Source organism: Rosa rugosa, chromosome 4, assembly GCF_958449725.1.
Source record: "Rosa rugosa chromosome 4, drRosRugo1.1, whole genome shotgun sequence".
In the NCBI taxonomy this organism is placed as follows: domain Eukaryota; kingdom Viridiplantae; phylum Streptophyta; class Magnoliopsida; order Rosales; family Rosaceae; genus Rosa; species Rosa rugosa.
In genome coordinates, this window is record NC_084823.1 from 34,108,892 (window position 1) to 34,250,768 (window position 141,877).

The 141,877-nt window shown below is 39.5% G+C and overlaps 10 protein-coding genes, 2 long non-coding RNA genes and 1 other non-coding gene across 32 annotated transcripts; 11 read left to right on the forward strand and 2 right to left on the reverse strand.

The window, feature by feature from the left end:
• The first annotated feature begins 4,911 nt into the window (after positions 1-4,911).
• On the forward strand, positions 4,912-6,893 carry LOC133744690 (translation machinery-associated protein 22-like). Its single transcript, XM_062172757.1, has 6 exons — positions 4,912-4,924; positions 5,189-5,284; positions 5,466-5,515; positions 5,654-5,735; positions 5,829-5,896; positions 5,974-6,893. Exons 1-6 carry the CDS (start codon positions 4,912-4,914, stop codon positions 6,088-6,090), a joined length of 426 nt encoding a protein of 141 aa, XP_062028741.1. The 3' UTR covers positions 6,091-6,893.
• Positions 6,894-12,439: 5,546 nt separating this feature from the next.
• Positions 12,440-19,676, forward strand: LOC133743575 (bZIP transcription factor 16-like). Of its 3 annotated transcripts, none has more exons than XM_062171554.1 (13): positions 12,440-12,725; positions 13,035-13,192; positions 13,291-13,350; positions 13,440-13,520; positions 13,827-13,916; positions 14,019-14,078; positions 14,169-14,338; positions 14,892-14,946; positions 15,479-15,521; positions 15,603-15,886; positions 18,203-18,280; positions 18,384-18,509; positions 19,154-19,676. In XM_062171554.1, the coding sequence occupies exons 2-13, from the start codon at positions 13,118-13,120 to the stop codon at positions 19,265-19,267; spliced, it is 1,236 nt and encodes a 411-aa protein (XP_062027538.1). In that variant the 5' UTR covers positions 12,440-12,725; positions 13,035-13,117; the 3' UTR covers positions 19,268-19,676. The 3 variants fall into 3 exon arrangements, with proteins under 3 accessions (XP_062027538.1, XP_062027537.1, XP_062027539.1); XM_062171553.1 differs by having other exon boundaries at positions 13,079-13,192; XM_062171555.1 differs by having other exon boundaries at positions 12,440-12,721; positions 13,079-13,192.
• A 228-nt stretch (positions 19,677-19,904) lies between these two features.
• On the forward strand, positions 19,905-23,680 carry LOC133707109 (uncharacterized). Of its 2 annotated transcripts, XM_062132648.1 has the most exons (3): positions 19,905-20,713; positions 20,881-22,023; positions 22,247-23,680. In XM_062132648.1, the coding sequence occupies exon 3, from the start codon at positions 22,314-22,316 to the stop codon at positions 23,319-23,321; it is 1,008 nt and encodes a 335-aa protein (XP_061988632.1). In that variant the 5' UTR covers positions 19,905-20,713; positions 20,881-22,023; positions 22,247-22,313; the 3' UTR covers positions 23,322-23,680. The 2 variants fall into 2 exon arrangements, with proteins under 2 accessions (XP_061988632.1, XP_061988631.1); XM_062132647.1 differs by having other exon boundaries at positions 19,905-22,023.
• A 40-nt stretch (positions 23,681-23,720) lies between these two features.
• On the forward strand, positions 23,721-31,140 carry LOC133742947 (uncharacterized). Its single transcript, XR_009862838.1, has 3 exons — positions 23,721-24,066; positions 30,490-30,665; positions 30,868-31,140. It is a non-coding gene; the product is annotated as an uncharacterized LOC133742947 (long non-coding RNA).
• Positions 31,141-31,639: 499 nt separating this feature from the next.
• On the forward strand, positions 31,640-39,430 carry LOC133741899 (uncharacterized). The gene is made up of 2 exons (XM_062169614.1): positions 31,640-31,881; positions 38,622-39,430. The coding sequence occupies exons 1-2, from the start codon at positions 31,770-31,772 to the stop codon at positions 39,020-39,022; spliced, it is 513 nt and encodes a 170-aa protein (XP_062025598.1). The 5' UTR covers positions 31,640-31,769; the 3' UTR covers positions 39,023-39,430.
• Positions 39,086-41,128, forward strand: LOC133744691 (probable L-type lectin-domain containing receptor kinase S.5). The gene is made up of 3 exons (XM_062172758.1): positions 39,086-39,214; positions 39,317-39,614; positions 40,206-41,128. Exons 1-3 carry the CDS (start codon positions 39,086-39,088, stop codon positions 40,910-40,912), a joined length of 1,134 nt encoding a protein of 377 aa, XP_062028742.1. The 3' UTR covers positions 40,913-41,128.
• A 14,874-nt stretch (positions 41,129-56,002) lies between these two features.
• On the forward strand, positions 56,003-60,043 carry LOC133745621 (UV-B-induced protein At3g17800, chloroplastic). The gene is made up of 3 exons (XM_062173727.1): positions 56,003-56,244; positions 56,933-57,195; positions 59,065-60,043. Exons 1-3 carry the CDS (start codon positions 56,089-56,091, stop codon positions 59,867-59,869), a joined length of 1,224 nt encoding a protein of 407 aa, XP_062029711.1. The 5' UTR covers positions 56,003-56,088; the 3' UTR covers positions 59,870-60,043.
• A 7,149-nt stretch (positions 60,044-67,192) lies between these two features.
• Positions 67,193-69,909, forward strand: LOC133744074 (probable xyloglucan endotransglucosylase/hydrolase protein 30). Its single transcript, XM_062172207.1, has 4 exons — positions 67,193-67,714; positions 67,982-68,082; positions 68,199-68,407; positions 69,291-69,909. The coding sequence occupies exons 1-4, from the start codon at positions 67,498-67,500 to the stop codon at positions 69,808-69,810; spliced, it is 1,047 nt and encodes a 348-aa protein (XP_062028191.1). The 5' UTR covers positions 67,193-67,497; the 3' UTR covers positions 69,811-69,909.
• A 7,464-nt stretch (positions 69,910-77,373) lies between these two features.
• Positions 77,374-79,670, forward strand: LOC133742525 (beta-galactosidase 3-like). 2 transcript variants are annotated; one of them, XM_062170216.1, is made up of 4 exons: positions 77,374-77,486; positions 79,095-79,186; positions 79,283-79,344; positions 79,487-79,670. In XM_062170216.1, the coding sequence occupies exons 1-4, from the start codon at positions 77,467-77,469 to the stop codon at positions 79,667-79,669; spliced, it is 357 nt and encodes a 118-aa protein (XP_062026200.1). In that variant the 5' UTR covers positions 77,374-77,466; the 3' UTR covers position 79,670. The 2 variants fall into 2 exon arrangements, with proteins under 2 accessions (XP_062026200.1, XP_062026199.1); XM_062170215.1 differs by lacking the exon at positions 77,374-77,486 and having other exon boundaries at positions 78,898-79,186.
• Positions 79,671-84,677: 5,007 nt separating this feature from the next.
• Positions 84,678-88,384, reverse strand: LOC133745884 (uncharacterized). Its single transcript, XR_009863860.1, has 7 exons — positions 87,995-88,384; positions 87,431-87,577; positions 86,781-86,875; positions 85,967-86,684; positions 85,805-85,868; positions 85,464-85,565; positions 84,678-85,067 (listed from the first exon to the last, which is right to left on the reverse strand). It is a non-coding gene; the product is annotated as an uncharacterized LOC133745884 (long non-coding RNA).
• Positions 88,385-107,731: 19,347 nt separating this feature from the next.
• Positions 107,732-133,320, forward strand: LOC133742629 (uncharacterized). 16 transcript variants are annotated; one of them, XR_009862646.1, is made up of 15 exons: positions 107,732-108,277; positions 108,373-108,683; positions 109,399-109,481; positions 112,560-112,623; positions 112,698-112,850; positions 125,666-125,767; positions 127,374-127,958; positions 129,323-130,168; positions 130,396-130,507; positions 130,603-130,840; positions 130,984-131,109; positions 131,199-131,294; positions 131,842-131,926; positions 132,122-132,177; positions 132,277-133,320. XR_009862646.1 is itself a non-coding variant. In XM_062170319.1 (9 exons), exons 6-9 carry the CDS (start codon positions 114,259-114,261, stop codon positions 117,237-117,239), a joined length of 1,836 nt encoding a protein of 611 aa, XP_062026303.1. In that variant the 5' UTR covers positions 107,732-108,277; positions 108,373-108,683; positions 109,399-109,481; positions 112,560-112,623; positions 112,698-112,850; positions 113,964-114,258; the 3' UTR covers positions 117,240-117,645. The 16 variants fall into 16 exon arrangements, 6 of the variants coding, with proteins under 6 accessions (XP_062026303.1, XP_062026298.1, XP_062026299.1 ...); XR_009862648.1 differs by lacking the exon at positions 125,666-125,767 and having other exon boundaries at positions 132,277-132,435; positions 132,533-133,320; XR_009862647.1 differs by lacking the exon at positions 127,374-127,958.
• On the reverse strand, positions 118,133-121,910 carry LOC133744692 (uncharacterized). The gene is made up of 9 exons (XM_062172759.1): positions 121,149-121,910; positions 120,975-121,070; positions 120,100-120,693; positions 119,762-120,003; positions 119,572-119,662; positions 119,337-119,420; positions 118,708-118,977; positions 118,367-118,617; positions 118,133-118,268 (listed from the first exon to the last, which is right to left on the reverse strand). Exons 1-9 carry the CDS (start codon positions 121,908-121,910, stop codon positions 118,133-118,135), a joined length of 2,526 nt encoding a protein of 841 aa, XP_062028743.1.
• Positions 133,321-134,732: 1,412 nt separating the features above from the next.
• On the forward strand, positions 134,733-134,839 carry LOC133707630 (small nucleolar RNA R71). The gene has a single exon (XR_009845239.1). It is a non-coding gene; the product is annotated as a small nucleolar RNA R71 (small nucleolar RNA).
• Positions 134,840-141,877: the final 7,038 nt, after the last annotated feature.

Consider the following 141,877-nt stretch of genomic DNA (forward strand, 5'->3'; position numbering starts at 1 on the left):
TGTAAAGTAAGATGTTCACAAATAATTTGGGGGATTGAAATTAACATTTTTTTTTTCTTAAACAACGGCCCCCCTCGATGAATAATTTTTTAATGAATATGTTCATGAAGGAGAGCGGTTTGTAAAAAATAATGTGTTGATAAAGACACATCAAAACACAAAACACAAGCTATTTCAATTCGTGTTGGAAGACCCTCGTTGTGCTTCTAGTTTTCATTCTCATCATCATAGAGCTCTCTATTTTATGGCAGAGATCTCGAACATTGGGATAGAAGGGAGAAGGTTGTAAAGGTAGCCCACTATGAGTTTACTGCATTTTCATTTTTAAGAATGATTTCCCTCTTAGAGTAATGGGAACGGGGCTAGTCCCCGATCAAATAACATGCAGTTAAGACTTAAGACAGCTTCTTACCAGTATTAGGTATCTTGGTCCGGAAAGCCCCGACTTCCATTTTCAAAGCCCCCCAACTGACTGAAATACAACAGTCGCGACCTACTTTGATTCAAAAATAAGGGCGAAAAACTTGAGGTAACTTTCGATAATGATGACATTGTTTATGATTTAAATGATTCATATTTAAATGGCTAGACTATCACATGTTCCATTATGAACAGAAGAACTCTCAACAAAGATAAGCGCGATAAATCAACGATTCGAAGCACCTCTCTTACGTATTCTTGATATGGGAAGCGGGCTAGCCCTTGAAAATGTTCAAGGGAGTGGTTACGTCCAGTATGTCCTCCCTTATTCCCAATCATGGGACAAAGTGGACATTCCCGATTTCCATGCTCAAAAAGCTACTTTCGTTAATCAGCTTCTGACTCACTAGCGAGCTGCGTCCGCCACCACAGCTTCATGAGGTTAAAAGTGATAGATAGCCTGATGTGCTTCACATTAAGGTCAAATTTGGAGTATAAAGCTGCTTAACAAATAGGTTGAGCAAGAAAATGGATTTGGTAGAAAATTCCAAAATAACTTATCATATCATTTCACAATAGTATATATGTAGAAGTTGGTAAGAAACTACTTTCAAAAGCTAAAAACTATAATTGCTTATTGTTAAGTTGAGAGTTATCTTAAATTAGGACTAACACGCTCCATAACAATATTACATAAAAGCCTTTCTATTTAACTTTGATGAACGTTTGATTAAGAGTAAGGCTTTTAATTAGAAGCACAAAAGTTGCACCAACGTTCCTTACCTTATCCTGTAGCAAGGGGGACATGTAAACCACTAGCTTAGCTAAGCAACCAAAGCAGATTTTAACACGAGGGTTGTTTGAGGAAATTCAGAAAATGTTGTACTTGTTCTTTTAAGGCAAATTGTTGGAGCAAATACGCAACATAACAAGTTGTAGCTTTGGCAACGTTGGATCTTGATTGTCTACAATGTTGTGATTTTAAATGGTTCTTTTATTATGACAGAAATGTTGAGACAAGAAAATTGTAGCTTTGGAAAGCGCCTCATATCCAAAGTTTTGTTTCTTCATTTCTTAGAGCAAGTTCACAAGTGCTCTCTTGACCGGCCTCCACCTAGGCAAGTTGAGGTGGTAACCCGCAATGAAAGAAAAAGTTGCTTCTACTTGTGGGGAATTGACCAGCTTCAATCTAAACTTTGGTGACCCGGGCCAAGAAAAAGACGAAGCCCCTGATCAATTTCTTGACCCAAACTTGCCGGGTGTGAGGGTGTGACAAGTCTTCTCTTTTGTTTTCTTCTTGTTTTGCAAAAATTTGATTGGGATTTTTGTTTTTGGACGTCCTATTTTATTTAGGAGTTTGATTGCCATCTCCAAGTTCGTCAAAATTGAAGGTTGATAGAATATGGAGACTGTTTAGAGCAAGCAATAGTGTCCAAGATTCCCTAAGATATCCCAAATGTTTAGAGAAAGCAATAGTGTCCAAGATTCCCTAAGCCATCTATAATGAAATTTATTTTTGATATTATGTGTGTAAAGTAAGATGTTCACAAATAATTTGGGGGATTGAAATTAACATTTTTTTTTTCTTAAAGAACGGCCCCCCTCGATGAATAATTTTTTAATGAATATGTTCATGAAGGAGAGCGGTTTGTAAAAAATAATGTGTTGATAAAGACACATCAAAACACAAGCTATTTCAATTCGTGTTGGAAGACCCTCGTCGTGCTTCTAGTTTTCATTCTCATCATCATAGAGCTCTCTGTTTTATGGTAGAGATCTCGAACATTGGGATAGAAGGGAGAAGGTTGTAAAGGTAGCCCACTATGAGTTTACTGCATTTTCATTTTTAAGAATGATTTCCCTCTTAGGCCATGTTTGGTTGGTGGAAATGAAAGGAATCAATTTCATTTCCTTTGGGAAAGTGTTTCCGGAGGGGGGGGGGGGGAGGGAACCAATTTCTTCCCTCACTTTTTCCTTTCCTTTGGGAAAGTGTTTCCCTTCCTTGGCTGTCCCAAACGCAGGAAATGAAAGTGTTTCCTTTCCCAATGCCCACTTTCCGGGAAACAAACATGGCCTTAGAGTAATGGGAACGGGGCTAGTCCCCGATCAAATAACATGCAGTTAAGACTTAAGACAGCTTCTTACCAATATTAGGTATCTTGGTCCGAAAAGCCCCGACTTCCATTTTCAAAGCCCCCCAACTGACTGAAATACAACAGTCGCGACCTACTTTGATTCAAAAATAAGGACGAAAAACTTGAGGTAGCTTTCGATAATGATGACATTGTTTATGATTTAAATGATTCATATTTAAATGGCTAGACTATCACATGTTCCATTATGAACAGAAGAACTCTCAACAAAGATAAGCGCGATAAATCAACGATTCGAAGCACCTCTCTTACGTATTCTTGATATGGGAAGCGGGCTAGCCCTTGAAAATGTTCAAGGGAGTGGTTACGTCCAGTATGTCCTCCCTTATTCCCAATCATGGGACAAAGTGGACATTCCCGATTTCCATGCTCAAAAAGCTACTTTCGTTAATCAGCTTCTGACTCACTAGCGAGCTGTGTCCACCACCACAGCTTCATGAGGTTAAAAGCGGTAGATAGCCTGATGTGCTTCACATTAAGGTTAAATTTGGAGCATAAAGCTGCTTAACAAATAGGTTGAGCAAGAAAATGGATTTGGTAGAAAATTCCAAAATAACTTATCATATCATTTCACAATAGTATATATGTAGAAGTTGGTAAGAAACTACTTTCAAAAGCTAAAAACTATAATTGCTTATTATTAAGTTGAGAGTTATCTTAAGTTAGGACTAACACGCTCCATAACAATATTACATAAAAGCCTTTCTATATTTTTTTGAGAATAATGAAACTTTTATTCAAAGGCTAACCAAATTACAAAACATGGGAATAACCGGTGGTGGACATAAATTCCCCACTCTCCTCCCTAGAACCTGAACCAGTTGCGGGTCCGTCATTAACAATGACATCCATGAGCCAAGGAGGCCCAACCCCTAACCAACTACTACGCCCATTACCCCGGGCTACAACTCCTGCCACCGTATGAGCCGCTATGTTAGCCGCCCTTGGAACATGATGAATATTAGGGATATCCAAAGCGGCCAAAATCTCTCTAATTCGCTCCACCAGGACACCCTCACTTGCAAGACATTCATCACTTCCGTTTACCATCCTCATAGCCTCCAAACAATCAGTTTCAACTACCAAACCATTCCACCCCTGGTCCATAGCCCATTCAAGACCCCTCAATATAGAGGACAACTCAGCTGCACATGGACTTAATCTGCCAACAAGCCTCTCTCCCAATGCTGCCACAAAATTTCCTTCACTATCTCGGCATACCATACCAACACCCACTTGTTCTCCATTAACAGCCACTGATGCATCACAGTTTAATTTAAGCCTTCCAATTGGTGGTGGAGCCCAAATCATATTTGCATAACTATCGCCATTAAAGTCAACCACGTGACCCTCATTACCACGAAGCTTTGCTTGCTTAATGCTCTCCCATATGGAAGCACCCATTTCATATACCACCAAAGGATCTTTTCCTTGCTCCCCATGATAAACAGCATTTCTTTCTTTCCAATTAACCCAAAGGAGAACAATTAAAAAACTAACCTCATCCACTGATAAAAGCCTTTCTATTTAACTTTGATGAACGTTTGATTAAGAGTAAGGCTTTTAATTAGAAGCACAAAAGTTGCACCAACCACTACAAGAAATCTAGGCTTTTACCGCCTAAAATTTACGGCGTGCATATTATGCGCGCCGTAATTGATAGTTATTCACGGCGTGTTCCAAATGCGCGCCGTAAAAGACTCATCTGGGTTAGTCTTTTACGGCGTGCTTTGAATGCGCGCCGTAAAAGACTTTTCTAGTTGGTTTTTCACGGCATGCTTTTAATACGTGCCAAAGCACGCCTTAAAAGACTTTTTCTAGTTGGTCTTTTACGGCATGCTTTTAATACGTGCCAAAGCACGCCATAAAAGACTTTTCTAGTTGGTCTTTTACGGCATGCTTTTGGAGTGTGCCATAAATGTTGCTTTACATTTACGGCATTCATATAGGCTGCGCCGTAAATAAGTGCGCCACAAATTTTGAGAACCCGCCTATTTTTTTCGGCTAAAATTCTAATCTCCCACCCAATCGACCTCTTACTAATAAATTCACGCTTCACAAAACAAACGCCAGACCCAAACCCTGACATTATCAGCCATCCCTTCCTCTTTCATCTCTCTCCCCTTTCTTCTCTTAATCCTTGTTCAAACTAATCCAATCATCCAGTTATCTGGGTGAATACCTGTCTCTCTCATCTCTCTCAAACAGAATTGGGGTTTCTTTCAGATCTGAGGTGAATCGACAAGAAAATTTGATGATTTTGCATTTGGCTCCAACTAATTTGGGTTTCTCATCTCACCTACTTGGATTCCGCCGAAGTGGACATAGCCTTGCAGCGATGGTCATACATGGTAACCCTTTATTCTTCGACATTTAGTTCCTCGATTTCTAGAGTTTCTCTAGTTTTCCAATATTGACCCTTTTTCCGGCTCTTGTGCTTCTTCTTCGTGATCGGCTATCCACATCGTTTACACTGAGAGGCCGCAGCAAAATGAGGAGCCTGAGCTATCACATCCGAACCCTAGCCTTCGTCCTTGGCAGGTCTGCTGCAAATCTCTCTCTCTCTCTGCTGCGAAATCAATTTGTTTAATATTGATTTTGAAATATACATACAGTGAAAAGACTGCCAAGGACGTTCTGGTTTAAAGTTACAAGACGGCTGCCAGTGGATTCTCTGCTAAGCTCACTCAACAGGTCGCCGAAAATCTCCAGTACGCCCTTCTCTCTCTTTTCCCGTTCATCTTCGTGATTCTGATTTCTATACTTTTCAGATATGATTGTCTTGATTTTGTTTCATAGAGTGTCATTATTTGCCTTACTATTTTGCTATTTTGCGGTGTGTGAATTGAGAATGTAATAATACTTTTTCGATTGCTGGTGGTGGAACTTCAGCACCTAAAGAAGAGGTCAAGCGTCTGCCGGGTGGGAAGGTCAAGAAAAAGGTAATTTTTTATAACACTTTATTCGATGCCATAACTGAAAGAAGATTTGCAGGGTGAAGTAGTTACGAGCAGCATTTGTTGTGAGAACTTTTAGATTGCGGTGATTAAATTTTGCTGATGTTTCTTGTTGTTCTATAGGAGAAGCTGGAGGTTATTATTGAAAAGGTTACACGCAATAAGCGAAAATGTATCACAACTGTCAAAGGACTGGAGCTTTTTGGTGAGCAATCTACTGGTTTAAATCCTTTGTTTTTCTGTTTTCAGAGTCTTTTGCTGAAACAATCCATAACTAGTATATTTGGTAACATTTCAGTTGTCAAACTTAGTGGTGCTTCAAAGAAGTTAGGGAAGAAATTTGCTACAGGAGCTTCTGTTGTCAAGGTGACTATAGTTTAAGAAGTGATTTTGAAATATGCTTAGCTCTATGTCCTTACATTTTGGTATTATTTTTTCCTCAGGGGCCAACCGAGAAGGACCAAATTGATGTTCAAGGGGATATATTTTATGACATTGTGGAGTTCATTACCGACACCTGGCCTGATGTAAGCTACTACACATACTGTCCTTTTATTTAAACAGCAGAAGTTCCTTAATTTCCCCAAGAAAGTTATTCTCTTTGGATTTTTGTACAAGAATTTAGGCTAAAGCTGAGTATTATGTAGTCCAAGCGAGTGAATGAGGATGCTAGTATAGTTCTATGATTTCAGTAGGATCTTCAAAGCCTCATATGTGGCTCATTAACTATACAATCTTAATAACAAGTTAAGAAAGTAGAACATGACAATATACAAACAGTGGCCAAAATTTAGTTTTGCGGCGTATTGAACTTTTGCTGGTGCTATCATTTTCAACTTTTGTCTTTGGTTTCTATTTTCTACGCCCGGTTCCATGAGGTAGCACCCATATTAGGAACTGTTAGTAACGATTTCTCTATAAACTGTCAGCATATCAAGATTATTGTTGCATGCTTTGTTCTGTTTATGTACGAAGTATATCTCCCATGGTGGAGAAGGCCAAAACCATGCTTTAACCAATTACCGTGCTCTAGGTTTGGCCTGATTTTCTGAAATCTATGTTTTTCTCCGTACCTCTTTTCCTTTTTGCATTTTCATTCTGACTTCAAAAAAAAAGAAATGAATAAAACAATACAAGGCTGGTTGGATTGAGTATGCATAATGCTTAAGTTATCATTCAGATTAAACTGTAAAGTTCTTGGCTGTAGAGATATATTCTGGACTGTGATTGTTCTGAATTGAACATGAACTACTATCAGACCAAGAAAAAGAACATTCACTCAAAGATAAGATGTTCTTTATCTGATTGTTCCTCCCTTCTCCCTCTGTTATTTCTAGCTATGTTTATGTGTTTGTATTCAACTTGTGTAGCAAAATTAGATCTTTTCTTAAGTTGGAAGATGTGCTTAGTTTGTAATCTTTCACAAATGCATGTGAGTCACTGAAGGTCCGCTGAAAGGGGCTCCAGTTGTTTTTAAGGTAATATTGTCATCATTGTCATTCTCCTTACTTACAATTTGATTTTCCAGATTCATACGCTGACTGATTTAAATTGTCTATTAGAATTTTAAACCATGAAGGTTTATCCTGCACAAAGGCCGGTGGAAATGAGGCTGATATGATGGCTGCTAATGAGTTGTTATTTAGTTTTTCATATGTATGATTGCATGAGCCTTTCCCTAATTATAATGCAGATCAATACTAAAAGATTTCCTGGTATTTATTTATTTTGATATTATTTATTGATTCTCTCCTTTTTACTTCTTTTGCAGGACAGTTCAGATGGTATCTACCAGAATCTTGTGACACTCATAAGTGGGTTTGAAACAACAACTGGGGAGCAGGTTTGTTTTTGGAATTTTATATTAAAACTTGGCATATAAAAGGAGCTTGTCCTTGTAGAGAAAAGATGACTACATTTTTTTCAGTTCTAGGACACAAAAATTGTGTCCTTAGAGGAAAAAGAGGACACATTTTGCTTGATACAAGAACACATTTTTTGTGTCCTCTAATAGATTCGGGAATTTGGTCGATGTGAATGTTGAGGACTTTATCTCGGATGAGCTCCTAGAGTATATATCACTGATAGGTATGTAGTTTGTTGTTTTTATTAATGTTTTGGCTTCTTAGTATTAAGTTGCAAGTCGGATATGGAATTTTATTTATCTAGTTTCAAAGTTTGTATATGTTTATATGGTAATTAATAAGTTTACTAGGAGGTGCTTCTCCTAGATGTTCTTCACTGTGTTTGTGTGTGCAATATTTCATTTCAGTTCATTTATATGTGATTGGAGTGGTGATTTAAGAGTATGGAGTGGTGATTTAAAAGTATGTTGATAGAAGCTGCTTTTTCTAGTTGATGGGTTAGATGAAAGCTCGATGCTAGCTATCAATTGACTGACGAGAATAAAAAGCTCAGCAGAGAAGGAAAGGACATGGTAATTGAAAACTAGAAAACCAAAAGCGGATATAGTGTAACACTGAACTATTAGTTTATTACCTTTTGTTTTTACTTGGTGAATGACATCCTCTGTTTGATTAGTAGGATCAATGATATCTTTTGCTATACTTGATGAATCATTAGTACATTCAAACAATTGATACCTTGGACAAAAGAAGAGGTCAGTACGTACTCTTATCTTGGTGTGGTATGTAAGTGATCAAATTCAAAAGATTGTACACCTTGCAACTAAAAGCTTCAGTTCATTTATATGTAATTCGAGTGGTGATTTAAAGTATGTTGATAGAAGCTGCTTGTTTCTAGTTGACAGGTTAGATGAAAGCTCAATGCTAGCTATCAGTTGAGTGACGAGCCCAGATTTCTCTGTTGTCTGTTGTAGTTAGGTAACTTCAAATATGTTTAGGGTTTATGGATATAGCTAGGTTTAATTGATTGATGTAATGAGTTCTACTAATACATTTCTCATTGTTACTTTGTAAATGAAATTAATTATAATGAGGGTAATATGAGTATGATATTTGAGCAAAAAGAATTTTTTATTTTTTTTTGTTTGAACACACCTCATTTACGGCGCGCATTGTGCGCCTTAACTAGGAGTTTAGCCACTCTTTTACGGCGTTCTGTGTGTGCCTTTAATAGGAGGTCTTTTACGGCGTGCAATGTGGGCAGTAAATGACCTAGATGACATTTGTGGAACCACTTTTATGGCGTGTTACTTGGTTCTTTTATGACGCATTTATGCACGCCGTAAAAGAGATGGGGTCTTTTACGGCGCGAGCTTTTACAGCGTGTTTTTGTGCGCCGTAAATAGACTTTTACGGCGCACATGGTGGGCCGTAAAAGACCAGTTTTGGTGTAGTGAACGTTCCTTACCTTATCCTGTAGCAAGGGGGACATGTAAACCACTAGCTTAGCTAAGCAACCAAAGCAGATTTTAACACGAGGGTTGTTTGAGGAAATTGAGAAAATGTTGTACTTGTTCTTTTAAGGCAAATTGTTGGAGCAAATACGCAACATAACAAGTTGTAGCTTTGGCAACGTTGGATCTTGATTGTCTACAATGTTGTGCTTTTAAATGGTTCTTTTATTATGACAGAAATGTTGAGACAAGAAAATTGTAGCTTTGGAAAGCGCCTCATTCAAAGTTTTGTTTCTTCATTTCTTAGAGCAAGTTCACAAGTGCTCTCTTGACCGGCCTCCACCTAGGCAAGTTGAGGTGGTGACCCACAATGGAAGAAAAAGTTGCTTCTACTTGTGGGGAATTGACCAGCTTCAATCTAAACTTTGGTGACTCGGGCCAAGAAAAAGACGAAGCCCCTGATCAATTTCTTGACCCAAACTTGCCGGTTGCCAGCTCGGCCCCAGCTCCAGATCATGGCTGATGTCAGCAAGTCTACTGAGAGATCTCTGCGCGTGGATGCCATTCTCTTGTCGCGTAGCGGAGAAGACGCTGGAAACAGAACCTCCAACAAGCCGATACCACCCAAAACATCAATTCCATCAAAACTCGACTATAATCGAAACCAAGTATATAAACATGTAGAGCGTGAAGAGAAGATCAATTTCTATACATCATGCATCGACAAAGGTGAACCATAAACATCGTCGGAAGTATCGTGACTTTCAGTGCTCGATTCTTCCTCCTTGATCCATGTATGGCTGAGCCGTGACCTGGAAGAAGTCAGTGATGACAAGACGAACCCAACACCGGTGGTCCGCCATCGTTTAGTCGCCGGAAAAGAAATTTTCAGTTGGGTCTCCGGGTCTTTGCTTGGGTCGCCGAGTCAAGAAACTTCTAGCGAGTTTGACTCGATCTGACCTTATTTATAGCCTTTCCTCAATTAATTTTGGGCGGCTCAGATGAATCAGTAGAAAATTTACGGCCCTGATCACACCTCACATATTTTCTTTTTCGTTTAAATGATTTCCAAAATTTCAAAACTTCCGAAATGCGTAGAAATTAGTTTAGGTATTCGTAAACGAACATGGTGAGATTACTCACCTCGAACTCTCGCTGCGTCTTCACACAACTAGATAACTTACGAAACACCCTTGTCAAGTACCTAAGGAAAATATGGTCTCAACTCAGTATACGAAACACAAAACAATTAAAATTCGAAGCCCCTTTTGAACTAAAACCTAAAAGTAGCGCCAATTGAGACGAAACTTTGTCTGAGACCACTCAAAGTCTCCGGAACATTTCTGGGATCGAACAAGGATGCTACCAGCAACAAAATGAGACCTGTTTCAAGTCAAACCATCGCCGGAAATCGGAGAATTGATCGGGTCCACTGCCACCTAACTTTGAGGCTTTGCTCCGCTGTGCTCGGTATAAATTGGTGTTAGAGACCACCGTAGGGAGGATTGGAATGAGGAGGGGAGTTGATCTGGGCTGGTGCCGCCGCTTGTTGTCGCCGGAGGAGTGAATTTTGGCCGAGTTCAATAACCGGATAAGGGTCGGGTTAGGGTTTGTGTGGAGAGAGTTTCTGGTTTCCTATTTTGGAAAGTTTCCAAAAATATCAGTTTATGATTTTTCCAAAACCGAAACTCCTATTTATAGTAATTTCTAAAAATAATAGAAACTTTTGATGACCATAACGTTCTCATACAAATTCCGATTTACGCATGTCGTATGTCCACGAACTCGTATCGATGCACTCTACGACTTTTGTGAATGAAGTTTTCTGAGAATCTCAACGTATAAAAAGTCAATCTTCGTGCTCCCTAAAACGACCCATTTCAATTCCAAATCAAGAATAGCATACGAACAAAGCGTAACAACAATAATTCGTACAACTGGTTCATTATTAATTGCAAGAATTAAATAACAAAAATCTAGGTCATCATAGTTATATCATTATTTTCAGGGACAAGCGATCCCTAGATGTGGTGCGGTACGAGTGACACATGTTGCGGAAGATAGTGTCGTCTTTATCGCTTATATTTGTCAAGTGTTATTAGGGTTGGGCTTTTGGACCTGAAAAACAGAGGAACAGACCAAGACCAACTCTTCAATCAGTTCAATTTTGCCTCTAAATTTTACGAATTGCTTTGGGTTTCAATCATATTTGATTTCACAATTCAATTCTGGCAGGGCCAGCCTTGGGCTAGGTCTAGGCCCTTCAATTCAAGGGGCTTCATATTTTCAAAGATTTATATGTAATATTTCTTGTCAATGTTCATAACTTAGAGTCTTAGATATTTGCCTTTTTAACCCTTTTTTGACTTAATTTTTTGGGTATTTGACACCCAATTTATTTTTTAAATTTTACTTTACATAATTTTTTATTATTATTCTAGGGTATATTTTTACTTTTATGTAGTTATATTTGAAGAAGAAAATAAAATTGTATTTCAAGTTTCATGTGAGGCCTCATTTCATTGTTCGCCTCAGGCCTCTTGAACGTCAGGGCCGGCCTTGAATTTTGGCATTTAAAATCTCGACTTACCCGAACAAGATTGATGTTGCGCGCACACATGCATAAATTGTGTGACAACTCTTAAGTGGACAAGTATATCTTAGTTTTCTAAACTTGTCCGCACCTTATTATTTTCTCTAAGAAAAACAAAACCTACCTTCGTCCCAACTATCACTTTTTTTTTTTTTTTTTTTTTTTTTCCGTGAGAATAACCGAAACGCAAACCAAATTGATCTAGTCTGATTTTTCTTAAATTCGTATCTTAAAATTGCTCAACTTGAGCCAAACAGGATTTATCGGTTCCAACTCAAGGCCAAACTGACTCGAGCCCAAGCTTAGCTATTATCAGCGACTTTCTAGATTATCCATAATGAGTAGCATTTGGAAAATGCAATTATTGTAATTTGGACCATGAGGTGTGTATGTGAACAACTTCGGTATTTGGTCTTATATTCCCACTATACATGCTTTCCAATTGATTGAATAAAATTTATCTCATGCTAATGATAATTTTTCCAAAGATGCTTTCATTATATGGCTTTTTAATGAAGCAAGAATCGTGGGATAGGTAAGATAAGTTTGAGGTTTGTATCAATTTTAAGATCCTATTAAGAGTTTTATATATTTCATTTTGTGATAATCGAATTCTCTCCATGCACTTTTGTAATAACATCCGCTCATTTTATGATTCATCCTTTACCCATGTTTAAATTAGAGTATGTTGAAATATCCAATCACATACAAACCAATGGACAAATCCGTTAACGATAAGCATAATTCCGATATAAATAAATGATCAAAAATATTTACAGGGTATCTAAATCACAATAATTTAGATCATAACCACATAATCAAGCGACCTCAAAACAGCATTGTTATTGTATTGGGTTAGAACTTAGAAGTCAATATAAAAAGCAAGTCTATTAAAACTGCGGGCCAATAATTTGGGCCGATGAGGTGCATGTAGCAGGCCCAGCCCACCGTGAGTCATGAAAATTTTTCAACATGTATGGAAAATAAAAATGTTGAATAAGAAAAAAAAAAACCCAAAAATCCTCTGGTCAGCGACACCGTGCGACCTCCTCCCCCAAATCGGCTCCGTGAACCTCCCCCAAACCCTAATTCCCAATTTCTGATCCCTCTCCTCTAATTCTCCTTAATCGCTTCGTTGTTCTGCCCTAATCTGTAACCAATTGAACTTACTGTTCATCCTCGATTCAGCTTCACTTCTCTGACCTCCGAATTCTGTCGCTTCATTTGCTTGATCGCACTTCGGATTCAGCTCCGGCGGTATATGAAGTCTGCTGTATGTGTATGTATGTATCGTGCTTTGTATTACTTGCCATTTTTTTTTGGGTGCTGCTTTGTGTTTTTCATGCATTATTTGTATCTGTGGATATATGTAGATACAAATCTCAGGGGTTATCGCTTGGTAAATTTGTTAGCTTGCTCATGAAAAACTTGGGTGGAATTGTGAAAATGGAGTTTTGAATTGGGTGTTAGTAATTCAGTTGTTGCGGGACTCAATGCAATACCTTTTTTTTTTTTTTTGGGCAAGTTTTGGATGGTAAAAGAAGGATAATTTTTAAGTTTGTTCCTAATCGAGAAAGTGTGTTGTGTATTAGGAATTAGTGGAGGTCAAGTGATGTAAATAGTGCTTGTATTGTAGGATGATCCGAAGAAATTAAGACTGTGATGATATAGAGTGATGGGTAGCAGCGAGATGGATAAACCAGCTAAAGAGAAAGAGAAGGAGTTGAAGACGACGCCTCCTACTACTCAGGTCTGATTGTGTGTCCTTTTTGTTGTATGTATTGTGATAAGAGTGAGGTCCTGTAACATGAGCTACTAAAGAGCTTTTATTTTTTTGTAACTTTACAGGAGCAGCAGTCTGCTACCACTAGCGCTGGCACTGTTAATCCTGATTGGACCGGATTTCAGGTTTCAAAAAGCGTAATGTTGTTGTTTTTGTCGTTGTTATTGTAGTTAAGATATGCTTGAGTTTTAATGTGGATTTGTTTTGTGAACAGGCATACTCTCCTATGCCTCCACATGGGTTTATGGCATCAAGTCCCCAAGCTCACCCTCACCCATATATGTGGGGCGTTCAGGTATGTTTACCTATACTAGAACTTCAGAGGACTATTCTCTTGGAGTTCAATGAACAGTAATGTACTTATCTTTTAGCTCTATAGAAGAAATAAATACTTATGTATATATTTGTGTTCTTGTTTCTTGTGAGTCTTCACATTTTGTCACTGAGTCTTGAAAACAATTCACTTTCTATAAGGGATTATAATGGTAATATGTAACTGAAAGTTCTTGACAAGATTTTGAAATTTAAATTGAATTGTTATATTTTCTATTCTTAAGTTGACCATATATTTTCTATTCTGATAATAGTGTTTAATTTTCAGCATATTATGCCTCCATATGGTACTCCTCCACACCCATATGTTGCAATGTATCCCCATGGTGGCTTATATGCTCATCCATCCATGCCTCCGGTAATTTCTTGCCTATCTTGCCTGGGCTGAAGTAGCAAATTTTTCTTTAGCCTCATTTTATGGATGTCACTAATTATATACATCTGCTTTAATTTTGGATAGGGATCTTACCCTTTCAGCCCTTTTGCTATGCCCTCGCCAAATGGGATCTTAGAGGCTTCTGTGAGTGTCTTTAACATTGCGGTTTGCTTCTTGAAGACAATCTCTATGTCCATTTGAGTTAATCAGTCATAATTTGTAAATTTCATGTAGGGTAACACACCTGGCAGCATAGAAGCAGATGGTAAACCATCTGAGGCAAAGGAAAAGTTACCGATCAAAAGATCAAAAGGAAGCCTGGGCAGCTTAAACATGATTACCGGAAAGAATAATGAGCTTCCTAAAACATCAGGAGCCTCGGCTAATGGAGTTTATTCTAAGAGGTATGCTGATCATTCTTTAGTACTTTTGGCCTTTGCATGTGGAATTGAAGTTGACTCTTTGGATTTAGAAAAGACCTGGGGGAAGGGCAGGGATATTGTAGGAAGAGAATAGCTGCTGGGTTAAGTAGCAAGCAATATATTTGAGAAGCGGTCTTGGTTCTGGTCAATGTTACATATTTGTTGTCTTGAGGTAATAAAAGAAAATATGAAAGTGATTGTGAAGTTTATTATCTTGGAAGATCCTTGAGCAGCAAGAAATTTGCTTAAGTCACAGTTTGCGTGTTTTGGTCTAAATTTGCCCTTTTTTGTTTGTTATCTTCTAGCTTACAAAAGTGGTCGTGATGCTCATTATGCTTGCTATCATGACTTGTGGGATTGAGTGTTTTGTTAAATAGTGTTCATATAGCTCATGAAGTTTAGTTTTCTTATTATCAAATCATATCTAGGACTGCATGGTGCATAATCACTGGTGTATGTTCATCAAATGGAACTTTGCTACTAAATCATGTTCCCTTCTACTTCTGATATTACTTGAAAATGTACTTGGATACAGTGCTGAGAGTGGCAGTGAAGGCACAAGTGAAGGAAGCGATGCAAATTCTCAGAGTGTAAGTGCCATGCCACTGAATTTGATTATTTATAGATCCCTTATATTTCTTTGATTTGGGCCATATAAAGTATCCCAGGAAGTTTTTATCAAGCCTTTATTTCATAGTTGCATTGCTATGATTTTTACAGTTAATAAAAACTGAACTAAAGGGAAAAGCAAGAGTTGTAGAAGAGTTAGCTTGTTCAACAACATTGCTGTAACAGTGAACTTAAGTCAATTTTCCTGGAGTTCTTGTGTTGTATTAGCACTGTGGGACAAGTAATTTGTCAGCCTGGGGTTTGACTCCTCTCAGGCTCTTACGTTGGTGTTGTGGTCATTTATTTGACTTTTAACTCCTTCATTTTCCTAAACTTTTATATATTTATGTACTTTATGACTCCCCTGCCAAGTGAGGCAAGCCTTGGATTTTGCTAGTAGATTAATGTCTATATCTTCTGTTATCCATGGGGTATATCTTTTCTACTGGATCAAGCTGTAGTTTCTGTGTGTGTGGATTCTATTTTTTATCTTAGTTTCATCGACTTTTATAGGACTCACAACTGAAGTCAGGAGGAAGGGGAGATTCTTTGGAAGGTTTGATTACTTTTTTAATGCTCTCTTGCTGTGATTTTGGATTCAGATATTTTTATTAAGAATTTTGTATTCCCAATGCAGGTGATGCATCTCAGAATGGTGGTTCTGCACATAATTCTCAAAATGGAACACCAAATTCTCACGCAGTGTTGAACCCCACAATGGCAATTGTGCCAATGACAGCTGGTGGTGCTCCCCTTGCCGTTTCTGGTCCTGCAACAAACCTAAATATTGGGATGGACTATTGGGGTGCCCCATCTTCTGCCATGCCTGCAATCCGTGGGAAGGTACCCACTACTCCAGTTGCTGGAGGACTAGTTACTCCAGGATCTCGGGATGGTGCTCAATCACAGCTTTGGTTACAAGTTAGTCTACTTCCCTGTATTTCATGTTCAATTTGTTTGCTTCCTTATTACAGTTTTTCTGGCCTCTGAATTACGTTTTTTGAAGCTTAGAAGTTGATTTGCATTCTATCTCGAAAATTCATATTTTGATACGCAATTCATAAGTCTTCAATAGGAATTTTGTAGCTGTTATATAGAATGATAGGAGTGTTATGTGATATTCCACAAATATGTTGAGCTCTGTCAATGAAGTTGATAATTAATAGGGATCATAGATATATGTTTTTTTTTTTGGGGTTTTAAAAGAAAGCTGGACTTGGAGCATCATTTGCCGGCTCCTATTGGTATTGTTGAGTGCAAGACACAAGTTCCTCAGTGGGAAGAAGAGGGAAATGGTGTTGGTAAGATGGGCTGTTTTGTCTGTATCTTGTGCCCCAGTTGGATGGAAGGACACAACTTTTTTTTTTAGGGTGAGGGGAGAGGACTTAGATAATCTGTGGTAGGCTTCGATCTTAGATTCCTTAGGGGCTTCAGTTTCTTTGCAATCTAGGAATGGTTCTGTCTTTTGGTTCTTGAAATTGGAGAGCTGTTGTTGTCCAGTTTCTCAGAGTTTTTTGATTTGTTGTTGTCATTGTTGTTTGGTTTCTTTTTTCAGGTGTAGCTTAGTAAGTTCAGTGGAGTTTCAGATTCTGTTTCCTCTGAAAAAAAGAAAGAAAAAAGGCACTGCTTAGAGCATCTGCACGAATCATTTTCTTTGGTTTAGTGATTTTGGTGCTTTCTGAATTTCTATTAGCTTTCTCTCTCAGTTTGCAATGCTTTACATGAATTACATTAAATTTAGATTGGTGGTCCACTGGCTGGGATTGCATATCCATATGCTAGTTTGGTCCACTACTTGCTTCTTTTTTTACCTGCTATCACCTCTGATTCCTTCAAACAAAGTCCTTCTATTTTGCTTTACTTGTTTTGTGGATATACTAGCTTTTTAAGATACACATGAATGTTTTGCCTTCTCAATGCATGCAGATCTACTTTTTTTGGCTGGTATAAGGATGGAAGTATTCATGTATAAATAATTTTCTTGTGAATTCCTTTGTATCTTTGAAGTCCATATGGATCCAGACCAAAATAAGAAAAGAAAAGAAAAAAGGAATTCCATATGGACCAATGCTTGGGCAACTAGCTGAACAAAGGCATGAGTAGATTTGGGTTTCCTCCCGTAGCTACCTTAATGGTCAATTCTATCTCCATACTGTGAGGACTTCCACATAGGTTTCCCACAAATCTCTACAGATGCATACATGATATAGGACATCCTTGATTTTGGTTTGCCTAATTGAAGAAGAGGGCTTTAGGTTTGACCTTCAAGGTGTATGATATTGAATGGTAAATATAAAGGATTGGCAGCTCATTTGTGGCCTGCAAATACTTGCTCCTGTTTTGGGATGCAAACAGCCAAACAGTGAATTAAGAAGGTTTTTCTGTTCTTGTCTGTACTTTAGGTAGATTTTGATGATTGGTGGTGTTAGGTTTTGTCGACATGATTCTTAGGTTGAGAGGGTTTTGGATAATTCTAATGGAGCTTTTCTATTACAATAACTAAACTATAAAAACCAAACTATTTCATAACCAAACTAGTAAAAACCAGCATTGACTAGTAAAAAATGGTGCAAAATGTTTTTCCAACAGATGAAATTTAACTTAAGCCTAAAATATTGAAATCTGGTAAGGTTGGTCCAACACTTCCTATTTTTCGTGTGATTGAAAAACCCATTAGCTAGCCTTGCATTGATATTTGGAGGTTTTTATGTAAGGTACCCACATCATTTTTGTCATATCAACCTTATATTTTCTTTATATGTGCTTTGCAGTACAATCGTTTTTGTTAACCAATAGTTTGCCTAAGAAAGCTTTGATTGACGCCAAGTAGTTGGTGTGGTGGATTCTGCTTAGTTGAGTAGATAGTGTATGGGACTTCATTTGTATGATATTAGCATGTTGCAATTTCATTGATTCCACTCAAGTAAGTTCTGTTTTTTTTTTTTTGCTTTTTTGTGTGAATCCTTATCTTTCCTTCTTTGGGCCATATATTTCTCTCTCTCTCTCTCTCTCTATATATATATAATATTATATAATACCCCATATATATATATTTATTTATTTATTTCTTTCTTTCAACATGTCTTCCCTGTTTATCACACTCTTGTTCAATGGTCAGGATTCTATGTCAGACATACTTGGGCTGTAACTGTTGCTTTGGTTCACTTGGCTTTTCTTTTACTTTGATTCAGTTTTAACAAGCGTTGCCTCACCTCACCTCTTGTGTTTATGACACAGGATGAAAGAGAGCTTAAAAGACAGCGGAGAAAGCAGTCAAATAGGGAATCTGCTCGTCGTTCTAGGTTGCGCAAGCAGGTAATTGTATAACTTTTTGAATCTGTTTGTTCTGTTCAGCTACTACTTTACATTCTATGTGCCTTATGAATTAATGGGATGTATATGCATGCTATTGAATTAGGCTGAATGTGATGAGCTGGCCCAGCGTGCTGAAGTCTTAAAAGATGAAAATGCTACACTCAGATCAGAAGTTAACCGCATCAGGAGTGAGTATGAGCAGCTTCTTTCAGAGAATGCCTCCCTGAAGGTAACGCTTAGTTTTGGTTTTGTTTAGTGGATGTTGTGGGTTGACTTACTAGTCAGTTACTATCTGATCAAACACTGACCTGATGTGTCTGTAGGTAAAAATATTAGTTGATCTTTCTCTAGAGATTTTTTGTTTTTAATCTGAATTGCCTAAGTTTCTGGATCAAACAGTTTGTCTTGTAGACCTTGGTTTAGAATTGCTTCGATCTAATTTTAATACACTTATATAGGTGATGATGAGATTTCCTGTTCTTATTGTTCTGCATTACCTTTTTGGTGAAGTACGGCAATGCCAAATGAGATTCCACAGAGACTTCTCAACAGTTTTCAAATTTAACTGTGTAAAGTTTAAACTAATGAAGATTTTCGCTGAAATCTATCTTTACCACATTCTGACTCCTCAAATTGCAAGTTACCTTATTTATAGATTAGTGTCCACATTCTTCCATAGTTAGGGATGAGCGGCATAGCATTACCTACGCCTTCCGACTTTTCCCTACCATAACAGCTTTGGTGAACATAAGTTTGTTTGGGTAACAATCAAACAGAATCTATTTTGACCTGTTTGACACAGTTACCCAGTATCTTAGTGGGAATTCAATTTGGAATCTTGATGTCCGAAGTAAACTTGCTTTGTTTCTGCAGGAGAGGCTCGGGGAAATTCCTGGGCATGAAGATCTGAGGTCTGGTAGAAGTGACCAACATTTGAGCAATGACACTAATCAGATTGCACAAACAGAACTGCATGGTGGTCACTAGGATGAGTAACCCAGCTTTATGCTGCTTCCGGGATCACAGCCTAACCAACTAGCAACAGGAAGTTTATTTTTTTTATAGCATGTAGTTTGACTTTTTGTCTAAGTTAACATTTTATATTTTAGGATATGTTTATTTCCATATCATCCGTTATTTATGATTTGGGCCACCTTCAAGAGTTGATGCCCCATGATGATATGTTGAGAGTGTCCAGTGTGAAATACATGTCATACCCTTAGTTTGTTTCATAAGGGTAGTTAGTGTTCACACCTAGTCCATATATGTATTAAGCAATTATGATTGGTAAATGTGTAACTTGGGAGAATTGATTTACTGAAGTATGCTACTCTTACATAAAAATTTTCACTTGTAAAGTTTGCTAGCTATTGTTAGTTAGCATTGCTTGGGTTTTTGATGTTTTTGCCTTTTTTTTTTTTCCTAGCGGTTGTCTCTTGTAAAGCGAAATTTGATCTCAAATAACATCTGTTTCAATATTATTCTGTTAAACTTTTACAAAGGAAAGTACAGATGAGATGGACAAGATTGAATTTTTCTGGTATAACCTCCCTACTTCATGTGTCATAATTAAGGCTACAAAAGTTGAAACTCACAACCAAGAATTTTATGGGAAAATAAATTATAAAGATAGGTCTCAGCAAACAGGAAAAAATTGCTAGTTGACGTGATTAATGAGCAGATGGTTTGGATTTAACGTATGGTCATCCAAGCTAAAGCCCATTTTATTAGTCAGGGTTGCAGAAGAATATGTACATTACCAAACATAATTTCCGATGTTTTCCATCAGTCGTAACCTTAATTAATTCAGAAGTCCATGTATAATACTTGTCCGGCCAACCGTCGGAAGTTTCTAGGAATTTTCCGAAGACCATCAAGTGTCATCTTTGATGGGTAAGTCCGGAGGCCATCGATGGCGGAGAACTCTGATTCTGGAATGAAATAGTGAGGTTATATTGATTTCAGACTTTGAGTAGAATCCCAATTAACCATCCTAGAGCAACACAAATATTTGTGTCCAGCCTGATAGATTTCGCTTCTTTTGCTGCCTTATACTGTGTTTTCCAATTTTTTTTTTCTAACATTAATACTAGCTACATGATTCTTTACAATTCTCAATTCTTTTTGAACTTCCGTTTTTGTGTCTTTGATGCATTGTTTTAGTATATGTGAATACCTTTCCACATGGATGGGTACTATGGAAATTCTTAAAAGAGTATCCAGATGGAGATTTGTCGTATTTAGCGATGTTCTTATTTGTTTTACCTTTATTTAGAGAGAGAAGAGAAAGATTGAGATCAAGATTGTATGAAGAGGAACGAGAAGAACAGGTAAAAATGGAAAAAGCAGAAGAGTGATACAGATGGTGATAAGTGGAAATGAAGCAGTAAAGGGGCAGACAAAGAAAGAGTTCTTGCCTCTTTGGTAGACGTGGTAAGTAGACAAAGTTGGAGTAAATGAAGTGTGTAGTTTGAGTAATTTGGTGCTGTAGAAGTGTCTGAAAAAGAAAAAGAAGTAGAAGATCGGAAAGAACAAAAGGTTCTCAGATTTTGGGGGAGTACAGACCTTGTAATTATATATGGCGTTGGAGTTAATCGCAGGTTCAGTATTTGCAGTGCTGTATGATCGTGTTTCGCGAGCTATGGAAAGGAAATCAGAGTTCAGATACCTCCTCACACATATGAAACGCACCCTAGAGTCTTTAACAGGACAGGCCAGATTCATTCAAGAGATACGGGAGTTTAATGATGAACTGAGTCTCCCGAACCATGACATAGCTGATCTTGAAACACAAATGATCGAAGGTGCACAACTCGTTGGCAGGTTGTCCAGTTTTCGTATGTACAACTATTGCTGCATGGATGGTTGTGACGACCAACTTTATGAATTGAATAGGTCTCTTGATAGACTTTTAGACAACTTGCAGCTGCAGCAAGCAAGGGATGTGAAGGAGATCTTGAAATTGTCTAGGCATTTGAAACAAAACATGATGCACAGAAGATCAATCACAGAATCACATAACATGACACCTGCACAAGAACTAAACCATTTATGCAGCACACCAGAAGCTTTCCTAGTCGGATCAGGAATAACCACCTGGATTCACACTTTCAATACCAGCAGCCACAGCTTGTCCAATAGCATTCATCGAGGCAAACATCTTCAATGATCAGAAACGAGCAGCTGCACAATGGAAGAAAGTCTTCTATGCTTCAACACTTTATGCTTCAGAATGGGGCTGAGAATGTATGCAATAGGCAGTGTTGAACATAGGGACTTTCTCTTCCTTTTATATTGGCCAAAACTTTATCCTCGGACTCATCCCATAAGGAGTCCTGATTCTACTTCATATTTATCACGAGACTTAAGCTTTATCACAAAACTTTATGTTAATCAGGTTATTAACAATGAGAGTCCTACTTCTATTAAGAGATATACATCTCAATAGATTAACTGGTATTAGAATTACAATTATATATTTCTTGTTATTTATTTAGTTAAATCAATTGTTTCATTTACTTAATGCAATTAGATAATGTTAAGTCCACTTTATTCTAACAAAAACCGCGACGATCGTGATGAAATGAAGGGTATGTTGAAGATGATACTGCAGCAGATCAATGATCCCGAAATGAAGGGCCTAGTGAAGAAGTTACTGGAGCAGAATCCAGGGGATTCAATAGAGACCTCAAGTTCCGCTTCAGGAAGTAATACAGAAAGAGAAGGGAATAACGAGACACAAGGTGAACGTCTTGGGATTTTAATTCTCAAATTCTATATTAGCAATCAGATTACAATTAAAGTATTCATTGTTATTACCATTCCACACATATATACACAGGGTTGACCTTAATGTTGCTGGATTCCAATGACTTAAAAGAGTCACTGAACTTTCAACACATATTTATACTATGTTGAAAAAAATTACACATGTTCTGATTTTGGTTGGTGTTGCAATTATGACAGTGGAATCACTAGGACTATTAGAGGCAGCATTTCGGGTTCTATACATGTGAAGGACAAGTCGACTTTGATGCCTGGACTAATTATCGGACATCTCAAATCCACACTAGACTGCTTAAAGCCATTGGTAGAAGATATAGCACAGCACAACAACAAGGCACTGGATTGCCCACAGAAGGAACTAGAAACTTTTCGAATGCAAATGAAGAATGGTGTAGAGCTAGTTCGCAAGTGCTCAAAGTTTAATGAATGGACCAGCAACGAAACTTACAAATATACCAGCCAACTTTTTGAATTGGATGAGTATCTTCAAAGGCAGTTGAGTGTACTAATGCTGCAGGTAGCGAGTGATGTGAAGGAGACCTCGGTTATGCTAAAGAATGTACGAAAGGTGGTGGAGAGAATAGAAGGGATAAGTGGTGTGGCTAAAAATCAACAACTTGCATTGAATGTAGTGGAAGTGGATGAAACAAGGGATGTGAGGGAGACGACATTGGTTTCAGCAAGTAATGTAGAGGCAGAGTTGACTCTAGTGGATGGCGAGGATGATGAGATACCTGGACCGCCATCATTTACAGTTGGATTGGAGGATCCTCTGGAGGAATTGATGAGGATGTCTGGTCAGAAACCAAGAAAGAAGGAAAACTCAAAGATGAAGCTTCTTAAGGATGGAGTGGCAATGCTTGACCCGACAGGGCCCTATAAGAGGATGAGGGCCAGGGCCATGGCCAGGGAAAGGAACCCAATCATGTTAGGCGCATTGAGGGAGTTCAGTTACAGGGATCTGAAGGAAGCTACCAACAACTTTGACTTCAAGCACATAATAAGTCGAGGTGAATGTGTGGTTTACAGAGGATTGCTGTCGAAGGACAATCTTGAAGTGGCAGTGAAGAAGTACTCCAGGGCAGAGAGCGAGGGTAAAGACGATTTGTTGGCTCAGGTCACCAATATTAACCTGCTCCACCACAAACATATTGTCAGATTGCCCGGTGAGTTATTAGTAATCATCACTGCTATCATATTGTCAGATTGCTCGGTGAGTTATTATTCCTTTTTGGTAATGCTCAACGAGTTTTAAAGTTTATGAATCATGCACATGCACATGCACATTCATGTTCAAATCAATTGGGAATATCTTTATCACTATGATTTGGGCCACCTTTAAGAGTTGATGCCCGAGAAGCGATTTACTAAACTATGCTACGTACTCTTACATAATCTTCACTAGTAAAGTTTGCTATCTATCGTTGGTTAGCATTGGTTGTTTTTTTCTCCAATTGGTTTTCGTTATGCCTTAATGTTATTCCTGCGATTTTCTGTTTCTGTTTTGTTTTTTTGTTTGTCCTATCCTAGTTGTGCTATAAGTCCCAAATTTGTAAAGCCAAATAACTTTTACAAAGGTAAGTACAATACTTCAGAGTTCAGACGGACAAGATTTGAGTCTTTCTTGTCTAGCTTCCCCTTTCCATACTTTCATGTGTCATAATAAAGGTTACCAAAGTTGAAACTCAGTTGTTAGAAATTTCATGGGAAAATAAATTAAGAAGAGAGTTTCGTCTCAGTGAACGCTGAACAGAGTTAAAAATAATTGCCCAATTATTGAGCATATGGTCTGAATATAAAGCAGCACGTTCCTCCCAAGGGAGTTTGGTCTGAGGTAACAGGGTTAAAAATAATTGCCCGATTAGTGAGCACATGGTTTGAACTTTGAATATAAAGCAGCACATTCCTCCCAAAGGAGTTTGGTCTGAGGCAGGCTGAAGCATAGTTTATTAGTCAGGGTGCAAAAGCCGATGTACATTACCAAACATAAATTCATTCATGTTGAAGGAAAATCAACTTAGTGTGCCTTATCAAACTAGGAGTAGTAATAGGATAGAAGGTTCTAGATTTCCTAATCCTAGTCGGATTAGTATTCATTGTAACATTAGAATATGTACTTTGTAATCCCTATATATAGGGCTCATATTCTCAATAATAAGATACAATTCTCTCATCAATCTCTCTCGAATCTATTTTACTTAAACACGTTATCAGCACGAGTTCTAACCACAAAAACAAAAACCAAAAAATCTGAAAGTTCTTCTCACCGAAATCTGCCGCAAGCACTTGCCTGCAACTTTCTGCCTACCTGCGTGCCTACTGCCCCAGCAGCCCCTAGCCCGAGCTAGCCAAGCCTTCGCTGCAGCCTGCTCCTTGCGCACCCAGCGCTACGCGCCCCTGCGCTCCATGCTGCCCGCCTGCGCACCCGTGCGTCTGCAGCCCCGCGTCGCTGCCCTGCTGCTTCTGCAGCTCTGCCGCACATCTGCTGTCCCTGCAGCACCTACGCGCCCCTGCGCACGCATCCCTGCTGCCCCTGCAGCACCAACGCACACCGACTGCACCATTCCCCTTTCCTGTGCACGTCCGTCTGTTTGAAGGCTCCGAAACATCTAGTTTGGAACCTCAGATCAAAATCTTTTCTTCATCAAAGTTGTTCATCTCTGTCTCTTCCATCTGACCTCCGAATTTCAGCCTTAACGGAGTTATTTTGAGACCAGTACAACAATCAAAGTGAAAACTGTTCAGAAGAGAATTTGCTCCAAATTTCAACAAGTAAGTGTTTTCAACTTAATTCCTTCTTCTTTTCTCGGGGACTTGAAAACCTCCCTTCTTCTTCATCCCACCTTTCATAGAACGTGGGTTCGATTTGCTAAAAGCGGAATCGTGGGGATTCACGCTACATACGAACTAAGAGCGTTCGTAATCTTCGGACTAAGAGCGTCCGTGAGCATCGATTTTTACGAACTAAGAGCGTTCGTAGGCTACGGACTAAGAGCGTTCGTAAGCATTAAAATCTGACCATATAACCGTCATTGGTTTCAATCCATATCCAAAAATTTGGAAACTATCAACAAAGACAGTGGTTATAACTCTTTCTCACTAGGCGTACTCAAGAGTAATTGTGATGTCTAGGAAAAGTTTGAACTGAGAGAACGGTTTTAAAAGTGAGCAACGCTCCACCAAAATCTCGCCTTACCTTACCTGGTCACAACCAAATTGGAATTACCAAACGGATTGAAGTAGTAGTTACTGTCTAAGCTTGATTATCCTTTTTGGATTAAATTTAGAAACTTTGACGTAATCATTGGCTTTCATTGAAATAAAGTGTCGATTTTGATTCGAACTTTATTAATTTCAAGTATGTTTCCCGGAGAGCTAGAATGCCTCGTGGATAGTGCTACTACGCACACCATACTTCGAAATAGGCAGTTATTTCTTGAGATGACGCCTACTCGATCTTTTGTGACTACGATGGCTGGATCATCTCAATTGATTCATGGTCGAGGACCAGCTCAATTTCTGTTGCCAAATGGCACAATTTTAAATGTCACTGAAGCTCTTTATGCTCCTAGGGCAGGAAGAACCCTTTTGAGTTTCAAAGATATAAGAGCCAATGGTTTTCATGTGGAAACACATTATGAGAATGGACAAGAGTTCCTTTGCATCACCTCTAATGACTACAAACATAAACGAGTATTAGAGAAACTTATGTGTCGATCTAGTGGGTTGTATGCAACCACTATTCGAATAATTGAATCCAATCATGTTATGAGAGATGATTTATGGGATTCTGACACATATAGGCTTTGGCATGACTGTTTGGGACACCCAGGTCGTGATATGATGATCCGTATATTAAAGACTTCACACGGACATCCATTTTTCAGAACGAAAAGAAGTAAAAATCGGATTTTGGACACCGAAAGAGCACCTGCGCCTCACGGCGCGGTTCACCCCCAGAACCGGCCATCCTTGGCCGGCGCCGCCGTCCCCCTGCTGCCTCAAGGTGGCATTGACGCCACCAATGCTCTTTCTACTCCACATTTTGCTTCTAAAGTCAATTGTGACTTCGTGGCTCAACCAAAATCCTCATTGGTTGTTTCTAAAGCCCATCTTTCGTTCTGCAAAGCCTGCTCTTTAGCAAAATTAGGATCGAGACCATCCTATGCAAAGGACACTAAAGAAAATATACCATTCTTACAAAGAATCCAAGGTGATATTTGTGGACCTATTCAACCACCATGCGGACCATTTCGATATTTTATGGTGTTGGTTGATGCATCGACACGCTGGTCACATGTCATGCTATTGTCCACAAGGAACGCTGCATTTGCTAAACTCCTAGCACAAATAATTAAGTTAAGGGCTCATCACCCTGATCATCCTATTAAGTCTATAAGACTAGACAATGCTGGGGAGTTTACATCAAAAACTTTTGATGAATATTGCATGTCCATTGGGATTGATGTTGAACATCCAGTTCCTCATGTTCACACCCAAAATGGTCTCGCAGAAGCCGCCATTAAACGACTACAAATGGTTTCTCGAGCATTGGTGATGCGCACCAATCTCCCTATTTCTGCTTGGGGCTATGCAATATTGCATGCAACTGTGCTTATTCGTCTGAGGCTCACTGCCACTCAACCCTTCTCTGCGTCCCAGATGGTTACTGGGTATGAGCCTGATGTCTCACACTTACGCATATTTGGGTGTGCAGTTTATGTGCCTATTGCGCCTCCACAGCGCACCTAAATGGGTCCTCAACAACGATTAGGCGTTTATGTTGGATATGATTCTCCAACGATTATCCGCTACATAGAACCCTTGACAGGCGATCTCTTTACCACTAGATTTGCGGATTGTCACTTTGATGAGACAGTCTTCCCGTCGTTAGGGGGAGATAAGAACATAAATGTTCAACAGGAACAACAGGAATTGTCGTGGTATGTCCCCACTCTGTCTCATCTTGATCCCCGAACCGCACAGTCTGAAATTGAAGTGCGGAGAATTCTCGATCTCCAGAACGTAGCAGAATCGATGCCTGATGTGTTTTCTGATATCGCTAAAGTGACGAGATCACACATACCTGCTGCAAACGTGCCTGCAAGGATTGATGTCCCTAAAATTAGAAGACATGACGCCAACTCAAGAGTACATGAGCATGGCGCCAACGTCCCCTCTCACAGTGATGGTGACGTTTTGGCTAGGCCCATGGCTCCTGCCAGGAAGCTCGGGAGGCCTATAGGTTCGATGGATTCTCGCCCAAGAAAGAAAGCGAGTTTGGCACAAAATAATCCATTAATCATCGATGTAAATTCCATCTCATGAGAATATTCCGGATTATGGTTATGTCCAAGAGACATCATTGGGGGACGCTCCAATGTCAGAACCAACTCCAGTGAATAGAGAGATCTCCATGAATTACACTAGTGTACATGAGATAATGGATAGAAATTCTATGGCTATTGATGATGCATTTGCATATCATGTTGCAAAAGGAATTATAGAATATGATGATATCGAACCTCGCTCTGTTGAAGAATGTCAACGAAGAGCGGATTGGCCTAAATGGAAAGATGCGATCCAGGCTGAATTGGATTCACTAGCAAAGAGACAGGTATTTGGGCCTATAACGCAGACACCCCCAAATGTAAAACCTGTTGGCCATAAATGGGTCTTTGTTAGAAAGCGTAATGAGAAAAATGAGGTGGTAAGATATAAAGTCCGCCTTGTGGTGCAAGGTTTCTCACAACGCCCTGGAATCGACTACGAGGAGACATATTCTCCCGTAATGGATGTTATAACGTTCCGCTACCTTGTCAGTTTGGTAGTTTCCGAAAAACTTGACATGCAGCTTATGAATGTGGTTACAGCATATCTTTATGGGGATCTAGATTCAGATATATATATATATATATATGAAGGTTCCAAATGGACTTCAATTACCCAAATCAAGTGGCTCTAAGCTACGGAGCGCGTTTTCAATAAGATTAAGACGCTCACTATATGGATTGAAACAATCCGGACGGATGTGGTATAACCGTCTAAGTGACTACTTGATTAGGAAGGGATATGTTAACAATGAAATATGCCCATGCGTGTTCATTAAAATGACAAGTTCCAGATTTGCAATTATAGCAGTTTATGTCGATGACATGAACCTAATTGGAACTCTAGATGAGTTAAAGGAAACTGCTAAATACTTGAAATCCGAATTTGAGATGAAAGATCTTGGGAAAACACGGTTTTGTCTCGGAATAGAACTCGAGCACCGTAGTGATGGGATTATGATCCACCAGTCAGCGTATACTCAAAAATTACTAAGGCGCTTTAATGAAGATAAAGCAAAGCCTGTAAGTACTCCCATGATCGGCCGTAGTCTTGAGCCCGAAAAAGATCCGTTTCGTCCAAAGGATGGGGACGAAGATTTATTAGAGGCTGAAATGCCCTATCTAAGTGCAATAGTCACATTATTGTACTTAGCTCAATGCACAAGACCGGATATCTCATTCGCAGTGAACTTGTTACCTCGACATAGTTCAGCACCAACACGCCGTCATTGGGTTGTTATAAAGACAATCTAGATGAGTTGAAGGAAACTGCTAAATATTTGAACTTGTTAGCTAGACATAGCTCTGCGCCAATACGCCGCCATTGGATTGGTGTAAAGACAATATTTCGATACCTAGGAGGTACGATTGATATGGGCCTATTCTATTCCTACAGAGAGAAAAACGGAAATTTGGGATTGGGCCCCAAGAGGCAAAGAGCCACCGTTCAAGAAGTAGCCGCCGGCCATGTTGCTGCCGCCGTCCATGGTGGCCGGCCCCTCACCCTACTCCACTCCATCAAAACGACAATAATGTTTTGATGGGTTTTGCTGATGCAGGGTACCTCTCTGACCCTCACAAAGGTTGCTCCCAAACGGGTTATGTCTTTACCTGACGCGGGCGGAAGTAACCTAGGTTTACCAGCAATAAACCTAAAATAAAGATTCTGGAGTCCACCAGAGATAAAAGAGATAAATCTCAATTTGATTGATAAATATGATAAAAGATAGTTCTGCAGTTGTTTAAGGTTGCTCATATATGAGAAAAGAAACCCTAGGGCGACTAACAATGAATCCCTAAAGCCCACGGGTTAAAACAAAACAAATCCAAAATATACTAGAAAACCTAAAATAAAAAGAATGCAAAACTAGCCTAAAAATATTAAATCTCGAATCGGATAATTAAAACGACATATTTTGGCCTAAATCCGTTAGGGCTCACTAAAGTGAGTCTTGAAGATCTCGTCGTTCCCATTCTGGAAATGTATCATGCGTCTCAAACGGACGTTCTGGCCAAAAGTTGATCAAACCTGATTCACAATCAAAACCTGACTTTTTGTACGAGTAACCCGAAAGGTCCAAAACCAAATCTTCTTAAATATTCCAGTGGCTAATAATCTCATTACGCGTGAGTTACCTATTTTCCAATCACTCTTCTTGATTCTACACCGCTTCTTTACTTTTATGGTTTTTCGGCTAAACTGGGTCCATTCTCGTCCTACATGGGTCCATTCTCGTCCTACATCATTACCATGGGAAGCACTGCGATATCTTGGAGGTCTACAAAGCAGACCCTTGTTGCTACTTCCTCAAATCATGCAAAGATTATTGCTCTACATGAAGCCGTGCGTGAATGTATATGGCTAAGGTCTATAATTAGACATATTCAAGGAAGTTGTGGTTTGAAGTCTACCACAGATGAACCTACATGCATTTATGAGGATAATGCAGCTTGTATTGAACAAATGAAGTTAGGTTTCATCAAGGGCGACAACACCAAGCATATATCGCCTAAGTTCTTTTATAATCAGCAACAACAATCACTTCTAAAGATTGAAGTGAATCAAATCCGATCAGAGGATAATGTAGCGGACTTATTTACTAAGTCGTTACCTAAATCCACCTTCGAGAAACATGCGAAGAGCATCGGATTGAGAAAGTTATTCGAACTCCCATGATTGTAGCAATCAGGGGGAGATATCGACGTCAGGGGGAGTTATGATGTCTACATGTTCAATCTCGAAGAGTGAAGGACGTGTTGTGCTCTTTTTGTCCTTTGACCAGGATTATTTTTGTCCCACAAGGTTTTTGTTACCTGGCAAGGTTTTTAACGAGGCAACGGATGAAGCGTCACCATCAAGTTTGAGCGGCACAAGGGGGAGTGTTGAAGGAAAATCAACTTAGTGTGCCTTATCAAACTAGGAGTAGTAATAGGAGAGAAGGTTCTAGATTTCCTAATCCTAGTCGGATTAGTATTCCTTGTAACATTAGAATATGTACTTTGTAATCCCTATATATAGGGCTCCTATTCTCAATAATAAGATACAATTCTCTCATCAATCTCTCTCGAATCTATTTTACTTAAACAATTCAGACGACCATATATAATACTGTGGTCGGTCAACCTTTCAACTCGGAAGGTACCATGAAAGTTTAGAAGACCGTCAACTATTATCTTAGACGGTGTTGCTGTTCTGGAGAAATCTCATTCGAGTTTGTATGACTTGGGAGTTTTGAGTATAAACCCAGCAGTCGACCTATCTAGAGGAGGTAAGTCTCTGATTGACTTGTTTATTTTGCTGAATTCTGCTTGTTTTGTAGTTTGGCCAATTTTTTACACAACATGTTTCAACTTGGATTTTCAGGTCTTTGATGCATTTCCAGCTAGAGTTCTGAAGTTTCATAAGAGTGTAGGCCTGAGGTGATATCCTATTAGGGAAGTTCTTATATGCATCTGTTTTACTTTGTTCAGAGAGGAGAAGAGAAAGATTGAGATCGAGATTATATGAAAAAGAAACAAGGAGGACAAGTAAAAAAGGAATATACAGCTGGTGAGGTGTGGTGTGGTGAGGAGATGAAATAGTGAAGGGGCTGAGCAAGGAAAAGACGTTCTTTGCCTCTTTAGTATTCATGTGTTCGAACAAGCTGCGTTTTCAGGCAACTTCTATCTTTATGACAACTCATGGGTTGTCGAGTTGTCGATATGGTAACTATAAAACTCAGAGCATAATGAATTCTTGTTTGAGTAAAAGAGTCCTGTAAGAGCCTAAGAGGTAATCGAATGTATGCCATACACATCAGTACAGTACAATTATATGAGAATCATATCTAAGGAAGTAGAAGATCGGAAATAACAGGAAGTTCCCAGACTCTGGTCTCGACTGCTGTACTTGTAATTATGGCCCTGGAGTTAATAGCAGGGTCAGTATTTGGAGTGTTGTATGATCGTGTTTCGCGAGCTACGGACAGGAAATCAGAGTTCAGATACCTCCTCACTCATATGAAACGCACTCTAGAGTCTTTAACAGGACAGGCCAGATTCATTCGAGAGATACGGGAGTTTAATGATGAATTGAGTCTCCCCAACCATGACATAGCTAATCTTGAAACACAAATGATCGAAGGCACACAACTCGTTGGCAGGATGTCCAGTTTTCGAATGTATAACTATTGCTGCATGGATGGTTGCCACGACAAACTTTATGAATTGAATAGGTCTCTTGAGTCTTGATAGACTTTTAAACAATCTGCAGCTGCAGCAAGCAAGGGATGTGAAGGAGATCTTGAAATTGTCAAGGCAAAACCGTGATGATCTTGATGAAATGAAGGGTATGTTGAAGATGATACTGCAGCATATATATCAATGATCCTGAAATGAAGGGTCTAGTGAAGAAGTTACTGGATCAGAATGCGGGGGACTCGACCGAGAGGTCGACCTCGGCTTCTGCAAGTAATACAGAAAGAGAAGGGAGTGATGAAGCACAAGGTGAATCTCTTGGAAATTTCATTCTTAAATTCTATATTTGCAATTAGAATACAGAGTTTCAATGTCATCACCATTTCATCACATATTCTCTCTCTTTTACAAAACCAATTAAGTACACGAGAAAATTGATATCCTACATTTGGAGTTTATGTATTGTGTGATCATTATATAACAACAAACTGAGAGTACGTTTGTATTGTAATTAGGTTTGGAGAATAGACCTCCTGTTTTATATTTTTCTTGGATTCCAACCTATTAGGAGTCACTGAACTTAATTTCTCCACATATCTCAATCTATATAGTGAAAGGAAAGAAGAAAGGAAAAAAAAAACACATTTGTTGAAGGATATTGACATAATGTGTGCCTCTACAAACTAGGGTTTAGAGTTGTAATAGGAATGTGTTCTAGGTATTCAATTGTAATTGGATTCTATTACCTTTTTGGGTACCTTGTAACTCCCTATTTAAAGGGCTCCTATTATCAATAATACACACACAATTCCATTCTCCTACAACACGTTATCAGCACGAGTTCTAACCCTAGCCGAAAAAAAAGAAAAAAAACCCTCAAACCCTAAACACCAAAATCTGCCGCAGCCTCCAGTCGGCCTCCCTGCACAGCCCGCCTACTTGCACCTGCAGCCGCGCACGCCCCAGCCTCCTACCGCAAGCAGCCTCCTGCCGCAAGCCTGAAGCCCACTGCCATACCTCCTGCCGCAACTTCCTGCCGCTCCCTGGGTCCTACCCCCAGCAGCCCAAGCCGCGAACAGCCCAAGCACCTGCAGCCCGACCTGCAGCCCGCCCTGCAGCCAGCGCGCCCAGCAGCCAACGCATCAGCAGCCCACGCACCTGCAGCCCGCGCGCCTAGCAACCCACGCACCTGCAGCCGGCGCGCCCAGCATCCCGCACCTCCGATCTGCAGCAGCAGCAGCCTCCCACCTGCTTCAGTCGATCGCTGCAGATTAGGAGGAGGAAGAACAGAGGAAAGAAAGAAGAAGAAGACGCGAAGGAAAAGAAGAAACGAAAGAAAAGAAGAAAAGAAGAAAGAAAAAAAAGGGCAGGCCTGGGCCGAGAGAGAGAGAAAAAAAAAAAAAAAAGGAAGGGGAAGCAGGCTTGGGCCCGGAAAGAAAAAAAAAAGTGAAAAAAAAAAAGAAAAAAAGAAGGGAGAAGGGCAGCCTACCTACTGCCAATTTCCGACCAGATTCCGGCAACCCTAATTTAGCTACACGCTTGCATCAACACACGCGTGTATAAATAATCGTGAAGCAAAGCTTCAAATTACCAAGTAAGTTTTTACGATTAAAGTTCCTGCTTTCTTGTATTTTAAATTCCTTTTATTTCCTACAGAATTTTGGAATATATGAATATATGAACATGTGTGGTTTTGAGTATTTAACAAAGCGGAATTGTGGGGATTCGCGCTTAACGAACTAAGAGTGTTCATAATTAAACGAACTAAGAGCGTTCATATGAACTAAGAGTGTTCATAATGCTTGGACTAAGAGCGTCCATAAAGCATCAAATTGTGACCATATTAAAAACATCATTGTTTGGTCTAATCCAAAAGAGATTCTTGGAAATCGATTTCTTGGTAGCATAGCTCGGAAATCTTATTATTGTTAGTTTTCGTGGAAGTTTAGCTCCGAAACTAATTCGTTCTTGTTTCACCCCTTTTTCAGGATGTCAAACTCGAACATACTCGATTTTGTTCCATTGGATTATGCAGGCAAAAGATACCTAATGTGGGCTCATGATGTTGAGCTCCACCTTATTGCCCGTGACTTATTGCATACAATCCAAGAGCTTTGTCCTATAGAAACAGCTCCATACCCTCAAACTGAGAAAGATATTTCCAGGGCACTTGCCTTCATGAAACGTCACATGGATAGTGACCTCCAGTTTGAGTTCATAAATGAGGATAGCGCTATAAAGCTTTGGCAAGCGCTTCGCGAACGATATGGCAATGTTCGATCGTGACTCCATCCTTCCGAATACAGAAGCAGAATGGAAAGATCTTCGCTTCTCTGAATTTGACACAGTCATGCAATTTTATTCGGAAGCCCTCCGCATCAGAGCAATGATGCACTTCTGTGGCAAGACGATCACAGAAGAACAATTGATTGAGAAAACCCTCAATACCTTCCATGTCTATGCTATGAGATCCTGTGATTTATTTCAGACTCATATAAATGCAAGACGGATCACAAGTTTTCAACAGCTTATTGAAGCTATGAACAGAGATATTGATAGGCCTCAAGATGGCCATCAAGAGCATCGTCCCATGGCTAAAGAAAGTCGCCATCGACGTCATGATCCATACAATCGAAATGCTCGAGAAGGTAATCGCCCAAGGCGACAATCACGCGACCGTAGGAGCCGTGATTTTGAGGGAAGAAGGGTTGGAAACCATGGAGCCAACGTTGGCCATGGTCATCACTTTCCAACGCCACTGGTCCTAGGAACCATGCAAATTGCGCCAATGCGCCTCAATCAAGGGAGAATCTTCTTTATGGTGTCTATTTCTGATATGGAATGTCTGATCAATGGACCCGAATTTGCAATGTACCTAAGAAGGTAGCCGCATCATGGTGATCAAGACATCGAGTTCAAAAAGACTTTAAATCTGGCGATGAAGACAAAATGCCGCAGATTTTTATTTCGAATAGTCTTTTATTTTCCAAGAAATGACATTTTGTTTTAACTCTTTCTCACTTGGCTCACCTAATTAAGTATGATGTCTTGGAAAGTAATTGAGATTAGTGGTACTTAAGAGAACCTCGCTCCACCGACATCTCTTCCCACTTTCCTGGTCATATTTGATTGGAGTCACCGAACGGATTGAGTGACTACAATCTGTCTAAGTTTGACTTTTATTTTTGGATTAGACTTTGGTTAAGAAACTTTGATGTAATCATTGGCTATTAATAAAGTGTCGATTCTTTTGCTTAATGTCTTGGACATACCTTAATTCGAACTTTATTTGAAAAATATAAAAGCCAATGGTTTTCATGTGGAAACACATTGTGAGAATGGACAAGAGTTCCTTTGCATCACCTCTAATGACTACGGACATAAACGAGTATTAGAGAAACTTATGTGTCGCTCTAGTGGGTTGTATGCAACCACTATTCGAGTCATTGAATCCAACCATGTCATGAGAGATGATTTATGGGATTCTAGTACATATAAGTTTTGGCATGACCGTTTGGGACACCCAGGTCGTGACATGATGATCCATGTATTAAAGACTTCACACGGACATCCATTTTTCAGAACGAAAAGAAGTAAGAACCAAGAGTTGGTTCGAGGAGCTGCACATGCGCCTCATGGCGCCATGATTGTGCAAGACTGGCCACACATGGCCAGCACCGCCTACCCCCTGCGGCCAATACATGGCATTGACACCATGTATGGAGACTTGGCTCCTCTCTCTACTTCTCAAAATAAATTGTGACATTCTGGCTCAACCAAAACCTTTATTGGTTGATTATAAGGCCAATCTTTTGTTCTGTAAAGCCTATTTTTTAAGGATCACGACCATCCTATGCAAAGGACACTAAAGGAATAATTTCATTCTTACAAAGAATCCAAGGGGATTCTGTGGATCGACTCAACCAACTTGCGGACTGCTTAGATGTTTTATGCTGTTGGTTGATATGTGGACACGCTGGTCACATGTCGCACTATCGTCCATTCGTAATGCTGCTTAAGATGAACTCCTAGCCCAAATCATATGGCTACGGGCTCACTACCCGGATCATCCCGTTCAGTCAATTCGACTTGAAAATGCTAGAGAGTTTACATCGAAAATTTTCGATGACTATTGCATATCATCGGGTATTGATATCAAGTATCATATTCCCATGTACACACCCAATTGGTCTGGCGGAAAAGCCACCATTAAAAGACTACGATGGTAGCCCAGACTTTGGTAATGCGCACCAATATTTCCACTTGGGTTATGCAATATCGCATGCAGCTATGCTAATTCGTCTACGACTCATAGCAGCCACTCAACTTTTATTTGCATTACAGCTAGTGACTGGGTTCGGGTCTAATATCTCGTACTTATGCATATTTGAGTGTGCGGTTTATGTGCCAATTGCGCCGCCACAGAGCATCAACATGAGTCATTACAACGAATGCATATATATATATAAGTCCGCTACGTAGAACCCTTGACAGGCGATCTGTATTTCGTTGGATTTGCGAATTGTCACTTTGATGAGACAGTCTTCCCGTCGTTAGGGGGAGATTAGAACGTCAATGTTCAATAGGAACGACAGGAATTGTCGTGGTCTGTCCCCACTATGTCTCATCTTGATCCCCTAAAAGTGACGAGATCACATATACCTGCTGCAAACATGTCTGCAAGGATTGATGTCCCCATAAGAGGACATGGTGCCACCCAGAGAAGATGGGTACGGCACCACCACCATGGATGGTGGTATGGTGACGGCACAAGGTGGCATAATGGCGTCATAGGCCATGGGTTCCGCTAGAGAGCGTAGGAGACCCATAGGTTCGATGGATTCTTGCCCTAAGAAGAGAGCGAGTTTGGCACAACTTGATCCATTGATCATTGATACTCAAAATCTGTCTCATGAGAATATTTTGGATTGTGGTTATGTCCAAGAGACATCATTGGGGGACGCCTCAATGTTAGAACCAATTCCTGAGAATATAGAGATCTCTACGAACTACACTAGTGTACATGAGGACGTGGAATTATTGAGACCAATGACATTGAACCTTACTCCGTTGAAGAATGCCAACGTAGAGAAAATTGGCCTAAATGGAAAGATGCGATCCAGGTTGAATTGGATTCACTAACGAAGAGGAAGGATTTCGGGCCTGAGATGCCAACACCTCCTAACATAAAACCTGTTGACATTAATAGGTCTTCGTTAGATAGCGTGACGAGAAAAAGAGATGGTAATCTCACCTTATGGCGCAAGGTTTCTCACAACGCCCTGGAATCGACTACGAGAAGACATATTCTCTCATAATGGATGTCATTGCACTCCACTACCTTGTCAGTTTGGTAGTTTCCAAATAATTGAACATGCAGCTTACAAATGTGGTCACTACGTATCTTTATGGGGATCTAGATACGGAATATAATGAAGGTTCTTGTGGACTTCATTTACCCAAATCAAGTGGCTTTTTACCACGGAGCGCGTTTGCAATGAGGGTGAAACGCTCACTAAAGTGACTACTTGATTGGGAAGGGATATGATGAACTATGCCCCTGCGTTTTCATAACAAGTTATGGATTTGCAATTGTCACGGTTTATGTTAATAAACATAATTGAACCCTTGAGAGCTAAGGGAAACCGCTGAACACCTGAAATCCGAGTTTGAGAGGAAGGACCTTGGGAGAACACGGTTTTGTCTAGATTCAGAACTTGTATACCGTGTCAATAGATGCTTAGGCATTTTGATAAAGTCAAAAATGCACTCCCATGGTCGTCTGTAGTCTTGGCCCTAAAAGGGATCCGTTTCGTCCGAGGGATGATGACGAAGACGTGTTAATAGCAGAAGTGCTTACTTATGTACAATAGGCGCATTATTGTACTTAGCACAATACAAGACCGGACACCTCAATTATTATGAACTTGTTGGCTGGATATAGCCCCGCGCCAACGCAACGCCATTGGATTGGTATAAAGACAATATTTCGTTACTTAAAAGGGTACGATTGATATGGGCTTGTTTTATCCCTACAGAGAGAAAAGAAATAACAGAAGTGTGGGATTGGACTCCACAAGGCAAAACGCCACCTTCCGTGCTCCTCCTCCCCTCCATCAAAATGACAACGATGTCTTGATGGGTTTTGCTGATGCAGGGTATCTCTCTGACCCTCACAAATGTCGCTCCCAAACGGGTTATGTCTTTACCATGGGAAGCACAACGATATCTTGGAGGTTTACAAAACAGACCCTTGTTGCTACTTCCTCAAATCATGCAGAGATTATTGCTCTACATGAAGCTGTGCGAGAATGCATATGGCTAAGGTCTATAGTTAGACATATTTGAGGAACTTGTGGTTTGAAGTCTACCACAGATGAACCTACATGCATTTATGAGGATAATGCAGCTTGTATTGAACAAATGAAATTAGGTTTCATCAAGGGCAACAACACCAAACATATATCGCCTAAGTTCTTTTACAATCAGCAACAACAGGCACTTCTAAATATTGAAGTGAACCAAATCCGATCAAAGGATAATGTAGCGGACTTATTTACTAAGTCGTTACCAAAATCCACCTTTGAGAAACATGTGAAGAGCATCGGATTGAGAAAGTTATCCGAACTCCCATGATTGTAGCAATCAGGGGGAGATATTGACATCAGGGGGAGGCATGATGTCTACATGTTCGATCTCGAAGAGTGAAGGACGTGTTGTGCTCTTTTTGTCCTTCGACCAGGGTTATTTTTGTCCCACAGGGTTTTTGTTACCTGACAAGGTTTTTAACGAGGCAACAATCAAAGCGTCATCACCAAGTTTGAGCGGCACAAGGGAGAGTGTTGAAGGATATCGACATAATGTGTGCCTCTACAAACTAGGGTTTAGAGTTGTAATAGGAATGTGTTCTAGGTATTCAATTGTAATCGGATTCTATTACCTTTTTGGGTACCTTGTAACTCCCTATTTAAAGGGCTCCTATTATCAATAATACACACACAATTCCATTCTCCTACAACAACATTCTGATTTTGGTGTTGTAATGACAGTGGAATCATTAGAAGGACTATTAGAAGCTGCATTTCAGGTTCTGTTTGATGTCGTTATAGAAGTGAAGGACAAGTCGACTTTGATGCTTGGACCAATTATTGGACATCTCAAATCCACGCTAGACTGCTTAAAGCCATTGATTGAAGATATATCACAGCATAACAACAAGGCATTGGATCGCCCAAAGAAGGAACTAGAAACTTTTGGAATGCAAATGAAGAGTGGTGTAGAGCTGGTTCGCGAGTGCTCAGAGGTTCATAAATGGACCAGCAACGAAACATACAAATACGCCAGCCAACTTTTTGAATTGGATGAGTCTCTTCAAAGGCACTTATGTGTACTAATAGTGCAGGTAGCGAGAGCTGTGAAGGAGACCTCGGTTGTGCTAAGGAGTGTATGAGAGGTGGTGGAGAAAATTGAAGGGATAAGTGGTGTGGCAAAAAAACAACAACTTGCATTGGATATGGTGGAGGTGAATGAAATAAGGGATGTGAGGGAGACGACATTGGTTTCAGCAAGGAATGTAGAGGCAGAGTTGACAGTAGTGGATGGCGACGTACCTGAACAGCCATCATTTACAGCTGGATTGGATGTTCCTTCGGAGGAATTGAGTATGTCTAGAAAGAAGAACAACTCGAAGATGAAGCTTCTTAAGGATGTGTGTCAATGCTTGACCTGACGGTCATTCTTCAAGAGGAAGAGGGCTAGGGCCAGGGGAAGGGACTCGAACAGGTCAGACGCTTTGAAGAGTCTTCCAGTGATGTTGAGGGAGTTCAGTTACAGGGAGCTAAAGAAAGCTACCAACAACTTTGACTTGAAGCACACTTTGGGTCAAGGTGGATCTGTGGTTTACAGAGGATTGCTGTTGAAGGAAAATCTTGAAGTGGCAGTGAAGAAGTGCTCCAGGCTAGAGATCAAGGGTAAAGAGGATTTCTTGGCTGACCTCACCATTATTTACCGGCTGCGCCACAAACATATTGTCCCATTGCTCGGTGAGTAATTATTTAAACCGTACTTCAATTATCATTTATCACATACTACGTACTATCACAGTTGTTAATGTCTACTTACTCTGTTTTGGTAAATTAATATCACCTACCATGCTCAACGGATTTTAAAGTTTATGAAACATGCATATTCATGTTCAAATTAATTAGGAATTATCGATTTGAACAATTAGGATTTTAAAGTTCATGAAACATGCATATGATCATATTCATCTTACCTGGTGATAAAGATGAATATGCATGCATCATCTTTATCACCAGGTAATGTAACATCATAATTGAAATCATTCAGGCTTCAGTTGTACTTCGCCTTTAAAAGAATTCAGTTGAAAAGTGAAAACAAAAAAGGATCAAATGGAGATCAGTAATTTTGTCAAGCCAATAGACAGTTTGTCTATCCTAAATTGCTAAAGGTTTACCAGAACTGTAATTCTTTGTTTGAGACATTTGGAAAGCTAGAAATCTCCGAGTTAGCTGATTGTTCAAGGAAATGATACGTAATAGGTTGAGAAAATGAATGGTTCTGATGATGAATTGTATCTGATTCTTTCTGTTGCTCTGGTTTTTCACAAACAGGTTGGTGTCGGCAAAAGAAGATGCTACTCATAGTCCACGAGTTCATGCCAAATGGCAGCTTAGACAACCACCTATTCTCTGGACCGGAAAATACAACCCTAGGATGGAACCAGAGGTACAAGATCATATCTGGAGTGGCTTCAGTCCTACATTACCTCCAGGAGTTCCGTTGCAAAGTAGTCCACAGAAATATCGCGGCCAGCCACATAATGCTCGATTCCCACTTCAACGCTCGCCTTGGCAACTTCGGCCTGAGAAGCGCAGAACCCGAAGGTGTGTCGGGCACAATGGGATACATTGCCCCCGAGTGCTTCCACACTGGAGAGATGACCTGCGAGTCTGACGTGTACGGCTTCGGGGCGGTGGTTCTAGGAGTTGTTTGCGGTCAACGACCGTACACCAAAATCGGAGGGTTTCAGTTTTTGGTTGATTGGGTGTGGTCGTTGCATAGAGAAGGACGTGTGCTTGAGGCCGTGGATGAGAGGCTTGGAAATGAGTATGATGTTGAAGAAGCACAAAGACTTCTGCTTCTTGGGCTGGCCTGCTCTCATCCCATTGCTTACGAGAGGCCTAAGAGCCAGACCATAGTCCAGGTTGTTTCCGGGTCTATTCCAGCGCCCAAAGTCTCGCCTTTTAAACCAGCTTTCGTGTGGCCGCCCTTGCCAGAAGGATCGGCAGCATTGCCAATCGACACTGGTAACACTTGATATACCACAATGTCTTGGCCTCTTGGCCAGAGTGCAAGCTTCCTGGACTGGTATGGAAGAGCGGAAGATTTGTGAGTCTTGTGACAGCGCTTCTCTGGTTTATGATTCTTTTGACATCATCTATGATCTGTCACAAGTTTATCAGTCCTGTGTTTCATCTTGTTTGTTTTTCGATTGAGATATTGTGGCATTTGTTATAGTATAAATGTGTTGTAATATAATGGCTATATCATGTAAATAGATACTTGAGTGTATAGATATAGGTATGAAGACTTGTGTGGAGTTGTTTGAACCATAAATGAGTGCACCATAATTTCATTAGTGCTCCATAATTCCATTAGTGTTTCATAATGATTTGTTTAAGGCCAACTACTATGGCTTAGTAGCCTATATATAGAGGCTACAAAGAAGTAATAAGAGTACACACATTACACTCCATTCTCTGCATCAAAACTCTCTCCATCTCTCAAGTTCTTTTATGTTCATTCTACAACACGTTATCAGCACGAGGCTCTAACCCTAGCCTGCTTGCACACCCCTAAACGTCTTGTTCGAGACTTCTGATCAAACTCCTTTTCTTCATCAAAGTTCTTCGTCACTGTCTCTTCTATCTGACCTCCAAATTTCAGCCTTATTGGAGTGGTTTTGAGACCTGTACATCATTCAAAGTGGGAGCTGTTCAGCATGCTAGTTCCTGTGCAGATCAGCCTGCTTGCACGCCCCTAAACGTCTTGTTCGGGACCTCTGATCAAAATACTTTCTTCATCAAAGTTGTTCTTCTATGTCTCTTCTATCTGACCTCCAAATTTTAGCTCTATTGGAGTCGTTTTGAGACCTGTACGCCATTCGAAGTGGGAGCTGTTCAGAAGCAAATCTGCTTCGAATTTCAACAAGTAAGTTTTAAAGATTAAAGTTCATGCTTTCTTGTCTTTCCAATTTCTTTATTTTTCGGGGATTTGCAACCTTCCCTTCTCCTCCATCCCACCTTTCGATAACGTGGGTTCGATTATTTAATAAGCGGAATTATAGGGATTCACGCTAAATGAACTAAGAGCGTTCATAATCAATGAACTAAGAGTGTTCATAATATTCGGACTAAGAGCGTCCGCAAGCATTAATTTATGACCATATTAAACATCATTGTTTCGGTCTAATCTAAATATCCTTAGAAATTGATTTCTTGGTAGCATAGCTCGGAAATCTTATTATTTTAGTTCTTCAGGAAGTTTAAACTCCGAAACTAATATATATATCTTCTCTTCTTATCTTGAGGATGTCGAATGAACCAAGACTCGACTTCCCATGCTTGACTCAACAGGCTCGGAATACCATAGCTGGATAACCGACGTTGAGAACCATCTCACTTCAAAAGGGATATTACCCATAATCCAGGCACCTAACCAGGGTCTTGTGTTCCAACGAACACCTACAAAGCATGCTCAAGCACTTATCTTGATGCGACGCCACATGGATAAATCACTCAGATTGGAGTACATGTCGATCAAGGATGCAAGAGACCTATGGGTAGCGCTAGAAGAGCGCTTTGGCAATATCCAAGATTCCCTCCTCCCTGACTTGAAGGTTCAATGGAACAATCTGCGCTTCGCCGACTTCAAGTCTGTTGCTGAATATAATTCAGAAGCTCTTCGCCTCAAATCCATGTTGAGATTTTGTGAACAACCTCTCACAGAACAAGAGCTAATTGAGAAGACTCTCCACCTTCCCCGTCGCAGCACTTTTGCTATCAAAGCAATATCGTACTGAGGTCAATGCTGGACGAATTATGAGGTTTAATCAGCTCATCAATGTTATGTCTGTAGTTGAAAAACAAGACAACATCCTCGTGAAAAATTATAATTCAAGGCCCATTGGAACTAAGAGCGTTCATAAGGCGAATTATAATGCACCCAAAAGAGGGCGCAAAGAGCGGTACCCTAATAAAAGGGGACATGAGGGACGTACGGGTCCATATAACCGCCCCAATAAGGAAGGAAACCGCAACTTTAGAGCGGGCACACGTGATGGCAACGCCACACATGGGAGAGGTGGATATGGCAACACCGGCCGTCGAGGTAGCACCATGGGCCGTCGAAGTAGCACCATGAGCCGTGGAGGTAGCACCATGGGCCTTGGAGGTAGCACCATGAGCCGTGGTGGTGGCACCAACCCTCCTAGGGAACATCCACAACATACACGACGTGCACCTCAAATGAAGGGAAGTAACCACAATGACATGTGTCATCGATGTGGATCAATTGAGCATTGGTCAAGCAATGCAATGCAAGTGCCCAACTAGCCGCACGCTATAAGGAGTATAGGGAATTGAGAGAGCAAGAAATCTACCTTGCCGAAGAAGAAGATGGTGAAGATGTCAATCTCGCCATTGAGGACTTCAAAGCTGGAAATGAAGTGCACATTGATGCCGCAGACTTTGATTAGAATAGTCCTTTTTATTTTCCAAGAATGGCAATTATGCCTTAGTCAATAAATGATAATTGTATTAACTCTTTCTCATGTGGCGCATCCAAATGAAGTATGATGTCTAGGAAAGTAATTGAGATAGTGGTACTTAAGAGAGCATCGCTCCACCAACATCTCTCTCTACTTCCCTGGTCATATTTATTGGAGTTACCAAACGGATTGAGTGACTACAATTTGTCTAAGTTTGATTTTATTTTGGATTAGACTTTGGACACTTTGATGTAATCATTGGCTATTTTTCTTATTACTTAAGTATCGCATTATTATTCAATATCATGGACATGTTTTAAATTCCGAACTTTATTATCTTTCAGTATGTTTTCCTGAGAGTTGGAATGTCTTCTTGATAGTGGCACCACACATACTATATTGCGACATAGGCAACTATTTTTATGGATGACGCCTAGTCGATCTTCAGTGACTACGATGGCAGGACCATCACAATTAATTCATGGTCAAGGACCAGCTCAATTTATGTTGCCAAATGGCACAAATATTAATGTCACCGAAGCTCTATATGCTCCAAGGGCTGGAAGAACCCTATTGAGTTTTAAAGATATAAGAGCCAATGGATTTCATGTGGAAACACATTGTGAGAATGGACAAGAGTTCCTTTGCATCACCTCTAATGACTACGGAAATAAACGAGTATTAGAGAAACTTATGTGTCACTCTAGTGGATTGTATGTAACCACTATTAGAGTCATTGAATCCAACCATGTCATGAAAGATAATTTATGGGATTCTGACACATATAGGCTTTGGCACGACCATTTGGGACATCCAGGTCGTGATATGATGATCCGTATATTAAAGACTTCACACGGACATCCATTCTTCAAAACGAAAAGAAGTACGAACCAAAGATTGGTCCAAGGAGTTGTTTCTAAAGCCTATCATTCCTTTTGCAAAGCTTGCTCTTTAGCAAAGGTAGGATCGAGACCATCCTATGCAAAGGACATAAAAGAAAATATACAATTCTTGCAAAGAATCCAAGGTGATATTGTGGACCTATCCAACCAACTTGCGAACCATTTAGATATTTTATGGTGTTGGTTGATGCATCGACACGTTGGTCACATGTCATGCTCTTGTCCACAAGAAATGCTGCATTTGCTAAACTCCTAGCACAAATCATTAAGTTAAGGGCTCACCACCCTGATCATCCTATTAAGTCAATTCGTCTTGACAATGCTGGAGAGTTTATATCAAAAACTTTTGATGATTATTACATGTCCATTGGGATCGAGGTTGATCACCCTGTCCCTCATGTTCACACCCAAAATGGTCTCGCAGAAGCTGCCATTAAAAGACTTCAAATGGTTGCTAGAGCATTGGTTATGCGCACCAATCTCCCTAGTTCTGCTTGGGGCTATGCAATATTGCATGCAGCTGTGCTTATTCGTCTAAGGCCCACTGCCACTCAACCATTTTCTGCGTCCCAAATGGTTACTGGATATGAGCCTAACATCTCACACTTACGCATATTTGGGTGTGCAGTCTATGTGTCAATTGCGCCGCCACAGCGCACCAAAATGGGTCCTCAAAGACGATTAGGCATTTATGTTGGATATGACTCTCCAACCATTATCCGCTACTTAGAACCCTTGACAGGCGATCTATTTACTGCTAGATTTGCGGATTGTCACTTTGATGAGACAGTCTTCCCGTCGTTAGGGGGAGATACGAACACTAATGTTCAACAGAAACGACAAGAATTGTCGTGGTCTGTCCCCACTTTGTCTCATCTTGATCCCCAAACTGCACAGTCCGAAATTGAAGTGCGAAGAATTCTCGATCTTCAGAACGTAGCATATTCGATGCCTGATGCGTTTTCTGATATCGCTAAAGTGACAAGATCACACATACCTCCTGCAAACGTGCCTGCAAGGATTGATGTCCTTAAAAATCATGAACATGCCGCCGTCCCTAGGGGTATTGGGCACGGCGCCGCCACCACTAATGGTGATGGAAATGTGGCTCAGGCCAGGCTCCCTGCAAGGAAACGAGGGAGGCCCAAAGGTTCGATGGATTCTCGCCCGAGAAAGAAAGCAAATTTGGCACAAAGATATCCATTAACCATCGATATAAATAATCCGTCTCATGAAGATATTTCGGATTATGGTTATGTCCAAGAGACATCATTGGGGGACGCTCCAATGTCAGAACCAATTTCAGAGAATAGAGAGACCTCCATGAATTACACTAGTGTACATGAGACGTTAAATAGAGATTCTATTATCCTTGATGATGTGTTTGCATACTCTATTGCTCAAGGAATTATAGAACACGATGATATCTGTTAATGTTTGGATCCGTGGAGATCTAATTAACGTAAAGAATGCAAGAGAGAACGACACAAGAAGTATAGTGGTTCGTCTCCCGCCTGAGCGGGAGACTACGTCCACTTGAAAGCTTACCTAGTGTGTTCGGGCCTTGCGGCCCAAAGGGATTACAAAAGATGTAATAGAGTCATGTTGAAGTGGGAGGACGCATTCCTTTTATAGGTGAAGGAATACTTCTCCTTTACATTTTCTTAGATGTGGGATGACCAAAGTCACTATTCTAGTCTAGAAAGCCTAGTTGTGAGGGCATGTTGGTAAGGCCGGAAAGATGGCTTCCCGGTGACGTATTTGCCACTTCCGGATACTGTAGCGTAGCTTGAACATAGGGCTACGGGATGCATGTCTCGGTTGGGCCTTACCATGGCTTGTGGGTGTCCCAAAGAGGGTGTTACTTATGCTTGGTGATGTAGCAAAGTTGCTTGCTAATAGAGGTATCTACAAGTCCCCGAAGTCCCCAAGTAAGAGGAGCTTCTTGGTTGGGGAGTTATAAGCATGAAGTCATCAAGCATAAGTAACCGGGCGGCACGGAGCCCCTACAAGTCTCCGAACTCCGTAAGCAAGAAGGGACTCGTTAACCTGCACAACAAAGACAAAAAGATTCATATGGGGAATGCTTGTTGTATTGAGCAACGTATGTGAGTTGCATTGATATGCATTGGCATATATGAATGTACGAGGTGCATGATACATATTGATGTATACATGTAAATGGCACCGAGTATGATCGATTTATGACGTATAAACTCGAGTACGCATGTGGTTATGTTAACATATGAATTGCATATGATAAATGCGTGATGCGCGAAAGAAAAATGAACGAGGTCGAGTTGACGGGGTTACGCTCGTGAGGTGTAAGTTGCATGAGTGCCACGAAGGCAAGCGTTTGTCCGTTCGTGAGCGATGAATAAGCCAAGCTTGTGTTTGTTTGGTTTTTGCTCGTATTAATGGAATGCGAAAAGAATCGATTTGTCGCAATCGGTAAACGACAAATGGTAGAAAAATTCAATATTCCATTAACGTGTGGTTTGTCGAGTAGACGAGGATTGCCGGGAAGGCATGAGCGGGAAGCTCAAGGGTTGCCGAGAAGGTGTTAGCGGGAAGCTCGATGGTTGCCGGGAAGGCGTGAGAGGAAGCTCGGGGGTTGCCGGGAAGGCGTGAACGGGAAGCTCGGGGTTGTCGGGAAGGCGTGAGCAGGAAGCTCGGGGTTGCCGGGAAGGCGTGAGCAGGAAGCTCAAGGGTGCCGGGAAGGCGTGAGCGGGAAGCTCGATGGTTGCCGGGAAGGCGTGAGCGGAAGCTCGTGGGTGCCGCGAAGGCATGAGCGGGAAGGTCGGGGGTGCCGGGAAGGCGTGAGCGGAAGCTCGGGGTTGCCGGGAAGGCGTGAAGCTAGGAGTTGCCGCTGAGGCGAGAGCGTGAAAGCTCGAAGTTGCCGCTGAGGCGAGAGCGTGAAAGCTCGGCGGTGCCGCTGAGGCGAGAGTGTGAAAACTCGAAGTTGCCGCTGAGGCGAGAGCGTGAAAGCTCGGCGGTGCCGCTGAGGTGAGAGTGTGAAAACTCGAAGTTGCTGCTGAGGCGAGAGTGAGAAAGCTCGGAGTTGCCGCTGAGGCGAGAGTGTGAAAGCTCGGCGGGCACTGAGGCGAGAGTGTGAAAACTCGAAGTTGCCGCTGAGGCGAGAGCGTGAAAGCTCGGCGGTGCCGCTGAGGCGAGAGTGTGAAAACTCGGAGTTGCCGCTGAGGCGAGAGCGTGAAAGCTCAGTGGTGCCACTGAGGCAAGAGTGTGAAAACTCGAAGTTTCCGCTGAGCCGAGAGTGTGAAAACTCGAAGTTGCCGCTGAGGCGAGAGCGTGAAAGCTCGGGGTTGTCATGAGGCATTAACGGGTAGCTCACAAGTGATGCCCTGAGGCATGAGCGTAACCATTGTTAATTATGCTGGGCTGTATGTACAAGTGCTCGAAGTCCCCGATCAAGGAGGGTTTTCAGCGGGGTTGATACCAAAGCGTGGCTTTGTGCCGTATATCAAGCATAATTAGTGCGAGTGCGTTGTCCATCTAGAATTGGTCGGAGCGAACACTTTTGCCCTTTCGGGTGGGCCCCTGCTAGGCCCTCCGAGGAGTCCCCAACTCCTGGCGATAGACCTCTGTATGGTCGGAAAATTGTTTGATGAGGGGAGCTGCGTTTAAGCAGTGGGTGTTGGGTAGCTAACCTAATCTTTGATACCCAAGTGTCGAGAGTTAACTGCCGGATCAATGGCTGCCGTGGGCTACGTTAACCGATCCCTTTACTCTTTCCCGGAGGAGAAAAGCTTGACCGCGATGCCGCGTAGCGGTCACTGTCATTATGAGGCGTTGCCTTACTGCTTGGCGGTTGGTCGTGGACCATAGACTCGTGGAGTCTTTAGACCCGTTTAGGTCTCTTTCCCCTGGGGAGGGATTGACAAAATATGGTGGCCAAGAGGCTAGACAAAATATTTTACATATAGTGTACATGTAAATCTTGCTAATTGTATGAACAACAAATAAGCATGGCATAGTTTGTCTAAGTAAGCATCACATGTTTATTTAATTGAATTGCAATTAAATAGAAACATGGCATAGTTGTATAGCACGTACTTGTAGTAAAGTTGCTAATAATATTGTTGCATTTTTGTAGGCATGCTTAAGGATCATTGAGATCGATATTTAAAGCTGAAATTGCACGTAAGGCATAGCAATGGCTCTAATTGCGAGAGCGTAAAAGATAAGATGTAGGTACTTATCTTACGCCGATTTGGAGCGAGTTGGAGTTGGAATTGGAATTGATAAGTACCCAAATCATGTTGGAGTTGTCCAAGCATGACGCTCCATTGCTTTGGCGAAGCACCGTAGTAAGAGGCTTGTTAATTGAAGCGGTACTCGGCGATTGTATCTCCTTAACATAAGGTAAATGATTAGCAATTTATTCATATTAATGAATCGACCGATAAATAAAATTGATTATTTGCCTGCACTCGGGCGGGTAAAAGTATGAGAAATGCTGTATTTCAAGTGACAGAAGTGTGATTTATTTGATCATATAAAAAGGGAAATGACCAAATAAAAATAAGGGTATAATATAATTGTACAAATATAGTAGTACAATGTTTATGGCATGTCATGCTTTGTGATTCAACGGACAACTTCTCGTGGGAAGGTTGCGGTAACCGACATGTGCATGTGTATTAGTAATATATGCATGATATAACATTGTAAAGGTGTGGCTCTACAAGATTATATTATATAAGCTAGTCATTGGAAAGCAGCGACATACTAAAGTGGGGAGCCAACTGATGATTGCAGAAATCATGCCAGTTAGTTATGGATTTGGACGGTAGAAACTTAGTGAAATAAGTTTCCCAGTTGGCCCACGTGCATGCTAATTTGATAATTATGAAAGCCACAAAGTCATGCCAATTTGATAATTATGAAATGCCAGCTAAGCTAGTTGTACGTGTATGGCTGCATGCATGCAGTACGTACTAGCATAACGCTAACTGAGGTGTCTAACATAGAATCATATGTGCATGTCTAACAATTTGTTCAGCGGACACCTGGGCTCAAGACAAATTAAGTGGACGTGTGCAGATGCAAACACCATTGCAGGCTGCTAGTCGGCACATGCGAAGTATGAATGCGGAGCAAGTCGAAGAGCACTAATATATTTGAATGTCGGCGACTTCGAAAGAAACAAACTGCATAGAGAAAAGGACTTATCTTTCCATAACTCAGAGGTTGAGCGAGGGTAGTGTTAACTATGATCGAGCATCGAAGATGGGCGTTCGAGCGTGCAGAGAGCGGTGATGCTAGGAAGCCAGAGCTTGTTGTGCCGCTAATGGAAGTTAGCGGTGCCGCTGATGGCAGCTAGCTGGCGGAAGTCATGGCAACTAGGCTGGCCGGGAATGGCCGAAGCCGCCGTTGGTGTTTAGCGGAGTGATAGCTTTGCCGGCGATAGCTTTGGCCGGCGGTGGCTCCTAGCGGAGCGGAGATTGTCCGGCGGAGATAGTCCGGTGGAGGGAGGTTTGATGTGCTCATATTTTCCTATATTTCTTTGCCTCTTAATCTTAGTATTTATGCTTAGTCCTCCTTATTTCGAGTCATTTATGTTGTTATAGTGTTTTTGTAGGTTTGTCTCATAAAGAGAAGAAAAGAAGTTAAAATGAGCTAACTAGGATTAAAAGACGCCCAGGTCCCAGAATCTGTCTGTGCAGAACATCCAACTTCCTCGAATTACTGGGAGTTACTCAGATCGAATCAGACAATGAGCCTTATATCATTGGAAAGCTACGGATGTCAAATTTCTGTAGAATTTTACGGATCTCCATTTCGATTCTTCTAGAGAAAGTTATGATTATTTGAGTAAAGATAGGTCGGACAGGAAATCTGCTCGGGAATTTACAACCATTCGTGGAGAACTCAAGTTCCGTGGCACAAGATCATCAATCCTAATGTTTCAAGGAAGTTAATTCAGATGAGGATTCAATGATGAACTTATTCCTACTTCTACAAGAGATATTTCAAGGTTTTCCCTTTCCAAATGAAGAAAGGAATCTAAATCCAAGTTTTACAAGGAAACATGAAGCCAAAGATGAGCACGAATTTACATGAGAGGAGAGTCTCGGAGCACAATGTAGACGCCTAAGGAGCAGAGACGACTCATCCATCTTCCCTTTCTTTTCCCTTCCATTCTTTTTATGTTTTTTTTCCTATGTTTTAATTAAATATATTTTGCTAAACCTTTTTTTTTTAGGGTTAGGATGATGCCGTATCATGATTGTTTATGTACTTTGATATTATATTGATGGATTTATAGTTTCTTTATGATGAATTCTTAGTCACTATTTGAATTGATGCTTTATGTTTAAGTTCTTTGATTGATCACCTTAGGGCTTTGCATATAGTAATTGGAAGACAAATTTGAAGCAGAGATGCAATATAATTTGATTAGCTTCTTGTGATTAAGTGTGGTAAATTACATTATTACTTGAGAAAGACTAATGGTTTACTTGATTCCCTTGTTTTCTAAAGCGTAATGAGTCTTGCATGTTAAATTTATACCTGAGAAGGATAAACTGCATAGTTAGGATATACGATCTTTACCCGAGAGGGAGAGCATCATACACTTAAGGAAAACTATGGTCTAGAGTACCTGAGAAGGACTTAGATACGGGAATTATCATCAAAAGAAATAAAAGAATCTGTTAATTGCATCGAAACATAAATAGGATTGTTAGTGGTGGATTTCGAAACCCTAGGTTTTATCATTATTTGTTTATTTGTTTGTTTCTTTAATTCTCAAATTATTTGTTTATTAAAAAACCCAAAAATCAATATCTTCTTTTGCTTGATTGTTTATGTGATTTTGTGTTTGGATTAATTGAGTTAGGGTTTAAATTGATTATCAATCCTCAGTTAGAACGACCTCGTACTTGCACACTATACTAACGACGATTCGTGCGCTTGCGAGTTTTAATTAAAATTTCACAACAAGGTTAGCGGAGGAGGGCTAGCTGAGGTAGTCCGGCGGAGCCGAGCTTTCGCTAGCGGTGGTGCTCGGCGGAGAGGAGCTCAGCGGAGTGCACTGGGCTTTGCTCGCCGGCGGTTGGCGGAGCGGAGTCGGTGCCCGGCGGAGGCTTGACCAGCAAAGATTTTGCTCCGTGGAGGCTTGACCATCGGAGATAGCTAGCGGGAGATGGCTAGCGGAGCTTGTAGACGTCAACAGCCAGTGGTGCTTTTGGTCAGCGGTAGCTCGTCGAAGTTTTGGCCAGCGATGAACCTCGGCGGAGATTAGCGGCGATGGTTGCCGGAGGATGCCAGCGGTGGTTGGCTTTCGCGTCTATAAGAGCATGACCGGCGGAGGAGCATAGTGGTGATGCCCAGCGGAAGATCTCGGCAGAGGTTTTTCCGCTGGTGTCTCCTGGCGGTGTTTGTAGCTAGCTGCGGATTTGGTGTGCAGCGGAGAGTCGACGGAGGACTGGATTAGCATTTTGCAGCTGCTCAGCGGAGGTGCCCAGTGATTGGCCAGCGGTAATGCTCAGCGGTGACTCTCAGCGGAGTCGTGAAGTTCAGCGGTGAATCCCGTCAGTGAAGACCAGCGGAGGAGGGCTAGCGAAGCGGAGCAGAGGTTGCTGACCGCTGGGCATAGCTAGCGGTGGTGTGCCGCCGGTGTTGATGATCGAAGAATGGCCATGGGTGCCCAACGAAGCTTTCTGGGTGTCCAGAGTAAATAGCCGCCCCAAATTTTTTTTTTTTTTTTTGAAGTTGGCGTTGACTATTTTTGGTGAGTAAGGCCAACGTTGACTTTTGAGTTGGGCGTTGACCAACCTTTAGTTGGCGGGTGACCTCATCTTGACCTGGAATTAAGCAATGAGCCCAAGTTGCACTTGATGCAAAATTTTGCTTTTTGTTTTACCGCTAAGATGGGTAGCGGAGGATGTAAGGCTTGATTGAGAATACAAGGCAAGGAAGGTCGGGTGCTTCTAGCGCCAATGTTAATGTTTGGATCTGTGGGGATCTAATTAACGTAAAGAATGCGAGAGAGAACGACACAAGAAGTATAGTGGTTCGTCTCCCGCCTGAGCGGGAGACTATGTCCACTTGAAAGCTTAACTAGTGTGTTCGGGCCTTGCGGCCCAAAGGGATTACAAAAGATGTAATGGAGTCATGTTGAAGTGGGAGGAGGCATTCCTTTTATAGGTGAAGGAATGTTTCTCCTTTACATTTTCTTAGATGTGGGATGACCAAAGTCACTATTCTAGTCTAGAAAGCCTAGGTGTGAGGGCATGTTGGCAAGGCCGGAAAGATGGCTTCCCGGCGACGTATTTGCCACTTCAGGATACCGTAGCGTAGCTTGAACATAGGGCTACAGGATGCATGTCTCGGTTGGGCCTTACCATGGCTTGTGGGTGTCCCAAAGAGGGTGTTACTTATGCTTGGTGATGTAGCAAAGTAGCTTGCTAATAGAGGTATCTACAATATCGAACCTCGCTCCGTTGAAGAATGTCAACGAAGAGCAGATTGGCCTAAATGGAAAGATGCGATCCAGACTGAATTGGATTCACTAGGTATTTGGGTCTATAACGCTGACACCCCCAAATATAAAGCATGTTGGCCATAAATGGGTATTTGTTAGAAAGCGTAATGAGAAAAATGAGGTTGTTAGATACAAAGCTCGCCTTGTGGCACAAGGTTTCTCACAACGCCCTGGAATCGACTACGAGGAGACATATTCTCCCGTAATGGATGTTATAACGTTCCGCTACCTTGTCAGTTTGGTAGTTTCAGAAAAACTTGACATGCAGCTTATGGATGTGGTTACATCATATCTTTATGGGGATCTAGATTCAGATATATATATATATATATATATATATATATATATATATATATATATATATATATATATATATATGAAGGTTCCAAATGGACTTCAATTACCCAAATCAAGTGGCTCTAAGCCACAGAGCGCGTTTTCAATAAGATTAAGACGCTCACTATATGGATTGAAACAATCCGGACGGATGTGGTATAACCGTCTAAGTGACTACTTGATTAGGAAGGGATATGTTAACAATGAAATATGCCCATGCGTGTTCATTAAAAGGACAAGTTCCAGATTTGCAATTATAGCAGTTTATGTCGATGACATGAACCTAATTGGAACTCTAGATGAGTTAAAGGAAACTGCTAAATACTTGAAATCCGAATTTGAGATGAAAGATCTTGGGAAAACACGGTTTTGTCTCGGAATAGAACTCGAGCACCGTAGTGATGGGATTATGATCCACCAGTCAGCGTATACTCAAAAATTACTAAGGCGCTTTAATGAAGATAAAGCAAAGCCTGTAAGTACTCCCATGATCGGCCGTAGTCTTGAGCCCGAAAAAGATCCGTTTCGTCCAAAGGATGGGGACGAAGATTTATTAGAGGCTGAAATGCCCTATCTAAGTGCAATAGGCACATTATTGTACTTAGCTCAATGCACAAGACCGGATATCTCATTCGCAGTGAACTTCTTACCTCGACATAGTTCAGCACCAACACGCCGTCATTAGGTTGTTATAAAGACAATCTTTCGATACTTGAGAGGTAGGATTGATATGAGATTGTTTTATCCCTACAGAGAGAAAAGAGAAGACAGAAGTATGGGATCGGACCCCACAAGGCAAAACTCCACCTTCCGTAATGTAGACGCCGGCACCGTCGTCCATGGTGGCCGACGTTCTCCTCCTCCCCTCCATCAAAATGACAGTGATGTTTTGATGGGTTTTGCTGATGCAGGATATCTCTCTGACCCTCACAAAGGTCACTCCCAAACGGGTTATGTCTTTACCATGGGAAACACCGTGATATCTTGGAGGTCTACAAAACAGACCCTTGTTGCTACTTCCTCAAATCATGTAGAGATTATTGCTCTACATGAAGCTGTGCGTGAATGCATATGGCTAAGGTTTGTAATTAGACATATTCGAGGAACTTGTGGTTTGAAGTCTACCACAAATGAACCTACATGCATTTACGAGGATAATGCAGCTTGTATTGAGCAAATGAAATTAGGTTTCATTAAGGGCGACAATACCAAGCATATATCGCCTAAATTCTTCTACAGTCAGCAACAACAAGCACTTCTAAATATTGAAGTAAATCAAATCCGATCAGAGGATAATGTAGCTGACTTATTTACTAAGTCGTTACCAAAATCCCCTTTCGAGAAACATGTGAAGAACATCGGATTGAGAAAGTTATCCGAACTCCCATGATTATATTTTTAGGGGGAGTCGAAATCAGGGGGAGTATCCAGAAACATACTCCACACTCAACGCGCGTTGTACTCTTTTTCTCCTTCAACAAAGGTTGTTTTTCCCACAGGGTTTTATTACTTGACAAGGTTTTTAACGAGGCAACTTAGAAGCGCACGGCCTAGGCAACACTATTGACATGAAATATCCAAGGGGGACTGTTATAGTATAAATGTGTTGTAATATAATGGCTATATCATGTAAATAGATACTTGAGTGTATAGATATAGGTATGAAGACTTGTGTGGAGTTGTTTGAACCATAAATGAGTGCACCATAATTCCATTAGTGCTCCATCATGATTTGTTTAAGGCCAACCACTATGGCTTAGTAGCCTATATATAGAGGCTACAAAGAAGTAATAAGTACACACATTACACTCCATTCTCTGCATCAAAACTCTCTCCATCTCTCAAGTTCTTTTATGTTCATTCTACAACAGCATTTACAATACAAATGACAATATAGGAAAAATGAAACACAAAAACACAAACGTTTTCGTCGTAATCATGTACTTCAAACCCTCTGTGGGTAGTGGCAGAAACTGCTACAGGGCCTGAGGGGGGGTTCAGACCACCCCCCCCCCCCCCCCAACACACCAATCAGGCAATCAGCAACACAACTTACACAATTATAATGAGAATAATTCAAAATTAATAGTATTTACTGTGTAATAACTATCCAAATTTATAATGAGGAAATATGGAAATGCTTCTTAGAAGATTTTGCAATTTATTGTAATTGATGTCTAGTTTCTTCAATTATTTTATTATAGAGAAAGTTAACAAGGTGTGTTTTTTTTTGTTAATAAAGTCAACAGAGTGTGTTGATTACTATGGAAAATGAGTTTTTTTTTTAATTTTTTTTTATATTGAAGTTAATGTTTTATGTCTCGACCCCCCTAGTTTCAGATCCTAGTTCCGCCACTGTCTGTGGGAAAAAGCATGTGATTTTATCATGAAAAACATGCAATTTTAGTTTTTATACATTCCGACGGCAACAGAATCATGCTTGGTACTCACTCACCGATTTCCATGAGAGGTTCCCATATTTCTCAATTTTTCCGTCATTTTGCCAAACTTTTTCTAAAATTATCAAGGCTAGTTCACCGTAATTTTCCTTTTGCCCATAAACCTCTCTCTTGTAGAGGTAAATTGGATTTTATAGTTCTGTACCCACCCTTATTATCGTGTGGGGCGTCCTTCTAATTCGAGAGTTTAGAAGTGTGTTTAGTGCGACTTCAGTGATATGAACAGATCAAGACAACTACACATCATTGAGCAAAGATTTACTCACCCGGCCGCTAATCACTTTAGTGCATATCTTAGTTACAAGTCTCCCCTACGACACTCTGGGTAAACTAAATTTTGGAAACTTCAAATCAAAGAAGACGTGGGGGAGTTGAAATGAATTTATTTGCCTCATTGAAGGCATTTTAAATTTTAAATTAAATATAAGAAAAGAAAAGGAAACTAAATACTCTAACCACCAAGACTTCCTTCCACCTCAATCAGAACTCTCTCTCTTCTCAGAGCCGTAGGGCCTCAAAATGCAGGTCTCAGGTGTCATCGGCGACGTTTCACTGGTAATTCCCTCAGGCGGAGGTCTCCGGTCGCCGGAATTCCGACACTTCCACTCCCACACCTACACCCATTCGCACTCGCTCTCTGATTCCAAGTCATTCATTTCCGGTGGATTTTTCAGAGTAAGCTCTCTTCCACTCATTCATCTTCTTTTCAAAGATTCCTCCCCTTAATTTTTCTTAGACAAGACCCATAGGAAGATATTTTTGTTGATTTACTTAATTTGCCGTTGAAGATTACTTCAGTAATTGACTGATTATCCCTAAACCCTATGCTGCTAAACTCTCAATGCTACATATTTGTATCTTGAAATTCAAACCTTTTGATTCCAAAGCGTTTATCTATGGATGAATTCAAGGAGCTAATCACAACTATGCATGTGAGTTGCCAAGAAACACCTACTGTTTACCATTATTTATGGAGGGTTACTGGTATAAAACCAAAATCCAATCAATAGTTTTCTTGTAATGTCTAAAGATTGCAATTATATTGATAGTCTTTCGTAATTTGATTCTTAAAAGCTCTTAGTTTTAAGTTATGACTGTAAGGAAGAATCGGAAGTACTATTTAATTGGGTGGTTCCTTTTAAGTCTCTTGCCTACTCCTTAAAACTTTAATATTATTGTACTAGTAGTCACGCAAATCTACCTTTAGATTAATGGATAAAGTAATTGAATAGTTATGCACCATGTTTCTATATATTATGCTTCAAGCCTGGTTTTTTATGGATGCTTGAGATTTTTGTTTCGGCTCCCCTTACTTTGTTTTATGCACTTAACATAATTTTGCTATATTTTCTTCCTTTTCTAGAGTTGTCTCCCAAAGCCTGGAAACGGACTGTATAAGTACCCAGCCAGAGGCTTGATTGTGAGAGCATCGGAGGATTCAAGTGATAATTTGGTGCCGGTTGCTCCTCTTCAGTTTGAATCCCCTGCTGGCCAGCTTTTGGGCCAAATACTACAAACACATCCACATCTACTACCTGCAGCTGTTGATCAGCAGCTCGAGAAACTTCAAACTGATAGAGATGCCGAAAAAGGAGAATCTCCAACATCTAAAGGTCCCCTTTACAAGTAAGTACTGAGATATCTCATAGTAGTTATTTTAATTTTGTTGTCGAATAGATTGATAGAGGGTAAATTTTTCATAATTTGACACAACTCTTCATTTTGAAAAAATGTTAAGTGTTATATGGTTGGGAGTTCGTTTTGAAAATGTTGCCAGTATCATTGCTGAGCAAAATGGTTTAGCAATGTGTACGTGCATTGTATTCAAATTGTATTGATGGTATGCAAGAGCTTAATAAATATAGGGTTTGAATACACACTTTGTTTGGGTTTGGTACAATTGGAATTAATTGGTGTTTCCGTGTTTAGTTTCAAATTATGAGATACTACAGCTAGTTGAGCTATTAGGAGATTGTAAAAATTGCAGTAGGTCTACACTGCTTCTGTCATCCCACTTCACACTTACTTTGCCTTCTTCATAGGATAGAGTTCTATATGAATAGTTATGAATAGTTAAAGTTGCATTGGAATCTGGCAGGGGTTAGAACCCCCTTGGAGACTTTATATTACAGGGCGTAGATATTGTTCTTTTCACCCAAAAAAGAGACTAGATATTGTTGTACTGATGTTATGTGCTCTCTACTCATACTCTGAACTTAATGGCAGCTACCAGTTTATTTACTAGTTAATCATCAATGATTGCTTCTCCTTCACAATTGTATGTGTTTCCTATTTATGTGGCTTTTTAGTACATTTCGTAAACACATTTTGTGTCCTGGAGTGACATTGTATCTCTTCTCCATAATGTTGTAATTACTTCTAGTATTTTTGTTTCTACAACCATGTAGAGTTGGGATTCCCTTTAGAGTTCTCTTCTTCATACTTTTGTTTTTTCAGTTTCAGTGTTCATTATTTGTGTGTCAACTAATATATATCTCACTGACATGAAATTGTATCCTCACAAATTTGATATAAACAAGAATCATGGCATTAAAGCCAAAATATGTTTGTACCATTTTCATCAAAAGGTTATGCAACTAATAGCTTCAGTAGCCGAAGTCTTCTGGAATTTTTCAAATAGGACTATTTATTTCTTTGGGCACTCTAATTTGCGTTTTGGACTGGGATAGTACTACCACAATTTTGTGTCAATATTCAGATGGCTTTTCTCTTGATCATCTATTTTGATAGTTAACTTTTCTTTAGTAATACCACGTTGACCTTAAATATGTGATAATTATCAGCAGACGTATAAATGTATAATTAAATGCCACTAAGATCAGCTTCAGAGTTTTTTACCACTGCCATGAAGCCCTAGGATTGTCGGATAATCATACTGTTGCTAGCCTCATTTGAATACAATTATAATTCCTACAACTGCTAAATCACTACCCTCCCCTGGCCTATTGAAGAGCAGTCCATTCACCATTTCTGTCAACTCAACTAGCTATATCATCTAGTGAAACACCACAAGTAATGTAAACCTACCTGCAGTTTCTCTGTTGCCATGTTTTCCTCTCTCCATTAGCTGCACTATACATCACCATCATCACCAGTAACAGTGCTCTGTCACCACTCACCCTCCATGACTTGAACTAGACCACCATAAGGTATCTGTTTATTTGTCTTTTCTTTTTTGGCCAGACCACAAACGATACCCCAAAATATTCTACTGCATGGTGATCTCCCATCACCATCTTCCCTGTTAGCTTAATCTGCTGGGTTTTTTTTCCTTCCTTTACTTTCTTACTATTCACTATTAACTATACATGAACTAGGTTATTAGACGATGCCATAATATCTCTATATATTCTACAGTCTAAAACCTATTATACAATGTGTTAACAATTTGGTGCTTGCTACTTTCACTTGTTTCCCCCAACTATTGTTTGCTTAGAATTGTCAGAGTTACGCAAATGAAATCATGAATTTCAGGAGAATAGCTGAGGTCAAAGAGAAAGAAGGGCGAGCGGCACTGCAAGAGATAATATACTGCTTAATAGTGCAAAAGTTTGTGGAGAATGAAATCTCAATGATCCCCAAGATATCAGCAACCTCGGATCCTACCGGCAGAGTGGATTTTTGGCCGAACCAAGAACAAAAACTAGAATCTGTTCATTCTTCCGAAGCATTTGAGATGATACAGAGCCACTTGTCTCTTGTGCTTGGAGAACGACTTGTCGGCGTGGGTCCCCTTTCTTCCTTGGTTGAGATTAGCAAAATAAAACTTGGAAAGCTGTATGCTGCTTCAATAATGTATGGATATTTCCTCAAAAGAGTTGATCAGCGGTTTCAGCTTGAGAGAACCATGAACATCCTTCCAAAACGCGTTACTCAGGATCCGGATCCGGCACCAGCAAACCAGCTATGGGATCCTGATTCCTTGTTCAGGATACCTCCTGATGGTGGTGATGAAGCAGGCTTCATGTATAATGGGGAAAGCAAGTCTTATCGACTGAGATCCTATGTGATGTACTTGGATGCAGAGACTCTTCAGAGCTATGCTACTATAAGGTCCAAGGAAGCTATTTCTTTGATTGAAAACCAGACGCAAGCCCTGTTTGGGAAACCTGACATCAGGATTGCTGGGGATGGTTCAATTGATACATCCAACGATGAAGTGATTTCACTTACTTTCACTGGATTGACAATGCTAGTCTTGGAAGCTGTTGCATTTGGATCATTCCTGTGGGATGCTGAAACCTATGTTGAATCCAAATATAACTTTGTCCAAAGCTAGAGATCATGTATGTTGATTAATCGACCCAGAAAGCCTGCATGAATCGTAATGTGCTGAGCCTGGTAAATGTAATGAGTTTCCTGTAAATATATTGGTTAGGAAACTTTTTTTTACTGAAATTTACTGATATTGGGATCATATTCTAGATATACTGCACTTTATCCTGAATGCTGAGAGTCGGAGCAGTGTAGACAGAAGCACATACATTTTTTTGAAGTAAATTGCTAGCTACATCCTCACTAAGAGTAGGAACAATGTAGTTGAAAGCACAGAAAAAGTCCGATAGTAAAATCTGTATAATACAATGAGCTATCTACTTCTTTCTTTTCGTTATGATTTGCAGGAGGCATGTGCCAAAATTTTAGAGGGGTGAGACGGACGATCGACCAATATAAGATTCATCGGAGAGGGTGGTTTAAAATTCAGACACCTATTTGAATCTTGAGACGTTGGCTAAGCAAAGTTGACTGCTCTTGGCTCCACAGAAAATTAAAGCAACCCTGCATTTGGACAAGGCGAAGTTCGAATTTTACACCACCTATATGGTTTATTCTAGAAACTCAAAATCCAACCTTTTCATGTACAGCACTACAAGTTTGGTAATTTCGTATCTAACTTGAAGATAAACTATCACAGTAATTATTGTAACTTTACTACTCAGTTTAATTTTAAAGAGTTTGCCTTAATAAAAATAAGTTAGAGATTCGTCAAAACGGTCGAAGAAGGAATTTCTCATAATCTATCGAAACCATGTATTACGAGTTAAAGGAATAATGAAAAAAGTTGAGACCATTCAAAATAACTCATAATGGATCCGAGGAAGGAAAATCTCTTCCAAGTTGAGACAATTTAAATTGAAATGTATGGCCCGTGACATAATGATTTTATAATGAATATGTTACAACTATAATCGATAAAGCTGACACATAAGGAATTAATATAATTTTTTTTCATTTCATTATAGAGTAGATCCACTAAGAGCAAGTCCACCGGTTGCTTCTTGACTGGTCACCAGCTAGGAAAAGCTTAGGTGGTGATCATGGAGGAGAAAAACCTCCTTCCAGCAGTGGTGTTCTGACCGGGCAAGAAGATGACTTCCTTGACCGAAGCCAAGAAAAAAGGCAACGGGCTGACATTTTTCATGACCCAGCCAAAGCATATGCCAGCTCGGCCAACTGATGACGTCACCCACGTTATCTACAGAACTGGAGAAGATGACGTGCTGAAGTAAAGCAGTGGAGGACGAGACGCTGACGTGTGGCGCCGCAATTAGGCAGGATTTGACGCCCAGTCGCCGAGAGGATGCCGGAAAACTGGAATTCCGGCCGGGTCATGTCGCACGGCTGTGGGAGGCCTTCAATCTCCTTCTGGGCTGAGTGGTGAGGTGAGGCACCACTGTGGGGAGGACAAACGGGCTGAGGCGAGCCCGTATGGCCCGGGTCCGCTGCCGGAGGACGCACGACGGCGTCGGAAAACTCGGGTCGGGTCGGTCGGGACCCAACGGGTCTAAGGAGACGCGGAGGAGAGAGAAGAGAGAGTTTCAGGGGTGAAAGTGAAGAAAAGAGGAAAAATCTGTCCTTATGAAAAAAGGACCAGAAATTTTTGCTATTTATAGAAAATTTTCAAATTTTCAAAAATTTATAACTAATTCATACGAACTCCGAATATTGCGTTCCATATATACACGAGATCGTATCGACGAGCTCTACAACTTTCATGAAGGAAGTTTTCCCAAATTCCAAACGTATAAAAAATCAATTTTCACGACCTCCTAAATAACGTTTGTTTCGAAAATAAAAATTGATTAGAAACCGAATTTCTCGTACAACAACTAAATAACGTTGTATTGTACTTATTCCTAGTTTTTCATTTATGTAAGAAAAAATCGATGAACAGTGAAAAATGAACAGTCTTGACTGGTCAAGAAAAAAAACGAGTGGAAACCCTTGTCCAGTGGCAGTGAACAGTTACTTGACTAGTCGACGCCTTGACTTTTCGACCTTGACATTTCTTGACTACGGGTGAATTTGCTCTAAATGCACATGAAGTAAAATTTACATAGGATCATCACACACACACACATATATAGGCGGGTTCTGGGGCAGACGTCCGCACTGTCGTTAAAGTGCGGACGTTGACGCTGCAACAACGTTCAAGCTGCGATGACGGGGTGAATCGTGCCGGACGGAGGCCGGAGGCATCTCAGACCGCTTCTGGGCAGCGATCGAGGTCAAAGGCTTTGGACAGTGACCTCACCTGCAACTTCAAAGTTCTGGGTAGCGCTACAAACTGGTCGCCGACGACTGCACCAGACTGCAGATTGGTCCGGGATGCCCTTGGCCTCCCTCCGGCTAGAGCGCTGCGTCGTCGACGCTTGATGGAGCAGAAATCCCGAACATCCGCACTTTAGCGACAGTGCGGACGTCCTCTTCAGAATGCCTCCGTGTGTGTGTATATATATACCTAGCTATATCATGTCATTTTTTTTTTGTTGAAGGGATGAATCAAAAAGAAGGCACAAGTGTAAAATATTATTTGGACCTAATATTATCTACATTAAGTAAATAACAAATTGATTAAACTTGTTACAATAAATAGGAAATATATGAATTATCTATATAAGTTACCAAATGAGTTTAGGTATGTCACTCTTTGGTTAGGAATCCATTTTGATAAAGATAAACATCTATTGTTAATTATATGATAACTATAGCATCTCTACAAATAACTCATTGGCTTGAATAAGATTCTTTTATGGGAAGACCTATCTAGCTTGTATATATATGTGCTAGAACTCCCTATTCACTGTGTGACCAAAACATTCAGTCATGCCCCATAGAGAGGAGTTAATTAAGCACATATATAGTTGAGTAGAAGACTTCTTGCGTGTGGCTGCTTGAGGCTTTGGAGCTCGGATTACTTGTGTTGAGTAACTATGGTGTTGCTGCTGTTGTTGTTGAAGAAATGGTTGCTGTCAATGAAACAGGTGATGCACCTTCACTTGTTGTGTTCTAGTTCATGTTGTATTGGTCATTTGGTTGTGTTTATGTATTTTGTGAAATGATGGATTGCTCATTAAGTTAACAACAAGGCCATGTCATGTCATGGGAAGAAAAAAAGAGGAAAAAGTTGATTGCTTGATACTTCTCTTGTCACCTCATATATCATGTAGTTGTCAACTTAAACAAACATGGAACTGTAGATCGATGACAGCTAATGAATTTCTCTATAAAGATTTGAAAAAAAACAAAGCGTTCGTTACAGATACTATGCAAATAGAAGAGGAATAGTATTGGACCAAAGAGAAGAAAGAAGGAGAAGAAGAATATCGAAGAAGAAAAGAACAGGCAATACTTACGCGTGGCATTCGGGCGCCGCCGTTGTGCTCAATACACGGTTTTCAGACACAAACCAAGAAGAGAACCTTTCTTGTTTTCACTTTTAGACCGTTACAAAAAGACACGTTTCCATTCCCAAAGTACCCTTCCACCCCTCACTTAATTACAATACGTGTTATATTACGCCGCCTCACTGAGTCACTGTCCTTACACTTTTTTGTGTGTGGACAATACTACCCTCCACCTGTCCCTTGTTATAACAAACTCTTTGATTATTCCAACCCTAACCCCGTTGAGCATTACAGTACTTCACTTGCCTCATAATTTATTTACTAATGTAAACTTCATGCTTACGTTTTGTTTTCGATATAATAGGAGACCATTATGTCTAATATCGTGCATGAACAATAAAAACCGAAAAACACAAAGACATCAAAAATGCCATTCATAATCAAACGAAAACATCATGAAGGATTAAATATATAGCTGAAGAACTAAAGATATGGACTACCGAGTCATGCTAAATTAGCATGTACGTGTGAAAATGAACTCCTTAGAAACTTTGTAATATACCTTTCGTATGATCATATGGAGGCATTCTTTGAACTATTCCAAAGAGTCGCTTTATATATATATGAAATATATTTTAATGCTTCTAGAGCCATTTGATTTGGTCAAGTTCAGGAGGAGGGGCAGGTTAATATATTACTAATCAATCACGTGTATAACCTTTGATTGATAAGTTGATATTCAATGACTACACTTATATGCTATGACCCAAAAGAACTACAAGCTATTTCACAGAGGTGGTGTTATTTGTACGCTTCTAAATTGAAATTGATATATATTATTAGCTTTGTCATGTCATAATGGAATATGGGCCATAACATAAAATCATGAAATTGTTGAAAACAACAACCTTCTACTCTCATAATAATTTGACAGCTGCACCTGTAGTGGATCATTTAGACTAAGCTGGCTTAAATTATTGATCAATTAATTGATGATGGAAACAATTGGTTAAGCTCAAGGGTTTGAGTTATCAAATTGTACACGAAATTAAGATGTCTATTTCTTAATTAATTCATCAAGTTAAAAGAAAGGAAAATAGGGGTTTATAGTATATACACATACTGATGACTCTTCAGTATTCTTAAGAAGTTTATGTTTAGTTACTCTACTTTTTATTATACTGATGGCATCAAAATTTGGTGTACCAAGCATGAATTAATTACAAGCAAATATGAAGAATCAAGATTCTTACAGTTCTTACTTTCTTATCTTTTGGCCGAGCTATTAATATTTTGTTCTGCTTGAGTGTAATATACAATATAGTTGGTGATTGTTTTTGTTTTGTTTTTGGTATGGTCATAATTAAATATATGGAATTGTTGTAAGGAGTGGAATTACTTCTTGTTTAATATATCTAGTATGCCAGCTTTCAAATTAAACTAAAGCCATAAGAATCCTTGTCAATATCTAAGTTGTTAGTATCATTATTGCCTCGCGACTTCAAACTAAAGCTCAAGCACCCCTCCCTAGTTACTCACTGCATCAATTATAATTAAGATATATCCAAATTACATTTTAGTCAATATATGTAATCTGAGGTTTTAGTCAAGATCATAAGTAACACAAACCTAAGAGTGTAAATGAAACGAGCAAAGTTGAAAATTAAGGTGCTCAACTTCGGGTTGAATATTTTTATCACACACAGGTTCCAGTACTCAAGTTTGAATGATTTTTCTCAAATCTCGAGCTTAGGTTAGCTCAGCTCTCACTTGGCTAGCTACTTTTCTTGAGCTTAAGTTTAGCTCAAATCGATGTTAAATAATGAGGAAAAAAAATATATATATATACTTTTTTTTTTTTTGAGAATGTAATGAGAAGAATATATTGTATTAAAGAGCATAAGTAATATGAGATGTGTGAGCAACTTTGATACTATTGTTTTCACGTCATTAGTTTAAAACATCAAATTAGGCATAGTTAGTTTACCTAACCAACTATAGCGACCTTCTTATGAAGAGAAATTAGATTTATCGATTAAAAAGAAAACTGCCTTTTATATAGATAATTTTTATATATATTTAAATTACGTGGTTGAACTTAACTTTTATGGTCATGCTTTAAATAATTAAGCGAACTCAGCTTAAATGATTCAAAGTCGTTTAAGAAAAAACATAATTCTCTACTTCATTGAATTCGCAAATATATCAAAGTTCAAGAGTAGCTCAATTTTTCGAGCAAGGTTAATGTCAAGTTCAAAAATCTTAATTCGTTTATTTACAAATTGGGGCGAGCAAACCAAAAATTGAGCTGATTTATAAACCCACCTGCATCGTTTCGTTTGATTGATATCAATGGCGGAGTTAGAATTTTAGGATGAGGTGGGTGAAAAAAAAAATTTAATGAAAGTCTAATAATGATTTTTTTAAAAGTTTTGCAAGTAAATGTTTTATTCTTTTCTTAATTTAAACCACATCATATATTAAATACATATCAAATAATCAAATAGCTAACTGATCCAAAAAAATTAACTTTATAACATTTGATAGAAATTCGATAACAAAAATCTAAAACAAAAGAACATACCTACTGAAATTGTACCATGCGCTCTTGAATAGAAGTGAAAATATTTAATTATTGAATCTGTATCATAATTCTCAGCCAACTCTTTTTCTAACCTAACTTACCCAAAAAAATAAAGCTTTCTATGTGACTATGCTTCTTAAAGCATAATAGAAAATAAAATATAATCAAATACTTCAAGCAAAGAAATAACATATTACATATAAATGACCAAAAAAAAAATTAACATATGGGCTAAGTTTAGAAATTTGAGGTGGGTTATTTTTTAATATTTAGTATTTTAAACTAAATTAAGCTACAAATTATCCCCCCCCCCCCCCCCCCCAAAAAAAAAAACAAACGCAAACCATGATCCAAAGGAATTACCAATCCAATCAAGTCATAGCAAGATTCACTCAAAAAAAAAAAAAAGTCATGGCAAGATCAAATTAATTATAATTATATACTTTAAAAGAGACAAAACTGTTTGTATTAATATAACAACATTTTAAGGATATATTTTTGTAACTAATATCCTTTACTGGTGTATTTGAACAATAATTCAACATGCATTTTGTATTCTTTTTTGTATCAATAAATTGTTGGTCGCAAATCACTTTCCTAATGCATATATCTTTTACAATTCAATCTTAACCCCTTTCAAATATTGGTTCCGCCCTGCATGTTTACATTGGGATAGTTGTGCCACATACTATTGTCAGTTTTACTAGCTAGTTAGGATAGTCCGGCTCGTAAATTACATGCTGCCACATATATTTCTATAAAGAAGCTTTGGGATTATTTCCAGTATTCAAAATGAAATGCTGGGTATTTTAGAATTTGAGGCTTCATTGATAGTTTGATACTGTCGTTGCAGTATCTTATTGGATAACTGAACCATTTTAGAAATCTGATGACTCCATTAACATTATTTTTCCAAGAACAGACAAATATGAAACAGATGGCATGGCCACCTATCATGTCACCATTGGCCCCACCAAAGACTTCATCTCTAAGTCCTTACCTGTGATCTATTCTCAAAAAAAAAAAAAAAAAAAAAAAAAGGTCCCCCGTGAACATGTAGTTGGCCATTGCCTGATTGTCAAAATCAGCACTTGATAAACCTTATTATCCAATGCAACGCTCTTTTTCTTTTTTGAGAGGTAATGCAATCCCCTTAACACAAAACACCAATAAACCAATCCAATCATTAACAAACCCAACCTCCCCTAACCCATTCTCTATCCCCTTAGGATCTAGAAAATCCCAATTGTAATCTGTGTAAGTTGTAACTACCGTTCTTTCAAAAAAAAAAAGTTGTAACTACCGCTCCCACTTTTTCTATATTAATGCATCCAATCCCCATCACATAGTGGCCGTTTCGATAATACCCCCGCCAACCGAGGGTACTCTCGTACATTTACAGAAAGTTTTCAAAGCTTCTCAGTAGCCAATGACCATTAAATTTCATTTCTCCTTCCTTCAATTTCTTCGACCTGTCCATATCTCGTAACCTTTCCCCTGCATTGAATCCAATTGAATCCCCCTCCTTGCCTCTTGGCTTCTTCTCTCTATCTCTCTGTATATACATACTTTCAGACTTGCAGAAAAAGCAAAAGAGGTGGCGAGGAAAGAGAGAGAGAGAGACACCAAAACACAAGAACCCGAAAAACCAAAACACCAAAACAGTGGCCGGAAAATAAGAAACGAGAGAAAGAAATGGACGGGCTGCGTTATTTTCACGACAAGTTACCGCTGGTTTCTTTCCTTGTTCTTCTTCCTCTCACTACTACTCTTTCGATATTAGCCAACGCAGCGCCTTTCAATCTCACCACCATCCCCTTCGACGAGGGCTACAACCATCTCTTCGGCGACGGCAACCTCGTCCGATCCCCGGATGGAAAAGGCGTCCGCCTCCTCCTTGACCAATACACAGGTGCGTACATAATATCAAGATTCTGATAATCATATCGTAAATATTCTTTGGTTGTCTCCGACTGAAAATTTTTGACGTTGTTTCTTACAAATTTTTTTTTTCTCTTGGATTTGCAACTGTCTGAAATGAAAAAGAAAACTTCCCTATTATGTTTTGGATATTTTTTTTTTCCATCTAATTAATGTTGTACGTGTTTTACAGGTATTTTTTTTTCGTTGAATTACTAATTGATTATTCGTGTGCTTTGATTTGGTTAATTAATTATAGGGTCTGGCTTCATTTCCTCCTCTCTTTACGACCATGGCTTCTTCAGCGCCAAGATTAAGCTGCCGTCGGATTACACCGCCGGTATTTGCGTTGCTTTCTATGTAAGCTTTCTTATTCATTTTATCTTTACAACTATTTTATAATTTTTGTAAGGAAATTTTTTATGTTGTGGTGGCTAATTTTTCTTTTTGTGTGATGATGAAATGTTTGGTAACAGACATCAAACGCTGACGTGTTTGAGAAGAGCCACGATGAGTTGGACATAGAATTCTTGGGTAACAGAGAACGAAAGCCATGGAGGTTCCAGACCAACTTGTACGGCAACGGCAGCACCAGTCGCGGCCGTGAGGAGCGGTACCGCCTCTGGTTCGACCCAACAAAAGACTTCCACCGTTACAGCATCCTCTGGACCCCTAATAACATCATGTGAGTTATTCTAATTGATTTTCTTCTGTTTCTTTTTCGCTTCTTCTGTTTTTTTGTTTCTTTTAGTGGGTTCTTTTTTGTTTTGGTTTAATTGTTCCTTCTGTTTTGGGAATGTTCTGGTTTTGTGGATGGTTCTCGTTAACATGGTATGCTTTAGACTTTTGTGCATGCTTTCGTTGACCTGACGAGAGGCCACAAGTTAGATAGTTTGGGTTTGCGTATGGGATTGTTTCTACAACCACTGGTTGACAAACATGCCTTACTATTTGTTGAACCTCATTACTTAGTCGATGAGAATGAAGTCATGTCCACAGTCCACCCATGATTCATATATCAACCGCAAACAAACTTTAGCCATGTTGTGAAGAGGACGTTTTAAAAGTTGTTAATGGGAATATATAATTCGATAACCGGAAATGTAAAATTAGTTAATCTATTTTTATTTGTTAATGAGAACTTTCAAAATAAATATCATGTCTAATAAAATAAAAATAAATATAAAAACCGTGGTAATTAAACTGTTTCGAGTCGATTTATTTTCTTTTGTTAGTTATTTGTAAAACAAAGAGGTCATGAGTTCCAAAAGGCTCGTCTCATTTATAGGGCAAATGTGCAAAAGAACCAAATCCCAATTAAATTTTATTTATTAAAAGGTCCAATATTGACCATGTTTTGACAGTTTTGTTGTTTATTGAAACGTTAGTAGAGTGAAAAATGATACTTTCGTTGATTTTGACCATTAACATAAAGTTTTAGACATATATAAATCCAACTTTAATATCTTAATAACATAATAATAGCAACCATTTAGCTAGCACCGGTAGAACATAGTTTGACTTGATTAATTGCCTAATATTTTTGCATCCAATTGACACATTTGCAGATTTTACGTGGATGAAGTACCAATAAGAGAGGTAGTGCGCAAGGAAGCAATGGGTGGTGACTACCCATCAAAGCCAATGTCCTTGTATGCAACCATATGGGATGCCAGCAACTGGGCCACCGATGGCGGCAAGGCCAAAGTGAACTACAAATTTGCCCCCTTCGTCGCCGAATTCAAAGACCTAGTACTCGAAGGCTGCCCTGCCGACCCTATCGAGCAATTCCCATTCGCAGAGTTCTGCGCCGAGAAACTTGCCTACCTCACCTCTCAGGACTACTCTACCATTTCGCATGCGCGGCGGGCGGCCATGCGCCGGTTCCGTCAACGTTACATGTACTACTCATATTGTTATGATTCGTTGAGGTACCCCATACCAATGCCTGAGTGCGAGATCATTCCTGCAGAGAAGGCGCGGTTCAAGGATACCGGTAGGTTGAAGTTTGGAGGCAGTCACAAAAAGCAGCCTAAGAGGCGGAGCCGGAACCAGGGTGCGGCTTCCGACAACCAGGTAGATATGTGATGATCATATCATTATCATCATCAGTGTGATTTATATGTAAATTGAAATATTGTAGTGTTGGCCAGTTAATCATAATTTTGATTTCTTTCTCTCCCCAAACCTGATCTTTTGATTATTAGAAGATGAACCTAGAATAAATTAGTATACATAATCAATAAGTTAAGAAACAAAATATGATGGTTTTCTCCCATCAGTTTAATAATGGATGCCTTAAAATATGGTAACATCGATGCATTAAAAAGTCGTGACCTTTGAGGTACTTCCTAGGGTTTAAGACTAATTTGGCTCAGTACGTAGACTAAATGATAATCGTGACTTTTTTCCGATGACTAAACAAAAATTAGAAAGCAAAACCTCTAAAAACACCTCTTCTCGGTTGATCCAAATGGAACGCTTGGAACACAGAAAGGGGAAAGCAAAAGAACCACTCAGATGGAGTTGTATTTATGAGCTAAGGAGGCAAGCTTATCAGCCACAAAGTTAGCATCTCTATAAATATGACGAAATATGATAGAAGAGAATTAAGCAGCTAGCGACATGATATCAGTTGAGGACCCAAGATTTTACTTATATGGGGGCATATTGCCATATTCTCTTTAATTTAAGCTATTGTGGGGGCATAAGATTCAAAATATCCAAATCCACAAAGAGAGAGAGTGCTAAAAAAGAGAAACAGAGAGAAATCCCCTCCTGTCCGGCGGCGTGCCCCTACGCCGTCGTCGGACGGGCTATTGTCGACTCCACGTGAGTTGGGTGTGAGGCCGGATCCATCAATCAACGTTTCGATTGGGGAGATCACGGTGGATGTCAGTGAGGGGAGGAAGATCACATCTGTTGGCTGGATCGGGTTCCCTCTTCGATGGCCTAATCGTCGGTCCAGATCAACGTTTCGGCGGAGGCCAAGCGGTGCGGCGTGGTCGGGGTATATTCAGAGCGTCCCGATCTGGGTTGGATCGTCCGATCCTGATTCGGGTGGGCGACGACGATGGCTTCTCCCTGGTTCAACGAGGACGGCCTTTTTGCAGGGCTTGGCTCCGATCTGGAATGACAGGATTCCTTGGTGCGTCGGAGATGCCAGATCATTAACATCGTTCCGGCGAAGGTGGCGGGGCGGCGCTGTGCAGGTCCCGACAGTGGCGGCTGTGGGGGAGTTGGGCCAGGCCCGGCTGGCAGTTGATGGGCTTCCTCTTCCTTGGATTGTTGCTTGGGTTTGGGCTCCCTTCTTGGGCCTGGCTTGGGCTAAATATGTTATTTGTGTTTTTCATTTTATTTATGCTGGTTTACTGTTTATAATAAGTCACTGCTATAGGTTGGTAGGACGAGATGGGCTTCGTGCCGGTAGATGCACTTGGTGTGCCTTGTCTGTTCTAGGTAGGCGGCGGGTTCCTTGCGTTAGCAAATGGTCGCAACCTCCTAGTGACAGTAACGTGACTGCTCTAGGTAGGCGGCGAGTTTCTTGCTTTGTCAAATGGTCGCTGCCTCCTAGTGGTAGGGTGAAACTACGTGTCACTGGATATATGTTCCAGTGGCAACATGATGGGAAAGCTGTGTGTATGGACATTATGCTATGCTGTAGTCGAGTTGCAGATCAAGTTATCTTTCCGTTGTGTCACCGCTGTGAAGCAAATAGAGTCGCCAGTAGAGCGCTCTTTGCTAGTTGGTGCTTTGTTGAATACAGTTGTTTAGTAGAGACTCATGATAGTATGTCAGGATGTTCTCTAGATGCTTATTGTAATCAGGGGTTTTGGCTCAATGTCCCCCCCTTGTATTCGACAGTTTCTCTAATCAAGGCTTAAGGGCAGCCGCACCGCCCTTTATTCAAAAAAAAAAAAAGCTATTGTGGGGGCATATATATATATATATTAATATTCTAATGCCTATCCCTATAAAAGACCAAAAAAAGGGATCACTTAGTGGAAGGGCCCTCTATTAATATTTAGGCTAAAATTTTGTCTGCTAGCTAGTAGATGATCAATTAACTAACAAAAACTCAGAGGGCGTATGAGCCCGTGAATTGCCCGCAGCTAGGTCCGCCAGTGCAATTAATTAGAAGCCAAAACCTGGATGCTCCAACGAATTTCAGCTTTTCCATGCAGGCAATTAATTAGAAGCTTTGAATCACCCTCTTGTATAACATGAGAATGTTGATGAAGTAGGCAGTATGTAATCCACCATTGAGGGCAATGGCTTCAGCAATTAGGATACTGGTAACACCTATTCTTTGTTAGCAGCAAAAAGAGGGTTACCATCAGAGTTTCTAATAACAAATCCAATAGCAGCTGAACCAGTTCTAACAAAACCATCAAAGTTCAATTTAATTTGGTTTATATTAAGAGGTTGCCACTTAATATGAAAGTACCTAGAAATCTTTGGAATATGTGAAGAAGGATTAGCTTGATTATAATTAGATCCCATCAAGACAGCCTCAAATAAAGTTTTTGCAGCGGAGGAATTTAATCGTTGAAAAATTACTAAATTTCTGGTACGCCAAATAGACCAAGCAATGATAATTATGACTTCAACATGTCTACACAACTGCCTCCCCTATATAAGTATTAATTGGATTCTCAAATGTCAATAGTACTACATAGAATTAGTGTGTTGCAGTACTACACATGAATACTGTATATATATAGAAGTCCGTAAGATGGAGTACATTCTAAATTCATCATCAATAGTGAGAATATGAAACGGAAAATTGTAGGAATAAAAGTATTGATGTGGTTTGACACTAGAGAGGTGTTATGGGGGGCACTCGTGGCATGTCATGACAAGCCAAAATCTTGTCAACACATTTTTTTTTTAATTGAAATTCTCATATATCAAAGTCTCACATGGAATTGGTAAAACATGAGTTTTAGGAGTTGCTCAAAGTGACAGATTGCAAAATTTAGACCCGATTTTTTTAAAATAATTTTCTCGGTTTTACCGACTTTAAAAAATCGTAAAAAAATATCAAATTTAGGTTTTTGAGTTCAGTCAGCTTTAGAAATTATGCACGCATGGTCTACATGCCTAAAACATTGCAACTACAAAAGTCACATTAATTACTTAAAATTTTTTTTTAGTCTAATAAAGAACATTAAGATGTGGTGGAACTCACACTTTTTTTTTAGCAGTAACGAGAACACTTAATTAACTCAAGCCTACAATATTACAAAGAAAACCGCCACGGTGTGGCCCAAACCAAATGAACCCTCCACACATAATATTGTTCTCCATCGCTGCCACCAGCATCACCTCCGCTAGCTTCACCTTCGCCAGAAACACTGTCTCCTCTTGGGTCAGGAAACCAAGGCAGAAGGTAGACGCGGCCCATCAGGAGTTAATTTAGAGCCATAAACCGGCCGGGAGGGATCACCGATGAGGCTAGGGATCCCTTTTTTTTAGCCATTTTAAGGGATCACTTATTAGACTACTTTTCGATAACATATCCACATCTCAACTGTTCAGTTTTTAGGTCTATATGAATATATCACCTCTGTAAATTTTCAGCTAAATTTATAATTGTTAAGGCATTCATAACTGTGATTTACAATTATAAACATGAACGATTCGGGTTGGACATATTCGGTTTGTCCAGTGATTTAATCTAATTGGACTTAGCGATTATCAATTTGGTTGAAAATTTGCAGAAGTGATCTATACATTAGGACCTAAAAACTGAAAAGTTGAGATACCGAAATGCGAAAAGTGGGTCCTAAAATGGATCCCTTATGAAAGGGTTATATATATATATATATATATATATATATATATATATATATATATATATATATATATATGTGATCTTGGGTCCTTTGCGAGAGGTATTTGCTGCAATAATTTTTTTTTTTTAAATTTATGAAATTAAAAAAAGCTATGATAAATAAACACGAATCTTTATCATACTCAGAGAAATCAAAAACGGTCTTAGAAGTTTTGTGTACTCTGAAAGTCATCTTATGACTTACCATTTGTAATTTAGTTCGGTTTTGAACTACTCTTAGGATGTTAAACAACATCCTTTCAAGAGATATATATAATTAGTCTAGCAATCTAAATATTCGACTGCATATGTATCTTTTAGCAATAGTAGCGAGCTCATGGGGTGATGACATGATATATACCTAATTTGTTGGTGGTGAGAGTGACGGTTAAAAGAACCGGCCTGAAACCTGTGGGAGTGGAAATGTCACTTGATGAAAGATATTTGCAAATACAGCTATAATCACTTTTCTCCTTTTGGTGAATAAACATGAGAATGGGAAGATTAGAATTTTAATGGGGTAATGCCGTAATGGTCCTGCCCGGATACATTTAATGGTAATAAAGATGCTTTGCGCACCCGCAAGTCTCTAGAAGTAGTGGTTTTTTTTTGATGCGTAGAAGTAGTGGTTTTAATGCATGGGGTTTGCTAACAATTAGTGAGAGTATTGGTGTATCAAACATATATGGCCTAGTATAGTGGTGCATTTTATGATCTCACGACATAAGTCTTCTCTTTGTAAGTTATAGATCGTGAGTTCAACTCACGAAACACTATTATAATTTTCAGTTGTTGATATAATTAAATTGTCGATCCAATACAATTGTCCCGCATCAAAGAAACAATTGTCTATCGTCAAAAATATTATGAATGAAAGTGTCATATACTAAATAGTATCTTTAAGATAAAAGCAAGGTTAATTTTTGTAAAGAGTATAATTGGTAATGAAGAATATGATCTAGAAGTGGACACGTGTTTAGCTAGAATAGTCCTAAGGGTCTTAAGTCTATGTCATAAGTCTCTGTTAGTACAAAAAAATTGATTCTCTTCCATCATGTTAATTCTCAGCCTTGTAGAAACAGTTACTGTATCAATACGATTGTAATTTCTTCGTCTTTTCTGTCAAAATCTTTCTTCCTTGTTCATCTTCTTCCTCCTTTAGATTCATACTTAGAATTCCAATAATTTTAAGCTAAGAACAATCGTAATTGATGTCATTGATTATTAATTAAGATCCCCTTTTTAGTAATCATTTTTGTTTTTAGTTTCTAGTTAACTACATGCAGACGAGCAGCATAAATGGATAAGGACTGAAAAATGAAAACAAAGAAGAAAACTAATGGTACCATAGAATAATTTCCACCAAATAAAAACCAAGAAGCAAAATAAAAGGCCGAATTACCAAATGGCTGTTGACCTGTTGTCACATCTATTGGACGATCGATGCTTCAAATTTAATGCAGTTGCAATGTGAACGTCTCTTTGATATTGTAAAGAAAACCACACGATCATTTGTTTATTGGCATCCACCGGCCATCAAACCGACAGTGACATTCTTAGCTTATCTCAACTATGAAATTAAAGGTTAATTAAGGAACCCCTTATCCGTTCAGAAGGAAAAGGCTGAGAATACCCTCAACTGTTTTTGTCAATTAATTAAGTCTTCAATATTGAGTTTAATACAAGTAAATTGAAGAAGAAGAAGAACACAGACTACGTACATTTGTAAACTATGACAAGTTTCTCTGCTGATTGGTACGAAAAATACTGTAATCCCAAGATCATTAATTCATTCGTTCAATCAGGTTCCAGAGCCAGTCAATTCAAATTTGGATATGATTAATTACTAGTCTATTAACATCTTCACTCAAATCTTGTTGATAATATAAATGTAGTCAACTCGTCCTTAAGCGCTAGAGTAACTCCAGGGGGCAAGAAAAAAATAAGAGAAAGGAAACATGCATAGACATGAAGTTATTATGTACTGATTAGCAAAACATGTATGAATCTCTTAATTGTGTGTCTATGAGGTTGGCTTCGCCTACGGTTAATCTGTGTAAGATAATTCGAAAACTATGATAGATATTTGAAGAGAGTTTGGAACTTGCACACTATGCCAAAAAGGCCTTCAGACGACACACTTCAGACGACATAAGTATTGTTTTATGTCGTCTGAGTTTTTCAGACGACATAATTTTTTTTTCTGTCGTCTGAATATAGACTAAAACCATACTGGTTTAATTTGGAAAAATGGTGAGCATTCAGACAACACATTTATGTAGTTGTAGAAAATGGTGATTTCCTATCTCAAATTTGGAGGGATATCCAAAAGTTGATTGGGTCTTTTCCCTCTCAAATAGCCACGCCCTAGTTGACTGGAAAATGTTGTGACATTCAGACAACATTTAAATGTTGTCTGAATGTGGGGGTTGTTTTAGAATTTCCAAAGTTATTTTGACGTGTGCTTTTGACATAGAGACCTCGATGCTAAAGATTCAAACACTCAAAAACCACCCCACGCGCTCTCTCCTTCTCACTCAGCTCTCTCAGCTCAACCTAGAACCCTAAAACTGGAAAACTCAAAGACCAGCCTCTCTCCTTCTCACTGAGCTCTGTCAGATCTCGATTCTCACTTTCTCCTTCATCTTCTCACTCTGTCGATTCTTTTTTGTAGTCTCTCCTTCTTCTTCTTAGCCTCTACTTAATCCTTCATGTTCGGATTAATGGAGCTCGATCTCCAGCAAGAGCTGTTTTCAAATCGGATATTGGTAAGCAATTTAGGGTTTCAATCGTTTTGTAGTTTAGGGTTTCGACTGGGTTCAATCTTCGATCGATTTTAGGGTTTTTTCTGCAAATGATTTGTGTCTTGGGGTTTTGAGTTTAGGTATAGTTCTTCTATTTTGTAACACATTTCTTCTGTTTTGTTGGTATTGTTAGGGAAACTTGGTGCTACAAAAGGATTTGCTGGGAAGGCTCACTACTCGTAGTGTAGTGGAGAAAAACAGAAGGCTTGTTTGTCTAAATTTCTGGGGAGTCTTTTTCCCCGATCAATTTATGTTTCTTGTTTAATCGAGTTCTGGGATTTGCCCAATCGAATTATGACCTTAATTAATTCCTATACCACTCAGTCATTTGAACAAATTTAAAAGTTCAACCACTGTACCGAGTCAGAGCCTCCATCATTCACAAACACATAAGTAGAAGAACCTTACTGTTCAAAGCTCACAATCAAGATTGGTCAGAGGAGAAACAATAGAGCCTCAAGATCGGCGATGGGAACAGTCAGCCTTTTGCTTTCTGCTACGAGACTTTTGTGCCGGAGGCGGTCACTTTCTCTTACCAGGCACCGGAGGTTTTGCTGGGGTCTGCCTATTTCTCGACTCCGGCTGACATTTGGGCTGTCGGCTGCATCTTCGGTACTTCTGATTTCAATTCATGCTTTCTTGATTCAATTGAGATTTTAATGGTTTGATTAGTTGATTGAGTGTTTTGTGAATTCTGAAATTGAATTGTAACTGAGATGGTGACTGGGGATGTACTGTTTGTAGGAATCGGTGATGATCCTAATCAAGCTGATAAGCAGCAATTGCGAGAGATTTTCAGGTTCATTTCTTTTCTTTGAAACATTTCCAAGTGTTAGGTTTGACAGTGATTCAAGTCATTTTACATTTAGATGTTTCTTTTTCTGGAACTTTCGAGAAATGAAAAGGAAAAAGAACATGTACTTACTACTATGGTGTGATGATGCAGACAGCTAGGAAAACCGATGTTGAATCAGTGTCCAGGACTCACTTCGCCGGCTTGGGAGACCAACCAAGAATGGGAAGGGGAAAAGATGAAAGCTCGGTTCTATTCAGCAGGAGATTTGCCATCGGATCTGCTGGTAGCTACAGTTTATTTGGAACAAGATGGAGCTGAACTTCTATCGGTAAGTGTTCTTTAACGTGCTGTAATCTGTAATTAAATTTTTTGCTTTACTCATTTAGGACAGTTGTATTTTTGCATCATAACTCACACAACAGAAACAAGATTGAAAATGTGTGGATGCATCATTTAACGTAGTTATTCTTACCAAAACTTATGAGGGATTTTGCATGATGATCGATTTACCTGTCAATAAATGTATCCAGTTCGCGTTTTTGTTTTGACTGTAATTCATCTAATATGTTCTATGCTATACCCAATCTCTCCTTTGTTTAAGTAAATGATGCTCATTCCTCAATTTTAGTTAGAACTGGTCGAGCTTGAACCACTGCTAGTTGTTTTGTGTCCTCCAGATGCTTAGTGAGTGTTAACTAGACCTTCTATGACTAAATGATTGGATGTATGGACTGCATCATATCATATCTTATATTTCTCATTTTTCATTCATCAAAGTTAATATTTCTATAGAGGCAAATTTCTAGTCGGAATCTCATATTTATTCTATACCTAATTAACAAACATTATCTTGTTTACCAAAACAATGCGGCTGAACCAACACAACCAATTTATTTTTGAAGCCTGACTACTGGTCCAATGTACAGAGTATCATTATCAAGGGGGTTATAGCTCATAGGCAGTCATAGCTTTGGTTCATTTTACCTTGGAAGGCTTCCAGCTCACAATAGGTGGCTCTGATAAGTGTGGTTTGATAATGCCTTACTTGGCTTGGCCTCTTTCATTAATAATTTCACTTCTTATATCATTAGATGTTACTATGAAAATTTTGTATGTCCTACTTTGAGTTGTACTTTAGAGTATTGAGCACTGTAGGATTTGTCTATGCAAAAATAGGTTCTATATATTACTGAACTTCACATTCATAGTTTCTCCTTTGTTTTTTCCTTTTCGTTACAAGATTGTATGATTGATTTGCTAATTGTTGTTACCTTCTCTTGCATATGATGAAAAAGAACACATATAATCTGCATATGATCAACTGCTTCTGATTAACCTTATAAGGTAGATTCTAGGGATTATCCCAATCGCAAATGAAGCTTTTGGGTGTACATGGGTTGGAGTTAGGGATCTACTTAAGGGAAAGGGGAATTGTTTTTATAAACAAGATGAAGTTCCTCAAGAATAAATTTGAGACTTCTACAATAAAAATTATAATAGAATAATGTGTAGAAAGCTGGAGTGCAAAAGTTGCTTCTTATTTTATGCTGGAATCAAAAGTAACATAATTAGGGGATTGGCATATTTTAAGTGCCCTGCAAATACCCCATTGAGTTCTTGTTGTTAGATAGTTTCTTTTGATTCTCGTGCAGTTCGCATATGTTTTGTTACTTTTTCTAGAGCTATGAATTAAGTATATGTGATTTTGTTTTCTACTAATTATGTGGGCATTATGCTATTTGAATTTGAGTTTCTGGAATTATATATGAGAATGGGGTAAAGTTTTGAAGAGTTTCAAAGAGGCTATGGGCTGCCGAGCTAGAGTGGAATATAGGGTAGCGGAGGACCTTAATTCCATCAAGTCTATGCTATTGGCTATTGCTTCGAGTTCAAGCTGGATATACGTTAATGATTTAAAATTGACATTTCGTTGCAGCAATTACCATGTTTGTCGAAATTACATTCCCTTTATTCAGTGGTCTCCTTGGATTTTTCAGAGGATTTGCTTTTGCCCCAACAACATATTTTGTAAGCTCACAATCTATTCCTTTAAATTCTAATGAAATAAAATTGAGATTCTGATTTTCTTTTTCACTTGTTTAATGAACTTGTTAATATCTTCAGCTCCCTTGCATAATGTGGCTTGCCTTCCAGACTGCGAAATTGTTGTATTCAACATTGCCAAAGTAAATGAAATAAAGGTCTCTCTGCAATGCTTATTTACTATTTTCCACAAAATTTGTCTAACATCAAAGTGAGGCCAAATAGGTTTTTCCCCAATGAATTAGCTATACACAGACATGATGCTCATTATGCACTTTATTACAGGTGGAACTTCAGACATCCCAAAAACAATTTTTTCCCACCAACTCTGAGTTGTGGTCATGGGAAACCTTCAGTGAAGACATTTCTTCATGGACAGGTGATACAACTCTCACAGTCATTGGTTTCTTAGATCAGTTGAACATCACTATAGACCCCAATGATTATCTACGGTACACCACCAGGTGAGATTAAGCAAATGAACTTCTTTTTCCATTCAATGTATTTGTGACAAATGTATATCCAATTATATAAGAGAACTTTGCAGAACTAGATGTTTTTAGTGTCGACATAAGTCCATCTGAATCATTTCTGTGTGGTGGTAAGCATCCAATTATCACCGTGTTGTCAGCTGGGAACGCTATGCATGTCTTTGTCAATGACCAGCTCTCAGGTATATATGTAAATTGTTTATATATTTGTGTTGTTAGAAATTACACCAGCTACTTTTGATTTAGAAGGTAAATGATCACCTAGGTCTACCTAAGAAAACTATGCCCCTATATCTAAATGTCAGTTATGTTCTGTAACGATAGGATCAACTTATGGGACTCTGCAAGACCAGAGATTCACTTTTACAGGAGATGTAAACATGCATGTTGGTGTGAATAAATTTTCGCTTCTAAGTGTAGCTGTTGGATTGCCGGTTAGTTCTTTGATTTGCATTTTTCACTAACTTTCAATATTTGATATACCAATACAAATTTCGTGTTGACAACTTGATATTGTACTGCAGGTCCCTATAATTTGACTTTGTATGAGTAAGACCAACTAGTGAACTACTTCTCACACTTGCTGAATATAAGCACATGAGTACCCCAAATATGCTTGTCATGTTATATTGGTTCATTTCTGCAAGACTAGCATCTTGATTGACGAGAGAGTTTGCTAGTCAAGTTCTCGGATTTTGGTGACTTAGGGGTGTTGATGTAACCTTACACATTGTAAAGGACTTCACTTGATCTCTATTTTCTAGACATTATACTGTGGAGAGTTGCATGATATAATGTTGAAGGAGGACAGGTGACAAGCTTAAAATTTTTGGGGGCAATGACATATAGGGTCATTTTTTTTTCTTATAAAATTTTGCTTATTTAGAAACTTTATTTTTTATTTTGTTTTGCTTTCTTGTTCTTTTAGAACTGAGATCAAGTCTCATGTTTCTACTTTTGGTTGCAGGCTTTATCAGTTTTGAAATTGCAGAAGGGCAATCAAATGCCTGAAGATTACCCCAGATCTTTCAGAGAAGCAGCTGCAGTTTTCCAGCACGCTCAAGTGTGAGTAATATGAGAATAGCTTACTTTATTGTAAGGCTTCGAACTTTTGGTGTTTTTTTCATTATTGATTCCTGGCACCTTATTTGCATTCATACAGATACGACTCTGACAAGAAAATTGTCAAGCATATGAGACCCATACCACAAGAGCTTGTGGAGTCCCTTGATGGAGAACTTGATTTCCTTGGATCGTATTTTTTTGTTATTTATTTCTTCTTGTTGTCATGTTAAATTTATTCTTACCTACAAGGTTTGCCTGTTTCATATCACATTTATTTTCCTTGACCACAAATTGAACTAGAGAAATCCCTTCATCAATAGCCATTGCAATTGCTGAAGGAAAATTGGACCCCATAAGTATGGAGGCCTTTGATCATTTCCCTAGTTCCATTTCTAGACATCGGTCAGATCCCATTAAGATCATTTTCTTTTATTTTGTTATCAGTAACTTCACTTCTTTTTTTTGCTTTAAATTTCTGAAGCCATGGCAATAAAACCAGCTACTGAACTACTTCTCACACTTGCTAAATATAAGCACATGAGTACCCCAAGTATGCTTGGTTATGTTATATTAGTTCATTTCTGCAAGACTGGCCGACATCTTAATTGACGAGAGAGTTGGCTAATGAGGCTCTCATATTTCGATGACTTAGAGGTGTTGATGTGTTGTAGCTTTGGTGTTGATTTTGTTCGGAGCTTGATGCTATAAAATGTTTTCTGTGGCAGATATATAAGGAAGCTGAGGAGTTTGATTATTAGAATGGAGCAAAGGTGGTTGTTGTTTATGGTGGAGCGCCAATGGGTCAGTAGGTTTGTGTCTCTGCAGGCTCACGGGCCATTCTGTTTTCTATGACCACTTCTATGATTCGGGTGTTTCCATTCATGATCAGATTGTGAAACTGGTACAGCAGTACACCTAGCTAGTTCCTTTATTAACTTGTGTCTAGTTGAAATTTTTCATTCATTAAGCATTTGAACTAATGTTCATGATTAGGCTTGTGTACACGAGACGATGATGGATTATTTTCAGAATGATTTTGGATGTGGATTTTATGGTTTCAGGAATAGCCAATTTTAATTTCCAGAATGCATGCATACCAATTGTACAGGGGACTACTAAAATGTGTCATCACAAACTGCAAGCTACAACAGAAGCACACCAAAATGTGTGGTTGCAGCTGCACAGACACAACACAAAAACCAATAATAAGTCTATTGTCTGTTTGACAATGGGACAACAGAAAATTGTAGTCTGAAAGCCAAAACAACAACATAAGTTAGTTCAAAGTACTGGCTAAAGTGTATGACAACAACAAATAAGTGTGATTGGACGTGATTACAGATAATATAAAACACGTACTATTAGTGGTCCTTGTTATATTCAGACCACAAAAATTTGTCGTCTAAACAATCTCAAACGACAGTAAATTGTCGTCGTAATGAGATTGACATAACAGAAATCTATTGTCTAAACCATTTCCCAACATCACATATGTATAATTGCAAAATCTTTCACACAACACTTAAATGTCATACAAATCAACCATAGAAGGACACTTAGTTGTCCTCTGATACAATTTACGACCACATATAATTGTCGTGTAAAGTAAATTAACACAACCTTTAAGTGTTGTTGTATGAGAGAAGACACTACATATGAGTCTTCATATTTCTTATTTAAGGGCATTCAGACCACACAAATAAGTCTTGCAATATGCTTCACAGAATAGTATTTCAAAAAATATGTCATTGTTTTGTTTATCAAACAATACAAAACCGTTGTTTGAATGCTTTTAAAGAAACAGATCACAATGTTCCCAAAATGCAAAACTCATCAGACGACACATTTTTTATGTCGTCTGAAAATTCGGACGACAGAACTCTTCTGTCGTTCGATACGCCCAAGACACGACATCGTACTAGACGACACATTTTGGTTCGTTCAGACGACAGAACTGTTCTGTCGTCTGAAGGCCTTTTTGACATAGTGGCAGGACATCTGACTGATGATTTTTTTTCTTCCTTAAATTCTTTCATCATATAAGAAATTAGTAGAATCCAAACCACTTTCAGAAAAAAGAAGAAAGAAATTAGTCGTAGATACTGCAACTATATTATTAATTACCTCAAGATGCCATGAGATAAAGTATTCAGAATTTAAGATCAATGCCTCTTTAGCAGCAGTCATTCTATGTAGTGCATGCAAGAGCAGCAGTGAAAAGGATACCAAACTGAGGATATATATTTAGAAATTAGAACAATAAATACATGAAGTAATGGTATGGTGATGCATGTTAGGTAGTGTAGATCCTAGAAGGAGCCTAGAGAGGGGGGGGGGGGGTGATTGAATAGGCTCACAACCAGTTTTTTCGTTCAAAAACTTTCTCAAGGATTGCAACAGGGTGATCAATCCTGAGAACTGATATTGAACAGAAAGTATTGTAAGTTCAACAAACCAACTAAAGCAATAAAGAACACATGTTTTGTTGACGCAGTAAAACCCTATCAAGGGAAAACATCTGCGTGGTCTTTACTCTGGGATTGCACTGATGCGGCAATCCTTCTAGACTAACTCACTAGACTGTTGTAATCACTCCTTGCTAATTGCTTACACAAGTGAACAACTCAGAAATCTCAATTATGACACAAGCTATGAACGCAGCAAGTTCGACTTGGAGATTTCACCTTTGAAGCTTACAATTCCCAACTGAACTCATGGGATGCAGGAGATGAATATGCATGAATGGTTTTGTGTTTTTCAAATTGTTTTCAACATGGAACAAGACATTTTGAAAAACAGAAAACCAAAGAGATAAACTCTTGATAAACAAAGGGACTGAAACACAAAAGTATTTTCAATCACCGAATAGGAACAGAGAACTCATATATATAGAGGAGGAAGAGGAAGGACAGTTCACTCAAAGAACCCTTAATCTCAATTGGAGTAGGTAAACCCATACCCATATATAATTTCAGATTGCCCATGTAAACCCATGCTCCTAATTAATTTCAATTGGGAACACTATACCACAAAGTTAAACAGACGACAGTTCATTAACTGTCGTCTGAATGAAAAAGCTGCTGTTGTCTAGTAGCCTATCGTCTGATTGACCTCATTCAGACGACAGTTAAAAACCATTGTCTGTTCAAAATTCACACAACATATATAGCTAAGTATGTGTCGTCTGAATATTTCCAAATTAAAATAATTAGGTTTAACTGTTGTCTGTTACAAACTCACACGACAGTTGGTTTATTAACTGTTGAGAAAAGCTATATTACCTCAACAGTTTTAGGAAAACTGTGTTGTGTGTGATGAATCTCAGACAACAGCAACACAACTACATGACGTCTGAAATGAATTTCACACCACACAGTTATAATGACACTGTTGTCTGAAATGAATCTCCAACAACAGTCATTGTTGTTTTAGTTGTGTCTTATGGAGATCACACAACATCAATTTATTATTTCTGTTGTCTGAAATGAATCTTAGTCAACATATTATTGTTATATCTGTTGTCTGATTTCAATGTCAGACGACAGTAACTTTATTATACATGTTACCGGAATGGAGATCACACAACATCAATTTGTTATTTCTGTTGTCTGAAATGAATCTTAGTGAACATATTATTGTTATATCTGTTGTCTGATTTCAATATCAGACGACAGTAACTTTATTATACATGTTACCGGAATGGAGATCACACGACATCAATTTGTTATTTCTGTTGTCTGAAATAAGTTCAGACAACATGTATTATTTGCTGTTTTTAGATGTGTTGTATGAGTGGATCTCAGACAATGGTTTTATGAACCCTTCAGTTGTGTGATACCTTTGGAAACTACAGTTATTTGACCTATATATGTTGTCTGAATTAACTTTGCACAATTGTTGCAAATATGAACATTCATATCTTGAACAAATCCAAAATATAACATTGTCATATATCAATGCCATCTGTTCTTACATTGCCAATCCTAAACATTTCCAAAAGTACATATCCATATCCAGATATGATCAAATCCAGCAATCCTAACCAAAAGTAACCTCAATCTAGCAAGTAATATTGTCTATCTTGTACAATCAAGGAGGTTACCAAAATAAGTCACCAACTACTAGATACGATAGTACTATTTACGCACAGCAACTAAGCCAGCAGTGTGGTCAAGGCAAGCTTTCTCCGTATGCCTTTATTATTATCTCCGCATACCAACCTTCTTGATCCTAATTTTTAAGCAAAGCCCACCTTGATACCCAATCTTGATGAAGACACAATGCAAAGTGCCTTTCAGTATTTGCATGGCCTGCAATAAAAACGTTGTGCTCTCAAATCAAAAAACTCATACGGAATAGTTCAAATAGAAATCTTCTAACATTCCAAGCAATACGAAGCAGCGACAAAAATAAAACCCCGATATTACCCAAGCCACTACTTGAAATTATTTAAACTGACAGAATAGATCATTAGTCAATAGGTAAGATAACCACAGCAGTAAAAATGCTAAATGCTGCATCACACTTCTAACTAAATAGACTCAAGAACCAAATATCAAACTTAAGACTACTAACATTGAGTCTACGATTCAACTTTCATTCAAACCAGAAGCTCAAAGATAAGCGATAAATATCCATAAAATCAAATGGTATCGAATCAAATTGTGTTAAGATCTAAATATGATGGCAGTGACATTCAAGCTTACCCAGAAAAGCAAAACTGTGTTATCTGTTAAAAGCACTATATTGCTTGTGAAAGCATTTGGTGTGTGCCCTTTTTAAAATTAGCTGGAGCATGGATTTGCTGCCTACAAAAACCACATTCAATCCAATTTAAATCAGAGAACACATTCAATCCAGCAGACATTCAATCCAGCACACTTTGCAACAATTCAATCAACGAGTTAAAATCTAAAATGTGAAGTCATATACTGAGAATCAATAAAATTCACAGCAGTTCATAAAAACTATACACTCCAAAAGCAGTGGCATTGAGTAAAAAATTCTTCATCTGAAAGTGTTAAATTCACTTGACAAAACCACATACTCAGTACTAAGTAAACTTCCAGAATTCCCATCAAGAAGCTCACCATAACATACACATCCCGCCCCTGGCACCAAAAACAGTCAAAGAACTTAGTTTGAATGGCTTTGGTCAATTTAATGTTATTTCAAAAATGCAGATGCACATAAATTGAGAAGTAAATACCTTCTTTTCCTTTTGTGCAACTCCAACTACTCCAACCAAAGACTTTGCACTCGTCAGGTGAATGCTCATAACATTGCAAACAAACAAGCACCAAGGGAAACTCTTTTTGAGATAGATACTATATAAATAAGTAGAAGAAAATGTGCATGCAAACTAATCTTACTTTACAGTGGCCTCCACAACCCAATCACCAATACAATTAAAATTAGTCCCCTTGGAAAGTACATCAACCTGTCATTAGAAAGTCCAATTAGAAAGCTGCATGTGCATTAGCTTAGTAATTGTGCCCGAAAGTTCCTGCAATCACTATAGAACATTAGTAAGAAAGTAACAATCAGTCCACAAAGAACACCTATATAACAAACCCATTTGTAGAATCGATCACAATACAGATACAACAGTCTAATTCCAATAAAATATGACAACTCAAAGCAAATGCTGCATATGAAGCAAAATGTTTGTCTTATTAAGTTAAACATAAAGAGTGAGGTATGCATCAATAGCTGGACTCTGTATCACTTTGACTCTATAAACTCAGAGGTAAATGTATTAAAATACTCCTACTTACATATCTAACCGTAATATTCAAAGCAATAAGCTGTTAAATAGACCAGAAGAAATAAGTAAGAGAATCAACAACACATCAGCCCATTTCAGATAAACGTTGTTGTTGCAATTTTTGATTCCCATGTACGGGGTCAAAGAGCGAATACAGTTGCTGCAAAGAAAACATATGTCAAACAAAACTCATCATAATCAGCTCAAACATACAAATTATAACATGAGAAAATGACTAGGCATAATATTAGCATACCATCAAATCCTCGAATTGTAGAAGATACCAAGCCTGAATCGTGTACTCAATTCTCTTGCAGAGCTTTAAAATTCCTTCCTGGTTAGAACTATGTTCTGCAGAATTTCGAAAAAAAAAAAAAAAAAAGCCAGGTTTCAGTGAAGTACATTAATGCAAAACTAAGCAAACATAACTCATCGCAATCAAACGACAAAATCATTTTCCTTTTCTGATCATATCCTTTCTATCATCTTTAGTGTCCAAATTTAACTCTGGAGCGAGCAAAGCCACAGGCTAATTGCCTAATTCCTAACAAATTGGAACTCGAAAGTAACATAACTAAACCCTTGGCCAACCACCAAATCAATTATAGAAAAGCTAATTAAAGTGAACCACCCTTGGCAAACCACACCAAAAGTGTGAAAAAAGGCACGAAAGGAATGGACCATCACAAAAAGGGAACAAACTTAAAACAGTAGGGTTACTAAAATCGTAAGGCCAGGTGCATTATTATGGTCAATTCTGCAGTAATCAGTCTATAAAGCAAAGGATCATTCCCATCACAAACTCTACCAGTAATCAGTCTAGTGCATTATTATGGTCAATTCTACAATTGTTAAGGTCAGTATATTAATAGATGTCAAACATGATATAATATAGATACTACTCACATTCTTTGGAGCAGAAGAGAGGTAAGAGATGCTTAGTTCCCCTAGAAAAAGCTCCTTATCCTCAACCACAACTGTTCTTGTAGTAGCTACCAACACAACCTCAGCAATAGAAGCTATAGCTCCTCCATGGAATCCACCAAAAAAGTTCTGCAGATTCATCAAACAAACGTCATTCCCTTGCTTATGTTGCTAAGCCAATACATAGAAACAAATCAAATTGAACCCAGAGTTCCCTACCCTTTTCTTTTTTCACGAATGAACGACTTTGATACCAAGATTCAGGTTCAAAATGGGTGAAATTGCAATAAAAAAAGTCAAACCTTTAGCCTAGTCTAACAAAGTATCCTACTTTGCCTCAGATTAAGTAATACCCAGGTTAGAAATCGACTAAAAGGAACTGAATCTAAGCAATTTTGAAAAAGGGTCCTAATCTTTGCTTCCAATTTTCCCCTGTAGAGAACCCAGTTCATAACCTTTTTTTTCTTTTTACCAAACAAACACAAACCAATGAAAAATCTTACAAATTTAAACAAAAACAGAGAGAAGAAGCATGGAAAACTTTACAATAAAAGAAGGTTTAACGGAGAAGGGGGCAGATGACACAGCCTTGTTGAATGTTGAGGGGCTTAAGGATGCCACGAACGTGGTAGGAGTAGAAGTCTTTGGTGTCGCAGTGATCTGGAATAGAGCTGGTTGCAGATGATGAAGAATAAGCTCCGGTCACCGAGCTCGCCGACGGCGTCTTCAATCGTCCTCTAGCAAACGATTGTGAGCTCCGATCCAAGTACACGCAGAGGGTGAGTGAGAGCTGAGCCTTAACTCATCGAATGAGGGCTGAGAGCGAGAGGTTTGTGCTGGAATGGAATTAAGGGGAGAGCCTGAGAGCGAAGAAGGTTTGTGCGGGAATGGAATTAGGGCTCAGAGCGAGGGAGTTCTGTGCGGCGGGAATATTGGAAAGAGCTAGGTTTGTGTGGGACTGACCTAAAAAAAACAGCCAAGGCATCTGAGTGTGTGTTTTGGTTTCGGACAATTTAAAATAAATGTAATTTTTTTTTTTTTTGGGCCTTGTCAGACAACAGATGTTGTTGTTGCTGTTGTCCGGAATTTGGCAATTTCATTAAAAAGATGGAATCTGACCATGTGTTGGCTAAGAAGAGAACAAACAACTGGTTTAACAAATCTGTCGTCTGACTAACTCAGACGACAGAAAAAACGCATGTGTCGTCTGATGAATGTCGTGTGATTAACTTATTCTTGTAGTGGAATACCAATTCAAGAAGCCAAAACACTCAAGCTCCATAATCAAAACTGACATAGGAATGAAACCCATGAAAAACCATTGACTTTGAGAAAGAGATGCCATGCATGAGCTTACTTGAGCCATGGGAAGAGGGGTCTTGTTTTGAACTTCAAGTTTGAAGCTTGATCTTGGACAAGACAGCAAGATGAGATGGGATGGGGAAGCACGTGAACAAGGCAGCAAAGCAGCAAACTGATGAGGTAGCAAGTTCTAATTGAACTAGTCTTCAAACTTGGTCTTGGTCTTCGACAGCAAGGCAGCCCCCATAGAGAAAAAGAAGCAATTTGCAATTGATCAATTATGCTAAGATGGGAAAGCTGCTAGCAACTGATTTTCCAGTCTTCACGAGGGTCTTTGACAGCAAGACAACCAAGTCAACCACAACAATTATATTTAAACAAGTATGGGCTTGGGCTGCAACCTTGGGCTTCTTAATGAATAGAGTTTTGTGAAGAAGGAATGCCAATACTATACTAACAATCTCCCCCTTTGGCATTCCTAAACAAAACACTACTTTGCAACACAAGACTAGCCTAACCACTTAGACAGCAGCTGCAAAACAAACCTGAAACAATTGCACAAGAAATACCAAGTGAAGCATGGGCAATTAAGGCACAAGAAAAACAATGCAGCCAAGCAAAGCATTTTAAGATCACATGAAGCATTAGCAATAAGGAACAGCCACAAAGACACCTAATACTTCTCCCCCTTTTTGTCTAGGAATGACAAAGGGAAAATGCTATCAACAAGAACATAAAACATCCATTCAAGAGTACAAAATCTGCAGAAAAATGCAAATTGCCAACTTGGATAACATTTTTGAAATAACAACCTTCAATTTTGAAGAACACAAGGAAGACCACATGTATCAATGAATACTCCCCCTCAATATATGCAGCGGATTATTGAGAATTTAAAAATGCAAGCAAGCAAGGATGAAGGACATAGTCAATCCTAGATTTATCTTGACAAGCCAGGCAAAGAGCCCCAGAGGATTGCAGAGCACATTTGAATCCCTCCAGATCCCACAAAGAAACTCAAGACAATTTGACAGTTCCTTTTTGTAAACACAGCTCAAAGATGACTTGTAGCATTTCATGATTCTTGAATTTTTTTGAGAAACTTGAGCTAAACCATCCCAGGGATAAGAATTGATACATAAGAGATTACAAAGGAATGAGATGAAGTCCTATTTGTTTTCATTGATCCTTATCTCTCCAATTTTTTTTATTTATTTTTATTTTTTTATATTTATTTAGCTCATAATCATTGGCTTTGTTAAGCTGGAGCTTTTAGGAATAAAACCATATTTTTGACCCATGTAACAAGTCTTATGTCAATGGCTCTCAAACCAGTTGGTTTTAAGGCATTAAGTGTAACAAGGACACTCCAAAGGACATATCAACTCGAGTCAAAAAGAGGATATCAAACAAGAAGATACCACCGGGGTGACCAAGCCATTCCCTTTTCTTCCCAATCCTCATATCGTTCACCACGACTGAGGCCCGTTTACTTTGAAAATAGCCTGGCCAAGCTTCTCTAAATATTTTCACAAAGAAGCATACACTACTCATCTCAAACCAACATAAAAACTGAGCACAATATGAAACCCCACAAGAGATTTAGGTGCAAGAGTTTAAGATGATAGACTTTTTAACAAAAATGAGCAGTGAACAATAGAAAGCAGATGCAAAGAGTCTTGAGAACCTTGAGTGACCAAGGAAGAAGAAATTATGAACAAACTACCCTCTGATCTTAGATCAAGACATGATCAGTATTTTCCAGGATTGAAACAATGCATGCAATCCCCAAAGGAAATAAAACACTTATTTTTCACAACCTACACTAAATGCAGCACACATAATATACAACACACAACTTGCATAAATGAGTAAGAATATTTAGGTAGTAGGACACACACCAATAGACTTCCTAAGAGACTCAAAACGAAGGTTGTCTAAGGGTGTTGTAAACAAATCAGCCAATTGATTTTCAGTGGGAATGAATTCCAACTCAAGGATATTTGCATCAACAAGATCACGAATGAAATGATATCGAATATCAATATGCTTTGTGCGTGAGTGCTGAACAGGATTCTTAGAGATGTTAATGCACTAGTGTTGTCACAAAAGATTGACAACTTACCTTGAGGGAAACCATAGTCGTTCAACATTTGTTTCATCCATAACATTTGGGTGCAACAACTACCAGCTGCAATGTACTCGGCTTCGGCAGTTGAGAGAGACACACAGTTTTGCTTCTTGTTATGCCATGAAACAAGGTTGTTTCCCACAAAGAAACATCCACCCGAGGTGCTTCTTCGATCATCCACATTTCCTGTCCAATCCGAGTCAGTATAACCTGCAATCTCAACATTGGAATCAAAGGTGTACACCACCCCATAGTTAGAAGTTCCAGAAACATATCTAATGATGCGTTTAACATCCTTTAGATGTGATTCCTTAGCATTAGCTTGATATCTAGCACAAACACCAACACTAAAAGAAATATCGGGTGTGCTAGCAGTAAGGTACAACAAGCTTCCTATCATGCTTCTATACAAGGTTTGATCAACACTAATTCCAGTCAAATCCACATCAAGTTTTGAACTAGTTCCCATGGGATTTCGGACAGCAGTAGCAGCATCCAAACCAAACTTTTTCACAAGGTCATTGGCATATTTGGTTTGAGAGATGTAGAGACCATCACTCCTTTGTTGGACTTGCAGACCAAGAAAATAATTCAATTTGCCACACAAACTCATTTCAAACTCATTTTTCATGATATTAGTGAATTCTTCAATCAATGAATCTGAAGTTGAACCAAAAACAATGTCATCCACATAGACTTGAGCAAGGATTAAATGATGAGAAGTTCTTTTTACAAACAAAGTTATGTCAATTGAACCTCTAACATAGCCTTTATCCAAAAGATGAGAGGAAAGTCTCTCATACCAAGCTCTAGGGGCTTGTTTAAGCCCATAGAGAGCTTTCTTAAGTCTATACACATGGTCGGGATGGATAGGATCTATGAATCCTGCAGGTTGTTCAACATACACTTCTTCTTGAAGAACACCATTTAAAAACGCACTTTTCACATCCATTTGATAAAGAGTAAACCTCAAATGACATGCAATGGCAAAGAGAAGACGAACAGATTCAAGCCTTGCAACGGGGGCAAAGGTTTCATCAAAATCAAGACCTTCAACTTGAGAATACCCTTGAGCAACAAGCCTTGCTTTGTTGCGGGTAATCTGACCCTTTTCATCAGATTTTTTTTTGAAAATCCATTTTGTTCCAATGACATTTGAAGAGTTCGGTCTAGGAACCAAATACCACACATCATTTCTAGCAAATTGACTCAATTCATCTTGCATGGAATTTATCCAATTAACATCACACAAAGCCTCTTTAGCATTTTTCGGTTCTATAACAGAAACAAAACCATAAAATGTAATGATGCTAATATCTTCTTGATGCTTTGCAATGAAGCATGAAAGAATAGAGAGATTGCTTACAACCCTTTTTGCTTGTCTCCTTGTTTTCAAACCATCATTCACATCACCAATGATGTCAGAAGAGGAATGATCCTTATGTACTTGCTGCTGTCCAGTTCTGTAAACTGGCTGGATTGCAGAGGTATCATCAATCCCCTTTGAAGCTTCCTCATCTTCTTGGCCTTCAGCAGCAGCATCATCATCCTTTTCTCTCTCGAAAAGTACCTGATCAAAACTTATACAAGGAGTATGTGAGAGCACAATTGAGTCATCAATAAATACATTAATGGTTTCCATCACAGAACAAGTTCTCTTGTTATACACCCTATAAGCTCTGCTATTCAATGAGTAACCAAGAAAGACTCCCTTGTCACTTTTAGCATCAAATTTGGCAAGGTATTCTCTATCCCTAAAGATGTAACAAGGGCTGCCAAACACTCTCAAATGGCTCACATTTGGTTTCTTTCCTTTCAAAACCTCATAAGGAGTTTTTTCAGTTCCGGGTCTAAAGATGACTCTATTTATGGTATAGCAAGCATTGCTAACCGCTTCTGCCCAAAAAGTATGACCAAGATTAGCAGAGTTCAACGTAACCGTCCCCATTTCAATTAAGACCCTATTTTTTCTTTCCACAACACCATTTTGTTGAGGAGTTTTGGGAGTCGAAAACTCATGCTTAATTCCCATTTCACAACAAACTTATCAAATGAAGCATTTTCAAATTCAGTTCCATGATCAGTTCTAAGTCTTACAATGCATCTATTTGAAGAGTATTGTTCATTTAAAATCATTTTGCACAAGCTTTGAAAGTTGTCAAAAGCATCAGATTTTTCACTCAAGAATTTCACCCAAGTGAACCTAGAAAAATCATCGACTAGAACAAGCATGTACTTCTTACCACCTAAGCTTCTAGTTTGAACAGGTCCAACCAGATCCATATGCATTAAATCCAAGGGTTGTGAAGTAGACACATAATTAGTGACTCTATGTGAAGAACGAGTTTGCTAACCAAGCTTGCAACCCTCACACATACCGGTTGGTTTCCCACTCAATTTGGGCAAACCTCTTACCCCTTCTTTGGTGGAGAGCTTCACCAAGTCTTGGTAGTTCACATGGCAGAGGCGTCTATGCCAAAGATTGAGAGTATCTTCAGTCGAGGAGGAACTAAGACAAATCTGAGAAGAGATAGAATCATTAGCATTAACACAATAACAATGATCTTTGGATCGTAGTCCACCCATGACACTCTTATCCTTACCATCAAGAACACGACATCTCAGCTTATTGAATCTAACCTCTTCAAAGTCATCACTCAATTGACTCACACTAATAAGATTAGCTTGGAGTCCTTCAACATACAACACATTTTTTAAATTTGGGATACCAAGAGCAGTTACAATCCCTTTTCCCACAACCTTTGCTTTCTTTCCGTCACCAAAAGTGACAGAACCGCTGATAACCTCATCATAGAAGGATGAGAACCAGTTTTTATCACCTGTCATGTGCCTAGAACACCCAGTATCCAAATACCAAGTATCAGCTCTTCTAGATGAAAGAGCCGTAAGAGCAACCAAACATGTAGCAATGGAGTCATTTTCTTCAACATGTGAGAAACAACAAGGGGATAGAAGACACATTTCAGAAGGTTCAGAATCAGTTCCACAAATGTCAAAGGGCTTAAAATCAGCAGAGGCAAGTGGATGAAATGACTTATTTTTCTTTGCCCAAACAACTTTTTCTTTTCTCGGAATTGCAATAAGTTTAGCAATCCTTCCAAATTCTTTCAAAGTTTTTTCCGGAGATGACTGTAAAGAAAGAAGCAAAGAGTTTTCATGAGACCTTGTAGACTTTTGAGGACCATTTCTGAGTTTATGACACCTTGGTCTAATGTGTCCAGTAATACCACAATGGTGACAAATGGGAATGAATTTTTTGGATGACTTAGAGACACTTTCTTTAGGCAGCAACCTACTTTTCACAAAAATAGTTGGCTTTTTAGAGGAGCTTTCTCCAGAATGAAAACCAAGACCCTTTTTGTCTCTATCAACTTTGCCCATTCCAATCATTTTGGAAACTTTATCAGATCCAATTGAAAATTTTGAAAATTTTTCTTGAGAATCATGTAAGGATTTTTCAAGAGAGATTTTTTCAGAAGTTAGAGAATTGACTAACCTGATTTGAGCATTCAAATTCTCTTGCAGAGTCTCCACTTGACTTACCAATGTATTTCTTTCAATTTCCCACTTCTTCTTGCAGGATTGCAACTTCTCAGCGATCCCAGATTTTTCTTTTTCACAAACAGCAAGTTGATCCTTCAATTCCTCAGTCTTTCCAATCATTATTTTTGAGGCTTTGTACAGTTGCTCGAACTTGTTAGAGGCTACCTCCTCAGAGTGCTCATCATCATCAGATTCATCTGAGGACTCATTTTGGGTGGTAACAACAAGGGCATACGTCTCCTCTTCATGGTCGGACTGAGTTTCTGATTCATTATCACTCCAAGAGGTTTTAAAAGCTCTATTTGATTGAGACTTAAATTTTTTGTTTGCACAATCAGCAGCAAGATGACCATATCCTTGACACTCAAAACATTTTGGTTTTTCACCAAAAGACTTCTTTTGAAAAAACTATGAGGGCTTTGAGTATTTGTCATTTGAAACTTCATCATTCTGATTTCTTTTGGAAGAAGTAGAACTAGAAAAATTTCTAGAACTAGAAGAGGGTGACCTTGCAGATTTAAGAAATTTTTTGAACTGTTTTGTGAGAAGAGCAAATTCTTCTATATTAAAATCAGAAAGGTCTTCCTCTTTTTTCAAAGTGCTTAGAGCAATTATTTTTTCTTTCTGACCATTTTTCCTTTTTCCTTTTTGACTCAAAGGTTTTCAAATTTCCCACAAGCTCATCTAATGAGTATGTATCAAGATCTTGAGCTTCCTCAATGGCAATTCGCTTAGCCTCAAAACTAGGAGGAAGAGCTCGAAGAAACTTTTTCACAATTCTATGCTCTAAAATAGGATCACCTAACCCATGACATTGATTGGTAACATTGATGAGGCGACTATGGAAGTCATCAACAGATTCATCCTCTCTCATAGTCATTTCTTCAAATTCAAGCACAAGGCTTTGAAGTTTTTGTGCCTTCACCTTTTTGTTACCCTCATGAGTGGTTTGAAGTAAATCCCAAGAAGCTTTAGCAGTTAGACAATTTGTAATTTGTTAACGTTAGTGATCCGAGGGATCTCTAGTTAGCTTTAGAGAGAGAGAGAGAGAGAGATTGACACGAGATGTATAGTGGTTCGTCTCCGCCTTAGCGGGAGACTACGTCCACTTGAATGTTATACTAGTGTGTTGAGCCTTGCGGCCCAAAGGAGGGATTAAAAAGTATGTAATGGGATGTTGAGTAAGTGGGAGGGAGTCTCCTTTTATAGGTGAAGGAGGCTCCCTCATTTACATTTTCTTAGATGTGGGACTCAAAGTTACTATTCTAGTCTAGAAAAGCATATTGTGGAGGCAACTTGGCAAGGCCGGAAAGGTGGCTTCCCGGCGACGGATTTGCGACTTCCAGATACCGTAACGTAGCTTGAACATAAGGCTACAAGATGCAAGTAGCGGTTGGGCCTCACCATGGCTTGTGGGTGTCCCAAAGAGGGTGTTAATTATGCTTGGTGATGTAGCAAATAGCCTTGCTAGTAGAGGTATCTACAAGTCCCCGAAGTCCCCAAGTAAGAGGAGCTTCTTGGTTGGGGAGTTATAAACATGATGTCACCAAGCATAAGTAATCGGGCGGCACGGAGCCCCTACAAGTCCCCGAACTCCGTAAGCAAGATGGGACTCGTTAACTTGCACAACAAAGACAAAAAACAAGCATATGTAGAATGCTCGTTGCATTGGGCAATAAATGTGAGTTGCGTTGATATGCGTTGGCATATATGAACATATGGGGTGCGTGATACATGTTGATGTATACACATGAATGGCTCCGAGTACGATCGATTATGACGTACAAACTCGAGAACGCGTATGGTCGTGTGAGCATATGGATTTGCATATGATAAATGTGTGACGCGCGTAAGGGGGCGAACGAGGTCGAGTTTGACGGGGTTACGCTCGTGAGATCTAAGTTGCATGAGCGCCGCGAAGGTATGCTTTTGTAACTCATAAACGATGACCGCGCGTACGGTTGTGTTTGTTTGGTTTTCGCTCGTATTAATGGAAAGCTCAAGGATTGCCGGGAAGGCATGAGCGGAAAGCTCAAGGGTTGCCGGGAAGGCATGAGCGGGAAGCTCAAGGGTTGTCGGAAAGGCATGAGCGGGAAGCTCAAGGGTTGCCGAGAAGGCATGAGCGGAAGCTCAAGGGTTGCAGGGAAGGCAAGAGCGGAAGCTCGGGGTGCCGGGAAGGCATGAGCGGGAAACTCAAGGGTTGCCGGGAAGGCATGAGCGGGAAGCTCAAGGGTTGCCGGGAAGGCATGAGCGGGAAGCTCAAGGGTTGTCGGGAAGGCATGAACGGAAGCTCGGGGTGCCGGGAAGGCATGAGAGGAAGCTCAAGGGTGCCGCGAAGGCATGAGCGCGGAAGCTCAGGGATGCCGCTGGGGCATGAGCGCGAAAGCTCGACGGTGCCGCAGAGGCGAGCGCGTGACAGCTCGTATATGCCCCTGAGGCAAGAGCATGACAGCTCGGCGGTGCCGCTGAGGCACGAGCGCGTGAAAGCTCGTAGATGCCGCTGAGGCAAGAGCATGACAGCTCGGCGGTGCCGCTGAGGCACGAGCGTGAGAGCTCGGCGGTGCAGTTGAGGCGTTAACGGGTAGCTCGAAGGTGATGCCCTGAGGCATGAGCATGACCGTTGCTAATTATGTTGGGCTGTATGTATAAGTCCCCGAAGTCCCCAGTCAAGGAGGGTGTTCTTGCAGGTTGATACCAAAGCGTAGCTTTGTGCCGTATATCAAGCATAATTAGTGCGAGTGCGTCGTCCATCTAGAATTGGTAGGAGCGAACGCTTTTGCCCTTTCGGGTGGGTCCCTGCTAGGCCCTGCGAGGAGTCCCCCACTCCTGGCTATAGACCTCCGGATGGTCGGAACATTGTTTGATGAGGGGAGCTGCGTTTAAGCAGTGGGCGTTAGCAAGGTTTTAAATATCGGTATCGTTGTATATATCGGTACTTTGAAAAAGGGAGATGTCGGAAATATCGGGGATACAGGGTAAGAAAATGTCGTTTTTGAAAAAAGTAAATTTATTAGAAATTTAGAACTACATATAAATACATATGAATGTCAACTTCATCTACATCCAAAAAGAGACTCTAGGCGGTTGAAAAGCCGCTCGCTGGTCTACGAAAATGCAATAATCAGACCAAGACATATGACCCATATAGTGCGAATTGTAGTGATGAACATGATAGTTATAGATCTCTTTAGAGCTGCCGACTGTTTCTCCTATAAGGGGATAATAAGGATGAACCCAACTAGATGAATGATCATATACTTCTCCATATTGATTATATCCATAAGCATCATAACCAAATTGATTGTTGCCTTCATGAGATTCATTTGAGATCCCACTGCGCTCTGTGCTTAAACTGATTGAGTCAAAACTGAAGGCAATTGAAGAAACATCAGATGGGGTACTTTGATCATCAGTTGCACCTCTTGTCCTCCTCCCATATCGGGTCTTCTCTTGAGCACCATGGCCAGCTGTTCTCACTCCGTGGTCTTCATCTTGGGTGGTATGATCAAAATTATCTTCCCATGAAAATTGGAATCCTCCATCCACAGAAGATTCTCCATAGTCATGTCTTTCACCTCCACCACCTGTTCCGCTTCCACCCTCTCCACCATCATCAGAACTATCTGGAGTTGCTGTACCACCCCACGCATCATCAATTCATCACTATCTGAATTATCTACTGGGTTTTTAACAACTTCTTCAGATAAGACTCTCTCTACGTTGATTCTAGCATTAGTTGCAGTTTCTACAACTTGTGGAAGAGGCTACATAGAAGCTTTGTTATTCTGCTCTCTTCTCATCATGTCATCCATATATGGTATTCAACTTGGTCTCTTTTCAAATAATTGAACTTGGGCTCTGGAGTCAGCTAGGACCAGACAACAAGAGTAGGGAACTAGGGATTGGGGAATTAGGTCACCATCCATTACTACTTTTAAATAATTGGAGCTTTTTTATCATCATTATTATCACCAATAGAGATTGTCTAGGCAATTAGGCATGAACCAGCTTTCTAAGGCTTCACCATAATTTAAAAAGAGACAAACATAAGCATCTATCTGCCCCTCTTGTCCGAATGAGTGTAAATAAACAATAGTCACTACTCACTAGTCAGCAATCAAAGACTATAAGCCCCAATCGGGGATATTTGACGATGTCGGAGAAATTTCGCAGAAACGGTGAAAGATAAGATATTTACCCCCCTAAATATATCGGTCCGTTGAAAAAAGGAAACATCGGGGGAGATATCGGATATATCGCAGATATTTAAAACCTTGGGCGTTAGGTAGCGAACCTAATCTTAGATACCCAAGCATCGGGGTTAATTGCCGGATCAATGGCTTCCGTGGGCTGTGTTAACTAGTCCCTTTACTTTTTCTCGAAGGAGAAAAGCTTGACTGCAATGCCGCGTAGCGGTCATTGTCATTATGAGGTGTTGCCTTACCGCTTGGCGGTTGGTCGTAGAACATAGACTCGTAAAGTTTGTATCTGCATAAAAGATGATAAACACATAGAGCAAGTAATAATATTTTGTTTGAGTGTCCCATGTTTATTTAATTGAGTTGCAATTAAAATAGAAGCGTGGCATACGTGTATAGCATGTACACATACAAAGCAGTAAAGTGTTTCATGGTATGTGAGATGAATTTGTCATGGCAGAGATGCATGAGATAAAGGTGATTACAAGTATTGCATGGCAACAAGTAATCTGTTAAATACTCATGATAATGACGTCTTGACTTTTTGCAGTGTAATAATGAATATTGGCCATATGCCCTGGTTGGGCAGTGGGTCATGTGTGAAGAATATGTTTAAAGTAGCCGAGTAGCACGTGTAAAGAAGCAAGTATAATATGTGTGGTTTTGAATTGCTAATCATGCTTCTGCTGAATTGTGTGAAGGCACAGGCACGTGAATAACCAGATAAAGAGATAAGAAGACTTATCTTATTGGTATCTCTGCTGCAAATGGCCTGGACTCGATGGAGAAGCCGGTCGTTCAAAGCAAGAGCAGAGTGTGGCCAAAGAAGACATCAGGGTGGTCGGAAGATTGAATGGCCGCCCGGAAACTTGAAACTCTGCCAAAGATCGCAGGACTGGGAGGATTAAAGCTCCGCTGGTCTCTGGGATTTGGAGCTCCGCCTGTCCAGATTTTGACGCCGACGAGGATGAAGCTTGTAGTTTGTACTAACGGTGACGACGCGCTGCCGTGCTTGGAGGACAGAAGTCCAGTGCTGCCGCTGACCGATCTCGGCGATACTGCTGACATACGGTGAGAGTTTGGTGCTGCTACTAGCCAAGTGCGGCTGTGCCGCTGACAGAAGCTCAGAAGCCTAGCCCTTCCGCCAACGGAGATGAGCGGAAAAAGTGCCGCGGAGTTTGGCGGTGGCTAGCCTTGCTGCCACCGATGATGCTTAGCGGAGGTTCTCGATGGTTGTTCAGCAGAGTTGCTAAGCGAAACTTGGCCGGCGGTGGGCTGTAGCGGTGTGTGTTCAGCGGTGATACCTCAGCGGAGTGAGGGTCGGCTAGCAGAATGGTGACTAGCGGAGTGGAGTTTCTCAGCGGTAAAGCTCGGGGTGAAGTTGCTCTCTGATGTGAAGCTATCCGGCCAGGGGAGTGGAGCTTTGGGGAATCATCAGATCATGGACGGCGGAGCCGTTGTCCAGCGAAGCTGAGCTTCGGAGGTGGGCGGAGACTCGGAACTGAATGGAGCAGAGGTGCTCGACGCTAGCAGTTTTGGCAGTCGGTTTTGCGGTTGGCTGAGGTTGTGCCGCCGGTGTCTCCTAGTGGAGTTGCCTGGTTAGTTTGCACAGCGGAGCCACTCCCAAATGCTGACAGTGGGGACGCTTGGCGGAGTGTGGCGGAGCAGTGGACTCGGAGTTCGACGGAGACCCAGAGCTTAGCGGAGATGGCCGTGACTTTGAGCTCGGCGGAGGCTCGGAGTTCGGCGGAGGATAGCTAGCGGTGGCAGCTGGTTGGCGGAGCGGACCTTTGATCGTGGTCTTGCAACCTGGCAGAGCTTGGCGGAAGATGCCGGCGGTGACCAGTCCAGCGGAGCGGAGCAAGGTGCTCGGCGGAGTTGGCTAGAGGATTGTCCAGCGGAGCAGAGCATGGTGCTCCGCGGAGCACTTGGCCGGTGAGTTGGGCGGTGGTTCCTCTTGGTTGCTAGCGGAGGAAGTTGGGCGGTGAAGCTCAGTGATAATGCTCAGCGAGTCAGCGGAGAAGCTAGGCGGAGCTTGCCCGGCGGAGGCTGCCTAGCGGTAGAGCTCAGCGGAGGCTTGCTGGTGGTGCTTGGGTGCCCAGAGAAGTTTTCTAGGTGTCCAGAGTAGTTAGCGCCAAATTTTTTTTTTTTTTTTTTTTTAGGTCAGCGTTGACCACTCCAAATCGGCGTTGACCGACCTAGACCTGCGTTGACTAGGCGTTGATCGACCCTAATGGGCGTTGACCAAGCATGATGGCCGTTGACCAAGCCCTAATTTGATGTTTACCAAAGTTCATGGTACGTGACGAAGCCTTTGTGTTGGCTTCCCACAGACGGTGCCAATGTTAATGTTAGTGATCCGAGCGATCTCTAGTTAGCTTTAGAGAGAGAGAGAGAGAGATTGACACGAGATGTATAGTGGTTCGTCTCCGCCTTAGCGGGAGACTACGTCCACTTGAATGTTATACTAGTGTGTTGAGCCTTGCGGCCCAAAGGAGGGATTAAAAAGTATGTAATGGGATGTTGAGTAAGTGGGAGGGAGTCTCCTTTTATAGGTGAAGGAGGCTCCCTCATTTACATTTTCTTAGATGTGGGACTCAAAGTTACTATTCTAGTCTAGAAAAGTATATTGTGGAGGCAACTTGGCAAGGCCGGAAAGGTGGCTTCCCGGCGACGGATTTGCGACTTCCAGATACCGTAACGTAGCTTGAACATAAGGCTACAAGATGCAAGTAGCGGTTGGGCCTCACCATGGCTTGTGGGTGTCCCAAAGAGGGTGTTAATTATGCTTGGTGATGTAGCAAATAGCCTTGCTAGTAGAGGTATCTACATAATTCTTTTTCTTTCCTTATCCGACAAGGCAGCGAAAAGGCTATAGCGAGCTTTAGTATCACATTTGTGATCAGATTGCTCAGCAACAGTCCACTCACCTCTCGGTTTAGGAATAAGACTAGAAGTTTCAGTTTCCTTTTTAGTTGGTTCTATCCAACCCTTCTCTATAATGTTAATTCCATAACTTATCCTCTTGAGATTGCAGGAAAGCCATCATCATTACTTTCCATTGAGAGTAATCTTTCCCATCAAAATATGGAGGAGAGTTAATGGAACTAGAGACTCTATCACGGTCCATTCTAGGAGGCCAGAGGAACACACTAACACAAATTAGTGACCCGCTCTGATACCAATTGTAGATCTTAGAAGGAGCCTAGAGGGGGGGGTGAATAGGCTCACAGCCAGTTTTTTCGTTCAAAAACTTTCTCAGGGATTGCAACAGGGTGATCAATCCTGAGAACTGATATTGAACATAAAGTATTGTAAATTCAACAAACCAACTAAAGCAATAAAGAACACATGTTTTGTTGACGTAGTAAAACCCTATCAAGGGAAAACATCTGCGTGGCCTTTACTCTTGAAAGATCAAAACCAAATCACTAATGAAACAGATTACAAGTTTACAACACTGGGATTGCACTGATGCGGCAATCCTTCTAGACTAACTCACTAGACTGTTGTAATCACTCCTTGCTAATTGCTTACACAAGTGAACAACTCAGAAATCTCAATTATGACACAAGCTATGAACGCAGCAAGTTCGACTTGGAGATTTCACCTTTGAAGCTTACAATTCCCAACTGAACTCATGGGATGCAGGAGATGAATATGCACGAATGGTTTTGTGTTTTTCAAATTGTTTTCAACATGGAACAAGACATTTTGAAAAACAGAAAACCAAAGAGATAAACTCTTGATAAACAAAGGGACTGAAACACAAAAGTATTTTCAATCACCGAATAGGAACAGAGAACTCATATATATAGAGGAGGAAGAGGAAGGACAGTTCACTCAAAGAACCCTTAATCTCAATTGGAGTAGGTAAACCCATACCTATAATTTCAGATTGCCCATGTAAACCCATGCTCCTAATTTCAATTGGGAATACCAATTCAACAAGCCAAAACACTCAAGCTCCATAATCAAAACTGACATAGGAATGAAACCCATGAAAAACCATTGACTTTGAGAAAGAGATGCCATGCATGAGCTTACTTGAGCCATGGGAAGAGGGGTCTTCTTTTGAACTTCAAGTTTGAAGCTTGATCTTGGACAAGACAGCAAGATGAGATGGTATGGGGAAGCACGTCAACAAGGCAGCAAAGCAGCAAACTGATGAGGTAGCAAGTTCTAATTGAACTAGTCTTCAAACTTGGTCTTGGTCTTCGACAGCAAGGCAGCCCCCAAAGAGAATTGATCAATTATGCTAAGATGGGAAAGCTGCTAGCAACTGATTTTCCAGTCTTCACGAGGGTCTTTGACAGCAAGACAACCAAGTCAACCACAACAATTGTATTTAAACAAGTATGGGCTTGGGCTGCAACCTTGGGCTTCTTAATGAATAGAGTTTTGTGAAGAAGGAATGTCAATACTATACTAACAGGTAGGGTGATGAATTTTAGAGTTGGAGTATTCAGCTGAGAAGTTCCTAAAATTTTCGTTGGCAAAAAAGAAACAATCATCTGAAACTGGTAAAGGTTTCCTTGTAACTTAACTTGATTCACGCAATAACAATATAACCATCGATTGCCCTAAATTTCTTTCGGTATCCTTTTGCAAATGGTGCAACTCATAAAGATGGTGCAATAGCATCCAAACGGTAGGGGTCTTCCTCATCCATCATGCTTAGGACAGCCTTTGGGGCACCGTTGCAATAGCTAAGGCCATCTCTAACCGGAAGGGCTAAAAATAGCCCTGAGGCCATCATTTTGTACTATTCATCGATGTGACATCAACCATCTCCAACCCGTTAAGGCTAAATTATAGCCCTAAAATATATTTTAACATTTTGGATATGTTATATATATATATATATATATATATATATATATATATATATGTGTGTGTGTGTGTTCTTATTTTTTACCAGATTCTTATTTATAGTAATTGAAATCATTTTTATGATTACAAATATTTTTCCGGTTGTACTTTTCAAATTTCATGTGTTGCTTCATAAGCAATGTTGTAGATTTCTTATACGATTTTATATATGTGTCATAGGTTATCTTGATGGAATATTTTTAAATTCTAGGATATGACTTCGAGGCCACGTGTTTCATGTGATTCGCTTATCAAACATTTATTTCATAATAACTTAAAGTTACAAGGAAAATTTATTAAAAAAAAAAAAAACTAACTGCTATACCAAAGGCTAAAAATAAAAAAAAAGGGGCTTGATGACGTCAGCAACTAGCCGTTGCTGACGTCATGCATTGGTCACAGCTGACCCAAATGTGGGCCTCGCCACTTTCTGACCCATTTTTTTAAAGGGCTAAAATGCTATTCTTAGGGCTAAATATAGCCCTTTGAGTAGCACTTTAACCCTCCAATTTGGCCCTTTAGCCCTTTCTCCCTTGGGTTGGACATGATTTGGGCTAAAATATAGCTCTTTAGCCCTTTAAACCAAGGGGTTGGAGATGGCCTAAGCCAACCCAACTTTATCACTGCATCCATGACCCGCTTGTGATGCTCCAATGTCCATGATGATGGCAACTTTTTAGGTGCCACGTATAGGCCTTTAAGGTTGATTAATCTCCTTCTTCTGCAAAATAATGATTCCGAGTTTTCATGTAATCGCTAAAATAAGTGAGTCGAACACCGGCTACACATGGCCAATAGCTGTGCTACTATACTCCATCTTTGTTCCTATTACCTCCCAGTGGGAACAATATGTCCAACAACAATTAGAGACCAATTAAATTAAGATGATGGAAGTTTCTAATTAGAAAATACAAATGGATAATTGCATAAGCAGCAACTAATTGTGATAAAAAAAGCAGCAATTAATTACAGGGTACAGAACAGCAATCGGCTACTTAATTTTCTTTTTCAAATATAATACAAAGAAAACATGAGTCCTAGGCCCAAAGACCCAATAGACAAAAACAAAACTAAACTAAAACTAAATGATAAGCTGAAGCCCAAAAGCCCAAAAAACAAGAAAATCCTACATCTAAAACCAAAGTCTTCACTGCAACACAGAGGCAAGCCGCCATGGTAGTAATAGCGATGAAGTGAGTGACAGGAACCACCAGTGATTTCACTGGATTTCAACATAAAATCCGAGGTGGGTCCTGTTAATGATCACTGACAAAATTTTGACTTCTAGAAGCCAAACATCTCTCTACCATCATTCTCCACACCCCAATTGCATGCATAGGAAGAAAAACAAGAACAACATATATACTAAAGAACTTAATAAAAGTAGTCGTGGAGGTATGTGGAGACCACCGAGCAACACAACACAACTGGTCTGACGACGTCCACAAGTTTCAGTGATTTGTCGGTGTGACAGCAACTTTCAAGTGTCAAGTTAAGTGAATAGATCCATGTCGAGACTTCAAGGGTTGAATATAAGGATGAGGTTGTGGAATTCGGATGGAAGATGAGAGGGTGAGGTGTCTGATATGGAGGAGCATGGGAGGTGTGATAGTACATCCGGAAATATAGTGAGAAATTAGGCTGGAACAAGGAGAGATAAAATGAAAAAGAAACATGAAAAGTTTCAAAAATGAGACCAGGCTCAAGAAAACTCACCACAAAAGAGTGGAGTGTAGAATCATTGTAAATCTGTATGTAATTAGGATTCTTATTTATTTAGGATATCCTATAATTATGGAAATGATTGTTTCCTATTAGAGTTAGACTACTCCTTTGTACTTGTATATATACCCCCATTGTGGGATGAATAAAATCATTGAATTAACCCTGAATTGAAGTATTCTTTTCTACTTGGTATCAAAGCAGGTTCAATCCTTTGAACTTGCGCTGCATCCTTTGAATCCCTGAATCCCGAGGAACACCACAAACCACTGCGTACCACCACCATTAAAATCAAACAATCCATGAATTTCGAACCCCCATCTTGAAACCCTAGAAAACCTAATCCTGCAAAAATCCCAAATTCCTCAATGGCCAGACCTGTAATTGAAGGCAAACAGTCAAATCCTGAGAAGGCAATGGTGCCATCCTCACAAGTCATCCATCACCACTACACCACCCAACAAGACAACTCTGCGTTCCCAACAAGTGTTGTCTTGAATGAATCCAACTACACCATATTGGCTCCTCTCGTGCCGACGCGCATTGGCGCACGAGGGAAGGTTGGTTATCTGACCAGAGTAAAGGCTGAACCAGCTATGAATTCGATCTGCAGAGTATGAAACTTGTGCCACGGGCAATGAAAAGGTGAAAATTTGGCTCATTGACTCCATGTAGTCCTCTCTTATGAATCGGTATATTTGTCTTCCTACTGCAAAAGGTATTTGGGAAGCTGTAGAGAAAACTTTTTATGATAATTCTGATGAAACTTGGATCTTTGAATTGAACAAGAAGTGTTTTGAAGCAAAGCAGAATGGATGGTCCATTCCTACCTACTACAATGAGTTAGTGGCGATGTTTCAGGAGATTGATCAAAGGGTGGCCTCTCAAAATGATAATGTTGCAGCTGTAGTTCAAGAGACTTCAGCCATGTCCCGAATGCGTGTTCACATGTTTTTGAGTTGACTTGACCCAGAGTATGATCAGATGTGTGGAGAAATCCTGCGCAAGGAACCTAAATTCTCTTTGGAGTAGAGCTATGCTTACATTCTCAAGGTGCAATCAGAGAAATAGGCTATGGGGCTTTCGATACCTACTGAATCTTCTGTTATGGCTGTTCAACGCAAACCGGGTCCTACTCCAGGCTTTTCAGGTCCTTCTCCACGCCGTCCTCAAGGTAAACCAAACCCATATGCAAACAAAAACTGCGTTATCGGCCCTCCTCTCAAGACCTTGTTTTTGTCTTTGCGCAAGTTGAAGGAAAAGACGTACCTTTTCTGGGTTCTCTCTTGAACCCTAAAGCTCACATCCAAAACCCATACACGTCTGAATTGGTGTTGTAAATCCGGTACACTGAATGGTTTCGGTTTTAGAGGTCGGGTAAGGAGGTAGGCCTGCGATCCTCTTCTGATTTCAGCTCCTGGCATTCTGGAGATATTCACGACATCATTGCCAGCAAGGGCTAACGATGATGCATAGCTTGCTACAACATCCTCGATCGATGACATGTTGATTCGAGTGCAATGGAAAAAGATTCTGGTTAAGGGTTTTGTTTAGAGGCGACATAGTGGCACCTTAGGGTTTGTTTTCATTGGGTATTTAGTGAACCAATTCGGGGAAGAAAAATAACAAAAGCTTTTAGTGATTCATGCAAAACTTACTCTATGGTACGTAATATTATGTTACAAGTTCGACCTTTGAAGTCCTAAAACACTTGCGTTCACATATGAAGCATATTTGTTTTCTTGCTGATCGATATTTTTAGTTTTGTACGTATGTGATCACTAGACTTCTAAGGCTGTGGCAAGAACTAAACGTCACAAGATTAGAGTAAAACAAAAGAAAGACAAAGAATGTGCCTAGTTTTTTCTTTGAAGTATTATCATCACCAAACACGAAGAGAAATATATTAAAATGCTACCGATACCAAAGAAAAAAACTTCTAAAGCTCTCTCTCGTGGAAACCTTAAGCTTCTGCGGAAACCAAAGGTCGAGTCTTCGGATTCGGTAAGATCAATATTGTCCAGCGCCGGTTGTGAGCCCCCAAAAAATTTTGTTTAATTTTTAGAAGGTATTTTTTTGCCAATTAGATTTTTCCGCAAGGTGATTTAAGTGAAGGAAGTGACTTTGGAGATTAATTGGGTTTCGAGACTACCAATTGGGCTATTCGAACTAAGTTTGGGCCGAGATTTTTTCATTTGGGCCTAGAAGATTACAGAAGTTTAGTGAGGCGACCGTTTATTGAAGTTTCGAAGACGATAAATTGAGCTATAACAAAGTTTTGGATTTTGGATTTTTACGAGATCGAGTTTTGGGCCTAGGACGAAGTCGAGAATTAATTTAGGAAGTTTCCGACGAAAAAAGAATAAAAGAAAAGTTACGAGCCCAAAACCGAAAGCAATTAGCTAGAGGAGTTTTGTAATTCGTCGCAAGGGCAAAATTGGTATTTCACGGACATAAGTATAAATAGAAAGTTAACAAGGGGAAAACCCTAGAATCCCATTCTCTTCCTCTTTCCTCTCTCGGCCGTATCACTCTATCTCTCCCCTGACCTCTCTCCTTCTCGTCCTCCCACTAATAACGCCGGAAAACCCCATCTCCGGCCACCACCAATCAACGCAGCACCCAAAACCGACCCAAACCCGACCGAAATCTTAGCCATGCACCACCGTCCTCCTTCACACGCAACAACCCAAGATACCTAAGACTGCGCGCTACTGTCCCTTGACTCTCGCCGGTTTCCGGCGATTCCTCACCCTTCTACCATCGTCGATCTACTCAGCAAGCAAAGCGGAGCAAAACCCAGAACCCCTCTTTGCTGCTGACGCCAGATAAGGCCAAACGAGCATCACAGGAGCTCTCGGCCTTGCATTCCTTCGCTCTTCTATATCCGGTCGAAACTAGGTTGCACGACCTCCATAATCGGAATCGGAGCCTTGCCAACCACGAGAACCCATGGTTTCGATCTCCGGTTCCGACCAGAGACGCTGCACGCACCTCACGCGCTGCCGTGAGCCCCGCCATCATAGCCTAATGGTTCCGGTAAGTTGACCCCGAAGCCCCCTTTTTTAATTTGGTTGAGTTCCAATGAGATTATTGATGTTGGGTTCTTTGGATTGATATTTTGGGGTACTGAGCTTGGAAGAAACGATGGGATTCTGAAGAAAAAGGGCAGCTTCTGGTCATTTTTTTGATTGAGTTTTTAAGGGGATGGTGAAGAACAGAGGACTGCAAGAAGTAGCATGTTATGGAGATTTTGGTCTTGGCAGAGCAGGTATGGGGTAAGAAATCCCAGCCTTAAACTTATGAATTTAGCTTTGTTGGGATATTGAAATTGATTAATTGAGCATGTTGTTTTGTGGTGGAGATGAATACCTGGAATTTGGTCAAGGACATTAAGCCGAGGCTACCAAAGAAAGGATTTGGAAAGGTTAGACTTATGAGAAAGGTAATGACATGATGAAAGAAATGGATTTTTGTTTACTGCGCTTGTATTGTATCGCTTGAAATCGAAAGAAGTGAGTGGAAATGGATAGTTGCTTACTTTTATAGTACTCGGTTGAATGTGAATGAGTTTGTGCGAATGAGATTATGTATGTGTGAATGGCTATGTTTGGCATAGAAGGAAATTAATTAATGAGAAGGGACCATTTATGAAAATGAGTTAATGTTGTGAACAATGTTAAAGAAAGTGAGTAATTACCAATGTTGGAAGGGAGTTGATAATGAGAATGGTGGATCTTAATCAAGTAGGTTATATAAACTTTTTGATTAAGGTTATGAAACAATTACAATTAGAAGTGCTTTCCTAGTTACCATATCCCGGAATGAACATAATAAACCAAATCATACGGGAATGGTAAATGAATGCTAAAACAAAGGAAAATCAATTGAAATTGAACCGAACTATATTTAAGGGACACTTGTGTTAAGTTTGATCACCATATCCCAAATGATCAAATGTTACATCATTTGGATTGTTTGGGAATGGGTAATGGACTTGATTTACTAAAAGCAATTCCTACAAGTAAAAGTTTTAGATCATTGTTCGATTAAAGGATAATCCGATAGACTTTAAGGAAATTAAGTAAATGTTTTGGTTGCTCGGTTAGTTGAGTTATAATGACGTTAAGTTACTCATTGATTCGATTTTTATTATAAAGGACTCGAGCATGTGCACTTGGATTTGGACAAATGATCAAAAGTCGGGAACGAATCCGAATGTGGACGAGCACTCCATATCTAGGTAGAGTGAGTTGTCCGTTCCTTTTAGAGGCTTTTCTATATCTGGAATACTCTAGTACAGTAATATGTTGCCTGTAAGTACGTTTTTGGTTGTTCATTAGTCGACGCCTCGTGATATTTGTGTTTACGTAACTGATAATTGTTGATTGCGAAAACCGAGGCTAGACTTGTATGTTGAGATACTGTACCCCTTGTTTGTTTGTACTTGTGACCTGAAAGTGAATGGGATCTAGATGCGTTGATTCCTAGGGATCCCACAATGTCGATAACTGTGAACCTCCGGAGGGGGCTGTGCTCCTATGTTCGTCGAGGAAGGGTGAGTACCGAAGGTGAACCAGTCATACGACACTTAGGGCCATGAAATGGACACTTTCGATATTCAAAGGATGACGAACCGGGCCGGTCACCGATTGTTTTAGATTAGCCGGCAGTGTGCAGGTTTCAAGCATGTGGTCGGGGAGCGTACAGAGGAGGCAAATGGTCCGGCTTGGCGCATTCCTTTTTGACTTTTTTTTTAAAAGTGGGTTTTAGGTTCCTTATCGGATTTTGAAGTAACTTATTTATTTACTTTCATACTGATTTATTTGTTTATTTGTTTCCTATTCGCTCATTTACAAAACTTCGAGAGGCCCGCAACCCTGGGGCGCGTCTCTCATACTGGATTTTACTCAGTGATTTATTTTCCAAATTTGGTTCCGATTGTATGCCCAAATCCTTTAGCCCACTTTAAATTTCGCTTTTAAAAATATGTTTTTCGGTTCCTAGAATGATTTGTCCAAGAAAATATTTTGTAAACGAACAACCTAAACCCAAAAGGCCTTGCGGTTTCGGGTTGATGAGTTATAGGGATGTCATTCGTGACATGTCAGATTCTCATTGGCTCGGGGTTGCGACGCTGTGGGACCCCTCTCTAGGGTCAGCACAACGGTCGCCGTCTGGGCTGGCTTCTGGCCTTTCTGACGTGTGTGGCCGACTGCCGGACGGGAGACTATTTGCTCAAGGACGGTTACCTGGGGAGTTTTGCTCCAAGTCTTGGTAGGGAGGTTTTGTGTGAGCCCCCGAAAATTTTGTTTAATTTTTGGAAGGTAATTTTTCGAAAATAAAATTTTTGCACAAGGTGATTTTAGTGAAGGAATTGATTTTGGACATTTTAGGTATCGAGGCTACCAATTGGGCTATTTGAATTAAGTTTGGGCCAATGTCCTTCCAAATGGGCCTAAAGAATTACTAAGGTTTATTGAAGCAAAAGATTGTCGGGATTATTATGAAAAGATACAAATTGAATTTTTAGTAATTCGAGTTTTGGGCATACGACGGGACTAAGAACATTAGTGACAAAAAACGAATAAAGAAGCGAGCTCAAAACCCGACTCAATTATTGGTCGAATTCTTCGCAGGGGTAGACTTGTCATTTCACATGTACAAGTATAAAAAGGAACAAAAAACCCTAAAATCCCAAAACTCTCCTCTCTCCCTCTCGGCCGCATCTTTTTCTCCCTCTCTCCCCCTACCTCTCACTCTCTCTTCTTCGTCCCTCTGCCATCACCGGAGACTCCAGCTCTGGCCACCATCTCAACACACCACCTCCACCAATCGACCCAGAGTACAAATCCGATCAAAGCCCAGCCATTCCACTTTTGAAAATATGTTGTTCAGTTGCTAGAACGATTTGTCCAAGAAAGTGTTTTGTAAACCAACAGTCTAAATCCCAAAAGGCCTTGCGATTTTGGGTTGATGAGTTATCGGGATGTCATTCAGGACATGTCGGTTTCTCATTGGCCCGGGGTCGCGGCGCTGTGGGACCTCTCTCTCGGGTCACCACATTTTGGCGGTGAATTCCGGTGGGAGATCGCTAAAACGCTGTGGTCAGGCTGTCCATAGTCGGGTTTGCTTCCTAAAAAGTCGGGGACATAGGTTGTGGAGGTGAAGTATCGATGGCGGCATGAGTCGGGTCGTATGACTTTGTTTTTGTGACGGCAGAGGGCGTGGCGGAGGGGATTAAGGCGGCGCGGGTCTTGGTGGCATGGTGCGCGGTTGCGCATGTCATGGAGGAGTGGTCAGGCGATGTTGAAGCTGTGGTTTCGTCCGATTACAGTGTGGAGGTGATGATGACTGTACCTGGGCCAAAGCTGGTTTTGCTGGGCTTGGAGTTGGCCTTCTTTAGGGTTGGCCTTTTGGGCTTCTTCTCTTAGGGCTGCCCTCTTGAGCTGGTGATTTGGGCTGGTGTGTTTTAGCCCTAGGCCTATAATATGATTTTAGTTAGTCTAATTTCAATAAGTTCCTATTCTGTTAGGACATTAGACCAACTTTTCGATCATATTTTAGCATCTCAACCGTTCAGTTTTTAGGTCCTAATGTGTAGATCATTTCTGAAAATTTTCAGCCAAATTGATTATCATTAAGGCATTTAAAACGGCGATTTAAGATTATATATAAGTATGAACGGTTCAAGTTTGACAATTTGGTTCGTCCATTGATTTAATCTAGTTTGATACTTTAACGATCACCGATTTAGCTGAAAATTTGTAAAAATGATATACACATTAGGACCTAAAAACTGAACGATTGAGATGCCGAAATCAACGTCTAATGCCCCATCACTATAAAAGACCTAAAAAAGAGATCCCTTAGTGAAAGGGCCCTATATATATATATATATATATATATATATATTAAAATGGTAGTTGATACTTAAATGTTCATTACAAGATTATAAACACATATATATACCGATCGATTAACTGACCAAAACAACTATTCTTATTTTCAAGGGTTAATTACATATAAGTGCATATTTGAATGTTTTTTTAGTCATAAGGCCACAAACTATTTTTTTCAATATTTTGATTCAATTTGTGGCATGCAATTGAATTAATACGTAATTCATATTTGTTTCAAAAAGAATTGAGCAGATACAGTTGGGTTCATATGTGTGTTTAATTTGAACTAATCTTGACCCTTTTTAGCTTAGTCTTTCCTTTTTACGTCACTGTTTGGTTTAGTTGTGCAATTGATTTGATATGAATATTGGGAGAAAATGATGAATTAATTTCATGATTTTCATCGTCTGTATTTGCAGGGGTCCATTCACGTGCAATTGTCATGACTTAAACAGAAAGAAGAAGTCTTTGAGCGATACAAATGTAAGGCATGCCTATGCATATTGCAGATTAAAGTTTGAGTCCTGCAATTGAAGGTTTAACTTTTTTCTTTTCAGGACTTCAAGATTTGGAAGTTATATAAGGGGTTCAAACCAGGTGGATTTTCTCTGGCCTATGCTTTTGGTTTAGTTTGGATTCTTAGATAAGTTGCTAGAATTGATGCAGAGAGAATGAGTTTGGGTACCAGTACAATGACCAACAGTGTCTAAGTGAGTTATCATCTTTGATATTTTGATCATTATTTCTTTTCATGTTTTATAATCCTCTTATATAAACTTTGTTTCCTTTTACCGAGATTATTGTTTAGTTGTGAATGAATCTGAATCCATTGTCTTTTCGTTCAAACGTCTCTATAGTGCTTAATTAACTTGGCATAGTAGCTTTTGCTTTATCTCGATCTCATCCTATGTTCAATCTGACATTGGCTTTTTCCTGCTTTAGTTTGCTTATATTTGTTTGTTTTGTGTGTTTCACGTAAATCACAATTTACTTGATGTTTTTGAGGCGGTTTTCAAATGAGAAATGGAAGGCAAGCTAATTGTGAATTTCCTCTTGCCACCGGAATGGATCCCAAAATACCAACATTTTTAGTAGTAGTTGAGAGAATATACGATTAGGGTAAAATCCTCATATAGTATCCGAACTATCATGAAATGCACTTTTTGGTACCTACAAATTTTCAGGGAGTCCAGTGGTACCTGTACTATCTCTCAGTTAGCCCTTATAGTACATCCGTCCATTATTTCGTTAAAAATGCCTACGTGGCGGTCATGTGACACTCATGTGAGTAAAATAGTAAGGGTAAAATAGTATTTTCATTCATAATTAGAATTATAGAATTTAATATATTGAATATCTATAATTACAAAACATTTTGACAAATAAAAAAAAGATAAATAATACCCAATTTATTATTCACTGTTATCGGGATACTTGGGTCAATTAATTTAAATACTTTTATTTTTGTTTAGTTTTTTTTATTTTATGAAAATTTAATATATACTAATTTGGAGATAACTTTTTTCTCGAACAATTAATAGGATTAATCAATAGAGATGGTAGGTAAATCTAGATATTCACTAAATTCAATTCTAGGTCTTTCTTTTAACCTATTCTAATTTATTTTAAGGGAAAATGATCATTTACCCAATTTTTGGGTCATTTAACCCCATTTACCCAAACAGTCTAAGAGATTCCCCACTTAATCAACAGTTTTCATTTTTAAACCCCAATTACCCAATCTTTTCCTCACGTGCCTGTTTTATCCAAATTTGCTGACCCTTTTGCCCCTCTATAACTGAAACGCTTTCAAATTGTAACAGAAACGTGATTTAGGGAGCGAAGCTCTCCGAGTTTAGAGAGAGAGAGAGAATCGGCCGGGATTGTAGAGAGAGAAGCTCCCTGGTTTTTTATAGTGGAGCTGTATCATTTTAGAGAGGGAGAGAGAGAGAGAGAGGAGCCGTGCGATTTCAAATTCTGGAGAGAGAAGCTCCCTGGTTCCGGCGTGCGTAGCTCTCCGGCGATTTCAGTGTGGGAAGCTCTCCGGCGATTTGTATTTAGAGCTGGTGGTAGAGGATTTGCGAAGCCTAGAGAGAGAATATCTGCTGCTATTTTCAAATGGAGCGAGGTCGAGATGCTCTGTGTGTTCCTCCACTGCGGTTTGTTTTTTTTTTCTTTAGCTCTATCTAATCTGTTTGAGTTTTAGCTCGATTTAATCTGTTTAACTAACAGATCTTCTTGTGTACGAATTGTTGTGTTATTTTCGAACTGAATTTTCTGAATCAGAGATTCGTGTTATGTTTGTTTTGGTTTTGAATTGTTGTTGCAGTTTTGTTATGAATTTCCAGGTGTTTTTGAGTGCATTGTGTTAGTTTTGATTTTCTGTATTAATTTCGTGTTTTTATTGGTGAATTCATGATTGGATGAGGGTTTGAGCTGTTTCCGAGGTGATCTGGTAGCTCTGATTAAATTTTTGGGAGGCAGTAATATTTTTACTGGGGGGCAGTAATGTGTGTTCAATGATATTTTAGTATCTATAATTGTTGCCTGCTGATCTTTTATTTGAATTCATTTCAATTTATTACATTTTCGAAATTGTTTTTGCTGTTTTGACTACATTATTGGGGACCAGTAGTATGTGTATTGGGGGGCAGTAATGTTTTGATGTGATATTAAATCGCTGTAATTGTTGTCTAGGTATCCTTTTCATTATTTTAAAAGTAATTTGGTACTTCTGCTATTTCGTTGTGGTAGTTTTGATTAAATCATTGGGGGGCACATCTCAATTTAATGGGGGGCAGTAACATGTGATGTAGGTTTAATAATAGATTCGTTCGGTTGTGTTTTCTTCGCAGGTCTATGGTTGATCCTCTGGTTGCTAGGTGCCTTTACTCTGGCAAAGGTTATATGATTCCTTTGAATCAATGCATGAGCTACTCTGAGTTGTATGAAGACATTTTCCGTACATTCCAGTTTTTGCCAAGTGATATTATTGAGCTTCAGTATTCAGTTCCAGGTTGTGAAGTTTGTTTTCTTCGTAACGATCGTGATTTCCAGATGCTGTTTTGCTCTGCTAGAATACATAGGTTAGAGTGTGTCGATATTTCAGTTTTAAAGATTGGGGGAGGTTGTAGGAGAACTTGTTCTGTGGATAGTGGGTCGGAAGTGATTGATGAAGATGATTATTTGGGTGATGCATTCAGGACTGAAGTTCACAAGACGTATTTGTCTGATGAGTGGAGTTCTTATATTCATCATGTCGGGGATAAGTTTCATGGTGCCGCTGAGCTCCGTGAGAAGCTCAGGAAGTATGCAATTGCAGTTGGTTTCGAGTTTGTTTTGCTGAGAAATGATTTGGACCGTATTCATGCAGTCTGTGCAAATGTTGGAACCGAAGGATGTGATTGGCATCTTCGTGCTTTTTCATCATCTGCCAATGGTTGCCTTTACATAACAGAGTTGAATAATATTCACACTTGCAAGGGTGTAGTTAGGACTCAAAAGCACAAGCTTTTGGGATCCAAGGTTGTCAAGACTTGCATTGCTGCTGATGTTAGCTATAATCTTTCATTGACGCCAAGGGAAATTATGAGCAAGTTCAAATCAACTTATGGGTTTGATATTTCCTACAAGGTTGCCTTGAAAGCAAAGCATCGGGCTAAGGAAGCGATTTATGGTTCCGATGCAGACACGTTTAGCAAGTTATCTTGGTATAAGGAAGCTGTTTTGCAGAGTAATCCCGGCTCTTCTTTTGTGTTGGAAGTTGAACCATCGACGAATCGTTTTCAGAGGCTTTTCGTAGCTTATGGAGGTTGTGTAGAAGGGTTTCAATTCTGTTTGCCTGTGTTGTATGTTGATGGAACGTTTGGTAAGAGCATTTACAAGGGGCAGATTCTGTCTGCAACTGGAAGGAATGGGAATCAAGGTAACTGTATTGTTTATTGCCCCCCATACATTTATTATTGGCCCCCAGTAATATTGGCTTTTGTTATAGTTTCATCTGTGTGCTTAATATTTCTTGTTCTAGTTTCTTTCATTGTGATAGATATCATTTTTACATTGCTGTGCGACGCTGTGATAGGTTCCTGCCGTTCAATATCAACATTATTGGCCCCCAGTAGACTGATTTTCCAGTGATCTGGTTTATGCAGGTTTCTACCCTCTAGCCATATGTTTTTGTGATTCTGAGACAGATGCAAACTGGACATTCTTTTTCAAGCATTTGAAGAGTCTGCTTGAACCTCAAGGAAGAGTTATCACATTTATTAGTGATCGGGGTGTTGGATTGTTGAGTGCTTTCGATAAGGTATTTGCTGGTAATCCTCATCTGTTTTGTTACAAGCACTTGGTGGCGAACCTTGCCGGTAAATATAGGGGTAAAGGTAATTCAAAATTGATTGAAGATGTTAAGCAGAAGTTTTTTAAGGTTGCATATTCCTCTACTGAGAAGGAATACCGTTTCAATTTGCGGTTGCTTAGAGCAGTTGGTGGTGCCGATATTATTGACCATTTTCTTGCTGAATTGCCTGTGGAAAATTGGTGCCGTGTATTTTGTACTAGTTGCCGATATGGAATTATGGCTAATGGGATTGCTGAATCATTTAACTCTTGGATTGCAATTGAGCGTTTGATGCCAGTCTATTGTATGCTGGACCAGACAAGAATTAAACAAATGGAGATGGCCGGTAAGAGGAGGGAAGAGGCAGAACGTTGGACCACAGAACTAACTCCCAAAATGGAGGAAAGATTGAAGGAGCAAATGGAGAAATCTCGTCGTTTCAGTGTCCATTATTCTAGCCCTGGAGTTTATGAGGTTCGATCTGACTTTTCATATGTAGTCAACATCTCCGATCATTCATGTTCATGTGTGAAATGGCAGATTAATTGTTTTCCTTGTCCTCACGGCCTTGCTGCATTACAGGCTGCTTCTGTAAATGTATATGATTATATTGATAAGTACTTTCAGGTTGATATGTTCAAGAAGAGCTACAGTTTTCCTATCTGTCCGATAACCAATGTTGATATGTCTTCTTCAGAATCTGCTTCTGAATGTATATTACCTCCCCTTTCGAAGAGGCCCCCCGGGAGGCCTAGGGTGAAGCGGTTCAAGTCGGTTGGAGAGGCTGAAAAGAAGCTGATTCGTTGTGGTCGTTGTGGCAAAATGGGCACTCATAACAAGTTGAGCTGCACTGAACCTCTCGTTCAGTAGTAGTATATGTTTCTGTAAAGAGTCGTTACGTTTTGAATTTGTCTACTGGGGGGCAGTAATTGGTTTATTGGGGGCCAGTAATTGTGTATATTCAGGCACTAATAATCATTTTTCTTTTAATATGTCAGATTCTTACAGTTGGGATGATTAAAAGATTTTTTACACAGCTGAATTTAAATTTTCCAACAGGTTTAATGCTTACAGGTGGTTTCTGGGGGCCAGTAAACATATTAGTGCCCCCCAGTAAACACATCAATTCAAGGACTCCTTGTATATTCAGGCTCAAACAAGCATTATTCTTTTCGGAATACAGAATTATACGTTTGGCTTCTTTGCAGTTGCTTTTAGATAGTTTAAGTCAATTTTCCAACAGGTTTAGCTGTTTTTAGTGCTTACAGTAGGTTTCTGGGGGGGGGGGGGGGGGCAATAAACAAATTCCTGCCCCCCAGTAATGTCATCTTTTAAATGACATCTACTTATTTGAAACCCTGTTCAAATGTTGCCAACAAATTTAAAAGCCAACTGAGTGACTTCAATACATCTACTGGGGATATTAGTGGGGCCCAATAGTATTCTGACCTACAAACAACAAATTACTGGGAGGTAGTAACATGTCTACTTTGGATCATTTTGTGTAAGGTGCATGCTTCTAATTGAAGTCAGCCCAATAATGCAGTTCATTTCACCATAGTTTCAAGATAAGGCTAGTACGAGAACTTTACAATCCCTACTCTTCGGATACAAAATCTACATTTCTAAATATGTTATATCTTATCTCGCTCCTCACTTTCTGCCCAATAGTAGGTGCATGAACCTCTCAAGCAATCTCTTCCTCATGTTGTCCCCGCCTTCCTTGGTTGGTTCTATGCCATTTACTATGCTCTCCATGTAATGGAGCATAAAGGGCCCGCAATCACCACTGTAAAAAAGTAAAAATAATTTATGTTTATTAATGTAGGCAGCAACGACAAATCTTACACAACTATTATGACAAATAGGTTGCTTTAATTTACTTACGATGATGTGTTCTGTTGCGGGCAGTCAAAGTCTTCAAAGAGTTCATAGTCTGTCTCCACAACGTTATTCTGTAAGATCCAGTTTCTGGTTTGTTTTTCCTCCTCGGTCATTGCTTCTTCAACAATAATCAGGTTTTCCTTATCATCTTCGCCTTTGCATTTTTCTCGAGTGATATTTGGATCTTGGCTTTCGCCCCGTATTCTCATCTTAGTCAAGTTCACAACATGTATGAATTTCTGTATGTGCTTTACCTGTTTTTTGCAGACATGGAATTTTAGTTCAACAAAAGCATGATAACAGTATGGAAAACATAAATCTGCATTTGTGGAATTACTACATACCACTCTTGCTGCATTCAGTTGGTACTTCTCCTCATTGGTGAATTCATTGATTGGTGGCCTCAATGAATTCATATGTGTGAACCTCCTTGTTTCATTGTCAATTACCAGCAATGTGTAGTGCATGCTTGTTGTGTGGTGAATTGGTACTAGCACCTTTTTGAAACGGAAGACTGACCACAGGGGTTCATAAATCATTGTCTCGACACCACACTCAAAAGGTCTAGTGTCCTCATCTTGTTCTTTGGTCTGTTCATACTTTATAGCATAGTACTGCATACAGAACGTAACCAAGTTAATTCAAGGTCAAACTAAAAAATTTTGGGTAATAATCCTTTCCTGACTACAATAAAACACATTACTGGGGGGCAAAAATGTGCCTACTGGCCCCCAATAGACCGACATATACCACTTGATTTACATCCAATACGAAAGAAATAAACAGAACATCTTCAAAACACAAAATGATATATATTCAGTGCCAAAAATTGGAGAATGATCACTCTACTGCCCCCCAGTAGAATGATTACTTCCCCCCAATAAACACAAATTGTATGCCATAATTTAGACTAATACACAATGTTGCTTTCCAAAAAACACAGAATTCAATGTGTTTGGTTTAGGCTACTTACCCCTGCGTCGACTGTGAGGAATCCCACTTGCGCATTTAGCTTTTCTGCATCAGACTTCAACAACTCCATATAAACGCTGATCACCTGCAATTGGGTCATTGGATCTTTCATCAGAACATTAAAGGTGAACAATAGTAAGGAAAATTGAGTGAAATACGCATTTTACTGGGGGGCAGTAATCATTGTCCTGGGGGGCAGTAAATCATTAAATGGAGCCTTTCATTGAAAGACTTACATCAGTTTCGATGTCCCCCTCTTGGATGATTACTCTTAGGTCGTGCTTGGTGATCCGGCGTAGAAGATCAATGCTGGTCCAGTACTCGGTCCTATTCAAACAAAACCATTTGATTCCAATGCGGATTTTATCAATATGATAAACAGAAATTGAATTGTTGTACCCATTTTAAACCAGGCTGTGTACTTACGTGTCTTTCACAGCAACGTTGAAGAAGTCTCTATAGTGCCTTGCCACTGCCGGGTCCAGTGTCCTCCATGTTGGCTTATCGCATTTAACACCCTTGATCTTGATATTGTTCAACATTTTTCTCTGGGCTTGCTGCATGATTCCTGCTTTCTTAGGTGCAGCTCTCTTCGTAATTTTTGCTTCTTCCGGAGTGTCGTACTCCCACTCCTCCTCTCTAGCCTTCTTGGCAGCCCTCCGGTATGTCTTCACGTTCTTCACTATAGAATGTATCTCCGGAGTTTTCTTCTGTGGTTCCTATTTGGCTGGGGTCCCTTCCCTCGGTTTTTCCTTTCCCATTACTCCCATCGCTTCCTTCTCAGCAATAATCCTTATGATGTTATCGAGCTGTTCATCTTCCTCTTCATTCCCATGTACTTGTTGCCCCGGTTGTAAACGGCTTTCATCTTGTTGTCCAGGTATTTCCTCTGCAATAGGAAACGCTGACGTCACCGTGTCCGTCGACTTTCCCACACTGGCTGCATAATGGGTCTCCTCTCCTACGCTTTGTCCAAAGTTTGGATTTTCATCCTCAACTTCATCTTGGGGGACCACTTTCGGCATGAAAGGAACTATCTCAAGTTGTTTTTGTGGTGGGGGGACCTCTCCTTTCTCCTTTTCAAGCCGGATGTACAACGCCCTGATGAGGTTATTTTTTGCCCTCTTTTCAATTTCCAGCTCTTTAATCCTCTCATCGGCAACCTTTAGTTTGACCCATAGATCTTTGTTCTGTGCATTCAGTTCCTCGTTTGCTTTGGCAAGCCTTCCTAGCTTTGCCTCCATTTCTTTGGTGGGCTTTGACTCACCAATTGCTGCTTCCATCTCCCTGATTAGTTCCTTGATATTCCCCGTCAGCCTTTCATTTTGTTCCTCTTCCGTTTGGCTTGCCTGGGGCACCTGCCAAAATTTGAACCAAAACCTGTAAGTTATTGGTCCCCCATAATGTGTTTACTGGGGGCCAGTAATAATATTATTGCCCCCCAGTAGACTACCATAGAAGCTCATATTTCATTTTAAACAAGCCAATTTTTAAACATTAACAAACAAACATCAGTTATTCAAGTCATAGGCTTAGTTTAAGGTATAATTGAACATGTGTCAACAAATTACTGGGTCCCAATAATGTATCTATTGCAACCCAATTTCTGGCAACAGACAAGCTCAGTTGAGCCACTCACCCAGTTGTCAAAGCTTGGTGTGTCCTGCACCTCATCACCCATCTCGAGGTCTTCCAGTCCAATTTTCCCTTGCCACGGTCCAGCTTTTATCAGATCCTGTTACATTTAACAAGTCAGTAATGTGTAGTAAACACTGGAAAGAACATAGATGTAATGTTTTTGTAATTTGCTTACCACGGCTAAGTTCTCGTTCCTGTACAGCTGTTCCAGGCTAAATATTTCCTTTATCGACCATCGGATGAATCGTGGAGTTTCATTCTGCTTTCCAAGTATCCAGGTCTTTGCCCTGGTCTTCTCAAGGAACCAGTAATATATGAGAAGAAGGCATCCATTCAAAACAGATGGACTGTTCCTCCTATACTTTTGTAGCCCTTCCATCAAGAAGTTCAGAATTAATCTTGGCCAGTTGTACATGTTTATCTTCTCAATCCGTTCACATACGGCGACCATATTCCATGTGATCTGAGCACCGGTTCGGGTGAAAAAGAATGTGCTGAATAGATATGTGATCATTAGCACGGCTATCTTCCTGGCATCTTTCTCTTTTGCCGGCTTTGTCAACTCAGTTACCAAATACGATTCCACCTTTGTTCTGAGGACAGCATGCGTCTTTAAAGGGCTGCCAAAAATTGGAGAGTCTTCCATCTCTTCCCTCACCACCCTCCTGTTCACATTGAACACTTCTCCTTCGGCCGGGAGGTGAAATAAAGTCGTGATATCCTCCTCCGTTATTTCCATAACAACATCCCCAAACTTCCACTTGTTGTCTGTGCGGTCGAAGTGCCTCATGAGTATCTCCAGGTCCGCTTCATGCTTGTGTAGCTGGATCTTGGTTATCTTGTCCTGCCAGAACGGTTCCATCATTTCTCCAAAGTCTGTACCCTTCAAAATCTCCTTTGTCTTGTCTGGTATTCTATCCTTGTGTGCATTGACCATTCTCCAGAATGCACTGAGCGTGCACTTCTGTTGCTTCCATTCAATCTTTGCTTTTTGGGTCTCACTTTTCTGCTCTTCCTTCTTGATTTCAGCTTTCTTTTTCTTCTTGGCCTTCTTCCTCTTTGTTTTTTCTTCTTCTGAATCCTCTTCCTCTTGAACAGGTTTCCTTTTTGGTTGTTGTCTTGTTTTGATTACGAACCTCTTCGTTGTCTGTTCACCTTCTGATTCGGATTCTTCTTCTGATTGTCGTCCTGAATCTTCATTCACTTCTTCTTCAGCAGATTCTTGATCAGAATGATGTTCTGCCTGTTGTCGCTTCCTCTTTCTGATGTCGTCAAATTTTTTTTGCAGGGTTTGGTTAAACGTTGTATCAGTGCAGTTATCTGAACTCTCTGAACTCCTGTCATCTTCTTCTGAGTCACTCATTATGGTGAATCTTGGTCTACCCATTCTACACCAAAACAAAACCAACATGATCATTCTAAAATAGTAAAGAAAAGGGTTCTGACCCCGTATGCAGACATTATTGGGGAGTAGTAATGTGTTTACTGCCCCCCACTACACCATCAGAAATTTCACCAGATTGAAAGATTCACAGTGTATTGCACATTATCACAAAGAAAAACAAAACACAATGATCATTCTATAATCAACAAGAGATGATGACTGTCTTCTGAGGAAGACATTATTGGAGGGAAGTAATGTGTCTACTGCCCCCCACTAAACCACCAGAAATTGCAACAGATTCAAGTATTCACAGTGTATTGCACATCATCACAAAGAAACACAATATTTGTTTTAGAATCAACAAGAGATGATGACTGTCTTCTGAGGAAGACAGAATTGGGGGGGAAGTAATGAGTCTACTGCCCCCACTAAACCACCAGAAATTGCAACAGATTCAAGTATTCACATACTGCACCCCAATATCTGTCTACTGCCCCCCACTAGACTGACACAAACCTCACACTTTCCATCAAACATTACACCGGTTCCTATATTTCGCTGTTTATAGAATTTATTCACACTCAAAGCAACAGTTAATGTCTAAAAACCAACATTATGATGGTCAATAATATCTCTACTGCCCCCCAGTAGACTGACACAAACCACACAATTTTGTTTCCTTTATCGACTACTGCAGTTTAACACTACATTTACTGTGGAATATCAGTTTCAGTCCGTCAATAAATAAAGCAGTCATCGTTCGCCCCCAATACAAAGTCTACTGGGGGGCACTAATGTTACAACTTTTATGGTTATGACCCCAGAATAGGCGTTCAATAACACCTCATTTTCTCTAAATGAATCGACAAGCAACATTCGTATCAGATTTTCTCAGTGAGGATACCAGACACCCTATATTTTCACCGATTCTGGAACTTGCAAAGTCGTTCGAGAAATTTCAAAGAAATGTAACCAAAATGAAACTTCAAATTACTTTAAACGTAAGATTTTGTAATAGGTTCTTCAGAAAACATGTAATAACTGGAAAACGGAGTCGGAAATTGTGTTTTTACCTGTTTAGATATCTTCGAAGCCGAAGAAGGGAAAAAAATTGCCGGACCTTGAAGCGTCGTCGCCGTAGAACGGTCAGAATCGGTTACGGAGGGAGAGAGAGAGAGAGAGGGAGAGATAGTGAAAGAGGGAGTGAGGCAGAGAGAGAAAACGAATCGGTTACGGAGGGAGGAAGAGATTTGACCCAGATTGACGCTTGATAGAGATGGGTAACTGACGAGTCGTGCGGTTTTAGTGTAGTGGCACTACCGTAATAACAATTTCATCCGGAGCCTAGATGAGTCATGACACAGTAGAATTGGGTAAGTGGGCACAAACAGTTAAAGGTGGAGTGATTGGGCAAATATTAGGTTAAAAATGGGTAACTGGTCTCAGCCCCTTATTTTAATTTAGTTTAATCAAAAATTTGTAAAAGAAATATGAAAAATAGGTGTTTTACAATTTTACCCATACTTTAACTGAATAATTGACGGAAGTACTAAAATAGCTAACGGAGGGATAATACAGGTACCACTAGACTCCCTAAAAATTTGTAAGTACCAAAAAGTGCATTTCGTGATAGTTCAGGTACCATATAAAGATTTTACCCTATACGATTAACTTCTAGGGAAAAAAATACAAACAGTACCCAACCTATGGGCCACTCCGAATTTCTGTACCTAAGTTTCCGAAACTATCACAATGGTACCCAAAATACCTAGCCCGACCCAATATATGTACCTGCCGTCCATGACGGCGTTAAGCCATGTGCCACGTGGTGTATTTTTAGGGGTAAATCCGACCGAGATGGTATTTGGCGCCAACTCTAACTAACAGCTCATTTTCCCGCCAAAAAAGAAAATCCCTTCAAAGTTTTCTGTGGAGCAGGCCGATGTGGATTTTTTTTTTAATTGAATGAAGAACACAAATTACAAACCAACTTGAGGATTAGACCAAAAGCCAGCCAAGGAATCATGGAACCATACATACTAATACAAGCCAGCAGAACATTCTAGAAGGTTCCTGCCTATGATACAAAGAAGAGAGAGGTACAGCAATGAAAAGTTGAAAACCATACAAATGCAAAACTGCAGGAACTTTCTAGCAATTTAGCGGGCATGTGCAAGCTAGCTGAACACCTCTACCAAATTCAAAATCATTATTCCTTCATTGAGAGCAGTGGGTATTGTGGTTCACATGGCAACCATCGCACAAAGGAAAAATCCATGACCACCAACACATTGAGAAATGGATCAACAGACAGAAAATAAGGCAGGTCTCGGTGTTGGCATCTAAACCGCACTTCTGCACGTGTGATGATGCTTGCTCCACCTCTTTGCCTATGTGGGGTTATTGCTTGGTTAATCTGGAAAAATCGAAATGCATGCAGATTCGGGGAAAAAGTATATGGTGGGGAGCAGCTTGTCATTCAAGCACTTGAATGGCAAAACAGTTTCGGTAAAGCCAATTTGAGGCCACTCCCTGCTGTCTCATCTCGTGTTTCATCAAATTCTTCTATTTCTTCTAGGAGGCAAAGTTCGTCGGAACGATGGTCCCCCACAAGGCAGGCCTGGAGCTGTTGTAAGAGATGAGAAGGGTAGTATGAAAAGAGCACTGATGCACACCATCCAAGGAGGACTGTCTGCTCATTCTGGTGAGGCGTTGGTGGTGCTTTTTGGAATGAGGTACTGTCTCATGGAAGGCTTCACGAAATTAGAAGTGGAATCTGATGATTTTCACCTAGATTCTCTGAGTTTTCACTTTCCCTTTACACGGGGTCTGTGAGCGAGAGTGCAGCTGTGGAAAGAGTAAAGTGAGAGTGAGTCAGGGCGTCAGTCTTTATCCCACCGAAGAATAGGGCTCGGGTAAGTAAATGACAGAAATACCCACCCAAATACACCACGTGGCATACGGGTTAACGGAGTCATGGACGGGAGGTACGTATATTTGGTCGGGCTAGGTATTTTGGGTACCATTGTGATAGTTTCGGAAACTTGAGTATAGAAATTCGGAGTGACCCATATATTGGGTACTGTTTGTATTTTTTTCCCTAACTTCTAAGATTGTACTTTTGTTAATATGAAAAACATATTTGAAAGTTTTATTGCTCAACCTTTTACATTGCTGTCTCTTTCCGTTGGTTATTCTTGCTTTTGTGGATTGGGATTTAGATGCAAAGCTTCCTACTTCTACTGAGCTTTCAACGTTTTGCAACTTTCACCTGATCACTACTGATTAGGAATTTTGGATTACTGTAGTTTATGTCATTTCCAATATAAGCAAAAGGAATGTGAAGAGGAATGAGTATGTATTGTTTGAAGCTCCTAGGCAACAGCAAAAGAAGGCCTCCAAAAAGAGAGGTATTCTTTACTCTGTTTGCCGGAGACATGTCAACGTTGGCTATTATGCTTTACAAACTTGCATTATTGAACTTATTAAAATTTGCATTGCATGATTGGGTTGTAGAAGTGATTGAAATCAATTCCTTTGTGATGTACTATAAGGGGATTAGGAGAATGGCTTTGTTGGGAGTAATCTGCAGCAATATTATATATGTTAATTGTTATTAGGCATTTGTAGTTTCTGGTTACAGTTCTTTATTAGAAGATAAATTGGTTCTTTGCATAGAGACTCACTTAAATTGATTTTGTGTCATTAAATGAGAGGAGGAATCTGTTGATCACTTGGGCTTGGGGACAATCTTTAGCTAGAGCATATTTACATGCAAATATAGGAGCAGATCCATCAGGAGAGAAAACTTGGAATTGGGCAGAGCCATTCCTAGGACCAGATGCATAAGCTATTTATCATGCCTATAAAAGAAAAGCACCTCAGGAGTTAGCAGCTAATATATATATAAATTCATTAGCTTAATCAAGATTTTAGTATCAGGACAAGGTAAAGAAAAGACAGCAGGAATACAGAATGATGCAGTCAGGACTTTAGAAAGAATTCATATTACAAACATAGCTAATATAAAAATTTTCACTCAGTATTTCATGCATTATGCCAGTACAGCACAATCAACCTTAGATGAAGCAACTTCAGATAAGTACCTTAATAGATTACCTGGTTCTATAGAAGAATTCCTACGAGCTCAATGGGATGAGGCTTTAACCAAGCCAGGACCCTCAGAGATGGTATAGAAATAAAGAAAAATCTAGGAACTAATTGAATATCCTAAAACAGCTTTGTCAAAATATTAGTAATCAGAAGATAACTAAGAAAGCACATTATCCCTTCTGTAAACATCTTACACAGTCATTACCTTTCAGTTATAAACTTATAATAATAAGAAGTACTCTAAGAAAATTAAGAAGTATATATAGTAAGGGAGAGGATCCTCTCCTGAGAAAATTAGAGACCTGAGCTGCCTGAGCTCTCTCTCAGATCATGACACGTGGCCAACTTAACATCTGATGGCTCACAATAAATTTAGGTTTTCTATCTCCAATTTTTTTGAGTTTTATGTTGCCGCGAACTTGGTTTCGTTTCCCCGCTCTCTTCCTCTTGTTCTTGGCCGCTTCTGCTATGAAACAGAAAAAACACAAGTCTGCAGTCTTTAAATTCAATGGCTATGTGCAGGGAGATCTAATCAAAAGTTCAAAACTTTAGTTTTGAGTCTTCTCACTTTCTCTTGCATTCCATTGCGAGAGGTAAGTGTTATACTCCATTATTTTGGGTTTTTTTTTTTTTTTCAAAGTTCTCTCTTCATATTGTGTGTCTTAGAGTGTAGGAATCTTGTATTTGATATTGACCAAGTAGGATTCAGTGCTTCATTATTGATATCAAACCATAAGAACGCATCAAGGCAATGTAATTTTTGTATCTACAGTTTTTTTTTTTTTTTTTGGGTCTGATTATTGATTTGTAGCTGCATTGGTTTGTTGTATCGGTTGTCCTTTTTTAGTTTAGTAAGTGTCAATTGCAGATTGTTATAATTACTATATAAGAAATTGGTTGCAGATGGATAATTCATTGGCTACAAACATTGATATTGAGAATTCTGATTTGGAGTTGGATTGGAAACCTAGAGAAGGAACAAGCAGCTTATGACTTCTACAATAGATATGGAGGAAAAAAGGGGTTTAGTATTAGAAGGGAGACTCATGGTAAGAATAAAAGAACAAAAGAACTCACTTCAAGATTATTTGTTTGCTGTAAGGAAGGTATTCGATCCAAAGATAAGAGGGATTACATGATCAGAAAACCCAGAGCAGAGACAAGAACAGGTTGTGGTGCTAAACTTTGTATTAAATTGAATAGGAGGAACAATAAGTTCTTTGTTAGCCATTTTGTTGAAGAGCACAATCATCCTCTTGTGGGGAAAGAATGTTCCCACATGCTACCTTCACAACAGAATGTTCCCAAGGCCTCGCCGGCACTGACCCAAGCCCTCCGATCCAGCTCCACCTCACCCGTCGTCGCACCTTCATTCTCAACCCCACTGTCGAGGCCTCTTCCGTCAACCGCCATGGTCTACGATCGCCTCGCCGAGGACGTCAAATCTAAGCTCCAGAGTCTCGAAAACCCCGACCCGAGGTTCCTCAGGTACGGATCTCCCCACCCGACCCTCACTGATCACTCGATTTAGGTTCCTCAGGTACGGGTCTCTTTCTATGGGTTCTGCGGTGGTTCTATGGGTTAGAGAGAGAGAGAGAGGAGTTGGGAGAGTCAATCACTACGTGGCATTATGTAAATCGTTAGATTTTGTTTTTACACGTGTCATTACGTGGTTGAAAGCTCAGGCAGCTCAGGTCTCTAATTTGCTCAGGAGAGGATCCTCTCCCATATAGTAAATACTCCAGAAATTATAAGTCTTCCTGTAGACCCAAAAGATATAAGTTTAGGAAGTCTACATCTTTTAGAAAACAGTATAAGCCTAACAGACATTTTAGGAAACTGCAAAATAATATTAAAAACTAAGAAGCAAGTTAGATGTTTTATTTGTAAGAAACTAGGACATATTTCCCCTAACTGTCCAGATAAAAAGAAAGAAAAGTTTAAAGAAAGAGTTAACATAGTAATGAATTTTGGGGGTCTTGGCTTGGATTTGATGAAGTGAGCTTTACAGTCTATAATAACTCTCAATTGGATTTTTTTTTTTGTTTTTGTTTTTTTTTGTTTGTTTTGTTTTTGTTTTAGTATCTGCTTCTGAACATTGTTGTTCTGTTGGGTCATACTCCTTTTCTATATATGTTGTTAATTGTTACTGCTTTGATTGATAAAAAATTAGTGAGATGAAGAAAGAGAAAAGCTGGAATCTTAGTTGGCTTGAATTAAAACATAATTGATTAGCTGAAGCCGAAAATGTTACATATCACCCGTTTGCCTTTTTCTACCTTCATATTGAATATACAAAATGACGCAGTCGGAATGATCGGATTGATAATCTAGGTTTACCAGCAATAAACCTAACAAAGAATTCTGGAGTCCACCAGAGATAAAAGAGAAAATCTCTATTTTATTGATAAAAGATGAAAGATAGGTTATGCAGCCGCCTGCGGCTGCATAAATAAGATAAAAGTAACCCTAGGGCGACTAACAATGAAACCCTAAAGCCCATGGGTAAAAACGAAAACAACCCAAAAATAACTAGGAAAACCAAAACGCCGAAAAATAAAAAAAATGCAGTTTTGAGGCCCTAAACGATCCCAAAAGCCCGAGCTGTTTTCCGGAAAGGTAAGGTGCGTCCCAATCGGACTCCGAGCTGTTTCGTGTCTACTAGTCACTTTTCGTTTTCCTCCTTTAGCACGATCCAATTGTTCTTCAAATTGGGCTGTCATCCGTTCTGCATCACAAAAGCATGTGTACATATCATTACAACATAACTGAATTCAAATACAACATTTCTTGTTATCTATGACTTTAATATAATTGATTTGGAACTTACATATCTTATCTGCCATTTTCAGCTTGAAAAAACAATGAAATCTACATTCATTCGTGAGATACAAGCTTTTCAGTACAACTTCAAAATGAGAGTTCGTGTATCAAGAGTATGGAGACCAAAGAAGTTGAATACTATTCATCAAAAAAAAAAAAAGAAGTTGAATACTATTCATCAAAAAAAAAAAAAGAAGTTGAATGCTGACATGTATGATGACCTCCATTATGTCTTAGTTGACAAAAGAGTAACCACTGTTTTTTGAATCAACTCCAGCAACAACTTTTCCTGACCAACTCCAGCATCTAATGCAGCTGCAACTGAAGCAATCAGCTAGAGCATTTTGTGCAACTGTGATTGGAGCAATCACTTTTTTGAACAAGCTCCAGCAATAACCTTTGCTAGATTAACTTGAGACCCTTTTGTAAAACTAGCATTGTTGCACCGGCTCCAGTTGAACAAGCTTCAACTAAAATGTAACATGTATAAAAACCCTTTGATACTTTAATAATATATGTAACTATATATGTTCCTTTAATATTTCATCATGCTGATTCATTTACAAGAACAAACTCCGCAGCAAAGTGCGGGAAAAATTTCTAGTACAATATACAAAGCTGAGTTCTACTGTTACACTGTTCACGTAACTGTATCATGCCGATTTTGCCCTTGCCTTTGTCCCACTACTTCACGCTGCCATTGGCGTATAGATAAGCATGGCTATTGTGTGTTCGGGGGAGACTTCCATCGAGTTGGTTCTGATATATAAAGAAAACGCCCAATCTATTATCTTCAGGAAGCTTCTGTCAAGGTCAAGATTCACTGTTACTTGAGAATAAAATCGGAGATCAACTTCGACAACAGTGAACGATCGGTAAGACTTTAAGTTTCTAGAATCAAGTATGATCGAGATTTCAGTTTCAATTTTGATTCAGTATTGAAATAATTGAGTTCTTGATTTTGGTCTCTGAATGCCATTGGTGTTGTTAGTGTTAGGACTTAGTACACTCCTTATGAACATTTAGATGATTCTATGCTTCAGCAATTGAATATCAGTGTAAACTGAACATCCTGTGATTCCTGTCTGTGAGATTGAATTAGGTTTATCTATCTGAGGATCGGAGGGTGCATTAAATCGAGGTTGGCTCTGGGAATTCCGGCATGGAAATTGCTTTGGATCTGGCAAACGATGGTGCAAAGACTTCAATCATTGGTCAAAATCTGACTTACCTTTATTTATCATGTATGATATTTCGTGGTTAAATATAAGATTTAGCTTAACATTATATGAAATGATGTGATATGCAGGTTCTTTTTTTTTGTCAAGAAGGATGGTTTACTTGGCCTTGGTTTTGTTGAGATATCTTTCACTAAGCAAAGTGGATTCTTTGATGGTTTTGCTTAGCAAGCTGGTTTATGGAGATCTGACCCCAAGTACGGGATAGCCAGGCCAAAAAAGGGCCCTTTCTTTATGAAGATCAAGTACGACAAGTATCCGGCCATTGATGTCGGCGCCTGTAATAAGATCAAGTCCGATGAGATTCAGGTAAACAAAACATGATCCTCTGCCTATACGTCATTTTTCGGTTTTATTGTCATTTTTTGGTTTTTGTTTTGAGTTTGTATTAACAAGATAACTAAATAGAAGTCTAAAACAACAACTTGCAATGCTTTTTTTTATCCATGCAGGTTTTACCCGCAGAAATAGGCAGCATAAGAGGAAGCGATGTGGAACTCAAAAAGGGGAAGTCATACCAGTTTGAGTCCATCGTTTTCTGCACCGGATTCAAGACATCAACAAGTTTGTGGCTCAAGGTGATTATACTAATCAATTACAATAAACAAAGTGCAGTTGTTTTTTGGCCTCAATTCATATGGATTTATTTATTTATTTTGACTGGCAGATGATTATCTTTTGAAAGAAGATGGGATTCCAAGACCAAGTTCTCCAAACCATTCCAAGGGACAGAAGGGTTTGTATTGTGTGGGACTATCAAGAAGTAATTTCCGTTTTTTATCTGTTCCGTGGTCATTTTGTGAAGATGCCTACTTTCTTCGTCACTTGAACCATTTATTTGTGAAGGCATGATTTGGATGATCTTATGTTCCATGTAATTGTTTCCTTGCATCTAGATGAGAAGTGAATTGTATTGTAATCATAAGAAGCGAGGAAATGGTGGACCACGATTAATGAATTAGCATCACTAATCATAAATACTTGGTCTGCACCGCAAAACCTCACTTAGTTTCAGGTTTTGATTTTATACACAGGCCTGAAATGCACTTCTTTGTTGTCTGCTTTCCATCGAGTAATATAGTATCATTCTGCAGAAATCACGATCCAAGTTGATCTTTGTTTCATTTGTTTATAGTTATGATTTAATAGTCAACCTGTAGTCCTAATTAGAATGAAGTACAGGTTCATAAAACATAATGTCTTGGTATCTGTTGATTATTTTTGTTTATTCATTGATGGCTTTATTATTTCTCGCTCTAATGATATTTCCAGAATGATTGGCTTCTAACGCCTTATGGTTTTATCTGTAGTTTGGAGCCAAAATTTGTTTAATCACCTCTTGTCGGGATACTTGCTACATTGAGATCCTTCCTAAAGACAGGAATCCTACACGAGGTATATCTCATTTGCTTACTGCATCTTAACGTCAAGCTGCGTTGAAACTTGAAAAAGAATGCATAACACATAACATATGTCAGTTTCTGTTCAACCTTTGTGTTATATTTCTATAGAAAAACTTCCAAGTAAAAGTCAGTGAGGGTTCTTTTGTTTTTTCTTCAAACTTGACCACCCTTTTGTGTTGTTTTTCAGAGCTTTGGCTGACTTTTGGAGCGGAGTGCATTACAACTCACTATATGCTACTGCAGGTGATGAACTAAACTGCTATTACTTGAATATCGTATTTACAATTTTTTTTTGTCGACAGTCTGGATATAGTACTCATTCTTTTACTAATCTATTTACAGATGTTCCCACAAGAAGTCCCAGAAAGAACCATTGGCTTTTCTAGACTGCAATTAGCAAGCAGACAGACCATTATGTAATCTTAGTCTGCTTGCCGGTATCCATTCTACTGTCTTTGGCAGAATTAGAAAATGGGACAGTGCCTTGGTTGTTTCTGATAGGTTCATAATTTCATATATTTTTATACCCTTAAATGTAGGATTCTAGGCTTAGTTCTTATCATTTTTGAGTCATTTACTTTGTGTTTGTGTTTTGTAGGTTAAATTGGAGAAAAGAAAGATTTGGAGCTTAAAGTCAAACGCGGGATTGAAAGGATGCTTGCTATCCTGAGCGTCCAGAATTGTCTCTGCTGTGCGTCAACTTCATAGATTAAACTGTACCTTCTCAGAAGGAATTAGCAGGCGAGCCTTATACCATTGGAAAGATACGGATGTTAGCTTTCTGAGGAATTTTACGGAAGTGGATTCGCATTCTTGTAGAGGAAGTTATGATGATTTAAGTGAACCTAGTTCGGGAAGGCAGATTCTGACGGATTTTGCATATCTTTTGAGAATCTGGTTTGTGAAGCCCAAATCCGTTGCTCTTAGTACTTGAATGGATAAGACTGAACGTATCTGGTATACTTGGAGTAATTTCTTGCATTGACTTTAATAACCCTGCGTTTCTTTGGAGAGAAGAAAGCTATTCCAAGTTGGACTAGAAGACCTAAGAAGCCCAAGTCAAGTAGGATTTGAAAAGAGACATACATGGAGAAAACCTAGCACGTTTTAGACAAGAAGAGACAGCAGATTACGCAGAGAACAAGGAGAAGAGAAGCTCTCACCAACGCTGGTTCCAAGTTCCTCAATTCTTCCATTGTCTGTTTTCATGATTTCTTTGATTCTAGTCATGTTTTTCATAGTTATGGATTGCTAAACTTCTAGGCTAGGGCTGAGATGAAGCCCCTAGTATGACTATTCTATTTATTTAGTTGGTTTGCTATTGAATTTCTGGATTTCTATGTTAAACTCTTAATCACCGTTTCAATAGAACTTTTATTCAAAATCTTTGCTCGGGATCAATAAGACCTAGGTTTTGTTTATGAGTTATTTGGTTGGAGAACATGATGCTTGATCAATGAGTAGATGTTTTCTAGGGTGCCAAAAGATAATTCAATCTTGTGATTAAAGAGTTGTGAATTAAGAATACAAGTGCTTGATCATAGTCGATATTCTTGTTTGCATGATTTCCTAGTTCTTTTGTGCTTAATGGAGTTGAACATGTTTGCTTGAACCTGATCATTAAGTGGAGTAAATTATAGTTTGGCTACTTGAATTCTATACAGGATCAATAAGTTGGAATTCATAGGTTAGAAGAACTTTGGCATATGTCTGGGATCAATAAGGCTTATGTACGGAAATCTTTAGATTGAAATCTAGGGAATTCAATTGTTATCAACTAGAGAATAGGATAGAAGTATTAGGTGGTGGATTCAATGCTTTAGCATCTTCATAATCTGTTCCTAAACTTAAAGAAATCTCATTGCTCATTCTTGTCTTTAATTTTAGTTTTTCTTTCTTTAATTTTCTGTTTAAAATTCATTCATAATAAAAATCAGTTTGTTTCACTTAAGTATAGCACACTTGTCATAGCAAAATTGTTTCAATCAGTCCTTGAGGGAATGACCTCGTGCTTGCACATTTATTCTACAATTGATTCGTGCACTTGCGAGTACTAAATTAAAATTGACAACAAGTTTTTGGCGCCGTTGTTCTCTCTCATTCAAGGCAGTGGCAATCTGACCAACTTGAACTTCTAGCTTAGAAATAGCTTGAGATTGAACTTGCTGCTCTTTTTTGGTCTCTTGAATAGCTTGAAGCATCTGAGCATTAGCCTTTTGAATTCCATCTGATTTTGTGCAAGTTGCTGCATGGTTTCTTCAAGAGATGGTTTCTTTTGTTCAATTAGCCCTTGATAATTTTGCATGGGAGGATTCCTTGGCATCTGCACTTGATTATTATTGCTATAAGAGAAATTTGGATGTTGCCTCCAACCTGGATTATATGTATTGGAAAAAGGATCATTCACAGGCCATCTATAATTATTCACCATGTTGACTTGCTCATCTTGAAAGAAATTTTCGGGACAAGCCTCTGTGGTATGCGCAATACTTGAACACGAAGCACATGTTTCCCTTGCAGCCTTATTTAACAGAGGAGTAAGACTCTTCATTTGTCTCGCCAAGGTTGCCACTTGCTCTTCCAACTTAGTACTTGCACTAACCTCATATAGTCCTCCTCTTTTGGGCACTGATGTATAAGGATCATATTGCTGCGAATTTTCACATATAGTCTCAAAAGCTTGAATTGCCTCTTCTGCCGTCTTTCCCATCAAGCTTCCACCAACTGTAGCATCCACCATACTTCTACTTTGGGAGTTCAAACCTCTATAGAAAAATTGAGCCTTCTGGGGTTTAGAAAATCCATGGTGAGGACACTTCAAGAATAAATCCTTATAACGCTCCCAACTCTCATAAAAAGGTTCTCCTTCGGGTTGAGAGAAACCAAAAATTTCTGCTTGGAGAGCATTGGTTTTCTTAGCTGGGAAGAATTTCAACAAGAACTTTTTAACCAAATCATCCCAAGTATTGATGGAACCAGGGGGAAGAGAGCTTAGCCACTTTCTTGCCTTGTCCTTCAATGAATCGAAAAAGGGAAAAGCCTTAAACGGATCTGCTCATCTGATATCTCATACCGAAAAGTTCCACAGATGTCTTTGAATTCCTCCACATGGAGATAAGGATCTTCATTCGTCTTCCCATAAAAGTTAGGCAAGCTCTGGATTGTTGCTGGTCTAATCTCAAAACGCACTCCTGCAGGAATAGGAGCTACAACAATACAAGATGATGTTGTGAGTGCAGTAGGAGCCGTGAACTCCTTCAATGCTTTTGTTTCATCTTCTGCCATTGGAACCGCAACTTGTGCTTGAGTTCTTGCTTGCCTTAAAAGTCTCCTACGAGTTCGTTCAATCTCCGGATCGTATACAATGAGATCTAAATTCTGGGATCGACGACCTTGCATAAACAAAATTCAAACCTACAAGAAAAACAAACAAAAAATAAGTAAAAGAAAAGAAAAAAAAACTATACAAAAATTAAGTATGACACAACTGACAAATCAAATTGAATTAAGTCAGTCCCCGGCAATGGCGCCAAAAACTTGTTGTCAATTTTAATTTAGTACTCGCAAGTGCACGAATCAATTGTAGAATAAATGTGCAAGCACGAGGTCATTCCCTCAAGCCACTGCCACAACACTTGAAATATATATTTTTGGGTGAATGTGAGACACTTCCAGTGATTATTGCTTCGGACCTTTGTGAAGAAGATGAAAAGAAGTTGTTGCAAGTTCTTCAAGCTCACAAAACAGCGATTGGATGGACAATTGCGGATATTAAAGGTATAAGTCCTACAATGTGTATGCACCGAATCCATCTTGAAGACAATATGAAGCCAACACGTGATGCACAAAGGCGTTTGAATCCACCAATGAAAGAAGTTGTGCGTGCTGAAATTTTGAAGCTTCTAGATGTTGGAGTTATATATCCAATTTCAGATAGCCAATGGGTGAGCCCAGTTCAAGTGGTGCCTAAAAAGTCAGGAATAACCGTTGTGAAGAATGAAAAAGATGAATTAGTGCCTACAAGGATGACTACGGGTTGGAGAGTATGTATTGACTACCGAAAGCTCAACACTGCCACACGCAAAGATCACTTCCCATTACCTTTCATTGATCAAATGCTTGAGCGATTGGCGGGTCATAGTTATTATTGTTTTCTTGACGGCTATTCAGGGTATAATCAAATTCCTATTGCACCGGAGGACCAAGAAAAGACTACATTTACTTGCCCTTTTGGTACTTTTGCTTACCGGAGAATGCCTTTTGGATTGTGTAATGCACCGGCTACCTTCCAACGGTGTATGATGAGTATTTTCTCCGACATGGTGGAACGATTTATTGAGGTATTTATGGACGACTTCTCTGTTTTTTGGTTCTTCTTTTGATGATTGTTTGCTTCATTTAACTCTACTGCTCAAAAGATGTCAAGAAACCAATCTTGTGCTAAACTGGGAGAAGTGCCATTTTATGGTCAAGCAAGGTATTGTGTTGGGACATATTGTTTCAAGCAAAGGCATTGAAGTTGACAAAGCAAAAGTGGATTTAATTACCAATCTTCCTCCACCAACAACTGTAAAGGGAGTGCGTTCTTTCCTTGGCCACGCCGGATTTTATCGACGTTTCATGAAGGATTTTAGCAAGATTGCAGGACCATTGAGCAATTTATTAGCAAAAGATGCAGAATTTGTGTTTAATGAAGCATGTCTAGAGGCATTTAACAAGCTCAAGGCCCTCCTAACTTCAGCTCCTATGATAAAGCCTCCGGATTGGAACTTACCGTTTGAATTAATGTGTGATGCATCGGATTATGCGGTGGGTGCAGTTTTGGGGCAGCGTATAGAGAGGCTTCCTCATGCCATTTATTATGCTTCAAAGACTCTAAATGATGCTCAGCTTAACTATTCTACCACTGAGAAAGAGTTGCTTGCGGTTGTGTTTGCTCTAGACAAGTTTCGGTCTTATTTGATTGGTTCCAAAGTAATTGTCTACACTGAACATGCTGCCCTTAAATATTTACTTGCCAAGAAAGATGCGAAGCCTCGACTGATCCGTTGGGTTCTCTTACTTCAAGAATTTGATTTGGAGATAAAAGATAAAAAAGGAAGTGAGAATGTGGTTGCAGACCACTTGAGTAGATTGGTGCATGAAGATGATGAAGTGGACTGCCTTCCTTTGAATGAAAATTTCCCTGATGAACAATTGTTTATGGTACGTAATTCTCCTCCTTGGTTTGCTCATATTGTGAACTTTATTGTTACTAAAAAAATTCCAGATCATTGGAGCAAGCAAGAGAGGGAGAAATTTCTTTCTAAAGTGAAGCATTATATTTGGGATGAACCATATTTATTTAAACATTGCCCAGACCAATTGATTAGAAGATGTGTACCAGAAAGTGAGTTTCAAAGCATTCTTCGTTTCTGCCATAGTTATGCTTGTGGTGGGCATTTTGGAGCCAAGAAAACAGCGGCTAAAGTTCTTCAAAGTGGCTTTTATTGGCCAACATTATTCAAGGATGCTTTTGAATTTTGTTCTTTATGTGATCGCTGCCAACGAATGGGTAATATCTCTAAACGTGACATGATGCCTTTGAGTAATATTTTGGTGGTTGAATTATTTGATGTTTGGGGAATAGACTTCATGGGACCTTTCCCTCAATCCTTTGGCAATCTCTACAAATTGGTGGCAGTGGATTATGTATCAAAGTGGGTTGAAGCAATTGCTTGCAAGACTAATGATCACAAGGTGGTACTCTCCTTTCTCAAAGATAATATTTTTGCTCGTTTTGGCACTCCTAGAGCCATTATAAGCGATGGAGGACTACACTTTTGCAACAAGCCATTCACATCACTTATGAAGAAGTATTCCATCACTCACAAAGTGGCTACACCTTACCACCCTCAAACTAGTGGTCAAGTTGAGATTTCCAACTGGGAAATTAAAAATATTTTGGAGAAAACAGTTTGCCCGGATAGGAAAGATCGGTCTCAACGTTTGAATGATGCTCTATGGGCGTATAGGACAGCCTATAAAACTCCAATCGGCATGTCGCCATATCGCTTATTTTTTGGGAAGGCTTGTCATCTTCCGGTGGAGTTGGAGCACCGAGCTTATTGGGCAATCAAGCACTACAATTTTGACATGCATGCAGCCGGTGAACAGAGAGCATTGCAGCTGAATGAGATGGAGGAAATTCGTAATGAGTCTTATGAGAATGCAAAAATTTACAAGGAGCGCACCAAGAGGTTTCATGATAAAGTCATTCGTCAAAAGACATTCGAACCAAACCAAAAGGTGCTGCTATATAACTTTCGACTGAGACTCTTTCCAGGGAAGTTGAAATCTCGGTGGATGGGTCCTTTTCTGGTCACAAAGGTGTTTCCCCATGGAGCAATCAAAATTAAGAACTTGAGGAACAACTCTATATTCAAAGTGAATGGTCAACGTCTCAAACCTTACTTGGAGACATCTTTTGACACCAATGAGCAGCATGTTTCCTTCACTGATCCTCCAAATTAATGAGCTTAAACTTGGTCTGGCTGAAGACATAAAACTTAGCGCTTGTTGGGAGGCAACCCACTGATTCTTGGAAGAAAAGGAGTGCGTGTTCAACAAGAATGAGGATTCTAATCATGTCACATCTGCTACCTTCATACCAGGGACGTTTCCTAACTCTTTTCTTCTATTTTCGTAGTTCTTTTTCCTCCATTAGTTGTTTTGGTCGTGTTCTGTCCCCTTACTGTTATTGCTGCACTGCGGTTTTATATTCTGGGATTGCAGTATGCACTTCAATCCTGCGACTGATTTGTTCTTCACATTGCGGACAATGCTCAATTTCAGTTTGGGGGTGGGATTTCATATTTTTATTTTATTTTAGGTCTGTGTTCGGTGTTTTGTTTTACCTTATTAAAAAAAAAAAAAAAATTTGTGTTTTTCATTGGGTTTTTAGTTTTGTTGGTTAGTCTAAGTCTTAGGGTTCTTCCAAATACTATGATGAGCATGAACTTCTAACGGATAATATTATGGTCTTAAGATGATAGCAAGCATGTATTGATTCATGATTTTAAGTAATTGTTAATAGATTTTTATGACCATTGTGCTCAGCTTGTCTTGCATTGATGGTTAGATTGGTGTAATGATTGAAATTTGATTGATGCATGCTAGGATGAGTTAAACTTGATTTTAACCATGTGAGAATTTGAGCTTATATATGTGCTTTTCTTTTCTGAGTGAATTAGAATAGATCATCCTATTTTCTTGACGTGGATTTCGCATGATCTCATCTTTTACTCATCTTGGTTGAGACTCGGATTCGACTTGCATATTTATACAAGGACAAATGCTAGAACTTGCCCCAAAGCCTCTTGAAGCGTATGGTTGAATTGCATGATGGATGGGAAAGGATAAAGGCACTAGGATTAACCACCATAGCCAAATAAAGCATGTGTCCCTTTAATGCACACAAGTTGTGCAACCCCCTAGAGACATCCCCTTGAGCCTACATTAAGCCTTTTCTTTTGTCAACCACAAATTCCTTACCCTTTAACCTAGTATAGTTATATCTTAACCCTATTTTAAGGAGTTAGTGGAGCACAAATTCTTAGAGATTCATTATTGTTCAAGGTACTTTTGTAAGCAAGTATGGGGGAGTGTTTTTGTAAATGTCGATCCAAGGAAGAAAAAATATATATTGATGGCTATCGAAAAAAAAAAAAAAAAAAAAAAAAGCCAAAGAAAAAAAATCGAAAGTGAAAAAAAAATAGAAGAATTTCCTTGGATTCGATAAGTTGTTTTATTGTATTATGGTGATTAGAATGAAGCAAAGGCCCAAAAAGATGACATCTGGCCTTGAGAAAAAAAAAAAAAAGTTTCTTGCTTCATGTGTTTCGAGTTTTATTGCCTTGAGGAAATTCATTGAAGTTCTTATCTCTCTACATTATCATCGTAGTGCTCTACTAATTTCCTTAGAATTTTTGTGATTTCCCGATCCTTTCTTTCTTGAAACTTACACCCATGGCCCCATTACAACCCTAAATAAAGACCTCTTTGATCTTTGAAGTTGTGCATTCGATTTGTGGAGACTTGTGCAGAGGGATGAGCATATGGTGTCACTGGCCTTTCATCCGAGTTTTGGCATTCCTTTCATGAGATCATAATTAAAAAATATTTTCATAAAAAGCTTTTCTTTCTTGTTGTCATATGTGAGCTATTTCTTTGCCTTTATACATCATTCCTCTCACATATAACTTGAGTGAAAATGGAAGCTTATGCCATAGTCAGAAAATCATGAGAGAAGAAATTGAGTGCATCCTTGTGAGAAATTGAGTTGATACTTGTTTGAAACATGAGGAAGTTGGGTTTCTTTTGTCGCATTGGTTTGATTGTCCTTGCACTAAATTTTGAGCATGATGGTCATCAAAATAGATTAGCTTTTAAGTGAAGTTGTGAATTTGATATTGTGCTTGCTTGAATCTTGACTGACCATACTTGTGGGCAATATAAATTCTCTGAGTTGTTTGGAAGACATTAGGTCCGTGCTTGAGTCATATTTATTTTTCTGTTCTTGTTTGCTCGAGGACTAGCAAAATCTAAGTTTGGGGGTATTTGATAGGTTCATAATTTCATATATTTTTATACCCTTAAATGTAGGATTCTAGGCTTAGTTCTTATCATTTTTGAGTCATTTACTTTGTGTTTGTGTTTTGTAGGTTAAATTGGAGAAAAGAAAGATTTGGAGCTTAAAGTCAAACGCGGGATTGAAAGGATGCTTGCTATCCTGAGCGTCCAGAATTGTCTCTGCTGTGCGTCAACTTCATAGATTAAACTGTACCTTCTCAGAAGGAATTAGCAGGCGAGCCTTATACCATTGGAAAGATACGGATGTTAGCTTTCTGAGAAATTTTACGGAAGTGGATTCGCATTCTTGTGGAGGAAGTTATGATGATTTAAGTGAACCTAGTTCGGGAAGGCAGATTCTGATGAATTTTGCATATCTTTTGAGAATCTGGTTTGTGAAGCCCAAATCCGTTGCTCTTAGTACTTGAATGGGATAAGACTGAACGTATCTGGTATACTTGGAGTAATTTCTTGCATTGACTTTAATAACCCTGCGTTTCTTTGGAGAGAAGAAAGCTATTCCAAGTTAGACTAGAAGACCTACGAAGCCCAAGTCAAGTAGGATTTGAAAAGAGACATACATGGAGAAAACCTAGCACGTTTTAGACAAGAAGAGACAGCAGATTACGCAGAGAACAAGGAGAAGAGAAGCTCTCACCAACGCTGGTTCCAAGTTCCTCAATTCTTCCATTGTCTGTTTTCATGATTTCTTTGATTCTAGTCATGTTTTTCATAGTTATGGATTGCTAAACTTCTAGGCTAGGGCTGAGATGAAGCCCCTAGTATGACTATTCTGTTTATTTAGTTGGTTTGCTATTGAATTTCTGGATTTCTATGTTAAACTCTTAATCACCGTTTCAATAGAACTTTTATTCAAAATCTTTGCTCGGGATCAATAAGACCTAGGTTTTGTTTATGAGTTATTTGGTTGGAGAACATGATGCTTGATCAATGAGTAGATGTTTTCTAGGGTGCCAAAAGATAATTCAATCTTGTGATTAAAGAGTTGTGAATTAAGAATACAAGTGCTTGATCATAGTCGATATTCTTGTTTGCATGATTTCCTAGTTCTTTTGTGCTTAATGGAGTTGAACATGTTTGCTTGAACCTGATCATTAAGTGGAGTAAATTATAGTTTGGCTACTTGAATTCTATACAGGATCAATAAGTTGGAATTCATAGGTTAGAAGAACTTTGGCATATGTCTGGGATCAATAAGGCTTATGTACGGAAATCTTTAGATTGAAATCTAGGGAATTCAATTGTTATCAACTAGAGAATAGGATAGAAGTATTAGGTGGTGGATTCAATGCTTTAGCATCTTCATAATCTG

Bases quoted from the DNA above. Each gene is read 5' to 3' on its own strand.
- LOC133744690 (XM_062172757.1), top strand. The intron at 5,516-5,653 runs GTAATTTTTTAT...GTTGTTCTATAG, and splicing joins GTGGGAAGGTCAAGAAAAAG to GAGAAGCTGGAGGTTATTAT. The intron at 5,897-5,973 runs GTGACTATAGTT...TTTTTTCCTCAG, and splicing joins CAGGAGCTTCTGTTGTCAAG to GGGCCAACCGAGAAGGACCA.
- LOC133743575 (XM_062171554.1), top strand. From the start codon at position 13,118: ATGGGTAGCAGCGAGATGGATAAACCAGCTAAAGAGAAAGAGAAGGAG. The intron at 14,947-15,478 runs GTAAGTGCCATG...CGACTTTTATAG, and splicing joins GCGATGCAAATTCTCAGAGT to GACTCACAACTGAAGTCAGG. The intron at 15,522-15,602 runs GTTTGATTACTT...TTCCCAATGCAG, and splicing joins AAGGGGAGATTCTTTGGAAG to GTGATGCATCTCAGAATGGT.
- LOC133707109 (XM_062132647.1), top strand. From the start codon at position 22,314: ATGCCTGGACTAATTATCGGACATCTCAAATCCACACTAGACTGCTTA.
- LOC133741899 (XM_062169614.1), top strand. From the start codon at position 31,770: ATGAAGGGTCTAGTGAAGAAGTTACTGGATCAGAATGCGGGGGACTCG. The intron at 31,882-38,621 runs GTGAATCTCTTG...TTGTAATGACAG, and splicing joins AGGGAGTGATGAAGCACAAG to TGGAATCATTAGAAGGACTA.
- LOC133744691 (XM_062172758.1), top strand. From the start codon at position 39,086: ATGGTGGAGGTGAATGAAATAAGGGATGTGAGGGAGACGACATTGGTT. The intron at 39,215-39,316 runs GTTCCTTCGGAG...TCATTCTTCAAG, and splicing joins CATTTACAGCTGGATTGGAT to AGGAAGAGGGCTAGGGCCAG. The intron at 39,615-40,205 runs GTGAGTAATTAT...TTTCACAAACAG, and splicing joins ACATATTGTCCCATTGCTCG to GTTGGTGTCGGCAAAAGAAG.
- LOC133745621 (XM_062173727.1), top strand. From the start codon at position 56,089: ATGCAGGTCTCAGGTGTCATCGGCGACGTTTCACTGGTAATTCCCTCA. The intron at 56,245-56,932 runs GTAAGCTCTCTT...TTCCTTTTCTAG, and splicing joins TTTCCGGTGGATTTTTCAGA to AGTTGTCTCCCAAAGCCTGG. The intron at 57,196-59,064 runs GTAAGTACTGAG...CATGAATTTCAG, and splicing joins TCTAAAGGTCCCCTTTACAA to GAGAATAGCTGAGGTCAAAG.
- LOC133744074 (XM_062172207.1), top strand. From the start codon at position 67,498: ATGGACGGGCTGCGTTATTTTCACGACAAGTTACCGCTGGTTTCTTTC. The intron at 68,083-68,198 runs GTAAGCTTTCTT...GTTTGGTAACAG, and splicing joins GTATTTGCGTTGCTTTCTAT to ACATCAAACGCTGACGTGTT. The intron at 68,408-69,290 runs GTGAGTTATTCT...ACACATTTGCAG, and splicing joins TGGACCCCTAATAACATCAT to ATTTTACGTGGATGAAGTAC.
- LOC133742525 (XM_062170215.1), top strand. From the start codon at position 78,964: ATGGGCTGCCGAGCTAGAGTGGAATATAGGGTAGCGGAGGACCTTAAT. The intron at 79,187-79,282 runs GTAAGCTCACAA...TAATATCTTCAG, and splicing joins TTGCCCCAACAACATATTTT to CTCCCTTGCATAATGTGGCT. The intron at 79,345-79,486 runs GTAAATGAAATA...ACTTTATTACAG, and splicing joins TTGTATTCAACATTGCCAAA to GTGGAACTTCAGACATCCCA.
- LOC133742629 (XM_062170314.1), top strand. From the start codon at position 114,259: ATGGAGCGAGGTCGAGATGCTCTGTGTGTTCCTCCACTGCG. The intron at 114,300-114,995 runs GTTTGTTTTTTT...TTTTCTTCGCAG, and splicing joins CTGTGTGTTCCTCCACTGCG to GTCTATGGTTGATCCTCTGG. The intron at 116,066-116,291 runs GTAACTGTATTG...TGGTTTATGCAG, and splicing joins TGGAAGGAATGGGAATCAAG to GTTTCTACCCTCTAGCCATA.
- LOC133744692 (XM_062172759.1), bottom strand. From the start codon at position 121,910: ATGGTCAATGCACACAAGGATAGAATACCAGACAAGACAAAGGAGATT. The intron at 121,071-121,148 runs GTAAGCAAATTA...TAAATGTAACAG, and splicing joins GGAACGAGAACTTAGCCGTG to GATCTGATAAAAGCTGGACC. The intron at 118,978-119,336 runs GTAAGTAGCCTA...TTCTGTATGCAG, and splicing joins TCCTCACAGTCGACGCAGGG to TACTATGCTATAAAGTATGA.